Source organism: Nesoenas mayeri (genome assembly GCF_963082525.1).
Source record: "Nesoenas mayeri genome assembly, chromosome: 1".
Classification (NCBI taxonomy): Eukaryota; Metazoa; Chordata; class Aves; order Columbiformes; family Columbidae; genus Nesoenas; species Nesoenas mayeri.
The window spans coordinates 61,889,434-62,022,341 of record NC_137541.1 but is presented as its reverse complement, the minus strand read 5'-3'; the positions used below and the strand labels follow the sequence as shown (position 1 = coordinate 62,022,341).

Genomic DNA, 132,908 nt, shown 5'->3' with positions numbered 1-132,908 from the left:
ACACAGTAAAAATGCCACAAAATAATTAAGACCTTCCCTTTCAAAACTTTATTTCCTGACACAAACATCTCTGCTCAGCATTTCACTCCAGAAGACCTTTTGTGTTAAGTGATACTAATGATAGGGAAGGATGTCTCCTCAGGGTCTATCTTGTACCCGTTCCTGTTGATACTGGATAGTTGATAAGGGCCAACTGCCCATCACTCTGAAATGTCCTGATCAAGGTGTCTAGTTGTGCCAGAATCAATTTGAAAAGTCTTAAATTGATTTGTTTCTTTTCTAACTGGAAAAGTTATGCATTGATAAACCAAAGGGAGGTTTTAATGACATTCAACAGGCAGAAATCTCCAATAGAGATTTCTTTGGTTTAAGAGTAACTTTTTATGTTTCATTTCAGCTGGTCTCTAGCAGGGTTGCTAATCCTTTGAATTTCTGGGTGGATTTAACACTAATTTATTGTTTTAATAATGGAAAGAAATCAAACCGATGAAACTGCCCCAAACCAGACAGTTTTGATTGAAATCCTTCTGTGTGAATATTTCATGTTAGAATCATGTTTCTAATAATTTGGGTTGGGCAATTCCTTGCCAATATAAGCTTTGTCAATTTAAACCAGTCAGTGAGAATCTTTCCATCGATAAGTGTTTATTATCATCTTGCATAAATAGGAAAGTTTTGTGCATCAATTGGATATGCCGCTTTAAAGCTACTTGCCAGGGTTCAGTTTGGCTTAGTGACACGGGCAGGTGCAAGCTGAATAAATACAACCAGTGTTCAATTCCTACAAAACCGTTCACATATAAACTTCACTGGAAAAACTAGTTTTATTTTTAAACCAGTCTGAACAATCCTATATTTCTATAACAGAGTTTTCACTGGTCTCATTTAATAAACTTTAAAATACCGCAGGTTAGGAAGTGTGAAGGACTCAGTATAATCGATCAGTTACATCTAATGCACTGTAGTAACCTGGCCTACAGCTTAGCAAAGGATCTGGTAGCATCGATCCTCCAGAAAATAAGTTTATTTACCCACTTTCTGTTTCAAAGTCAAAGGTTATGTACTGGGTTGCCTTTCGGCAGTGTGCTATAGACTGGTAACTGATCTTTTGGTGTGTCGTTGCTGCTGGCACACTCACATCAAGAAGGAAAAGGACTCGGGGAAAAGGTTTTCTGTCCACTGTGGGATGTGCGTGGTGCCTTGCAGGGACTTGACTGCTCCACACCGTGGCTGGCAGCTCCACCCTGCAGGGGAGGATGAAGCCCCAGCATGTGCCCTGCTTAGATCTTGCCTTTTTTGCCAGAAGGTATGTTCCCTTTCTTTTCTACTTCCTAGAAAGTGATCTAAATGCTTTGTCAGTCTGTCTGCACCTCACTGCTCCCAGGTGCTGCTGAGTGCTGGCTTGCCCTGCTTCAGGCCACCAAATGTTTGTGTTCATCAGGCCGGAGTTTCATGACCTTGTCCACACAGAGCAGGATGAGAGTCAGAAACCAGAGGCTCCAGCCGACGGCCGCTGCAATCCACCCATAATCGTCCATGCCCGTGGGGCAGCACTTGGCTACTTGCATGCAGTTCACATCTGGTGGAGAATAAATGAAGTGAGCTGAGGGGAGGCTGAGTAAGTAACATGTTCCCTTTGCCAGAAGATAGATGAGACAGTGACTTCACTCTCTACCCTGTGGCCTGTCACTCTGCCTTGATGTTCTCAAAAATGAGATAATTTTTAACATTTCCATGTATTTTTTCTTGCACCTTTTGCTTTTTTTTTAATCAGTCCAATTTCCTAAAGTCAATTAAGGAATACTTTATTAGTTGTTCCATTTATGCTGCTATTGAAAGGCATCTGCTATACTTTTTTCTGTCACAAGAGCACAGCAAAAATACCCAGTTCTGTGTCTTTGTCCTGCGTGGTAACGTGGAAATATCAAAGGGAGCCTGAGGGACCATGCCCCTTAGGCTAGAATAGAAGCTGAGCACGAAACCCCAGCACCCAAGAGAGCTGTGGCAGCCAAAACCACCTTACAGCTGCATGTTGATGTGCACAAAAACTTGTCAGCTGTGAAAAATAAATGCCTCCTGACCTTGGTGCAGGGCAGCCAGCACCTTGCACATTTCCAGGGAAAAGGCAAGTGCAGGTGCTTCTCAGTTGCTCTCATTCATGTATATGAGCATGGGGGACATGGTTTAGTGGTGGAGTTGGTAGTGCTAGGTCACCAGTTGGACTTGGTGGAGTTGGCAGTGATGGGTTAATGGTTGAACTCGATGATCTGAAAATGCTTTCCATCCTAAATGATTCTATGATTCTATGTCAAGCAGGACCGCGTTCCTGTGCATTTGCCTTCAGTGTACACAGCACAGCTGTCCTGCGCTGTAGAGAACAGCTCATTCCACAGGAAGAGAGGTAAGTTTTGTATGTGCCCAAAGAGAGAAGGATGCCTGCCCCCTATGCCATGCCTTGAAGTAACATACCTCTATTGCTACACCTACTGTAATTCAGGAAGTGCAGGACTGTGGGGATGTTTGACATTTGGGATGGAGTGTGACTCTGGAAGGACTGGCAGGATCTTGAGTTGGGACTGGTTGTTTGGGGTAGACCTGATAGGGTGGGGGAAAGAGGCGCTCTTGGGAATCCACATTGTGCCTACAGGCTGGCAGGGACCTTTAGGACACACATGTTGAATTAATTTTGAATTAGTCTGTTCAAAGCTATGAGTCCGTCTGAATGTACCTAAAATATTATGCTGGTTGTGCCAATAGAGGAGTCTTAGAAATACATCCTAGAATTTCACCTGCAATGGAAGCCATGACAAGAAATAAATCCTTTTCCAGGACAGCCTCTCAGTCACATGTGTGGTCTCATCACCTGGCTTTATCATGGTAGTAATGATTTATGAAGACTTACTAAGACATGGTGCTTCGTTCTCAGTTGTGGATGTGGTGGTTGTTGAAACATCGATGTCTTCAGCTGCTGCCAAGTGTAAAGCACAGGAGAAAAGGCAAGTTGGGTTAGAAAAGCAATACTAGACATCAAGCATGAAAATCTGAAAGCCGTTGACCTTACAGAGGTCCATAGGATGGTAACAACTTGGAGAAAATGTAAGTTCTTGCCCCTAAACACTGCTGCATCAGCATATGCTTTTTCATCCCATTACCGTCAGAACAGAGAGACCTGCTCTAGCACCAGCCATGAAGAGCAGGTGAATCACTGTGCCTCTACCCAAATGTGACCCTGGTGTGAGCCATCACTCGGAGCTCAAACTAACCAGTGACTTTTCCTAAGCTACAGGGGCAGAATGAGCAAGGACTGATAGGATAAACAGCTGTACATCTACCTCCTTTTGCCCTTAGGAAAACCCCAGTAACTCCAGGGTGTGAAGGAGTCTGGCAGAGCCGAGGGCTGAGCCCATCCATGCAAAGCCCCAGCAGATCCACCGCAGCCTCAGCGGGACGCTTTGGCTTTGTGGATGCTCAGGTGCACTGTGTCTGAAACTGGTCTGGCTGGGCTTCAGTTCAGGCCAGAACACTAACCAGCTCAGGTTGGAAAATACAACATACAGAAATAAGTGAGGGAGGGAGAAGGACAGGGGTTTCAATGAAGGCTTTTCCTTTTTATTCTGAATCAGAGCACACACAGACTCTGGCATGGCTCTGTGGCTGGCCTCCAGCCCTCCAAACCTGTACATGGTGTCACAGGCCAAAGCCTATTTAGATGTCCTAATACCCTCCTTGCCCCTCAGCTTCATCATGCACTTCTTAGCACTGCAGGATCAGAGGCAAGGGCAGCTGCAGGACACCTGTGTGGGAACAACGTAGGCGGCTGTGGTCCCTGTGCATTAACACCAGCCTGTCCCCTGCTGCAGAAGGAAGGGGGAGTCAAAGAAATGCCTCCTTCTGTGCCACTATGCCACTACAGTTGAAGTTTGGCCAGGTGAAGTATCCCGTGCTGAAATGCCCCCCTTCACAGGCACATGAAAACCAGCCTGGAGAGGCTACAGAAGTGAGGGCTCCTGCTGCAGGCAGATGGAGATGTTCCAGAGTGCTGCTGGCTCACAGACCAGGCAGAAGGTGTGAGGGAACTATTTCCAGACAAGACATCACTCTGAGCTGATAATTTGGAGTGTGATAGAAAATTCCCGCTTGATTCCACTGAAGACTTCAAAATGATGGCTCTGATTAATTTCAGCTCAGGTAACCGAAACAGAACAAGACCTTTGAGCAAACCTTTGCTTTGAGTTTGGTGTTTTCCAAGTAAGAGCAGATAAACCTGCAGGAGATGTCCCCCTTGGGATCACCTCCTGTTGCCCAGCTTTGCATTTTTTGCTGACCCACCATCAGCATGACCAGAGCTTTCCCTGCAGCCACTGCCATGCAGTGGGTCCCTGGGCAGCCTGCTCCAGGTCAGGGTCCGAGTACTCTCCATTCCTCTTTCTGACTCTGCTAGGACTTGCTGAATGACCTTGGCTAAGCCCATAATTTGTTTTCTGGGTTAATAAGTACCTCACAGCAGCACTTGGAAGAATCTTTGAAAACTGTCTGACCCAAGGAAGAAAGTGCTGCCGAATGCAGTGTGCTAGTTCGTGTTTGTAGACTCTGCAGCCCAAAGGACAAGCTGTCAAAGCCAACCTATTTTTAAACATCTGTCAGGTCTCAACCGGTGCTGATATACAAATGCAGGCAGTAACCTGATGGGATAACAGCAGTTCTCTAGTCTCATTTACATTTTGGTTTTAGGCAACTTGTCAAATTAAGGGCGCAACAAAACCAGATTTCCTGTAAAAAACACCTCACAAGAGCTAAACCCGACTACAGTGAACTTCTGGGATGGTATTTCAAATGGTCCCTTGCCTCTGCAAGCATGTGAAGGCCAAGTAACTATGGTCCCCTATCTCCTTGTCATTCAGTGGAGCAGTCTGCAGCTCAATCACATTTACAGTGGATCTCTTAATAACTGCCAAAAGCACATCTCTTCAGAAAGATGCTGTGATCGATCACGTCAAGTAATTCTCATTAGCATTAATCAATTCCAGCTCTTTAGACTTTTTAGATGAGACAAAGGAGCCCACCTTGTTTTTAAAGAACAAATTACTGCCGGTGGGCAATATATTTTGCCATTGAGAAAGGGTGGGAGGAAAAGACAGGGTATAGAAACTGGAGCATAAGAGAAGAGAAATACCTGCCGAGCAGGAATACCAGAGCACGACGGCGAAGAAGAGCACAGCGAAGGCTGCCCGGGGCTGGTGGGAGAAGGGCTTCATGCTGGCGGTGTCTAGCTCCCACCCGAGCAGCTGCACAGATCAGGTCGCTGTCGCTGTCAGCTCTGGTTCAGCAAACCCTCCACCAGCTCCAAGAGCCGCCGTGCAGGGCAGAGGGTGGAGCAAAGGAGCTTCCTGCTGCCAGGACACCTGGAACGTTCCTGCCGCAACCGGGTGAGGAACGAGAAGCACTCTGGCCAAAACAGCTCCAGGGGGAGGTGGATGTCAGTGCCCAGACAGGCAGAGGGGCCTTGAAGGTCAAGCGTGAAGGTTTCTCCCCAGGATCTGCTGCAGCTGGAGGGAGGAAAGGCCTCTGGAGCCATCCCTGCCCCGCAGGGTCCCAGGCACCTTCTGTCTTCTGAGTCTCCTTTTGGTCCTGCAAAGATGGCCAAATGGAATTGGAAAGAACAGAGGATCAGGGTAGAGAATTTGTCTCCCTGTTTGGCTTTAATTGTGCACGTTTGTTGGCACGATATCCCCCACCTCCAAACTGCCCAGCGGTGATGGTTTTTTAGAAGGGCTGTGTGTCACACCAATACAGTAGAACCTGAGTTAACACAGTCTATTGTCGTGTTTCCACCAATAAATGGGATGAAACCTGTTGCTTCATGTGGGCTACCAACAGCTATTATACAGTAACAACAGCCTTTCCTTAAGGACCTGTGTTGGGGTATGTGTTGGGATCAGTTCGAGCTTGGGGCCTCTCTGCACAGGAGAAGCTGCTACTGTTCTCACCTGCATCCCTGCCTCCATCACTCATGTGCAATGTGCTGCTTGAAAGAGCACTTTTTTCTTGTAGTTACGCCACCATCTCCATGACACAGGTAACGCCAGGAGCTGTGGCTTCCCACCAGCTCGGCTCCATGTGCAAACCGGGAGGGTTCCTGGCAAAACTATATTGGCTGGAGGGAAAGTTTTTATTTCTACAGTCTTGGCTGGAAAAGCCACACTGTTGAAGTGCATGTGTTGTCCTGGTCTGACAAGAACCACACGTTGCTGCTGTTCCCCAGACTGTTGGCTCTGCTCGCTCCTGGCTTTGACCTACCATGATGTCGTTGTTAGAGAAACCTTCAGGCATTAAATCGAGCGGGAGGGCTCTGGGAGAGGTGGGCTCAGCAGGGACCTGGTGCTCTTGGTGGAGGTCATTCATGCTTTCCAGTGTGTATGTGACAACAAGATTATCCGTGGCCTGTTCGGGATGTGCAGCCATCCCATGAGGGGCTAGAAGGAAGGTGCCTGAGACACCAGTCCTGGTAGGATGGGTAATATTTAAACATTTTATCCTTTTTTCCCTCCACACTGTTGAAACCCACAGGGATAGCTGTAATAGATGTCCGACAGGAACTACAGTGAGATGCATGCAATGCAGTGCTGCTGTGCAAAACTGTGTGGTTTGTTTGGTCTCCTTTCATTTAACAAAAACCTTGAGAGCAAAACCCACGTAGTCTTAGCCCTGCCTGGCGTTTCTGTGGGGTGAACCCGCTTGTCCACCCCACGCCACCATAAACACTGCTCCCCTCCAGCCACGAGTGTCCCCACAACACAGCAGGACACAGGCTTCCCCCAGAGGGAGGGCACAGCGGGCTGCAGATGACGGCAGGCCAGCTGAAACAGGCACCTTTACCTGCTCTTTCTCCCTGTTTTCATGTCAACACATTGTGGGGCTGTTGGGGTTGGGGCTGTGCTGGCCGGTCCCTGACAGCCGCCGCCCGCCGCTGCGGGTGTGTGCGGCCCCTCCTGCGGCTGAGACCGCACGGGTGGCCCGGGGCCAGTCGCCCTCTGCTCTGTGACCCCAGCGGCCATCGCTCTGGGCCTCGGTAAGCACAGGTCATGCTTGGAAAAATGCTCTGACTGCTCAGGGTTCAAAAGCAGCGTGGCCAGCAGGTGGAGGGAGGTGATTCTGCCCCTCTGCTCCGCTCTGGTGAGACCCCACCTGGAGTCCTGTGTCCAGCTCTGGAGGCCTCAGCACAAGAGAGACATGGACCTGTTGGAGAGGGGCCAGAGGAGCCACAGAAATGATCAGAGGGCTGGAACAGCTCTGCTGTGAGGACAGGCTGGGAGAGTTGGGGTTGTTCAGCCTGGAGACAAAAAGGTTCCAGGGACACCTTATTGAGGCCTTTCAGTACTGAAAAGGGGCCTGTGAGAAAGATGGGGACAGACTTTTATAGCAGGGCCTGTTACAATAGGACAAGGGGTAATGGTTTTAAATCAAAGGAGGGGAGATTTAGGCTAGACATGAGGAAGAAATTTTTTACAATAAGAGTGGTGAAACCCTGGCCCACATTGCCCAGAGAGGTGGTAGATGCCCCATCCCTGGAGATATTCAAGGCTGGACGGGGCTCTGAGCAACCTGATGTAGTTGAAGACGTCCCTGCTCATGGCAGGGGCTTGGACTAGATGACCCTTGAAGGTCCCTTCCAATCCAAAATAATCTATGAAATCAGCCTATAGAATATTCTTCATCTCTGCCTCATTTCAGTGTCTAAGTCCTTTCATGCTAGTTGTCTTTTATTTGTGTTTTTATCTGAGCGCTTTATTGCATCAAAACTAAAACTCGACTCTTCACTGGGGAAAGGAATTCCACTTTCTCGCAGTTTCACTTCTCCCTCCTGAATTTCTCACCCATAATTCCTGCTGAAAGTTGATTTGGCCGTTAATTTTGCAAAAATAATTAGTACAAAGTGTTCTGTGCAACACATAATGTTTGAGGAGAAACAAAAAAAAGACAAAACTGCTCTGCTATTGCATGGATGATTCAATTTGTAATGAAATGAAATTACTTTTGAGTTTTAACTATTACCTAAATGATCTTTGTCAGCTTGCAGGTAAATGTGCCCATTTCTAAGAGATGCTAAAAACTTTTTGCACAATAACATAATGTTTTTCTTTTTCTTTTCCTTCCCAAAATGTGTTCCCTCCGTGGTTCAGAAAGGGCCTGCTCTGAATTACCCTGAAGCAGTGAAAAGGCTGTGCTTAGCTTCAGTGATTTTTGGAAAGGATTGGAAATGAAGGCTTTGCTTGATAAGTTCAGACACAATGGGAGCCCTATAAAATCATCTCCTGACACAGATTTGGATTTATTTCATTTCTTCTGTGTAATACGTTCATATTTCAGTGCTGTGACTGCCCGAAGAGCGATAAGACTCTCCAAAGCCTTCCCTGCGCTTGGTTTCCACGCATCGCAAGAACGCCTGTCTCCACGGGGGTGACCTGGCACGCCAGCCACGGCTGCAGCACCAGCAGAGACAGGGGCTTCCTTTCCTCGGGCTCCTGGTTCCAGGTACTTCACCACCCCTCCCCTTGGAGAGTCTTCAGCAGTGTGTAGGGCTGCTGGTCCGCTTTTCCTGGTAGTTATGAAGGAGGCAATACCTACTGTTTGGTATATTTTGTGCCACAGAGAGCTTCACAGTTAAAGTTCTCTGCTGACCAAGGTGTTACCCTTGACCCAGCACCACCAGGTGTGGCTCTCAGAAAGTTATTACCTTTATCACACTCATACATACTCATTCTGTCTATATGTATTTTCTGTTTACATAGGCAACATGTTTATATTTTTAATTCCGAATGAAAGCTGATTGCTGCTGCAATCCTGTTTCATCCCAGCAGTGACCAGCGTGACAGTAATTGAGCCATAGCACGATATTTAACTCAGGTCAAAACACACAACCCATGAGAGCACAGCAGAGCAGGTACATCACCTCTAGGCAATATCAGTGAAAAAAAATACCTTTGTCCCGTATGACATTTGACGTTGAGTTAACTACACCTCTACTCTCATCTCAGCCTACCTGAGGTGCTACTCTGCTTAGTTGCTGCAATAGGAGGGAGCTTTGGTGAAAGAGAGCTCAAAAATTGACATCATGTCATATGTAGCCACGCAAAACCTTCTGCATGGTGGAACTAAGCATCGAGTGATTATAGCTGAGATACAGATCCCAGAGCCACCTGCAGCTGCATGAAACTGCCCCGTGCTGCTGAAAATGGTGACAGCACGGCTGGAGGGGTTGTATGTTTGGGGTCCCTCTGAGCCCTGCGTGTTGGCAGGCTGAAGTTGATGGTTAGTTAACAATTCCCAGTTACTATTCCCAAGGAGTCTGTGCAGCCTTTGAGGTCATGGTGCTAAATACCAAGCAGGGTTCTTGGTGGTCTGTGCTATTGGTGAGACCACAGGAGTGGATCTGTCTCCTACGTTTGCTTCTTAGGTAGCAAAACCTCCAAGTGCAGCTCCAGAAAAGCCATCTGTTGGGAGGGCAGGTCTGTCTGTTAACAACCCAGGTGGCCTTTATAAAGCTTAAAAATCTTAAGGGCCTTTACAAACCCCCCAAAATGGCTTTTAAATGTGCAAAATCTTAACCCTGATTCCAATAATGTGTCTGTCAGGCAGGGGGCTATTTTGTTTGGTATCTTCATTGATATGAAAAATAGCCATCTAAGATAAAGCTACCTGTGAACAGGGGATTTGATTTTTAAAACTAGGCAAATGGGGGAAAAAAAAAATCAAAGTGACAAAGGTTTTACTCTTCAAATGAAAGAAGGGGAGAGGGGATCTGCTTTCCACCTCACAGAGGAAAGCAGCTCTAGCATTTCAAATAACTCCACTACCATGCCCTTTGTGTTTTCCAGTCCAAACTGTGGTTGGTATTAGACAAATGCTGAGCCTGCTGGCCCTGCTGTGACCCCACGCTGTCCCTCTGGAGACCCCAGGGAGGGAGCCCCAGGCCAGCCAGCCAGGCGGTGTGGGGCTGCCTGAGAAGGGCTCCCTTCAGCTCGCCCAGGCTGGCGCCGACAATGAGCCCACTGATGGGGCGCCTCATCATCAGCCATCATTATCTCATCTTTAATAATAAGATTATTATAAAATAATGTTCTTACTTTCACATGCCAGAGGCAGGAAATAGGATATGCTTTCTGCTCCTCTCCTCTGCCAGGGAAAGGCGGGAGGGAAGGACAAGAGAGATGGCTTTATCCCCAGGCTCAGTGTTCGCTCGCTCCTCGGCTAATGGGACGGAGTGGCCAGCATAGTGCGGCTTGCTTTGGCAATGAAACATGCGTTGGGGGCCCCTCGTGCTTCCCCCACCCCAATAGCTTGTAGGGAAGTAGCTAAGTATAACTGTGGGGATGAGTAAAAGCAGAGTAAGTGCAAAAAATTAGGAAAAAATTCTTCACAGAAGGGGTTATCAGGCATTTGAACAGACTGTCTGAGGAAGTGGTGGAGTCACCATCCCTGGAGGTGTTTAAAACGTGTTTAGACAGGATTCTTAGGGACATGGTTTAGTGCTAGAGTTAGATTATGGTTGGACTCAATGATCCTGAGGGTGTCTTCCAACCGAAATGATTCTATGATTCTAAAAAAGAAGCAAATCCTGGTGTCATCAAATGAACATAACAGATTTGCTGGGGGAAGAATGTGCTGTGGGTGCAGAGGTGGGGAGTAACCTAGGAAGCTGTTTTATTTTGTTGTGTCAATATACATCAGCTGAGAACTGAATGATGACTCCTGTTATTTAGCATTATAGCATGGGCTGGAAGGCAATGTCCTTCCTTTCCCATACCAGCTTCTCCGTAGCCCAGCGTGGTGGACGTGTGGTTGACAACGACTTCACTTCTGCCTTACCAAGAGAAGTTCTGATTTCCCAGCAGCACGTGCTGACTTTCATCAGCCTCTATCCCCTTTCTTTGGTAGCACCAATGCAGAGAGCAGAGCTGACGGCTGGCAGTGGCCTGTACAGGAGGAGCACCGTGCAGCCACAGTGCGTGGGAGGCCAGAAAGCCCCATAGCCAGCTCAGCTGGGCCATTGCTGAGCAAAGTTACAGTTTTGGGCTCACTTCTCAAGATTACCTTATAATTTTTAACACCCCCTGTTTGAGTTGCGTAGCTTGAGGCAGCTGGATTTCAGAAAGCAGTGGGAGCCTTCTCACATGAGCTGACCTCGCAAAGCCGGGCTGCTCTTCATTGCTTTTGAATAGAAAACTTCCGTGCTGATAAAATCTCTGCTGTTACTCGCCTTTTGGCATCTTTAGCTTGGACAAGCTCTACCCTTCAGCTTGTCAGGTCGGGGTTACTGGGTACCTCTGAAAAAAGACGTTTGAGAAAGCACTTCTGTACGGGGTACTTTTTAATTTACGAATATCCATGCATTTTAATTTTGAGCTTCTTTTGAGATAAAACTCCTTATGGGTGTGATCCAACCAGCCTAATTTACCAGGATGAAACACTGTCTCCTCTGACCTGTCTAAGCCATTGATTTTTAGGAGTGTCCAAATTTCTCTCTGGAGCCCTTGCTTTAGCGGCTGAAGTGGGAGAAAGTCTATAAAACCACTTTTTCCCACAGAATTTGTTATTTCAAGGGGTGAGAATCAAGTTCCCTGTCAGCACTGCCCCAGGCTAATGCACCTCTGCTGATTGAGCCCCTGCCCTGTCGTTGCTGTGAAGTTCTGCCCGTCCGGGCTGCAGGAGAATCATTAATCTTCCATTGTTTCCCTGCCCTTTCCTGCGCTGCCTTCAATGAGGAAAAAACATTGAGAAGCAGCACAGGAGTTTTCTACCTCCCTGCCATCTGATCCTCCATCCAGGGCTTGCAAATGAGTTTTTATGGGTTTACAGCTTTCCGCATACAGCGAGTTGCAAAGGTTCTCGCTCATTTTGGGGTGGCCGGGGCGGTGTGAGCTGGCATGCCCCGTCTGTTATTAGTCTCAACAAGCCGTGTGCTGCCGCAACACGGCTCGCACTTGTCGCAGACCTGAGACAGGGTTTGCGACCGAGCCAGCAAGCGCTGGGTCCAGGCGACCCGGGGGGTTATTTCGAGACAAAAAGGGTTTTCCTTTTCTCTGGTCCAGACCAGTTCTGACCTTAAAAGAAAAGGTTTGCTGTACTGTGTGCGAGACAGGAGAGTTGGCTGGGGCGCTTCGCTCACCGCCCTCCTTGCCCGGCGCGGTGCCTTCATCCATGCCAAAGCACAGCCCCGTTGTCACTGCCTGACGGGACTGCTGGCCAGCCGAGGGGACAGCTCGCCCCTGCCCTGGGGAGAGAGCCCACCGAACAGGAGCGCGGTGGCTGAGAGGTAAACCCCAGCGACAACCTCCTCCAAAGCAACAGCACCAGATTTACCCTGCCCGAAACCTGGCGCGTTCGAATGCAGCGCAGTGCTGCTGGAGAATAGCGAACGGGGATAGCGTGAGTGGCTTCTCAGTTAACTATTCTTCTGCCAAAGCAAAAGAATTGGGGGCGTGGGAGGGTGTTGGTACAGGCATGGCTGGCAGCAGGTGCCTTTGGGCAACCCTTCTGTACCTGCAGGAATAGATGAAAGGTGAATGCTCTGCCTTCCTCAGAGCAGGGCTGGAAAGAGTTTCCTGGCTGGAAAGAGGTTTCTCTTTTTGTTTTTCATATTTCTCTCATTCAAAATCAAGATGAAAGTGAGCAGCAGGGTTTTCTTCACTAACTGATTACTAAGTAAGAAGAGAATCCTGGTTTTGGATGGTTTGAGCAGCTTAACTAAGATATTTCCAAATATTTAATTTGAGTTTTGTTCTTTTAATTCTAAGGTTTTAACATTTTTTATGGAAGTTAACTGCAGCTTTAGAAATACAAACTGCTTTAAATTACAGTCTCTTCGCACTTTTCAGTCTAAAGAAGTTAAGATGGGACATTTTGATGATTATTTTAAGCTTTTTCAAAATCAGTTAGGGAGCTTTTTACTTTCTTGCATGAGTTCTGGGAGATTCTTGCAGGTTTTCTATGTTTTCTTTTTTATTTTGTGGAAAACATAGTTTGCTGAAAAATGTCCAACCAACTTTAAAGATTATATCCTTAGTCAACTCACTGGAGGTGGCTCATATGTTTTATTTTAAACAAGCTGCTAGTTATCACATATTATATTTTCAACACTTTAAACCATGTCATGAATGAGTACAGAGAGTAAGACAAGGAAAACTCAGGACAATTGAGCAGATACAAACAAGCGACTATGGTGCTCCTGTTAAACAAGCCTTTAATGTCTTGCAAAGTGTTTCTCTCACATTTAAGGTAAATCTTTCATATGTTATAAAGAAAATTATTAGACTCCACATTAAAAAAAGGTGTTTCAAGTCAAGGTTCATGGAGAGAGAGAGAGGGTTAAGTGCAATTGACTTCCCATCCCTGTCAACAAGTAGAAGTGAAGATATAAAGGGATTGTGTTTTGGTATTTATAAAATGTAGGCTTGCTACAAAATCAGATGCATGCAAGAAGTGGATCTAATTGCTTCTTTTTCTCAGGGAAATAATTACTGCGTTTGTGCATGCAAAACAGTTAATGTTGTGCAAGAACAACTAACAGCAATTTGTAAGTTCAGGTTACTCAAAGTAAACACCAAGCAGGTGGACAGAAGGAAATTTTATGAAATGCATGATATTTTGTCTGTCTTGTTTTGAAAACAGTCCTTTATGAGGAGGAAATGATTTTTAAGTCTTGAAGTTTGTTTTAATTTAAATAAAATAGTCTTCTTCTCCCCATCCCCATATAACATGCTCCAGATGTGTTTGCAATGTGGTGTTCACACAACCAGTTAAAGAGATAAAAACCAGTCAGGCCTCTTTCATCTGTGTAATTGCAAGGTGAGATTAATGATTTTACCTCTCTGTGTTGTGGAAGACAAAGACAAATTTAATCCTTCACAGGCTTAACATCCAAATCCCAAATAAAGAGTCTGAAGCATCTTTGCCCAGCAGAGGACAGGGCAGGGTATTTGCTCATCATCTGTCCTAGGGGACCAGTGGGTCTACTTTTCCCTGTGTCACACACATACCTTAGCATCCATCATCATACTGGTGGGATAAAACCTTATATGGGTCTGAGGAGGCTTTGAGAAGGCGAGGAAACCCTTTTGAAGGACATGATGGGCAGTAGCTTCCAGCATCGACTCACTGATCTCAATGTTTCCACAGCGCTTGACACCTTCTGCCTCTGCCAGCAAGGCCCTCAGGGACGCCCAGGTTGGAGGACGGCAGGCAAAATGTCCTCGGTCTTCCGGAGCGAGGAGATGAGCCTGATGCAGCTCTTCCTGCAAGTGGAGGCTGCCTACTGCTGCGTGGCTGAGCTTGGGGAGCTGGGTCTGGTCCAGTTCAGAGATGTGAGTAGGGCCCAGCCGGCACATTGAGCTGTGGGAGGTGTGCCCTGGGTTGTGCTTGTCCTTCCTGCAAAGTACATGGGGAAGGTCCACCTGCAGGGTGGTCAAAAAGCCCGTAGAGAGAATGAGACTTCCCCAAAGCTGATCTGAAAGCCAGTCACCATGCTGAGACCCAACCTGCTCCTGAGTCCCTTTCCAGTGCTCTGCACACTCTATGCACAACCTTAGGATGATTCCCTCCAACCCCGAGAAAGTGGAGTCTCTCCATGAGAGTCCATCTATGACTGACTCCTGCTGCCACAGGAAAGCTGGGTGGAAATGAGCCTGGTAAGGCCACAATATCCTTGGTCCTAAGGAAACATATGGTATTGTCCTGCCTCTAGGAGTCTGTAAGATGCAGCAGTGTCGGCCATCTGCACCAAAGGCGTTCAGTCTCTGCTGATGTTAAAACTGAGCACAGCAGCATACAGCCTCCAGCCTCAGGCTTGTTTTCCCTCCTGTTTTTAGCTGAATGTGAATGTGAGCAGCTTCCAGAGAAAGTTTGTGAAAGAAGTGAGAAGGTGCGAATCCTTGGAGAGGATCCTGCGTAAGTAAATGCCTATCAAATGCAATCGGCTTCCTGCCAACTGGTGGCATGGGATTTATTTCTTTGTTAAGTGCTCTCACACTGTGGAGCAGAATTAGTGGCAAAATGGTGATGTTTTCATCTGAGCCCCTGGAAATGTTTTGCATGTGTCAGCTAATGACTGCTTTGCCCCATATGGGCAATAATTTGCTGCTCCTGTTTTGAAAATGGTTAACTGAACTGAAAGGAGGACAATTAGCTTATATGAAATCACAGGATAAATCTGGGGCTGGGCAGGAGGCTAATCCGGATAACCTGACTGTAACCCCCATGCACTAGCCCTTGGCATACGCTTCCTGTGGCCAAAGACTTCAGCCTGGGGACAAAGCCTTAAAACCTAAGCAGCGGAGCTCGTGGCACCTTGTGTCCCTTAAAACCCAAGCAGTGGAGCTCGTGGCACCTTGTGTCCCATGGATGTGTGTCCTGTGAGCTCTGCGCTCGCCCCACCATGACACCAGTGCCCACCAGAGCCACTGTGACAGCACCTGCCATGGCTTGAGTGGAGAAGTGAAGCCTGAGCTTGCTGCGTGCCTTGCTTGCTGCCCCAAGCAAGGGGGTGCCATGCTGGCTGCAGGCCGGAGGGCTGTCCAGGGCATGGGGGTGGGAGCGGCTACGACAAGTTTGGGAGAAACATCATCCTCATGGAGAAAGGAGGGTGCTAGGCATTCAGTTCTTGATGGCTGTTTATATGCACTGGGATGATGGCACTTGTATATCACTGCCCCTTGTCAGATGTCCTGACAGGGGTTTTAGCAACTGCTGGTGACTGGGATGATGCTTCAGGGATGACCCCTGTATAAAGATGTCTGTGTCCTTTACTTTCAGGTTTTCTGGAAAATGAGGTGGAAGGCAATGTTGAGATAGTCGAACTAGAAAAGTACCCAGAGACGCCCCTGCCTCGGGAAATGATTGATTTGGAGGTACAGAATTTGGAGCAGGACAAGGAGAGAGGGAAGGGGGTGTCCACTGGGTACCATGCTCGATACAGCCCTCCCCAGCAAAGAAGGACGAAGTGAGGCTGGCACAACTCTCCCTGCCTGGAAGGTGCTCCCCAGGTTGCTGTGTCGGCAGTTAGGTTAAGGCTGGTCTTGTTGCATGTTCCTAAAGGAGCCCCGTCTTTTTAACATCCCCTGTGAAAGCTCTGATCCAACATAGCTCCCACAAAACCCCTTTCTCGCCAACCTGTAGGTGAGAATGACAAGGTTTTTGGTGATTAAACAGGAGAGCTGATGTTAGAACTGACTACATTGCGGAAAAATCCCAGGGCTTTCTGTCCTGGTGGGAGTATGGTTGTGATACAGTAATGTTGTGGCCCGACACAAATATTTGTGCCTTGCTTTTGGAAATTAGATTTATAGACTGGGTCACTTTTAAATGCTGCACATGTAAATGACTAGGAAGGAAAATTGTGCTCTCCAAGGGCTTCAGATTCATGTGCGAGGTGATTCCTTGGTGTGCTCCTGAGTCCACATTCTCACCTAATTTTTGGCTTATGGCTAATGAAACTAAGCTGATGGCCTTGTTGTAGGCTCCTTTTGTGGTTAATAGGCTGACAGCCAGTCCACCTGGGGCTTGAGATGTCCCACGAGGAACCACAGAAGTGCTAAGACAGGCTGAGGCACTCACACCAGGCACTCACTCACCTGCATGGCTTTAGGTCAGTTGAATTCGGTTTCTAATGCTAGAAGAGGGCAAAACACCCAGTAGGGACTGTGGCAATGGGAAAATGAGGTGTCAGCATTGATGTGTTAATGGACTCAGTGTTAATGAATGCACACATTGGATATTTCTTTATTTCCTCCTTGAAAAAAAAAAAAAAAAAAAAATCATCTGTTTTTTGAAATTTGGTATCAGCTTGGTAAAGGACCATTGATCTGCTTCAGAGTTTTCCTGCATGTGCTTGGACCCTAAACAGGCAGTGCTGGAGAAACTTGGAGCTGAGCTGGTGGAAACCAACCATAACCAGCAAATGCTGAAGCAGAACTTCCTTGAACTGATGGAACTCAAACATCTTCTGAAGAAAACTCAGGACTTCTTTGAGGTGAGAGGCCTCTTTACTCTCCCAATAGAGATATGGAAGGTTCTTAAAAATACTGACATTTTCCTTCAGTATGTGTTGCTGTTATTGATTTTAAATCAAAACCCAGCAGTCTTTTACCATAAATCAGTAAGATACATTTGCAGAAGCACTTCAGTCTCTTTGGAGCCTGCATTGTTCCATGAGTCCATGGGACTCAAGAACCCGGTTCCCAGGTCTCTTTGAAAGTGGGTTTTATGCTCTTCAGTTGACAAGATATGGTTTACCTTTTTTTCCTCCTCTTTCATCTAAATCTCTGTGGAAAGCTACCTTTGGGGGAAAAAAAGGTCAGGAGAAAAATGTGAAAATAGTTTTCAAACTGGCAATGCTGGACAGTTTTTAAAATGAATGTTTTCCAGGCAGAAACGAATCTGCCAGATGATTTCTTCAGTGAAGACACCTCTGGACTGCTGGAGCTGAGAAGCACTCCTGCCCCTGCAGCTGCCAAGCTGGGGTGTGTATTGGTGACGGCCCTCAGTGTGGCCAGGCTTCCCATCTGCCCTGTCTCTCTGTGACACTACTACACTTCCTTCAGCTTCTTAGCAGAGGTTTTTTGCCAGCCTGTTCAGCGTAGTTGTTTAGTGAAGGTGAAAGCGTGACTGTCCTCTGAAGTTCTCATCAAAACTGTGGTCAGGTTATGGGTCAGTGGGACAAATGGACTTTTACTTCCAGTCCACCAATTCCAGTGAGCTTTTAGTAGGTATTGACTGGAAATTGTTATCTTATGACATCTTTCTGGTGGTTTCTGGACTCAGGCAGCTGGCTACCAGCCGGCTCCTCAGGGATGGCTGTCTAAGCACAGCAAAACGCCATGGGATTTGCTTCCACTGGACTTTGTTTGCAATAGAAAGTGGCACTAAAGTTGAGAGTTAGGGGAACAGAAACACTGCTGGGCATAATGCTGATGGTAATTCAGCAGCCAGTATAGACTCAAATGGCTTTCCCTTGTGTTTAAATCAGCTCTGGGTGGTTAAACTCACTGATGGTGTTCTCCCAGACTGGTGGTTTTAGCTGCTTATGGTGGTATTTCTAAAGTCCAGTTCAAATCTGGTATTAGCAAAGCATATGCCTGCAGAGGGCTTTCTTTGGTGGGTTTAGCAGCATGTTGTGGTGCCCTTCAAAGGTGCAGTCCAGTGCTTCCTGGGGAAAGAAAAATAGGAGGGAGTAAAGATGAACCACCACTAAAAAACTGCTGCCTGCTTTTGTGCAACTTTAAGCATCTCTCTGTTCCTCCATTTCTAGCCAGAATTGTCTCTTCTCCTTTTCTTCTGTTGATCTGTGGAGGACTTACAGTGTTTTAAAGAAAGAACAACAGGATGAAGTCAGTAGATTGAAGCTTGAGCAAGGAGGTCTTCCCTATGAGTGCCTACAGCAGCAGCAGAGCCCTGTGTGTTACAGGTCCTAAAAGAGTTGGAATGGGCTTGTCATTTATTTATCTTTTAACTCTGCTCAGATTCACAGCAGGGGTAATAAAGAGGGAACGGATGTTACTCTTTGAGCGTTTGCTGTGGCGAGCTTGCAGGGGAAACATCTACTTGAGATACACTGAAATTGACACCCCCCTGGAGGACCCTGTGACAGTAAGTACACCTGTTTTTGTTTCACCCTTCTCCTTGTGCATGTTTGTGACCTGCAGAAACCAAATTGGTGCCCTGGCTGTGCTGCGTCAATGGCTGCCTCACCAAAGCTGGGTGTCTGAAGGCAGCCTGTAGAAGAAAGGTGGAGAAGTTTGAGGATGGGAGAAGATTTTGGGACGTTGCTTTCCCCTTTTGCCTGTTATTGAGGTGGCTTGTTTTTCCTGCTTGGTCTAGGTGGATGTGAGCCCCAGCAGGGTGGCTGTGTTACAGGGACCACCGGGAGGTGGGCTGTGGCTGTCCTCACCCTTGGCACGCCATGGAGTGTTGATTTCCCTTGGTGCCTCTGGGGTGAACCCTGTGCCCCAGCAGAACCCCTGTCCCTGACTTCTCTGCTCCGCATCGCTCTTTCCCCCATAAGCCAGTTCTGCTGCCTGCACCTGGTCCCTGAAGCAGCATCTAGGGAAAACATTGCTGCTGAAAAACGGGGACTGGGAGAAAAAAACAATCCAGTGGAGACACTGATAAAAAAAAAACCCTACATTTTCTGCACCTGATTCTTTGCTCTAAGTGTGTTAAATTCTGCTTGAACTGCATTGCAGAGAGAAGAGGTGAAGAAGAACATGTTCATTATCTTCTATCAAGGAGAGCAGCTGAAACAAAAAATCAAGAAGATTTGTGAAGGGTAAGGCAGGCTGCTGGGCAAACCAGCCTTCTGTAGAAATGTTTACCTGTCAGCCCAGGCTGGCTGAGTTTGGAGCTAGAGATCAGATCTCAAGCTCTCCAGCTGTCAGCTCTGCCATGGAGCTCCCTTCCTCTCCTCAGCTCTGCTGCTCCTAATAATGAAAGATGTCCATCACCTTGGCACTTGGAAATTGAGATCCTAAATTTTCCAAAGTGACTCAGAAATCTTGGGAGCTTCAGTTGCCAGGTTTTTAACTTGGGACATTTTAAAGGGGATGGTTTTTTAAGAAGTACTCAGCATCCTTCTCCTGAAAATCAGGGGCCCTAAAGTAGGCACTAGGAATGTGGTAATACCCGACCTGCTCTCAAGACTTCCTCCATTTCTACATAAAAAAGTTGATGTTGTAGTTTATTCAAACCTTTCCCAAGGCCTTTGGGCAATATCTGTAATCAGAGACAGAGCCCAGAAGAGAAATGAAAGCTTCCTGCAGCCTGACTTGTTTCCACCCTGCTAAGCATCTTGAAAAGATAATTCAGGTTGCATATTTTGTTACTCTTTCATAACACTGATGACTGATGGGCTTTGTTGCAGTGTAAATCAGATTTGATGAGGGGATCTGTCTGCTGTCACTGAATCCATTTCAGGCACAACACGGAGGCCAAGCGGGGCCAGCCAAGTGCCCTGCAGGGTACAGAAGGTCACAGGGAGGGGGTGAGCAATTGCTCCTACCTGACATGTGCACTCAGGGCAGGTCTTTCCTTACATCCTGCCTTTAATCAGAATAAAAGCAGGAAGACCATTCATCCAGCTGGGAGAAGTGACTTGGGTCCCATGAAGCGACAGACCCCTGGGGATTCGTCAGCAATTCCTGCATTAGAAATGGGGTCCTCCAAGATGCTTTCTAGAGGCAGTGGAGGGCAGTGCTCATCATGAGAGCAATTCAGCCCTCCTGAGGTGGGCATCTCTCTCTATGAAGCAGCCAGGAGAGCATGGACAGCTGGGGGGAAGAGTCCCAGCTCTTGGCCTCCAATTTCTGATCCTGAACCTCAGAGATGGAGGGAGTTTTGCCATCTGCGCAGGATCAGACTGCTGGTGCCAGAGGTCTCCAAGCTTTCAGTGAGCCTCTCTGGATTACGATTCCCTGCTTATTTCCAATTTCCTGCTTATTTCCTCTTTCCTGCTTATTTCCCATTTCCTTTGCCTGTTCAGTAGCCTTTTCCTCTGCACTCATGAGCAGTTGCTGCTGGTGAATGCTTCCCGTTGCATTTTCCCCTGTGTCGATGGCCTTGCAAGTTGCCAGGCCATACATTTTGAATTGGCTGGGGTTGCCCAGAGTGCTGCAGGCACTTCATTTTGGAGTTGTTTCTTTTTCCCCTGCAGCACTGTAAATTCCCTGCCCAGTACGTTTTTTGTGGGGTGGGAGTAAAAGAACAGGCAATGAAATGCCTGACAGCATTTTCATTATTGAACCCAGAATCATCCAAACTAGAGGCACGACCTTCTGCAGTGGGGTGCAGCTTGGAGCATGGGGCCAGGCAGCACTGGAAGTGTGAGCAGATGTGCCAGGATGTGCAGTGAGCTAGTGGCATGGATGTGGTGGTAGGTTCATAGAAAAGAACTTAGACTGGTTTCTCTCAGTCTTTGTAACTGAAGTAAAACATACTTACCTAAGATAAATTTACAGGATGTCCTTCAGAGTGCTAGTGCACTGTTTTTTGTTTATTGCCAGCTAATCAGGCTACACTTAAAATCATCCTTTCTGTCTTTTCTTCCTCTTTCTCAAATCTTGGCCTGGTCCATCTTCAAGGCAGGGTTAACTATACCTAAAAGCAGATGGCAGTGTCATTCCAGCCCCAGCAGGACATTTCAGCTTAGCACTAAGTCATCATTCATGACAAGTAAATATCCTGCAAAAAATCATGCGACTGGTATAAGCCAGTCTCCTGCAAGGCAGGCTAAGATTTGTTTGCAGAGCAGTGTGCCTCAGGTTACGCTTGTAGTCCCAGCTTGACTCTAATTGGTAACATTAGTCTGCCAATTTCATGAGCATTAAGTCCGTGCACAAATTTATTAGTGAAAGGTGTAGAGGGAGCAGGAAGGAGGAAAATGTAAGAATTTTTCTTTTCCTCCTTTTCTTGTGGCTGCCTCAGTGCTAATGTGAATACTAAACTGGGTTTATCAATATAAGGATTCCCTGCTGAATTCTCCTGGAGCTTTCAGAGATGTCTGTGCCATGAGGGCAAAGCTGATACTCACTATGCAAAATGGCTGTTAAAAGATCAAAGCAACACTGCTGCAATAACGTTATTGGAAACAGGGGAACTGTAAAGCATGGAGGAATAAGCTTTCAAGTTTGATTAAAAATCCTTATTAAAGATGAACTAAGAGTTGTGAAGAATAAGAAGATGGAAATAATTAGGTAGGGTGAATAACCTTTGGAAATGAATATCAGGTGTTGAGCGAGGAGAGATTCAATTCTGGAAAGGAAAGTTTAGCTGAAGAGCACGTGCTGTCATTACACACAGCTCTGGGCTGATCGCTAGGAAACCACTCTGTGTTTTTCTCAATTTGTAACTGTCCTCACTTGTGTGTGTGCTGGAACTGATTTTGGAGAGCAGGTGGTGATATATTCTGTGCTCAGACAAAGCCAGGACATGATGCTTATCTGTATACAGAGCATGCATCTTTTTGTCTCCTAAACAGGGATAGGCCCCTATGACCCTGTTACATCTTCTTTTAATTCGTCCCACGTGCAGAAAGGCAGCTCTTCCGCAACCCTAACTCAGCATAACGCCATGGCAGGATGGTAGAATCTTGTTGCCTTAGGTGGGCAGAAGATCTCCATTCCATAAAGAGGAGGGACCTCTTCCTGCAGACCTATTGGGGCAATATTGGAGGATGACATTTACAATGCCCTTGAAGTGGCAGGGCTGGCACAAGTGCTAGACAGTACTGAACAAACCCAGTAGAAAAAAAATGGAGAGATCTCTGCTGATTTTAGTTGCTGCAGCACCTCAGCTCAGTCAAAGCTTGTAGGTGCAGAGCCTTGCAGCATTGCACCTTGTGACCTGCGAGGTCCCACTGGGAACTCCTTGTGCCTGCTCTTCATGCATGAAGTATACTCTGGGACCTGTTTTGCAGGCAGGACAGGTAGCTTTGCACTTTTCAGAGAGACATGCAACTAATTTATTTCTAACGGGTGGTATTGGGTTCATATAGTGGCTTTACAACACTGCGGTGTGCTGTGCTAGTGTAAACAGCTTTAAACTAGTATGAACTGGCAGCCATGATGGAGAAGGTCGTTGCATGCTATAGACAAAGCATTGTACACCACCTGCATGGACATAAGACCTTCACTTACATATTAGAATCCCACATTATTACACCACACTGAACAGACCAGTTGGACCTCACAAATACAGCCTCGGGGGTAAGTTTATAAAAGCATTTATACTGACATGGCCACATCTAAGTGGACGTAACAGATAACACTCAGGTGTTTCATCCTTCCCTCACTCCCAAGCTGTCTAGCCGAACAGATGGACCAGAAGCCAAGAGCTGGCTGTGTAGTCATCCTCCTTTTGTTTTATCCTGGAAATACACTCGTGGGTGGTTTTCGTGGGTTTTGGGGCTTTCCACCCCCCTCCCCTCACAGGGTTATTTACTTACACAGCCTGCAGCACCAAGGCTGTTTGCAGTGCAGCAGTAGCTTAGCCGATGCCCTCCCCCAGTGCCTGTGAGAGGGTAGTGCAGGGACAGGGACGTGGTATTTTCCAGCCTCAGTGCAAGAGGGCCATCTGTTGGCTACCGTGCTATCGGTGATGCCTTTGCCAGGGTGGTGGTGAGTTGTGGTTTTTTTTTGGTGACTCTTAGCAATTCGAGCGGCTTGTGGGCATAAGGGAGGTGCCTGCATATTAGTGCTGACCATTGTACAATATGACATGCCTTGTAGTGCTGTGGGGTTTTTTTTAGCTAGAACGGGTGAAGGGATCCTTTTTCTCATTAAGAGATATTAATAAACGTGCCTTTGTGGACCTTTCTGGGAGACTAGGCACACTTTTGTAATATGTAACAAGTGTATACTACCGGGTAAAGAATAAAGGCTTGTTTCCCTGCCTTTCATCTGGGAAGAGTCCAGAGGAAGAAAAACTCAGTCAAATAAATGGTATTTCTCACTTTTCTCTTACTGAGACCAGATTTCGTACCACAGTCTATCCCTGTCCAGAGTCTGCCACTGAGCGCCGAGAAATGCTTGATGGAGTCAACACGAGGATCGAGGATTTAAACACAGTAAGTGCCAGTGGCTTTACTGGGGTCTGAACCCTGCAAGTGGGACCTGCCCAGGTGTTTGTCCTGTCTGAAACCCTGTGGCCGTGAGACCTGGTTGTGCAGAGCTGGCTGGGGATGAAGCCACCAGCCCAGGAGTTGTCCCTCCACCAGTTGTGGAGGCCAGTGGCTGTGTTCTGCTCTGCTCATTTACACCCCACAGGAGATGCTGAGGGACAGCCTTCCACGTGAGGGCCTCAAAAACTACTTGCTGCTGTTGGCTGTGCAGTGGTTGGAGGTTTAGACCTTATGATATGAGGGAACAGGGTGGGATCTAAAGTCACCAGCAGGCTGCAAGTATTGTAAGCAAATTGCACATTGTCCAAAATGGTTTCATCTAGCTCTTACAGCATGGTTTCCATTGGCAGTTTGCAAAGCTGTTCAATCACAAGTGCAGTTCAACTATACTAGGCTCAGAGAGGACTTTAAATATTCTTTATATTTAAATTAGATTCCCTTTACCAAGGAAATTGTGGGGTGCTTGTCACACTAGCACTGGAAAGCCAAGACTGCTGTTATAGAAGAGCAAGTCTCTAACCTCTTTACCTCAACATTTAACACATGGTTGAAATTTATGATTTCAGTTGCTATGGGTGCTTGGTAGCTTGTATATCCATATACTGTATCAGCACACCTTTTGGAGGGGCTCCTGCCTGTCACCTTTGTATTGTCACACATGACAGTCAGCATGTCCCAAGGCAGGAAGGAATAGATACCCTGTTTGCCTGCGGTGGCCCATCTTGCAATTGACATCCTGCTGTCACCCCCTCTGTGGATGCCTGTGACTGCCAAGCCTGCACGCAAGTCTGCTCCCAAACTGCCTTCAGTCCTGAGCATCGTGGGCAGCTAGGCTTCTTCAGCACTTGTAGGCCACACAGGTTATCTTCCCAACGTGTTATCTCCATCTCTTATGTAGCAGCACTGTGATGGCCACAGGATGCATGGAAGTCCCACCAGGGCCATGAGCTGTAGCTCCGGTAGGGCAGGCACGCTCATGGATGTGATGTACCTCAAGTTTGTGGCATGCAGATGCCTACAGGAGATGGCAGGTTTGGGGCACATGGTGAGATGTGACCAGTCTGTAGGCTACTGGGTAATGAGACAATCCCACAGCGGTGTCACTTCTGATGGCCTCCTCTACAGTTACAGTGGCTCAGGGCCATGCAGGCAGAGTCCTTAGTGAACAGCATCATGTACCTGTTGTCACATGTTGCTGTGCCCAGACCTGCACACACTGTCCTCCAGGACTGCCCACACATTTATACGAATCGCTCCCTTTCTGCAACACTATTCCACCTGCCAAGTAACTGCTGAATCGACTATGCCACCTATCTCTTCCTATCTCTAGTGCTGCCTGTGCTGTGCTTACAGGTGATAACCCAAACTGAGTCCCACCGCCAGCGACTGCTGCATGAGGCAGCAGCGAGCTTGTGGTCCTGGAGGATCAAGGTGAAGAAAATGAAGGCCATCTACCACATGCTGAATTGCTGTAACATTGATGTCACCCAGCAATGCGTCATTGCAGAGATCTGGTTCCCAGTGGCTGACACTGGCCGGATAAAAAAAGCTCTCCATCAGGGAATGGTAAGGACAAACATTTTGAGTCCTTGAAGCTCTCACCCAAACTGAATTGTTTATGTGTTGAGCATATGTTCAGATTTCTGTCTGTTACCATAATGCTGGGCTTCCTTTTCTATTTTAATTAAAGTTGAGATTGTCACATGATCACTTGGCCTCGTGGAGTTTAAGGTCAGCATTAAATCTTAGCACGTTTGTGATCGACCCACAGGAGTCAGCAGTGCTGGCAGCTTTTCCTGAACAAATCAATAGCACAGTGTCATGGTTTAACCCCAGCTGGCAACTGAGCACCACACAGCCACTCACTCACTCTCCTCTGGTGGGTTAGGGGAGAAAATCAGAAAGGAAAAAGTGAGAAAACTCATGGGTTGAGATAAAGACAGTTTAATAGGTAAAGCAAAAGCCACAAACACAAGCAAAACAAAACAAGGAATTAATTCACCACTTCCCATGGGCAGGCAGGTGTTCAGCCATCTCCAGGAAAGCTGGGCTCCATGACACCTAATGGTCACTTGGGAAGAATGCCATCACATCAGCTATCTTCCCCTTCCTTCTTCCTCCAGCTTTTACACTGGGTATGATCCCATACAGTATGGAATAACCCTTTGGTCAGGTTGGGTCAGCTGTCCTGGTTGTGTCTCCTGGCAACCTTTTGTGCACTCTGATCCTGCTCATTGGTGGGGCAGTATGAGGAGCCAAAAAATCCTTGACTGCATAGCAACAACTAAAACATCAGTGTGTTGTCAACATTACTCTCATACCAACTCCAAAACACAGCACTCTGTCAGCTACTATAAAGAAAATCAAACCTATCCCACTGAAAAGTAGGACACACAGAAAACGGAAAAATCTGTATATCAGAAAAAGGGTTGAGATACAACACTCTTGAGTCCAGCTTTCATGTTGCTGCCTGTGCATGTGTGGACACAGACCATGGTGCTTTGGGACTGATTCTTCTCTGCTATCCACCCTGACTGTGTCTGTCCTTGTCACTGGGTTTGCAGGAACGCAGTGGCTCTGCTATGACCCCTATCCTGACTGCTGTACACACCAAGATGGCACCACCCACCTTCAACAGGACCAACAAGTTCACGGCTGGATTTCAGAACATCGTGGATGCATACGGTGTGGGCAACTACAGAGAGATGAACCCAGGTGAGAAACACTGAACTACCTACACCTGGCTTGCTAGAGCCAAAGTAAAGCCTTTGAGCTCCATCACTATCCTAAAATATGTGCTCATTGTTGATTTAGAAATCTGAATCGTATTTTCTTCTGGTAAAATTGATATTGTTTGATAGATAGGCATGGCTTTTCTCAGGCAAAGAATTCAGCTGTTGGTTTTCAATGATTAATTGTGACAGGAATAATGAACTACGCAAACACGGGATGGGAACAAATGGTGAGGTGGCAGCTCTGAGGAAAGACCTAAGCTCATAACGCAAATATAAGTTGAGTTTATAGTCTGAGGCAAAAAAAAGGCCTGAAGTACCTGAGAAAAGTGTGAAACAATGGTAGCAAATCTCAAAGAGACCACTGAGAAATGAACAGAAACCTAAAAATGGAGGCCCGTGGGAAAGGATTGCATGAACTCAGATTGTTGAGGCTGAGAAACATGATAACAAACTTCAAATACATTATTCTGTTGCAAAACAGAATGCAATTGTCTGCACATGGTGTTCATTATGGTGACACATGAAATGAAAGCTAAAATTGCAAGAAAGATGCAGGTCATACAATTAGAGAATATTTCTGGTGATAAAGCCAGTTCTGCACTATATCTTACTGTCAGGTGAGTAGGGGAGGGATTGTGGAGGCCTTTAAGGGCAGCAGCTGTGAAGAATTGTCTGATGGGGTGGACTGCTGCTCTGCTGACACCTTTTTGTTTAGGAAGAGCTCAGCTTCTTGTCCTTTCCTTCCTGCAGCTCCATACACTATCATTACATTCCCCTTCTTGTTTGCGGTGATGTTTGGGGATTGTGGCCACGGCGCCATCATGCTGGGCTTTGCCCTCTGGATGGTCATTAACGAGAAAAACCTTCTGGCCCAGAAAAGCGCTAATGAGGTGAGTACCAGGGAGCTGGTGCACCCCATGAGCATAGGAAAAGGCTCATCATCCCCATTTGATAAAAGGGACATCTGAGTGCAGTTGCTTCGAAGATGCTCATGAGGCACAGATTTGGCAAGTAATTCTGCCTGCTTCTACACAGAGACATCTATGGGCCCAAGGGACCTGGAGTTTCCTATGAATAATGGTATATACATAGATTGGTACAATCATGTCTCCTGTTGGCTGATGCCCACCATTTGGTGGGACTGCAGGTACTTTGATCACTGGCACTGGCTTCTCTCCCTGCAGATCTGGAACACCTTTTTCAGCGGGCGCTACCTGATCCTGCTCATGGGCATATTCTCCATGTACACTGGCTTCATCTACAATGACTGCTTCTCCAAATCATTCAACATCTTTGGCTCTTCATGGCGTATCAACCCCATGTTTAAAAATAGCACTTGGAAGTAAGTAGCTAAATGTAGGAAAGAACTGAAAATACACTGAATGGAGCATGTAGGCTTTGAAAGAAAGGCACAGCAACTGCCTGTGTGGGGAATGGAAGAACTCCCTGCTGTGGATGCAGTCATGAATGAATCAGAGGTTTTGTCTGACACACACAGACAAACTCACTATTGAAATGGAAATGCAGAGTCCCCGGGAACACGCCTATTTGTTCAGGATCTGATGTGCATAAAAATCTGCAGGTGTCCAGGACTGATGCATAGAGAATTATTCAGTGCCATTGTGTAGGACCCATTTATACACACACGTGCACACACACACACACACACACACACAGGATAACAGTTCACAGAAAGACTGGAGCTGGTGACAGATATCATGGGGTAGCCCTCAGCACGTATCACGTAAATATACTGTAGGTCTATGCCGTGAGATTAAGCTGTTAAGGTCAATTCCCTTTTCTCTTTTAGTAATGACGTACTTCATGACAATACGGTGCTGCAGTTGGATCCGGCAGTCCCCGGAGTCTACTCTGGAAATCCATATCCATTTGGAATAGATCCGGTAATTAAATTAAATTGCTCTAAGATAATTTGTATTTCAGTCCTGTTTCTGTCTATCAGGTACACCAGGAGTTCCCTGCTCTCTCTCCTGAAAAGCTGTGCTATCTTCTTGCTCTTTGCCTGTTCTTTAGATAGTAGTTGTGATGCTTTTCTTTAGCAATCACAGATATACATTGCTGACAGTTTTGCACAGGCAGCAGCAAAATGGTAAGCAGGAAGGAACTGATTTCACTGGAGGAGTGGTCTTGTGGTGCAGCCTCTGCTCTGTCACCAGGCTGCTGGACTCAAGTTTCCTTACTTACATTTTCTTCTGTGTCCTATTTCCCTTTTCTTGCCGTTGTTCTCTCTTTATCACGTATTGAAATGCAGTTGGTAACATCAAACTTTCCTATTTCAGTCTTCATATCAGCCAAATAACCTCTGTCCTGCTGGATGCACTGTAATTTCAGTTGCTCACACAAATAAAAAGTGGCTTCCCTTGGTTTGCAGAGAGGTTGACCTTGTAGGAAGTTTTTCACAAACCAGCCTCTAATGCTCTGCCCAGGACACAGTCAGTGCAGCTCAAGAAGTCACGACAGAGGAAAATTAATTTTCTGTACATTGCCCCAAACCATCCTAAATTTAGACTAACCCAGGCTAGCCTCTCTTCCACCCTGGCTGCTGCTTGCTCCAGGGTCTGGGGCCCCTGGCTGGGAGGGAGGAATTAGCTGAACCAGTGCTGGCAGGGAAGGGGTGGGCTGGAAAGCACCAGCCCCCTTGTGACTCTCTCTGTGGAAATTATCTATGTCAGCTGCCCAGAAGGGTGGAAGGCTCTTTGCATTTTGCAAGTCCTGGCAGGATGGCTGAGGTACATCTTGGAAGAAAAAGTCACCTTGAACCGAGAAGGCTAGGCAGGCTCTTCCATAGCCATAGAAGAGGCAAAGCATCTTGAACAAAGTCACACAAGCTAATGTTTTGCCTTCCAAATAATCTCATTTTCCCTTCTTTCTGTGCAGATACTATACTTAATATCTGAAAAGATGTATCTACTTACCATCTTTGGGGTCAGAAGACTTTGGGATCTAGGAAGTTTTAGACGAAAAGAGAAGGAACCCTGGAGCTCTGTAGCATAAAAAGGGCAGGACTGAGAAGAAGTATATGGTTACTGTCTTAACACAACCGAAAAGCTACTGCAGAGAGGCAGGAGATGATCTGACCTCCATGACCAAAGAGATGGAGTGAGCTGGATTTTTGTTCAAACAAAAAGTTTTAATATGCTCTGCCCTTGGCACTTCTCTGATGAAGGCGGAACAAATTTCTGTGTCGGCACAAGGGATTTTCCCATGTCTTTCCACCTGTGCTAAAGGAGATGACTCAGCCTGGGGGCAAGGAATGACACTGAAAATGTCTAGGTTTTGCTGCCATCCTTTGCATCAGTTCTGGAGGACTGAAGAAAAGTCAGTGCATCATTTTAAGTTCCTGTTGTTTCCTCTGTTAAATGAGAGCAATACTTTATACCTTATAGATGAGAAGCTTGGCAGAGTGAAAAGTATTATAAGGAACATCTATATTTCTGTTACTTGTTATGTTCTTACTAGAACCAGTAGAAGTAATTTATTGGCATCAAAGCAACAACTTCCACAAATCTGTTATTGAGCACACACATGAAAACGTTCTTCTTCTGTCTCTGCTTCTTTCCTCAAAGATCTGGAACATTGCATCGAACAAGCTGACTTTCCTGAACTCCTACAAAATGAAGATGTCAGTTGTCGTAGGGATTGTGCACATGATTTTTGGGGTGATACTCAGTCTCTTCAACCACATGTAAGTATGTTTTGCCAAGCCCGTTGCTGCAGCACACAAGTCCTCATCTGTAGTGTCCTTCATTCAGAGAAATCCTCGTATCTTGGACCGATTACATGAACTTTGCCTTTTCTCCAAGGCGAGTAGAAATGCCCCATACACTGACTGGTTCACACCACTGTTGGTACAGAGTGCTGAGTCTGAAGACCAGATTGATACCCATTGCGTTGCAGATATTCTCTTGGATAAGCCTTCTTTTTTTCTCTCTTATGTTCTTGATTCTGCAGAAATGCTGAAGTACACTAAATTAAAAATATATAGCACCTCTCGCTATTGATAACTTTTGTCTTGAAAGACAAACTCTTCTGCACTAATCCAAAGCACACAGAAATCTTGCACAGTTTCTATGTGTGTGTTTCACCTGATTAGTGGGCCTTTGGTCAGGATCTGTGGGTGTGCGTCTCTATAACTCTCCCTCTGTATTTTGCAACACAAAATCAGAAATGGTGTTAGAGTGGAGAGGCTGAAACTACTGTCTTGAGAGACTCTTCAAATCTAGAAGGAGTGTAGTGACAGTACAGAAAGTGTTTGCAGATGACAGAGAGGAGAACTGCCCCTACAGAACTGATTCTGACCTTCCTTAGCATGTAATGCGTAACTTTGTAAATCAGCCACTTCTGAAAATTGGCTTTTATTTCAATGTAGTAATTTTTTGAGGTGCTGAGATACTGGTGGCTCACGTACAAAAACCTGAAGAGAGTCAGGATGACAAAACTTTTGTATTTACATAATGGCGTTCATTGCTAAAGACTGCAATTACAGAATTCTTTCTTGGCTAGTGATATTTGTATATTTCTTATTATTTTGCAAACTCCAAGTAGTGTACAGTACTACCATACTTGGGTCCAACTTTAAGTTAATACCTAGTGTATAAATTGTAGTTATTTTTCCTGTTTCTTTCCAGATACTTCAAGAAATACATAAACATTGTCCTTCAGTTCATTCCAGAGATGATTTTTATTATCTCTCTTTTTGGTTACCTGGTCTTCATGATTATTTTCAAATGGTGTCATTTTGATGTCTACTCCTCCCAGAGTGCACCAAGCATCCTCATCCACTTCATCAATATGTTTCTGTTCAATTACAGTGACACTTCAAATGCTCCGTTATATCTGCATCAGGTATGGATCAAGCAGCTTAAATCCACTGTAGCTGGTTTTGGATTCACAGTGGGTGTTGTGGATGGTGGGCATAAATATGGGAAACAGGCTCAGAAACTCAATCACAAGTGCCAGTCACATAAGAGAAGTTTCTTCTTCTGGCATTTGTGGTGGCAGGTAGGACAGAGAAGCTATCAATCAGTGATGCAGAGGAAACCTCATCCTTAGCATCATCTTCACAAGAATGATAATGCAATTTAAGATACATTTTGGGAAAAAAAAGGAAGAAGGGTGATTAGAGATGCAAAGCTGGGTATTGCAGATGTGCTATCCTGAAGTCTTGGCATGATGCTAGCATGCTAGAGACAAAGCATTCCTCTCCTTTCCTTGATAGTTTCTTCTTTGGCAAATTTGGAAACAATTTTCAGCTAAAAACCAGAAGTAGCTAGAGGATCTTCTGGCAGCTTTTTGTCTGAAATATCTCCTTTGGGGAGTTGACCTAAAACCAAAACATTTTTTAAAAAAAAGCTAAAAAATTTCCCCTAAGAGAAAACATCTTTTAAAGTCATGTCTATCTATTTGCTCAGAACATGGATTATGTTTTTCTTGCTTGATTTTACGTCAGCAGCATCAATGAACAATCTGCAAGCAAATACTGCCTCCAGCCACATGTTTGTGTCTACAATCTATACAGTCGCACAGTCTGGCACTTCAATGTGAGCTTGGTTTTAGGGCGGCTGGTGGTTCAGTTAGTAGAGAGCCTCAAGCAGTTCCAAGTAACTGTGTTAAGGCTGCAGGGGAGTTTTGGAAAACACAGTTTTCCCAGCCTTCAAAAACTCACTAGATTCACGTTTTGCTCTATAACATCCCAAAGCCTTTCCAAGATGGTAATTTTTTTCTCATATTTCTGTCACCTTACCCAACCAGCAACTGTCTGTGCCACCCATCTGGTTAGTCTGAATGCAAAGATTGTATGAGACCAACCATAAGGTGATTAGAGATCTGTGTCAGCTTTAGAAAAATGCAAAAGGTGTACCTTGGTGTTTTGTTAGTTTGTTTTTCTTAAAGCACAGTTACATCAGGACAGCAAGAGGGGTGGTATACTGCAACAAGAACACCTTATATTGTGTTATCAGACCTAAACAATGGGGATTCAGTTCCCTTCTGGAATTGTAAATGTAGAGCAAATCCTGGATTCCCTGCTTTCCAGGGGAAGACATGAATGACTTGGCTCTTACTGTAGCATTTCTACTTTGACTCAAGCCAGGCAGACTGACTGGCTCACCCAGCAGTTAGGACACTGACTTGGAACAACGGAGATACAGGTTCAAGACAGTAACATTGGGTTTTGGCAAATAAGCCCTTTCCAACATGAAAGCCTTTCATCTCAGAGTCTCCAACCATCCCTAGCTGGCAGTGCTTTCTGGAGCCTTAAGCAGCATACATTTATTTTCATGTCATTACAAGCAGAGGAGACTCAACCAGTACAGAAAGTATATCTGTTGTACAAAACAACCAACCAAACCCAAAACAAAACAAACATCATCAGACACAAGTATAGAATCAGGTTTCTAACCATAAGTGTAGTTGGCTAAAGGAAGTAACTTTTTGGTCTTCTTGTTTTGTCTTTTAGAAAGAAGTGCAGAGTTTCTTGGTCATATTTGCTCTGATTGCTGTTCCCTGGATGCTCCTAATTAAACCTTTCATCCTCCGAGCCAACCACCAGAAAGCACAGCGCATGGTAAGGGATGTGGGTCAGGCAAGAAGTGTTCAGTACAGCAGAGGCAAAGCTGAGGAGACAGATGCCAAAAACTGTTTGCAGAGATCTAGATCTGCTTTTCTCCGATCTCAGAGTTTCTCCAGTGATTTCAAACTGTACTTTATCACACATGCAAAGAGAGCATGTGTATGGACATTTGGCTGAGCCATCTCAACAGGAAGCAGGAGCTTTGCTCACAAGGCCATACCCTATTTGTTGAGAGAGGAGTTAGGCTGACACTGATCTCTTTCAAGTGTTGTATCCAAAACCAGAGAAGGTTTAGAAAGACTGAAGTGCTGGTAAAGCCAAAACAGGGCAAAGGACTCAGTTCCTGGCCCACAGGCACCACTAACCACTGTTTGTCTGCTCTGTAGGAATGAGGCACCTGTGATGCTCCTCCCTTGGAGAGATCAACACTGCTTGTAGGAGAGGCTTGATTTAAAAGCTGTTGCATGCTTTCTTCCCTAAGTGATTGCCTTCATATTAATGGAGCCTGCCTTCCCATGGGCTCTGTGGTTTGCCCAGCTCTCTAGCGTGTAACTGCGGCAGCTACAATTTCCCAGTTGTTCATTAATTCTCTCCTTTATTACACTAACACGACTTTACTTGTCTGTCAGGATTTACTTCTCTTTATAGTTGGAGTTAGTGCCTGGAGTACCTTTTATAGAGCACAGATGTTTCCATTTGAAAAAAGAGATGCTGGTTGTGTTGCATGACCTTTTCCAACCCAGTCACTTCTGACCTATAACTGAAAGCCAGATCCCTGGGAGACCTTTGCAGCCCTTCCTCTGTGCTGTAATTTCTTATTTTGTCATTCTTCTGGGATTTGGATGAATACTTGACATGGCTGACTCCATCTCCTGCTTTTATGCTAGTAACATCTGACAGCTTTTCCCCACCTCCTATTATGCCCCTGTATTTCTGTTCCTAATTTTCATATGTTAGCTGTCTGATCACATCTTACATTTACCCAGATTTATATGTTTGCAACAAAGTCTGCTCTCTATGCTGACATTCAGGTAAAGCAAAGACAAAGTGAGTGTGACAATGATTACTGCTGCAGTAGGAAACAATATGTTATCATGAGACCTTGCCCATGAAACCTGCTGGAAGCTATAAAGAGTGACAGGACAAAACTTGGCAAGAGCTGTGAGGTCTGTATTCAGTTATGCCATATAATAGGCATATAATGTACAGCTGTTCTTATGCTGTGCTGTCATTTCTGGAGTGAGGCTCATATCAGGTTGTTCAGGCCTCTAGAAAAGCTCCGTAAAGAATAATTACAGAGAGAAGATGGGTTATTATGAGGTTTTTGTCAATTTAGAATGAATCAAGAGATCTGAATTGTATTTCTGTCTGTATCCCAGGAACTGTGTGACCCTCATTAAGTCACCTGATCCTTTCAGGCTCCATTTCCCTTTCACTAGGTGCTAATTCCTCTGATTTGCACCCATCTAATTTTGCTCATCAGCTTTAATGTGCCTCAGTTTTCTCATTTCTCAAAAGTGATCACTCTTGTCATGGTGGCTATAAAGAGGGCATTGTGAGAGTAGAAACTAGCTCCAAAGTAGTTGGAATGAGTGGGAAATGCTCTAGTATGGAAAATATTTAAGTATTATTAGCCATTTGGCAGGACTACTCAGTTTCTGTGGTTCATGGTGATTGACTATCATTGAAATTGTCCTCATACTCATTATATGGTCCTTCCTGTTACCCATCATGAGGCAGTTGATGCAGTTCTGTGCTATGGTCAGATTCATTTTGGTGTCAACCTGTAGCATGACATAAAAGACATGTTACATTTTGTTCCTGAAAGGTTCAGTCTCAAGCTGTCTCAGGAAACCCAGGAGGTGAAAATGAAGTAGATGTCCCAGAGATCAATCACTCCAAGAAAGCTTCCCAGGGAGACAACAGTGGTAACCATGGAGGACATGGGGATGATGATGAAGAGGTAAGAAGATGTGGGCAGAAAATTATTCAGACAGACACAATAGTAGAAGACACAAAGTCAAGGAGAAGGCTTTTGCAGAGTTGCCAGCCCTTCTTTTTAGCAAGATACCAAGACATACTCTTGCAATAGTTTGTTTTTCCAAGCAGAGTAAGCTTTGAATTTTCACATAATTCCTCTAAATTTTTCCTTTAGTTTTACCTTGTGATGGCAGGCATTCTTACAAACATCAGGCTTCCACAAACGTCAAGCTTTTTTTTCCCCAGGGGCGTTGTTTCACTTCCACATTACACCTGGAGAAGGTCAAGCCTTCCCCAAGAGTCAGTGAGGTTTCCTTTCTTTAAATTGCAAAGGAGCATTGAAAAGTTGGCAACCTGTAGTGTTGGTGGCAGGTATTGTCAAAGCCTTCTACAGTATGCAGCAACACAATTAAAGTGATCAAAGTGTTTGTAGCAGCTGGGAGTACCAACAATATTGAGTGAGGATATGGCTGACTGTTCCTGGACACAGGGAATCTTCAGAGTCTTACAAGATATGCTTATTCAGTGATACCTCCCAAAATGCATAAGCCAATAGGGAGATAGTCTGAAAAACTCTCTTTTATATAAGAATTTCTGCCTCTACAAGAAATCACAAAGACAGGTAGCAACTGGATTGCCATCTTATTTCAGATTTGAAATCATAAGGCTGGAATAAGAGGTGGTTCATGAACATTTTCTTTTCATGGGAATTGTAGAGAACTGGGAAAATCATAGAGAACTGACAATTTTCAAAGCAGTCCTTTTATCTGGGAACTGTCTGTGTGCTGCTCAGGACATATCAAGGAAAAGGGAGGACTATGAAAAGCCTTTGGTGGAGTGTTGCCTTGTTAACCAGAAAACTCTGAGCCAAGAACTAACAAAATGTGTTCGGTTTCATGTTGTTTCAGTTCAATTTTGGAGACATATTTGTTCACCAGGCCATCCATACCATTGAATACTGCCTTGGATGCATCTCCAACACAGCGTCCTACTTGCGCCTCTGGGCACTGAGCTTAGCCCATGCACGTGAGTGATTTACCACCTGTTATTTACCTCACCAGCAGCTCCATGCCCATCACGTCCTCTGCTGGCATTTGGTTATTGTTTTGAATTTCTCCATGAAATCAAAATTGCCCTTGTGGATGTTTGTGTCTTGCAATGTTTTGCTTCAGGTCAGATCAGTCCAAGGATTTTGCAGTGTCCACCTCAGTTTCCAGTGGTGACCCCTGGCAGCTGTCTAGCAAGCAGCTCCTGGCTGCATTTACTGGCTGGGGCCCCTTTCCCACCCCTCTGGAATAGTCCTTATGGGGTGTGGTATGGTGGGAGGTGCAGCCCAGATGGGTAGTCCAGTTCATAGAGGTAAAGGCAGCATAGGAATCATAGCTTCATTTCTACAGAGGCACTTGCTATCGCCTTAGAGTGTGCAGGTGAATGTCAAAATGACTTGAAACAGTTATTTTTATTTGGTTCAGCAAAGGAGAAAAAGGTTTGTGTTCAAGAACTCCTGGAATTTGTCATTTTCACTGGGATTTTTCCCAGCAGCCTTTAGTGGAACCTCACATTCCATGAGAAAAGTACAGCATTTCAATGTATTTTGTCTTGATTTAAGATAAAAACAAATGTTCAAATACTAGAAATTGCCTCAGGCTGATGTTTCAGATTTTCAATGACTCTAATTTTTCTGAAATGTTTTTTATTAGTATTGCTGTACTGCCTCTGGCTAGGAGTTGTGCCTGACCTAAAGAACTGGGCTCACAAAATAGGAAAACAAAAGGCAGGCCACGCCATGGATTGACAGGGGTGAACTGTACTTCTTGGCACAGAAATTAGCTTAGCAGGTGTTGACTGGAAGCTGATGCTCATCAGCTTTACATGGAGGACAGGTATCTAAATAAAATAAACCAACTAAAAAGCTTAGGTAAGGGCCATCTTGTGTATTCTGTCAGAATTCTGCCTGGAAAAAACACTGTATTCCTTGGCAGCCTTACAAACTGGAATTGACAGGAGTGTTTTTCCCAAGGGCAGTAGTTACAAGGGATCTCTTACATCTGTTGTCACCTAAAGTAACAGGTCATTAGATCTGAATATGGTTCAAAGACCAATGCTTGGCTGAACTGGTGGCTGGAGCATCTGGATGGAGGAGAGCTGAGCTAAGTCCTTGATTTTCCTGTATCACAAGAGGAAAATTGCTCAGTCCTGAATCTCTCCTGGGGTAGTAAGTTAGGAATATGTTCTTGTTATAGATGGAGATATACCCATGCTGTGAACATTGATATACACCTGTGCAGGTAAAAAAAAAACCTTTCACAGCATGCAAGCAACCTGAACACTAATACAGCCTGCCTTGGGCAGGACCAAACAATTGTTCTTTTTTTTCTTTTTCCCACCACAGCTTCTCTGTGACACCCTAAGAGCAGCAGTTTAGAGAATTACAAATAGATGTAATTTATTAATAATATATACATTTATATAGAAATTATCATTTATTTAATTATAACTTACTAATGGGAATTACATATCTCCTGTGGGTCTTGGCATCAAACAGCAGAGCTTGTAACCTAATTTACACATGTATTGACTATGTGAATTGATTGTGTTCACTGGGATTTAGCAGCAGGCAGTCCTAGAAGGCTCCACATACTGCCTATCTCCCATGTTAAAGAGGTGCAAATTAAACTGGTAACTGCATCATGCCAGGGTAACAGCAGTCTTGGTGGTGTGCTTGCATGGACTTGGGGTGCAAAGACAAGGCAAAACAACACCATCAGCTTCTGACACTGTGAAGAGGAGCCATGGAAAACAATCTGCATCCACTTTCCTTCCCCAGTCATCAGGAAGGGACAGAGCGGCCATACGTGATTACTGTCATATACGTTTTACTATCACGTACCTGATTACTGTCATGTACATTTTTTCCTAGGTCAACTCATCTAACTGGGAAAAATGGGTGAGCTGCCAGACTGTGCTCTGTCTGTACGCAGCTGTTGCTCAGCACTGGTTTCCCTTTATTTCCTTTGCAGAACTGTCAGAGGTGCTCTGGAGCATGGTGATGCACAACGGGTTAAACAACAGCAGCTGGGTGGGCCTCATCATCATCTTCATCATCTTCGCAGCCTTTGCAGTGCTGACAGTAGCCATCCTGCTTGTCATGGAGGGGCTCTCAGCCTTTCTGCACGCATTGCGTCTGCACTGGTAGGTGGTGTGTCTTTAGGAGCTTTTCCCAAAGAGGTCTTTGGGGAGGGGTCAGACTGTGGAAACAGATGACAACAGCCAGTTTGCATTAGACATATTGTGCTAGTACCTATGTATTAGGACATCAGTCTCCCTAGGCAAATGAAGTGAGGGAGACTCCTCCAAAGGGAGGTCAAAGCTCCCTGCTCCATCTCTGAGCTGCTCCATGGAGCAACCTGCCTGTCCTCCTGAGCCTGTAGGGCCTGTGAGCACATGTGGCAAATGGCAACCTGCAGCTCTGCCCTGGTAAACATGCAGAGCTGCCAAGGCCACCTTGACCTGCATGGTAAGGCCTGAAGGCATAGCCACACCACTGGTGGTGTATCCCACACAGGGTGACCATCAAACAAGCCATCTGAGGACTACCTCCTGCAGCAACCGTTCAGCTAGGGCTCCGAAAACCTGCTGAAAACCGGGGTGAGCCCTTGTGCCATTGGCCCAGGTTGAGCTCCAGGTTGTTTTGGATTTGTGGCAAACCAGTTTTAAGTTAGCTTGTGTCTGCCTTAACTAGGCATCAGTCCAGGCAAGGACAGCAGGGCGGATGCACCATCAGGCTAATATGTAAAGCAAGACCAAGGTAACAAATCACCCCTCACCACCACTGTAACTTGGCATCCTGCCTGAGCACTCAAGATGTGGCATTTTCCACGATGTAACATCCCACCACAAATCACAAATGCTGCCCAGGAAAACTGGGGTGCAGTTGTTTGTCGTCGTGCAGGGAGAAGGAGGCGTCCATCTCCCACCAGAGTGTGCAACCAGCAGACAGTTATTCCAGCTGTCAAAACTGCTAGAAGCAGTTCGGCAGGTAGGCAAGGTCCTGCCGACCGTCCTCACAAGGAGCATTTCCAGGCTGACTGATGGAAAGTCAAAGCAGAATGCATGCTGGGTCACTCCCTGGGCTGAGACATCACCACTGGCTCCAGAAGGAGCCTGTGTTCCTGGCTTAGAGGCCACTGCCTCGTGTCTGTGGGTGCCATGTTTCAGCCTCTCAGCTGGCCATAGGTCCTGCTCGTTGGCAACACCAATGCCCTCCTCTTCTCCTTCCCAGGGTGGAGTTCCAGAACAAGTTCTACGTGGGAGCTGGGTACAAATTTTCTCCGTTCTCCTTCAAGCGTATCATCGATGGCACTGCAGACGAGTGAAGCTGGTGCATCGCTACTTTGCTTCTGAGACTGGGCTCTATTTCCTTGTGACTGGTCACCCACAGAGTGAGATGTATGGGATGAAACAGAATGGGATGTGGCCCTTGAAAGGAGAGAAGCTGTAGTTGAAAATGTCCTAGCTGTGTTCACACGTACTGCTCTGTGAGTTGAGAGCTACACCGACCAGGCTGGCTGGACCCCTGGTTGAGTGTCTCCTCTGATGTCTTTGCCAAGTACCTGGTCCTCAGCATCTGATCGGGTCAGCTGCTTACAGCTTGGCTGAAAGTGGAGACACACCTTTTTGAATTAAATTTGTTGTTAATAATCCACTCGCATATGTTTTGGTCCACTTACTGCCTTGCCTTTGTGGCATATTCTTTTCCAAGGAAAATATGTTTCGTCTGTTGTTTCAAGCTGTGATTGGTCATATGACAACGATTAAGTCCCTTATAAAATTGCAACCCTTCATTTAGCACACAATGCAAACCAGCTCAAAGATAGATCATATTGCAGGCTAGCAATTTTCTACATGCTTCGCTACAACGACCCTCTTTTTATCTGATTTGCTCCAGGGCTTGACAGCAGTGGATTATAGATGTTTGCACACGTCATCACTTAACAGAAGTGTTAGTTTTGAGCTATGTAAACAAAAGAGTGTGCCAGTTTCCACACTGGCAACCAATTTATTTCTCTCTATTGACTTGTTTCTCATTGGAGACTCCCCTTGTGCTGTATTTTTTCAAGGCAGGTTGTTAAAGCAGAGAGTGTAGAAATGCTAATACCTAACGAACAGGAAGAAGAGAGGAATCAAAACAGTTGCGATGAATTTGAAGTATTGATGTACTGTGAACTTTCCTAAATATTCATGAATTGCTTATCTTTCAAACTGAATAGTGTTAATTGCAACAGGCTATTTTTTTAATCATGGAGGATGTAAAAATCGCAACACAGCACATCAATGGATTTGGAAGTGACAGTGCTTCCTTCCATGTGGTGTGACGAAACAAGCCCTGTTTTCAAACTTCACACCTCTGGCATTCAGCTCCACCAAAGAAACCCACAAGAGTGTGTTCCCAGCAGGACACACAGTGGAACAGTCATCTTGGGCCACGAGTCTGCAGTAGTCAAGCTTGAGAGTCACCTTCCTGCTGCAGTGACCAGGGAGAAAACACAGCCCTGGGCAAAGCAGCTGTTCCTCCCTTCCCTTGTGGTCTCAAGAAGCCACACTGGTGTCAGGCACCAGTTGCCAACTGAGCCACAAGCATTTTTCCCTTTTAACAGCTTGGGTTTGAAGCCATAGCTAGAGCAGAGAAAAGGTGAGCACAGGAGCGTGTCTGTGACCCATGTGTGGCTTCATGCCACCGGTTCTTCAGGCATGAGTAGCCTATGGCACAGATGAAAAATGCACGGATATGAATACAGTTGGTCTCATGGTTGCTCAGCGTGTGCACATCACCTTTGTTTCTTCCTTCCAGCCTATTTTGTCTGTTTCCATTCAGGAGAAAAGCTGTCTTGCAGAAGAAAGGCCAAACTGGTGTGATGCATTACCAAACACTTTATGAAACAGTGGGTGGATTTTCTGCACAAACATACGTTTTATCTTTATTGCACCATTCCCTGTGATTGCAATGTAATTGAGAAGTTGATTACCTGACACAGAATACTTCCTCCTTTTAGAGCTTCTTGGTGTTTTGCTTTTTGTCTGAGGTTTACATTTTAAGCAAGAAAAACAAGTTATCCTGTGAACACTGCAGGTGACAAGGTGGTCTGTTGTTTGCTACACCAAACAGTGATTTAAACATTTGGCTTAATTCTGTATTCAGTTCTCCCTTTCTGTGCACAACTGAATAACACAGCAGAGCCTGTGGCTCACTTGAGCATTGGTGATACGGGGACGGCATTTCCCCACTCCACATGAGGACCAAGCCCACTTATAATCAGGGAGCATTCAGATGAAATATTGCTGAGAGACAGGGTTGTTCTTATGCACTTTGAGGAGAGCCTTGCCCTTTATCTGTGTCAACTTCTTTAAAAACCCAGAAATGTTCCAGAGAGTACTTTATTTTAAAAATACTTTCCTGAAAAAAATGAAGGAGATTTTTGAGCAGGGCAGTAACTGGCCATTCACCTGCACAGCAGTTAGGCTGAATGAGACTGTTTTTTCTGGCTGCTGCTGTGAAGGTGGGCACCAGATGTGATTAGATCCAGCAGGGACCACTGTTACAGTCTAGTAGACCTTGGTACAACAACCCAGTGTCTTTATCTAGACTTTACCCATTGCTGAAGGAGGTTTGACTTGTAATTACCTGACTGAGAACACTTCCCAAATCAGGACCTCAGCGTGCCCCTCTGGGGCGAGCTCAGGATCAATGCCTAGAGACAAATGAGTGTTTCTGGATCCAAAGGTCATCCTGTTGCTAGGAAGGCAGTTGTTTCTGAGAGCTGGTGACATCAGTTATATCATTTTGTAGGAAATTAATATTTAAAAAAAATCAGTGAATGACCGTGTAAGAAGGGAAAGGGATAACAAAGTCAATCAAATTGGTTTGAGTCACTCACCCTTGTTCTCTCCTGGATATTTTATTTCTTCTCGTGAGAGACATTGCTGCGTATGGCCAGGCCCTCCTACCATGATGACTTTGGTGATGTGGACAATAAGGAAAGCCAGGTATCGAGTTCTTGTCCAGTCTCTTAGGTCCTCTGGACTGGTGATGATGAACCAGTTTTTCGATTGTACTTTCATAAACTTCAGGAGTGAACAGTTTCTTGGAGCCCAGCCTCTGGCCCCTGCAGCAAACAGCGCTTTCCTCAGCGCTTATCCATATGATGGCTCTCCATCATGTCCTTAGCCAGCATGGAGACCTTTCTTCTTGCCCTCACTCTTCTGTTTGTCCTGGAGCTTTCACACATGTAGACATTCCCATTAATGCTCCAGTCTTTGCATTTCTGTGGAAAATAACTAAAATATCATGAAGTGGTTAAAAAAATATAGTAGACGTAGCATCTCTTTGTTCAGTCCCAAATGCCTGGGCCTGAAAGCACATCTCTTGTTCAGAATTTTACTGGTATTTTGGTTATATTTTCCCTTCTGTGCTGGGAAGTTGGAATGCTGAAATATCTGCACCCTCCTGTGACTGCATGCACGCTGTCTGAGATTTTGTAATGCAAACATAATGGTATGGATCTGGCAGCCTGGATCATGCATCTCATTCAGCAGATGCCAATAACAGCTGTAGCTGAATATTAGATATTATTAAGAAGATGTAAAATAAGGCTGTGAAATAGCATATGTTGGCTTTTAGCAAATGTCCTCTAATGCTTGGAAGCATGAGATTCAGGGTGGGAGTTGCATGCTTGGATAAAAATATTGCAGCATTGCTATCAGCTCATTGTATGTATTTCAAAATGGAAGGATTTGGGTAACCCTTGTGAGAGAGACACAAAAGCTATCCCAGCATCTTTGCTGGCTTTCATCAATGCCAACACACTTGAGCAGTAAAGGTTGATGTATAATCTCCTGGTCAAGAGCACCTACTCATCATAGCTCACATTCACTGGACAACATAACCTGTAGCACTGAGATTTGCTGCACGGTAAGGTTTGGATCACTGTGGCAGTTTAAGCCACGAATGCTCCCTGCAGTTTGGTACTTGGTCAGGAAATTTAGAAGGATGAACAGGCCTCATTTCTTCATGGTGCTGGCACCTGAGTTGGCTTCAAGTGGCCCCCTAAGGTGGACTGGTGGGTGCAACACCTTGGCACTGCTTACGGCTTTGCAGGGCATGGCAAAGGTGCCTTTAGTGGGCACTGGTGCTGCAGGACCTGCCCCCAAAACCTGTCAGCTAAAACCTTGCTGGTGTTGCAACAGGGATGTCTCCCCAGTGCCCTCCCTCCATCTCACTGGGTTTGTCCTCCCAAAAAAGGATGGGCAAATGGACAAACACCCTCACCCTCAATGAGCACCCCCTGGGGAGAAGCTGTAGGTGCCACAAGAGAAACACAAATCAGCATGAGGGCATCTCACCTGCATCACCTTCTTCCGGGGGTGGAGAGTGACCCGCCTGTGCCCAGCAAGCAGGAAAGGAGGAAATCTGAATCCTGGGAGCTGGATCCCAAACCCACAGCATTGCCAACGCTGTAAGAAGAAAATAACAGAAGAGAAAGGAACCATCAGAAAAGAAGAAAGGTCTGCTGCTCCATGCCTGAGACACTGCAGAGGTAAGAAAGCTTCATTCAAGGAAAAAAAAAAGAAAAAAAAAATCTAATCAAGACTTGGCTTAGGAGTGGGGGTATCTGATTGTTCATATGTCACATGCAGAAGCTCTCTGACTTTACTGACAAAATTTCTGTCTGGTTTTACGAGCAGCGCTACATATTGTGTGCCTTTTGCTGTGTCGCAGCCCTCTTCTCTGGGGCCATAGCATCCCTCCATCAGGTCCCAGCAGCAGTTGTTCCTTTTGGATGGAGAATCAAATAGTGGGAAATCTGTGACTCTCCAAGGAGATGTGATGGAAACTAGCTGCTCCATCAGGGCAAACAGGGCTGCAAATGAGCAAACTGTGGGTTCGGTAGGAACCGCTTGATTTACTGAAGTGTTGCATCTAAATCTCTGCCTTTTGGACATAAAGTCAAGAGCAGAGCGCACAGTGCTAAGGACTTACCTGAACAGTGGCTTCTTGTCTGCTTATGGATGATGAATTTTGCTCCAGCTGCCACAATACCCTGGAGAGAAGGGGATGCAGGTGCCTGCACAGATTTCTGATGTTATTTAAGATGCGAGGGCAGGTATCCCACCTGTTCACCTGCTGCTATTTGAGAGCAGTGTGGGTCTCTCATAGATGTTATCTGCTATCCTGATGCCTCTGGGTGGTGTCTTGGTTTCTGTGAAGTGCTGGGGGTGGCATTGCACTCTTCTGCTTGAGCACATGAGCTTTACCAGGGGTCCTGCACAGCAATGCTAGGGATCAGGGTTTCATCGCCTTTTCTGGAAGAGCTGCAGCACCTCTTAACAGGACAACACATGGCCAAGAGACAGTGAGCACCACTGAAAAGCTCCAGCATTTTTCAGCAAAAATTAGCAGAATAACCCAGCGTCAGGCTTTCACATTGGGGTGGGAAAGGGTGTAGGGCTCGATCCTTGTCCTGGGCATGTCCCAGCCTGGCCTGCCAGCACCCTGGGCTGCACCCACCACAGGGTTCAGAGGAGAGCAGCTGTTTTACCAGACACAGCTGTTTTACCATACACAGCTGTGACCTGGCAGTTTAGGGCAGAACTTGTTTGCAGGTCCTTCATCATAAAGGAAGAGAAAAGGAGAAAAACAGGCCCCCAGATTTTGATATTGCAAAGCTCTTCTTGACTCATTGACACAGTAAAACTTTACCTCTTCTGGTGGGCTCTCCCAGGAATCTTGTTTGGTTGCTCTTGAGCTGGTTCCACTTGGAAATGGTCCATAGCTGGTGGCCAGCACGGTCAGCTCGTGGCACTGTATTGCTGTCTCTGAGGCCACTGCTGAGAAACAGTTGTAAGCAACATCCTATGCATCCTCTTGGATGCTGACTGTAACAATCCATAACAGCAAGGTGTGTGACCCGACAAGCTAATCTACCATTAGCCCTTAATGGCCTCCTCATGACTGTATCTCAGTATAATGCTTTTATGGTGTCCAGCCTGGGAGTGCTGTAACTTTGTGTTTTCCATGTTTGTGCTGCCCTCTATCACAGCTAGGATTTTGCATCTTTCATCAGATGTGCTCAGTTGTAAATTCTCTCAAGATCTCACCCCTCTGCAGCCTCCCTGATCGCTGCTGGGTGGCCATGAATGCTGCCTGGGCCAAGTCCAGCACCCCTGGAGAGAGATCATCAAAGGAGAAGGTGTCATCAAACTGAAGACTGGTTGAGTTCCCCTACCCGGGTGTCTGTGCATGCACTCAACAGGAAAGCCTGTGGGTTAAAGCAAGAGGTATACTTAATCCCTGCCCTGGGATTAAGATGAGGATAAAACCAGGGATCTGGCACTGCAAACCAGAAACACCGGTGGAGGAAGCCAGCTCTGCCTTGTTGTAATCAGGACACATATCTGTGTTTCTTGCTGACCTGAGAGGACGGGGATTAGCGCAGCGGGGTCATGATGCAGGGGATCAGGTTTGCTGTGGGAAGTGCTCAGTTGGCACGGTGTGGGCTGGTTGAGGAGGTGTTGGGTGCTTGCCTCTGGCTAGCCTTGCCTTCCCAGGCCAGCTGGAGTTAGGGGAGCAGCTGGGCCACCCAGTTCCTTGGCATGGCTGTTCCTGCCCCATGGCTCTGCCCCATGGGTGCTCCCGCAAGGCTGAGCCATTCCAGGGTGCAGCAGCTCTGCTGCTCATGCAACCCAGCTCCCAAATGGTGGCAACTCCTGCCTCCAACAAGGGCAACATGCTGCCAGTCATGTCATGTTTTGGCTCTAGGAAATGCAGCATCTTTTGGCTGCCTCTGCATTTCACTCACCTCTGGGCTGGGGAAGTTGTCACACGCTCTCTTGTGTGAGCAGGTCTTCTGTCTTCCCTAAGGCAGGGCCTGGATTTTCCATAAAAATGGTCACTGCAATGTGATGACTGATCTCTGTCAGTTTGACTAACCTACCTCACGAAGTTTCTATCTATTTTTCACCAAAACCACTATGGGAAGGGACATCTCCCAGGAGCTGCCCAAAACAACCTTGTGTTTGAGCAAATCTGAATATTTCCACTCCAGCGCAGGTTGGTGCTTTGCTGGCTGATTGTTCAGATGGCTTTGTGACTCTCCAGAAGTTTCACAGGTAAATCCCAGCTTTGCCCAGCAGTGACAGTGGACCCCAGCAGGAGCTGACATGGCCACTGCACCAAAAGAGGCGGAAAATGCTATTGGCTTGGAGGAAATCCACACGGAGAAACAAGAACCCCCAAAAGGTGGGTTTGTATTGTCAAGATTAGAAATTTGGGTCCCCCGTCCTGGCACTCCAGCTACCTAAAATGTCTGTATATGGAGCCAGAAGCATCAGCTTCACACTGCTCCTCTCTCATCACAGCTGCCACGCTGGTGGCTGCTGCCCATGATGGTAGGAAGAACTGGCTGGCTTGGTTTTTCTCAGACCTCTCCTTTGTATAAATATTTTTTTATATTGGTAATTCAAGGATTCTCTCATTTTGGATACTCCTGAAATCCTGTTTTATGTTCTGTTCCATTTCAGAGGTAATGTTGATGGGTTTGAGATGACTTAGCTGGGAGATAAAGGGTCTGACAGAAAAATTTATATAGCTATGACTTTACCTAAATAAGAGTTTGAATGTATACATATACTGAAAGCTTTCTGCCAGGTCTGTTTATAAAGTCATCCTGATCTTGAGATGCTTTGTTTGCTCTTGAAATGGGGTTGGAGGGGGGACAAGTCAGGAATAAAGGCTTAGGAGATGAAACCGAGCCCAGAACTCCTGGCTGTGCTCATCTTGCAGGGCTCAGGGCTGGGGCGGCCCCCAGCTCACACCACCCATGCCAGGAGCAGACCCATAACCCAAGGGTGCAGAGGGGCAGTGTATCATGGCAATTTGGACAGGGGAAGGGAGCAGACCATTGCTCAGATGTAGTCCAAGCCATGGGTTTCTGAAGCAGCTGGGGTAACTCAAGGCAAGGCTGTCCTGCCTCCATGCCCAGCCTGCCCTCTTCCCCCTGGCTACTGTTTCAGCAACCCCTGAGCAAGGGCTGGTCTGTGGACACACAACTGGTAGATGTTTCCAGCCTTTTTCCTGGTGTGGTCCCACAGTAACATGAAAAGTGTTGACATTTCATAAGAAGGAGGTACAGTTTGACTGCTGACATGTTTTTTGTCTCTGTCTTTCCCTTTGGTGTTCAGGGCAGAAGACATTTACAGTGGAAGAGGCTGTGGAAACCATTGGGTTTGGGAAGTTCCACATTGCACTTTTCCTGATCATGGGCAGCACTGGGGTAGGTGTCTGCAGCCATCTGCACTAGCCCGAAAAAAGGCTCTTCTCATCTTCCTCATTACTGTGCAATAACAACCATAAGCACCATGAGCACATATTGCAGCCCATTTTTTTCACACATACCTTCTCAAGCAGGATTTCTGCTTTTGTCATCTTTGGTCAAATTAGATGTTCGCCACAAATTATTTCAGGGCAAAGCCAAGCAAGTTTTTCCTGCCTGGAGCACTGTCCCACCAGGCAGCGCTGGTGGGGCACATCTTCAGTAGCACCTGAGGGTCTGGTTCAGTCCCTTGGCAGCATGTTTCATGCCATCCCCAGGGCACCCAAACCCCGCTCAACCTGGCATGGGAGGGCTGCCATCCTCTCACCCTTGGGTACCTGAAAAATTTGCCAGGTTCTTGGGTTAATGGTGTTAATCTGTTTTGGGAATTGGGGCAAAAGCCTGAGGTCAGGCTGGGGTAAAGATGTGATGTTAAGACGTGATCCATGAGGATCACTGCAGCTGAGGTCTAGAAATCTCTTGCTATGAGTAAGTGATAGGCTTATTTCTTTTATTTCTTAACCGAAGCCAGCTGCTGGGGCAAACAGCCAATGGATCAATGAAGTTATTAATAAAAAAAATAGAAAAATATAAGAAAAACCAAACCAACCAAAATAAAACAAATGCCAAAACTTTTAAGTTCTCCTTGAATTCTCCTCAAACAGATGTAAAATGTTCGCACTTAAATGAAACATTTTGCCCTGTTGAGGCAGAAAGGGGGACATGGAGGGGAAGAGGAGGAATTCACAATATTAACAACCTCTTCACTCAGAGCCTGGCAAGTCTGGTCATCTCTAGGTTAGATGCCAAAATTCACAGCTGGGTACCTAACCAAGAAGCTTGGTTTCCAGAGATTTTTGAAGACCTTCCACTAGCACAACTGAGTGAGAGTGTCCTCTGCAAAGGATGAGTCTTTCCAGCTTCCTAGATACACTGTGTACCTATATACCTGCTTTCTAGGTGCATCTTTCTCCCTTCTTCTCCAAGTGCTTTTTCCAAGTGCTCACTTCTTCCAGATCATGTGCAGGGTTCAGACCACTATGGAGACACCATGGCTTTGCAGGGCTGTTTTGACATGGTGGGACTGCCGTGGCTGCAGGTTTTGTAGGACTGATGGACTTTCCCCAGTGGGCTCCTTGTGGCTTCCCTTCTTGATAACATGCACACTTGTTCCCGAAGGTGGTTGAAGCCATGGAGATCATGCTAATAGCTGTTGTGTCCCCTCTCATCCGATGCGAGTGGCAGCTTCAAGACTGGCAGGTGGCTTTAGTGACAACGGTGAGTGACTTGTATTCTCCCCATGCATGTCATCCATCATGTGGTCATTGTCAGGGGCACCACCAAAGACTTTGCAAAGTACGTTATTTCCCAGTGGGCCAAATAAATTCCTAGGACCTCCTCTCAGGGACAGGAACAGTACCACAACTGCAGAAAAACAGAAAGCGAGCTGATGTGAGCACACATCCGTGCCCAGAACTGTAATGCCAAAACAAGCCCCTGCTTCCCTATTCTTATTTTGAAGTTCCTACCATCCAACTTCCAGCTTTGAGGACTGAAACAGTGAGTGACTACCTGAAGGAAATCAAGCCACCTCGCTCATGGTTCTGGGTGCTGCAGTTTGTCCTGCTGCCCAGAAAGCTTTCAGCTCACCTACAGTTCAAAGAGCAGAGCTGCCTGGTGCCACCAGGCACGGATCCTCTACAGCTTGTGTTTAAATCCCCTTAGATGGTGTTTTTTGGCTACATGGTCTTCAGCATAGTGCTCGGGCTCCTGGCCGACAGGTATGGCCGCTGGAAGGTGAGTGAGCGCCTGGGGCTGCATGTCATTTTCCTGAGCCCCACAGGAGCCACGCACCGGGCTGAGCTCATGGTTTGGTGACCCCAATCTTTCCCCTTTTGCAGATTCTGCTGCTCTCATTCCTCTGGGCAGCCTATTTCTCCTTGCTGACCTCATTTTCCCCATCCTACATCTGGTTTGTGTTCCTGCGGGCCATGGTAGGAGGCGGCGTGGCGGGCCACGCACAAGGGTAAGGCAGTCAGAAGCCTTCACGGGGAGGTTAGTGGGGGCATCCACGGACCTGAGGGGCTGAGCTCCTGGGTTTACAGCAACAGCTGACCTTGAGCTCATTTTGTCTGGCCCTGGTGGAGCTCCTGGTTTGCCTTGTGCTGAGCCTGGTAAGCTGTGGCTGTGCTGGAGGCTGGAGGAGACGGTGGGGAAGGGGCCTCCATGGGGGCTGGAAGGGGAGAGGGGAACAAATTCCCACACCACCTGAAACAAAATGCCGCTCTGTAATTTCACTGAATCCTGGTTGATTGACCTAAATTGCAGTTCTCAAGGACTCCTTGGAATAGAGGGGGTAGCTGGTTTATGTTAAGCCAGTGACAGAAGGATTATTAAGCATATATATTATTGAAAGAATTAGACAGGGAACAGATGAGCAAAGGCCGCTTTCTCATTAAAAAGTCACAACAATTCTGCTTAAGTAGCAAATTCTCCTCGAACAGATGTAAAATGTTCCCGCTTAAATTAAACTTTTCGTCCTGTTGGGGGAGAAAGGGGGACATGGAAGGGGAGAGGAGGAATTCACTGTATTAATAACCTCTTCACTAGGAGCCTGGCAAACTAAATTATTTCTTGCAGCTCTCTCAGGGAAACAAATGCAACATTTCAGTGTCTTCCATGGTTCCTCAAAGCCTGATTGCTGCCCATGCAGGAAAGCTCTAAGTCAGTCATGCTGACCCGAGAGCCCTGTGCCAAAGCAAAGGACAGGAGGGAGATGAGGGCTGCTGGGAGGAGACGGCACTGCACACCTGGGCTGTGCATTCTCTGAGCTCCCAGGGCTGCCTCCCTTGCATGACAGCCCCCATTCGCTGGCCATGGAGGCTGCTAGTGAGGATGGAGGGAAATTACACGTTTTATAAAACACTTCAGTAGCTGAGACAGAAGAACCCAATGTGGGTCTCTCCCCACCCCTCTTTCCAGCCAAGGGAGCACAATTCACTCTTGTGAGCTTGAGAGATGCCAGTGCCAGGCCCTCCCCACAAAGGCTATCCAATCATTTGATAAGAAGTGGAACAGACTCTTTTCTTTATTTAATGAAAAAAATATGATTCACTAAAAATTGTTCATTTCTACAAGCATACTCTGTGCCTTCGCTGACACCTCAGCCTCCTCATAGGACCCTCCCATAGGTTTCCTGCTGTACAGACCGCAGTGTTCACCTGCCTATATCCTAAAGCAGTGGCCTGCAGGGGGACTTGTGCCATGTATTTCCCTTGCCTGTAATTTGCTGCCTGCCTGAGTGGAAGTTTTATTGAGCAGGGATCCCCCATCTTTGGGTGCTCAGTGGTGGAAGAATCATAGAATCACAGAATAGTTTGGGTTGGAAGGGACTTTCAAGGGTCATCTAGTCCAACCCCCTGCCATGAGCAGGGACATCTTCAACTAGATCAGGTTCCTCTGAGCCCTGTCCAGCCCGGCCTTGAATGTCTCCAGGGATGGGGCATCTACCACCACTCTGGGTATCTGTCTATAGGCAGCAATGTCCAGCACTGACTGAGCTGAACTGCTATTTGATTAGTACAGAAATTCTCATTGTTGCTGTATTTCTGCATTTTTTTCCCTTTTTTTGCTAGGCTCATCATAAAAACGGAATTTTTGCCCACCAAATACCGAGGATACATGTTGCCCTTATCTCAGGTAAGAGTGAGCACGTTACTCTTTCTCCTAGCCCCAAGTCCCAGGAGATTTGTCCCACTGCTGTTTGGAAGCTGGGTAGCCAGCACATCGGCCTTTCTCTCAGACTATTCACACTTGCCTGGGTCTGAGTGAGTGCCTGCTGCCTCCTGCACCCTGCGACGTGGTGTCTGCAGTGTTAAAAGACACACATGGGCAGCTCCCTTAAGAGGAGAGACAATTTCTTCTCAAATAATGGGATGCTCCGAATATTGCCCGGAGACTTGAGTGATGGCTGACATCCAGCCGCTTGGTGTCCCTATTGATAACTGTGCTGCTCACTCTAAGGAGGTCAGTGTCAATGGGCTGTCTGTCAGGCACTGGAGCTGGCAGCACCACTGGCCTCCTCCAGCCCTGGGGTCATTGCCCCCTTCTCCTTGGATCCCTGATGATAAGAGGTTAATTAGGTGGTTCTCAGATGAGATCCTGATTTGTGCCTCTCTCTGTCCCTGCTAAGGGATGGCACGGGGCTTTACTCAGGATAGGGTAGTCTCAAATTAGGCTGGAGACACGCTGGATGGATTGTGACCACTTGCTGGGCAAAGACCACAACAAGCGTGACTGGGGCTGTTACTCCAGATTTCTGCAGTGGGCACTTGCTGCATGAGCAGATGATCTGCGGAGGCCTCACCGAGTGCACAAATTCAACTGACTATTGAACCAAAAGTGTTTGTATATGGTGTTGGTGGCAGGGATAATTTGCTTTTCATTACTGCCTCTTTGATCCCGGTGCTTCAACACTATAGTATCATCAGAAATGTAAAGGTTTATAAAAAAAAGAACAATCTTGTATTTCTCCACAGAAATTTGTTATTTCTGCCCATAGATTACTCACGAACGTGCTGTGGCTTTTATGTATTTGTTTGTGCTTTGTGCTGGCTGAGCTCCCTTGGGTGGTCCCTTGGAAAGGGGCATGTCTCCTAATGGCAGCAAGTGGACTTTGAGGAGGAACATACTTGCAGATCAAGGGGACAGATTCTCTGTTGGTATATCTTGGCATTGCATTTAGTGGACACTCACCAGCTTCCAGCAGTGGAAATCTGGTCTGTCTTTGCCTTTAGAGCTTGTAAAGCTGCTGCTTCCCCACAGAGATTTAGACAAGAGGAAGCTTGACAGGCAGGAACATTAGCAGAGAAGTGACTGAAATGACAAAAGAATTGGCTTTAAGTACAATGGTAGCTACAGCAAGTTTTCTGTTTTCATCTGGAGCTAATTGAGGCTATCTTCAGCCATCCCTCCCCAAATCCTAGTCTTTCCCTCTTTCCTTCAATCCAAGCTCAGCTTCTCAGACAGCTGTGGGATGGCAGCATTTGCACCTCGGTGCTCCTTAGCACAGATTCCCACCTAGCTATCAAACCAGACCAAAAGGGAAGAAAATAAACCAATAATTTCCATATGTTCATGTTTTAACCCATTCCTTTCCCTTGGAAAGGTGTTTTGGTTGACAGGATCCTTGTTAATCATTGGCCTGGCGTCAGTGGTGAACCCAACCATTGGTTGGCGGTGGCTGATCAGAATTGCCTCCATCCCCGGCATCCTTCTCATTCTGGTGTTCAAGGTAAGAAAAGCCCCTCTCCCTGCTCTCCACCACACCACCAGCAAGCTGGCATTTCCCCAGGCACCCAGAAGCATCAAAAGAAAGACAGGCTAGCTGGGATGTGCAAAAAATCACAATACCTTCAGTCTAGTGCTGGTCACTGCACACCCTTTTCAATCTTTCCATTTCCTAGGGCTGAGGGAAGGAGCCTCAATGAAGTGTTCACACAGCAAATGGATATCAGGGTCAACTGCAGCTTCCCCAGGTCCACTCATGTTTCTGAAATACTGATCTGACCATGTTATTTGTGGGGAGTGATGCAGAAAATTCCTACTTACGGTGCTCATGGATACTGCAGGTGTGAAAGCCCTTCCTGAAGCTGAATGAATGCACAAGTCCACCTGGGGTGCTACCTGGGCAGTGAAATGCAAGATTGCCATGAACAGCCAGTTGTATGTCTTTGACATTTGGTTTCTTTGATTATTTTTGCCAGAAAGAATGGGTAGCAAAAGTTTTTAGTCCAGAAGAAATAAAAACCATGGCCAATATACACACCTTTAAAAAAGGAGTCTTCTACTTTCAGTGATACACATGTAATTGTTCATAATTTAATAGAGCCATAATTTAATAAAAAGGTATTTTACTTTGGGGAGACCATCAGGTACTAGTCAACATTGCAAATGCTAGTGATGAGTGACTTTGTTCCTGATTTTTTTCTGTGTATCCCTTTTTTAAATGATGTTGTTGCGTCTTCCAAGATTTTCACTTGAGTATGTGACATGCCCCTCATCCCAATTTTTGTTAAACCTGCATCTTTGGCTTGGGAGCTGGACCAAGATATCGGTTTGCCAGGCAAAGTCAGCCCCCCAGAATATGGCATGGGGAGCTGGGACACACAGGGGTGTCCCAAGGCATGGCTGAGGAGGAGGAGAGGCAAAAGGCTTCCCCAGCTCAGGCTGTGCTAACCTGGCTGGCCTCCTGGGCATGACGGGAAGCTGTGAGTAGGGTTGCACGGCCAGAGAGATGCAGAAACACTTTCTGATGCCGCTCCACTTTCAGTTCATCCCGGAGTCAGCGCGGTACAACGTCTCCACGGGAAACGTGGAGGCAGCTCTGGCCACGCTGCAGAAGATCGCCAAGATGAATGGGGCGGTGATGCCTGAGGGGGTGCTGACGGAGCCCGCCAAGGTAAGCTGAGCTTGGGGCCCCGCCTGGACCCTCCGTCCCAGGCAGGGCTGCCGTCATCTGGGGTTTGAGGAGTGAGCAGGACAGCCAAGCACGTCTCGCTCTGCCTGTCTTCCCCTTCTCACCTGTGTTCTTTCCCAAGCAACTACTGAATGTGATGACCAAGATGTCATTTTTCTTTTGGAGAGACAGTAATCTTGACCCTCAAAATGCAATTGAGTTTTCTGCCTTTTTTTTTTTTTTTACATTCTTTTTGTGTTCACTCAGAAAAATATTATAATGAGAAAATATTTGCTTCCTTTACCACAAAAAAGGCTCCCAGCAAAGCACGTTCTTCCTGATTGCCCATCCATCCCACAGGGATGACCCCAGTGCTGGGACACCTGAGACCTGCCCCTTGGGGTCCCTCTCAGGGCTGTGGCTGGTCCCTGCCATGAGGTCAACCCACTGTTCCCAGTGGCTTCTCCCAGTCCCTGCCCAGGCTTGTCTGCTGGGTACCAGCACCCCAGGTCCCTGAGTGTGGAACCATAGGCCAGCAGAAGAAGGTCAAAGCAGAAGTAATTTCAGGCCTAGTGCCATTTGTACCTGCAATCAGCCGAGCAGCTCAGGAGTTGATCATTACTCAACCAAAATGCCCAAGAGCAAGTGTGGGTGTTGTAGGGCTGGCAGGAGAGGAGCTGGGTGCCAAGACAGGAAGATTGGACAATGTTGTCCAGGGCCACAAAATTATTATCTAGCTCTTTAAGTCCCTTTCCTGGACCTCTTTGCTGCTTATTCAACCCCACAGGCACCAAGCATTGTCCTTAGCAATTCATGCGAGATGTTTCTATTGTATGGGAATTAATTAGGATTAAAGCTTCCCTGTAGTTTAACTGAATTTAAGTAATGGACCTGCACTGGCTGCAGGAAGGGTTTTTGTTAGCTGTGTACCCTCTCAGGCTCAAGCAATGATGAGGAAAATAAAAATAAAGGTAAGCCAAACCACCTCTGTGAACTTGTCTCCCCTCGGTCGTGGGACACTGGGGTGGCTGCTGGTGCTTGGGGAGCAGGGGGGCAGGCAGGGCCCCCCAGTGCCTGCTTGTCTCTCTGCTCACTGGCATTTCAGGCCTCCCAGCAGGATGCACATAGTCGCAAACTTGTTCTGCAGGCAGAGTAGCAGACGCTGGGCCACTCTCCTCAACACACGGGGCAATGGGAGCCACCAGCAGCCCCAGCAGTGCTGGCCTCCACCACAACCAGGTCCCCCTCCAGCATTGTGATGGTGATGCTGGGGCCAGACTGCTGGGAGTTGGGGGTTGGTCCTGTGGGGCCAGGACTGCTCAGGGTGTTCTATTCTCCTCCCCTCCATCCTTTGCAGCGCATCCTCCTGTGGGCATCCTGTGGGAAGAGGGACTTTCCTCTCCATGGGGCTGGTGGAGTGCTGTGTTGCACCATCTGTCTGTGCCACCAGCAGCCTGGGCTGAGGCAGGGAGGTTGGGGCTCTTGCTGCAAAACACTTGTCCCTGAGTGAAACGTGCCTTTTTTAAAACCTTCTATCTAATTTGCAGGAAAGGAGAGGCAGATTCAAGGACCTCATCCACCCCAAATACCTCAGAACCACTTTGCAGATATGGATCATATGGTAAAAAAGAGTTGGTTTTTAAATTTTTTTAAATTTTTTTTCCCCTCTTGCTTATCAGCTCATTCTCTCAGTTGAACGTGTACAGGGAGCAGAAGTTTCCCATTGACTCTGCCATTGAAAGGCACCCCTTCTGCTTCAGGAGGCAGCTGCAAACACTTGGCAGCTGCAGGAGGAGTATGCAAGTGTGGGTCACTGCAGGCTTGTCCTGGTCTCAGCCCAGGCCTCAGACACCCTGTGTCAGTCAGTGTTAACATAGGCAGAAAAAGGCTGGACATGCAGGATGGTGCAGGATGCCAGGAGCTCCTCCTCAGGACACGGTGGCTCAGGGGAGGTGGGGTGGTAGCCAGGCAAGAGCTGCAGGAGAGAGCCCACACCTGCCTGCAGCGTGCCCAGCGATGTGCCCATGGCTCAGCTTCCCTTCGCAGTGCAAATGTGTTGTGCTGGTTTGGCTGAAAATTAGTGAATATTCTTCATGCAGCTAGAAACCTTTCTCTTTCATAGCTAACATGGTCATTATTTGGAGTTAGTCTGAGGACAAGAAGGTAACACCTGGGACAGAGTTAATGTTTTTAATTGCTCTGGTCTAAGAGCCAAGGACGTTCTGAGCGCTCTGCCCATAGGTGTGAGGTATTGAGGAATGGGGGCTGGATGGGGCAGAGCTTGACTGACATCCAGACTGATCAATAAGAGTATTCCATCCCATTAGTGTCATGCTTCGTATTTAAGGAAAGCTGGGATCTTTTGGTCTCTCTCGCTTCTTCGCTCTCTTTGTTGCACCTGGGATGGTTTAGGGGAATTCTGTTTGGGACTTTCTTTAGTTCAGCCATTTGCCATCCTGCTGTTTTGCAGAGGCCTCTGGGCCTTTCTGCCTTTTTCTCTCTTCTCACTCTGGGATTGCCTCTTGGGACCAGGTGCTGTTTCCTGGGACTGGCTGCTTGGTGCAGATGTAGTTCATGAGGAATTGCTTTGAGTATCTTTTATTTTATATTCTATTTCTATTTTAGATATATATATTTACTAATAGTGTATTAGTATTTTGCTATTTTATTAAACTGCTTTTATCTCAGTGAAAGTTTCTCCCTTCCCTTTTGATTCTCTCCCCTATTTGGGGGACGAGGAAGGGAGGGGTGTGAGTGAGCAGCTATCGTGGTTATATTGCTAGCTCGGGTTAAACCACAACATGTTCTTCCCATGAGGAGCACAAATGTACAACCTTTGCAGACCAGCCAAGGTATTGGTGAAATAGAGCTTCAACAGAAACTCAGTAACTATTACTGGTGCCACAGGCTGAGGAAAATTAAGATTGAAGGGAGAGACGGGTTTCATATGCAATGTTCCTGGTAGCTGTATGCAAGGGTAATACATGGTTCATTGACTTTGCTGTCTGGAATAGAAACGTATAAATAATGGGTCTGTGGGAACTCATTGACCCAAAATGTTGCTAAGTCAGGCCTTGAATTGTTTATGTTTTTTTTTTCTCCTTAATTGTATACGTGTTATGATTTATATAGATATTTTTTTTAAATCCTCCTTTCTCTCCTAGTCCTCCCAGGAGTCACTGGTGTGGTTTTGGGTTTGTATTCCTGCCCCCCCATGCCCTGAGCATCCCCCACCTCCTCAGGCAGCTTGTTTCCTAGCCCAAATTCTGCTCCTTGCTTCTGAAATTGCTGAGGGAATAAAAAAGTGAAAATTACATCTCAGCCTGGTTATGATTAGGTGTATGCTGAACTACTTGCTAATGACACAACCAGGCTGCCGTCACCAATCCTGTGCTTTTGACAGCCAGCCAGGGTACGATGTGAGCTTCTCCAGCCAGCTAATGAAAACTCCATTTGAAAAATCTCTGGGCAGAAAGAATAAGGACAAAAAAACTCCAAACAGTTTATTCACATGAGCCTCAAGCATTAGGGCATGATGTTGAGATCTCCCTGGTCCTCTGGGAAGAGGTTGTTTGGAAATGTTTCCACTTACTGTGTGAGGAGAGGAACTGACGGGCCATGCTCTTCCCAGTATGACTGCACCAGGTCACCTGCTGTAGAACAAGAAACAACATTAAGGGGCAAGTAAAAGACAAGCTATGAGCTGAAGTGGGATCCTCCAAGGGCGAAAGGTGCATGGACATAGGTGGCAGTGGGCCTTCCCCATCATTGCCGCCGCTCACTGCAGCATTTACCCCCCCAGGCTTGGCATCGCTTTTGCTTATTACGGCGTCATCTTGGCCAGTGCTGAGTTACTGGAGCGGGACCTCGTCTGTGGCTCCGCGGCACCGCCGGTGCGAGACTCCAGCCACGAGTCCGAGGAGAGCCGCAGCCCCTGCCACTGCCGCTTGTTCAGCCCCGACGCCTACCAGACCATGATCATCAGCACAGTTGGAGAGATCGCACGTAACCTCCCCTCCCTGCCCTGCCACCCGCTTCTCGCAGCCAGCTCATACCTGCCGCAAAGCTTTCAGCTTTGGTGATGTGCCTGGGGTCACACATGGCCTCAGTGTTGCCAGGCTCAAGCTCTTCACATGAAGGTCGGGGACATAGGCCATGAGCCGGTGGCAATGGGCAAGGAAGGGCACTGCTCCCAAGGGGGATAAGTCAACTTCAGCATAGGTCCTTCCAACAGCAGAGCCGAACACCTCCTTTGCAGCTAGTACCTACTGAAAGCCTTGGTTAAACTCCAAGGGAAATGGCTTATAACTTAGCAGAACTGAGCCTGGCTTCCCAAATTCCTTGACATGTAGTAGCTGGAAAGTCACAAATAAGCAAGGATTGACAATAGTCAGCTTGATATGACTGAATGCCCCACACAGGTGCCCTCCTTTCAAAGAGACGGTGACCTCAGGAGCAGGTCCTATGTGAACACTACAGCTAAATGCCCAGGGGATCCGCAGGAAACCAAAATGCTTCCTGGTGCAGCTGGCCTGAGAGCGCTGAGGGATGGCAGGATGGCCCAAAGGCGCCCACACGGCACAATTGAGAGAACTTCGCACTGTGTGTGGGTCTCATGTTGCAACGCTCCTGGGAGACGAATGTTCTCCCTGGTTCGTATCTCAGCAATCGGGTATTGGATCCTGCAGGTGCAGCTGGGCTGGGACCACTCCAGTGATGGACTCAGGTGCCTGCTTGGCTCCCAGCTCATTTGGGGACTCCACGGGGCACAGCCTGGGCCCCAGCACTTGTGGCTGGGCTGTGGCTGGAGGGAGCAAACCCACTCAGGCCTGTGGTGCTACCTCAGCAGGTGCCTTCCTTGCCTGGCTCAGGACCAGTGCTGGTGTCTGGCTGTAGTACAGCACGGCAGTTTCAGAGGAGGACAGGCTGCATCCTCGGAGAGGAAGGACAAACAAAACAGAGACAGCAAATTGCATGGTTTGGGTACAGGCAGAAAATTATAGGTTTGTGCATTTTGAAGAGCATTTGGTAGGTGCTGGGGATGCAGAGGGGTATTTTTGAGGCACGCTGCATAAAATCTATAAACACAGACAATCATTACAGTTCAGTCATCTAACATTTTACTGTTGTCCTTTTCATCTCCAGTAAATCCTTTGAACATTCTCGGCATCAATTTCCTCGGAAGACGCCTGAGCCTGTGTATCACCATGGGATGTACGGCGCTATTCTTTCTTCTCCTTAACATCTGCGTCTCGAGGTAGCCTCGCTCAGCGTGCAGGTGTTTTTGGCTCAGTGTGTGCGTGTTGTTGGGAGGAGTGCCATGCTGTGGGCAGAGGACAGAATACCTGTTGTATTCTCAGGTCACCACTCAGGCCAGTTAATTCTTGTAGACCTGAAAAAAGCCCCCTCTGAGTTGTTCCCTGCCCTTCTCATGAAAGCTGCGGCAGCAGATGCTGTGGTGCAGGGGTGTGCAGAGCAACCCACTGGTATTACTGAGCCCATCTGGCTTCCACTAAGTACATAACTAACTGCTTTCCAGTGCTGTCCGGAAAACGAAAAGTGATGTGAACAACATCCACCACAAAGAAGTAATATTTTTCTTTCAGTCTCTTTTATCCACCTTCCTTTCATTTCTGGCAATGCCACACATCTCCTCTAACCTGTAGAGTTGGGCACTTCAAGCGGAGCTCAAGACATGAAAGGAAAGCCTGCCATGAGTCTGTAGTTATCAGGTTCATCTGTGAGGGTGTGTAAGAAAGATCCCGCTCAAGCTGGCAGAGCTAATGGTTACAGAAAATCAGGATGGCTTCTAGCCCGAGTTTCCTCTAACGTGCCTGGCAGCCCTAGGGCCGCTTGCCAGCGACATGCACCTCTGCTGCTTGTCCTGAGGCCACCAGCCCTGGAGACTGGCTGAAACACTTGGGAGCTGGGGTGGGAGCCTGCACGTAGTCGTTAAGCTAAATGAGCCCCTGTCAGGGAGCTGACAGTTCTTCATTAAGGCACCAACCTCTGTACTGCTATTATTGTTGTTTTCAGTTTTCCTTGAAATTGAGCCCAGCCAGCACATTTATAGTTTTACAGAGGAACAGAAAGCAAGGGTTAGGCTGGAAGTCAGACTTGACCATAATGTTGAGGGCACCAGCTGAGCCACCGCTGTCCTGTTCAGATCATCTCCTCCAGCCCCTAAACCTGGTCTAAAGGAGACCTCACATGCAACAGCCTGTTACTAAACATGCCTTACCAATGGACTAAAGGCAGATTATACTTGTCAGCAATCAACTTTTCCATATGCTTTCCATTACATTAAGCTGGTAAAAGCCCCAGCACAGTGAATATATGAGGCTGTGTCTCTGGTGACCACTATTCAGTGGCGCTAACTCTTTGCTCCCCATGGCTTCCTCTCTAGCGCAGGCACGATCGGGTTTCTCTTCATGCTGCGCGCCTTGGTTTCAGCCAACTTCAACACCATCTACATCTACACAGCAGAGGTGGGTTCTCCTGAAAGTACACTAACCTGTTCTGGGGCATGAAACCCATTTATTTGCCTGTACCCAGCAATGTTGCCTTATTTATTGACTAGTTAGTTAGTCAACTTTCTTGAACTATGGCTCTCTGGCTTCTTTACCACACTGTTTTCCTATCTGAGATGAGAGAATAAATCAGATAAATAGTTGGAGATGACGAGAACAGGTATAAGAAGAGTCACCTGCTGGTCAGCTACCACAGAAAAATGTTATTTTTGAGGATGGTGTGTACCATCATCTTCCAAACCTCATTATCTTTCTCCTCCCCAACCCCTGCAAAGCTAGAAAATAAGCTACCGCTGAAAGGAACCTTTTCCAGCACTAAAGATACTGATGTAGTGTATGAGGTAGCATATGATTTTTTTCACTTAATGGAAATTGTTGTGTTCTGTCCACAAGTAATTTAAATCCTTCAGAGAGTCTGCCCTGCACACAACTCAGGAGCCATGAGTTCAAGTAGGCAGTGTTGCGCTTTTTTTGTTGTTGTCATTGAGTTAACCTTCTAGGTTTGTTGAGTTTGCCTTCTAGGTTGAGTAAAGTGACAAATAGCAAACAGAAGCAGCTTCCTCTGGGTTCACCTGGTACTTTTTTTTCATAGCACACTATATTTAAGCATGCACCAGCCTTGATTAAATACTGACCTTTTAATACTCCTGAATTAGATGCTGCTGATGGTCAGACTATTGCTACAACAGCAATATCATAAATCCATATTACTCACAATTTAATCACTGATCAAAACCTGACTTCCCTTTCTGGAAAATTCCTTTTCTGGCCACAGGCCTGGACTCTTCTTGAAGTAGGTTATCTCCATTGGCTTGGCCTAGTAAAACAAAGGTTCATATAACTATACCTCCCAAAATCTGTTGATATTGAACAGGATTTAAGCATGTGTTTTGCTTAACTTAACTGTTTTATCAGCACAGGTGTTTGGGAGATGTGAAAAAGAAAATACAGCACATTTTTCTAATCCTGGAGCTTTCTTACTGGGATCCGTTTTTCTTTTCCCTCCTGCTAAACAAAAGTGCTGTTGATACAAATAAACAGGCAGCCTTGAAGGCTGCAGACAATATCCTTTCTTTCTGCTTTCCAGATGCAGTGCCCAGCAATATAAATTCAATTCTTCCATTATCACCCAGCCTGTCCGCTGTGACTTTGATGTGAGCTGCCCAGCACAGCTGGGAGAAAAGCCGTGGTCATAACAAACAGCAGGGGAGTCACATCCAGCTTTGATTTATTTGCCCTAGTACTTTACTTGGGGCAAAATAGGTCAGGTTGGTAATGGCACAAATGAGAACCAAAGGAGCCTTTCTTTCCAGCTTTTATCACTCTAGCTGCCCTTGATAATGTAATGGGCCTCTCTGAAGAAAAATTAAAATAAAAAAAGGAAAAATAAGGACACATATCACAGATCATTCTTGAGCTAATGAGATTACTTTCTGGCCTTTTTTTTTAGGTTTATCCCACCACAATGAGAGCCCTGGGGATGGGAACAAGTGGGTCATTGTGCCGTGTTGGAGCTATGGTGGCCCCATTTATATCACAAGTAAGAGCATGCTTGATTATGTTGGTAAACATTGCATTTGATTCCTCCTCATTAGTTCTTTATTTGATGTTTACACAGAGTACTTATGTGGTCTTTCTTTGCCCAATGCGGATCTGCAAAAATCTTTTCCCAGAGCTTAGCATTTGTTACTTTTGGAAAGCTCTTAGATTCACAAGACATTGTTTTTCTACTGTTGAGTCTTTCAGGTGTTTGTGACCCTTTGTCCATTCTTTAATTCCCAGTTAACTGCCAGCCCCTCAGTACCACTGAGCTGATGTTTGAACTGTTCTTTTGCCTGCAGGTTCTTATAAACGCTTCTTTCATTGGGGCCCTGTGTCTTTTCGCATCGGTGTGCATCGTGTGTGCCATCTCTGCGTTCACGCTGCCCATCGAGACCAAGGACAGGGCACTGCAGGTTTGTGTCACCCCTCCAGGAACTCCCCTTTATCTAAATGCTACTTAGAAACTAGTAGACTATGATTCAGCCAGAATCAGGGAACTGCTGGACAAACTCAAGTGGAAGAGGAGAGTTTACAGATCATGGAAGGAGAGGCTGGCCACTTGGGAAGAATATAAGGCTGTTGTCAGAGGATGTAGGGAGCTTCTTCAAACACATGGCAGATAAAACTAACACTAGAGGCAATGTAGGCCCACTGGTGAATGAGGTAGGTGCCCTGGAGACAGAAGATACAGAGAATGCAGAATTACTGAATGCCTTCTTTGTCTTTCTTTGTCTACTCTGCCGGAGGCTGTTCTGAGGAGCCCCGTACCCCTGAGGTCTCAGAGGAAGTCAGGACAATGGTGGAGTTTGTCTTGGTTGATGAGGACTGGGTTAGGGAGCAATTAAGCAATCTGGATATCCATAAATCCATGGGTCCAGATGGGATGCACCCATGGGTGCTGAGGGAGCTGGCTGAGGTCACTGCCAGGCCACTCTCCATCATCTTTGCTCTGAGAAACAGGAGAGGTGCCTAAGGATTGGAGGCAAGCAAATGTCACTCCAGTCTTCAAAAAGGGCAAGAAGGAGGACCTGGGTAATTATAGATCAGTCAGCCTCATCCATCCCTGGGAAAGTGATGGAACAACTTATCCTTGGTGCCATCTCAAGGCTTATCAAGGATAAGAAGGTCATTAGGGGCAGTCAACATGGCTTCACCAAGGGGAAGGCATGCTTAACCAACCTCATCGCCTTTTGTGAGGACATAACCAGGTGGATTAGAAGCAGTGGATGTGGTTTATCTTGATTTCAGTAAAGCATTTGACAGTCTCCCACAGCACCCTCACAGCTAAACTGAGGAAGTGTGGACTGGGTGATCAGGTAATGAGGTGGACTGTAAACTGGCTGAAGGAAAGAAGCCAGAGTTGTGGTCAATGAGGCAGAGTCTAGTTGGAGGCCTGTATCTAGTGGAGTGCCTCAAAGGTTGGTACTGGGACCAGTACTATTCAATATATTCACCGATGACTTGGATGGGGGAATAGAGTGCACTGTCAGCAAGTTCACTGGTGACACTAAGCTGGGAGGAGTGGCTGACACGCCAGAAGGCTGTGCTGCCATCCAGCGAGACCTGGACAGACTGGAGGGTTGGGCGGGGAAAAATTTAATGAAATATAACAAGGGCAAGTACAGAGTTAGAGAGCAGTGCAGGGGAAAGAGACCTGGGTGTCCTGGTGGACAGCAGGATGACCATGAGCCAGCACTGTGCCCTTGTGGCCAGGAAGGCCAATGGCATCCTGGGGTGTATTACAAGGGGGGTGGTTAGTAGAACGAGAAAGGTCCTCCTTCCCCTCTACTCTGCCCTGGTGAGACCCCATCTAGAATATTGTGTCCAGTTCTGGGCCCCTCAGTTCCAGAAGGACAGGGAACTGCTGGAGAGAGTCCAGCGCAGGGCAACAAAGATGATAAAGGGAGTGGAGCATCTCCCTTATGAGGAAAGGCTGAGGGAGCTGGGGCTCTTTAGTTTGGAGGAGACTGAGGGGTGACCTTATTAATGTTTATAAATATATAAAGGTGAATGTCACAAGGATGAAGCCAGGCTCTTCTCAGTGACAACCAATGGTAGGACAAGGGGCAATGAGTACACACTGGAACACAGGAGATCCCACTTAAATTTGAGAAGAAACTTCTTCTCAGTGAGGGTGCCAGAGCACTGGAACAGGCTGCCCAGGGGGGTTGTGGAGTCTCCTTCTCTGGAGACATTCAGAACTCACCCGGACGCCTTCCTGTGTAACCTCATCTAGGTGTTCCTGCTCCAGCAGGGGGATTGGACTAGATGATCTTCTGAGGTCCCTTCCAGTCCCTGACATTCTGTGATTCTGTGAATCCAACCCCAACTGTCCTGAGGGTTCATAAGCCAAAACAAACCCTGACAGGCAAGCACAGGACCATGCTATCGCAGCAGCTTAAAGCACCGTCACCCCAGTTGCCTAAAGCTGATTTGTCATAAAACAAACCAGAAGATCTGCCCTCGCCCCAGTTACTCATGCAAGCGTGTTGGCTTCAGCTAGCACAAGCACCTCTTCATTAGTACAGAATCATAGAATCATTTTGCTTGGAAGAGACCCTCAGGATCATTGAATCCAACCATAACCTACTCTGGCACTAAACCATGTCCCTAAGAACCTCATCTAAACACCTTTTAAACACCTCCAAGGATGGTGACTCCACCAATTCCCTTGGCAGCCTGTTCCAGTGCTTCACAACCCTTTCCATGACAAAATTTTCCTAATATCCAGTCTAAGCATCCCAAAACATCTAAACATCCCCAGTCCTAACTTGAAGTTGCTGCTTCACAGGCACAGACTCTGTTCTGCCTGTGCTGCAGGAAGAGATGACAGCAGATGTAACCAAAACTTAAACCGCTAAAGCCATTTCTGCATCAAATTCAAGCCAGAAGCCCCAACTGCATCAGTCGGTTAGCTAAGCCCTTGTGGCTAGTGTTTCCTCTAAAGCCATCAGTCAAAACACTGAGCACAAAGATTAAAAGGAAAGTTTAACTTCAGACAGCCTCCCATGCCCAAGTCACACTAGTTTCATTTCAGAAGGTGGTGAGCAGTTCTGTGACTCCAGTCGCTTCAGCTACACCAGCACGGAAATGTTCATGTCGTGCTTGCAGCGTGCCCACATTGCACTGTTTCGTATTCTGCAGTCTTACCTGTACAAATCAGAGGACCATGGGGTTAATAATCCACATTCTTTAGCAGCCCAGAGCAAGACAGAAGCTTTAAAAAAAAGCCCATATATACACACACATTGCATATATACACATAGACACTCTTAACTTCATTGGGTCACATCTTCTAAGGTTTCCCAAGATACATAGAACAGTTAACCTTAGGGTTTTCAGAAAAGCAACATATTAACAACTGCCTGCTTCTTTAATTGCTTGTCTTTTAGAAATCCTTGTCTTTTATATTTTTATGCCATTTAAAAGATCTAAACGATATTCTATAAAAGACTGGGGAAAAGAAAAATAATAACCAAAGTTTAAGCAAGGAAGTGGACAAAGCAACTTACTCTTCCCTTGTGGGTGAAATTCAAGCCCATGCACAGAGGCCAGAGAGCCACTTGGGCCTTCAAATGGTTGCATTTAGAGAAAATTACTAAGCAAAACACTTAATTAAAACTGCTTTAGACCTAAAAGGTCAGCTTTGATTCAGCTGCAGTTGGATTAACTTTGGCTAACGGTGGTCAAGATAAATGGAACTGTAATGACTCATTAATGGGGTCCCCTCTTTTTTGGGGACTTAATAGAGTTATTATCCTCCTTGCTACAAATAAGAGTTTTAAAAGTTCCAGCTGCTGGACTCTACACACACAAGTCAAAAAGATGGAAAAATAAAAATCTGCACAACTAGCTGTGTATTCAGAAAAGCCACCATCAGATCTTAAATTCAACTTGCTAACTCTCATCTCGCGGTCATTTCAGAGGTTACATTTGTGCACATGGTCATTCAGGGATTGCTGAATTCCGACTTTTGTCCTCACACAGTGAAGTCATCCCATCCATACGGGAACTTCAAAGCTCTTTTAACATGGCAATATTTAAGTCTTACGGCTCTAGGCAAGAGCTGTGCTCCTTAAAGCTAGGCCTAAATTAACCAAATAGATAAATAAATAATGTAAGTAAGTAACTTATTGTGAAAGCTAGAAATGAGAGGTAGAAAGCCTATCTACTCTTCTTTCACTTCATTAGGGCAGCATCAGTCCATTCTCAAGGCAGTCACGGGGATTGCCTGTCGGAGGCGAGACCTTTTGGACATATCCAAATGCATATTGTTTTCCCCTGTATCCATGCATTTTCATGTGCATTTTATTAATTTTATGTATTTTTTTTTCCTTTTCCCTTTTTAGCAAGTAAAATGAAAGCGAGTGTTTGATGTTGGATTGGGTAGGAAAGAAAAAATAAACCTTTGGAATCTGTCATTTCCTGCGAGCTGCATTTGATGTTGATTGCTTCTCCATACCATTTCCATTATTAAAAATTGCAGCTGAATGGTGGAAGAGCTATGATTTGTATAGACAAATGGCATATTTCTTACAGACATTCCTTTTCTTATAATTCAATAAATAGATACTTTCTATCTATACCATGAAGCGAGATGAAGACTCTTCAGTAACAGCCACCATTCAGTGGACTGAGGCAAAGGGGGAAAAATACACAATGTAGATGCGCTCTTTGCTATAGTGGCTTGAAAGAATACACTACTTTCCTTTAATAAAAACCCACCCAGCATGCCGCAGCTATTTGTGTGTATACCATCTAAAATAAAGTAGTTAAATTTAACATCTCACACCTCACTGCAGCGCCCATTTCTGAAGGTTCTTAGGGTGACATTCAAGATCACAAGATGAAAGTTGAGTCAAATTTTCCAGTGGCTTATTTAAAGAGACATTTTCAGACAGTTCACAGCGGACTGGTAAGTAACTGGACTGCAGGAGAACATCTGCGCTCCTCCCCCCAGGATCTTCCACTGGGAGAACAACTTGATTGTGGAGCTGCAGAGGGGTCTAACACCACCTCTAAATGTGATAAATCCCCCAACAACACTGTTCCTGCAACTTACGATCCAGAGCAACCCACAGCACCTTCCTCTGGAAGCACTGCTAAACTTGGTGACGGGACTTCTAGGCATTGCCAGATCTTTAAGACTTCAAATGTCACGATGGCAGTGACATCTTGAGTCTGTGCTACTGTCGAGTGCACTGATCACACATTTGTTATAATGGTCTCACCTCACTGTCCCGTTCTGCTTCTTCACTTCTCTTCCTTTTTTTTTTTTCTGGTATTCTCGGGTGGTAAAACTCCAAAGCTATGTCAAAGGCCTGCTGCAAACACAACCGAGTGCTCTTTTGAAGTGTCCCCTACATTTTAAGTAGTGCCCACGTGCCTTTGTGACAGGGACGCAGTGCACATCTCAGCTGATGAGGGCCTTTTTCTGAGCACAGATGTACACGGGAGGCACCCATTGTTGATCTACCCACAGCACCACACCAGTGCTACACAGCAAGTCAAAAGCAGTTCTGGTTATACTCTGATGTCTTCAATAACTCCAACTGCAAAATTCTGGCACAATCAGAGCTCAATTAATCCAACAGACTGCCCGCTCTCCTGAAAACTCAGTTTTTGTTTAAGATGACATAAATAAAGGGTATGAATCAAGAGCGGGAGCAGCCATAGACAAATACTTCTCTAACTCTGCAATCTCTGAGGGCAGAAACAACCATCTATATTGTTGCCAGTGCTTCTGGAAAACAGAACAAAAAAAAAGCTAATGTGTTCTCACCTTCTGGTGATTTTAACATGGACAGATAAAGGGCTAAAGAGCAATATCTGTCTTTTTTCTCCAACTCTTCAAATTTGTGTACTTTGAAGTGAACAACGATGCTGGTTGCATTCCGACAAGATCATATTTAGAAGTTTGGAAAAACAAGAGCTTGTGCACAGGAAGGATGCTTTTTTCCTCCCTTTAAACACACACAAAGACTGACTGATAGGTGCAAACAAACATTTTTCAACTCCAGACTTTGCCATCAACTCCATTAAACAGAGACACATTAAACTTGAGACACCCGTTAAACAAAATGGTACAGAAACACCATTGTTTCTTGCTGGTGGCAACAAAAATGTCACAAACCAAATAATTATGCCCCTTGCTTCCTCTGTTAAAAACTCTCAAACAACTTGTGGCTTTTGCTTGTTTTTTAAAAGTTATTTTTAATACACTCTCCCTTACATTTTAAAATTACCAATAACTTCTTTGGGGGCAACTACACGTTCATTGTACCAGTCAGTATTGCAGGACAATAATATTACACCATCTGTTTTCATGGCTTGTGTTAAATACAGTACAAAGAAACCACCTCATGGCCAGCCACATGCCTTTGGTAAAATTAAGTCTGGTGAGATCACATTTTCTTCAAACTCAGAAAGCCACATGTTGAACCCATGTAAAGTTGTAAAGTTCAGTTCTATACAAACTTCTTTTCTTGCTCAAAGTTAAACAGCTGCCGCTCAAGGCAAATGGCAAGTTCTGTGCTGCTCCAGAATGATGATGAAAGTTTGGAACTTCAGAGAAGCTCTCCATGTGCCTTTGTGTTTCAGACAAGGAGTAGAAAGTCTAGTAAATATCCACAAAGCTACAAGTCAAAGTAGTCCCATTTTTTCCTCTTTTCACAATTAGCAGTGATAAATATTCCCAGGTTTTAAAAAACGTTTATCGTAGCACACGTGGCTCATTTAAGCAACTGACGCTCTTCTCCTTTGAGGCGCTTTTTCCGGGGCTGCACAAAGTCATCGTCCGAGTCGTCGGTAAGTTCCAGATTATCTTTTTCACTCTGGCAGTTGGGTTGTACAGGGAACTTTCTTTCAGGATAAAGGTTACTCAGAAGTTCTTCAAAGTACGCTTCAAGTTTCATGCCGGCATCAGCCACTTCTGAATCAGGCTGTTGGGTGAATTAACAAAATCAGTGCATCATGAAATAGCTTTAGACTTAGGTATAAATGAGGTCTTTTAGGTGCTCTTACAAATTACAAAAATATCTATCAGAGGTAAAAATGGCACCTGTGGAACACGTGTCCCAAAGAGCACAAGCCTGCAAAGCCAAGGGCGAGGGCAGAGCTTTTGACCAACACCCAAAATGACTTTTTTCCCCAACGAATTATCATAGACGCCAATTACAAGAGCCAAACTGCCTGCTTTCTGAAAGCTATATAAAGATATTCTAAAACCTCTTAAATCCTAACTAAAAAATAAATTAAAAAAATTTGGGTTATGCTGTGAAATATATAGGTATGCCTTCAGGGTGTTAAAGTGCTTTGGAATGACTGCTTGAAATGCTAGAATTTCTCCAGCTTACAGATCCTTTTTAATTAGGGTGAAATATTTGCTAGCATAGATGGTGTCCGGAGGACTGCTGGAGAGTGTCCAGCGCAGGGCAACAAAGATGATAAAGGGAGTGGAGCATCTCCCTTATGAGGAAAGGCTGAGGGAGCTGGGGCTCTTTAGCTTGGAGGAGACTGAGGGGTGACCTTATTAATGTTTAATAAATGTATAAAAGGTGAGTGTCATGAGGATGGAGCCAGGCTCTTCTCGGTGACACCAACGATACGACAAGGGGTACAAACTGGAACACAAGAGGTTCCACTTAAATTTGAGAAAAAAACTTCTCAGTGAGGGTGCCAGAGCACTGGAACAGGCTGCCCAGGGGGGTTGTGGAGTCTCCTTCTCTGGAGACATTCAAAACCTGCCTGAACACATTCCTGTGTAACCTCATCTAGGCGTTCCTGCTCCGGCAGAGGGATTGGACCAGATGATCTTTTGAGGTCCCTTCCAATCCCTAACATTCTGTGATTCTGTGACTAGGCAGTCCTAATTAACATGATTCCCAGTCATCGTGGCTGCGCGGCTTCCTGAAGCAGAGGCCACTGTGGTAGCCAGTATTTCCAGCCACCCAGGGTGACTGGATGAGCACTCAACAGAGGCCACAGAGAGAGGCATTTCTTCCTGGTGTAATTCCCTCTCATTTTGTGCTCCACTCATTACCTGCATCCCTTTTTCACCACTTGTTACTTTGCGTGCGCTGAGGGATAATAATCACTTGACATGCAACTAGAAATGACAAGAGTGAGCACAGACCTCTCAAAATGAAAATCGCACTGAATTTAAGATTGGAGGCGAGGAGGATTCAACCAATTTTTAAATCAAATACCCACCGTTCAACTGTATGATAAACAATCGTCCCATTCTTTACCTGCCGTCTTGTCATTCAGCGAGTATGTTTGTTACAATTCTCCTTCCTTCTGTGGAAGGATCTCTGCTGGATACTCATCTAACACCCCCACAGTTTCAAATGTGATCTACGTTTTCACTACAGTCTCATCACCAGCATAAGTTTAACACCATAAATTCTTGTGTTGCCAGTTCTACCCCCATCACAGTTTTCCTGAAAGCAACTAAACCTACAAAACCAGATAAAGCATTTACTTCTCTGACCTCATTAAATTCAGCACAGTTTTGGAAAATCAGTCTGAAATCAGCCACAAAGTCTTCCGGCTTCGTGTAGAATGAATTGGTCGCTTCAAGTCTTTTCTTGATGGTTGACAAGTCCATAGGCTTCTTGATTATTTTGTAGTAATCAGGAACCTAAATGGAGAATAATTTTTTTTACTGAATGCAGTCATGTTCATTACTTACTGTTCTATAAACCTTTAGCTCTGAGAGAGAGGGCAAGACTTAGTCTCATCTTCAAAGTACGATTCTAAATATAACAATTGTACAGTTTCTGGAGTGAGAGTGATGTATGTTAGTTTTGCTGGCTAAAATATACTCATCCCAATGCCTACTTTAAAATCAAAGAAAAACAAATTAAAACCCCACCTATATTGACTACATACAATGGAGCAAATGATTTGGATGTTATTTTTGGATGTAGTCAAATGAGCCATCTTAAAGTTTCACTCTCAAGACAACTGTATGAGAACTTTGGCAACCCACTCAAATGGAGACAGTACATGGGTTGTTTAAAATGAATTTTGGTCACAAAATATGTCCTTGGAAATGGTGGAAAATTTCAGAGATATCAATGACTTTGGCATCCTTAGCTGTGGTTGCAGGATTAAGACTTACTCTTTCTTTAGAAATTAGAATACATGATATGAAATACAATTATAATATTTTCGCACCTTTTTATTAACTAGATTCACTTTTTAAGATAAATGCTATAATACCTGAATTTAGAAATGCATGACCATCATATTAAACAATTAATCTCTTGTGCCCTTTCTTCTTTTTACTAAACTCTGTGGAATGTACTTCAAAAGAAGAATTCTTATTCAAATAGAATACAAAGGTACATAGGAGCATATTACTTATTGATGAATTCCTTTCCCATGGACTTGTACTGAGGAAAATAAAAGAGGTGCTTTTCATCTGATCAGGCTGGTAACTCTGTGTGTCCATTGACTTCTAATGCACCCAGGTATTGTTTACCATTTTAAGCTAATAAATTTCACGCTAATAATAAATTCAATTTCATATTAGTACTATGGAGTACTCTAATTCTCAAAACAAGGTAATTTTTTAAAAAGTAACCAAACAATTCCCAATTCACCTTTCTAATGGTATCATCACTCAGCATTGTGAAACAGCAGTTAGTATTTGTGTCTGGTTTTGAAGAACTAAGCAAAATCAGTTCTTGGGGAATTTTACTGGCAAGTGCCCTTCCAACTCGATGCTTCAACTTTTAATTCCCCTTCAGACAGTTTAAGTAAAATTAAACATGCTCAATACACTCAATGTCTATGAAACTTGATTCTGATAATGGACTGTGACGGGACATAAAAATGCCATTAGAAACATATCAATTATGCTACAAATATAAAACAGCAAGGAGTGAGGTACATACTGTGGGAGGAACTGGATCTTGAAAATCAAGACTCATTTCATGACAGTAGAGGTATAGCAGCAATCTTTCACACTTCTGTGTCGAGAAAAACAGATACCCGAGTAATTATAATTAGAGAAACATACATGATTTGTTCTAAATTAACAAACTATAGAAAATACCAAACAGATGCTCAGTACTCCCCCAAACTCCAAGCAGGAAAGTGAGCACTGAAACTGTACTTTGAAGCGAGATTAACTAGTGGCCTCCAGGGTTCCTTCTGTGCAATAGATACATCATCAACTCTCACATACATGCTAAGAAGCCTCATACGGTTACTAACAGTGTTATTCAGCATTTGCTGAGCCCAGTAGACATTCTAAGGAATAAAAAAAGCATGCATGGCTCTTCAGGCTTTATCAATATTCAGAAATAGCAGTAATATTTTTCTAGATCTGGGTATAACTGCTAAGCCTACAGTGCTTTTTGTTACCAGTGGGAGGGAATATCTTTGCTTTGTGTATCCAAATATTTTAAAGCCTCGAAAGAGATTCTAAAAATGGTTTTGTGTGATTCTATGCTTGCTGATCCTTTATCAGAATATTTATAGGACTTATATTTTTATAACTTACATTTAAAGCAAAATGCAAAGTTAGGGTTTTTTTTCCTTTTAGATAGCAGCACATGTAAATAATGGCTCTACAGGTAGACTAAGATCCCAAATAAAACACTAATTTCAGTATATTTACACAAGTTGGCAACTGAAACCGAGTAAAACACTGTTGAAAGTTGCCAACACAGCTCAAATTTCTTTAAAAACAGTTTTAATAATAATGAAACGACTACAAAAAATAAGAAAAATCAAGAAAGGCAAATCCAAACCAAAACCACACCAAGAATCCAAAAGATTGTTGAGCAGTTCAACTGTCTGCTCAAAGGCACGATTGCTTTCTTTTATCTCTGAGGTTTAAGGAAATAACAAAAGTTGGATATCCACTGCCTGCTTTTTAGCTTTTCCATCAGAACATTCAAAGCTGGAAAATGACCAGCAGTTATTCCCAGAGTCTTGTGTTAATCTCTGCAGGATCAGTATTGCATCTCTATATATCTTCATTGTGAAAGAACCACCTTAATTTTTCAAGAAGGATGTTGGCAAAGTGCTTTAAAGACTAAAACCATTAGTTGATATTGTCAATCTATGCCAAATTTGGAGAGTACAAAGAGAACAACTCTCAATGCCAGGTCGCTGTGTACGAGAGCTCTTGTTAGCGACAGCACTTGGTGATTCCTGGAACACAGACCCAGTTTGGAGCAGCAGATCAGAAACGCTTCTCAGACACTCAGAATTCTGCATCATTCAGCCTGTTTATGTGAAGGTTGCTATGATCTCAGAGCTTATTTTAAAAGTTATTTCTCTTTAACATCACTTTTTAAAAGATGAGTACATTTCAGAACACAAGAAGCAGCAAGGCAGTGCTCATTTTATCTTACCCTGCGGTCTATTGGCGCCAAACCCACAGTGTCTTCCAATTTTCTCTTTTCGGAGCTGTGAGCAGGTTTATCACAGTCATATTCAACTTCTGGCTTGGACAAATCCCGACAGAATGTACAAATCCACTCTCCACTAAAGAAGACAAACAGACACATTGACCCCAGTGATGCAGCACACTCTTGACAAAAGGCTTTCCACGTATTTCTAGAAAAGCTCCTCATTTGTGGGCTGTTTTTTTGCTGCATCACGTATTATCTTGTTGTTAGTAGTCTCTAAAACACTACAAAAGGCAGAGACTGCTGCCAAAAGTGCTTTTAGAGCTTTGTTTCCTTTTTAATGGCACTAGTGTCATTAATGGTGTTATAACAGAAAAATGGTTCGTCATAATAGACAAATGGTGTCTACCCTTGTTAGTACTGGAATTTTTTGCTTGAGCTTGCAGGATTCAAGCAAAGCACTAATAGTTCTATTTCCTAACACAGAGAGACTGAATGAATAATACAGAGACCAAACAGAAGGAAAAGTGTTAGAGTTGTATGGTGAGAACTATATATTTTCTCTACAAGGCTGATCTAACACACATTCCTAATCTATACAGATTGCTCAGAACAAGATTTTTTTGGAAAACCAGATATTCTTTACTCCCTAAAACTTTCAGATGCTCCCAATTTTAGCAGTTAGTCTAGGAAAACCCTGCAAATTTAAATGACAGCACAAGTTTACAATAAAAAGTAATTCTGCAAGCTGTGTTTGCTGATTCTCTAATACAAGTTGTGAACCTTGTTGAAAAACTTAGCAAGTCTATGTTTTTAATACAGTTCTTCACAAACGAAACCGGCATGCTAGCAGACAACCACAAGAGGGCTGACTTGCACTGCTTACATATAGACAGAATTCAGCAATAACCAGCTAAGGGATCTGTGTGTATTTACTCAGGCATACGTTATTATAATATCTTTGTAAATGGGAAACAGTTTCTGCAGCATCTTTTAGTTCGTTTAGTAAGGCAGGAGACTTTCCAAGTTAAAAATAATAATTTATTACGGGATTTTATTTAGAGTAATCCAAATATTTCCACCATCTGCAAGGTGTAGCATACAGTCGTGAATGATGGGCATTTTCCTTCAAAGAGATTTTTACCTTCTACTCTCCTAATACGACACAGTTATTTATATGACAGTGACACCACTGTGCCTGGACTAGCAGCAGAGAAATGACACAGTAGATACACAAAAATAGATACAGGCCATGAGCTAAAGACCTTACGATACAGGAAACATATAAAAGATAGAGGAATGAAGCATTTAAATATCCAAGAATCAGGGAGAATGTGGTGGCTTGGAGTGAAGAAGAAAAGATGCAGCAACCTTGTGAATCTATAGGGGAAATTGTTCCATCCGCCTGAAGCACGAATCAAAACTAATACCGAAAGCAGCAGACTGGCACTTCTGACATAATAACAGCGTAATAATTTTGTGTGTTTGAAGGAACTAATGCTGAGAGACTGAAGTTTGTTAAGCAGAGTGTTACAGCTGCAAAAGGAAAACCCACAAAAGTGAGACCAAAAACCTGACACATCTAAAGACAGGAGGAAAATAAAGATAAGCATGGCCTGAAGTCCAGGAACACTGTGCACTTGTATTAAAATGCACCTTTACAGATCTGAACACTTGTCAGGAAAGTTGTTTTTGGCTCGCTTGCCCCTGGACAGCATCACCTCAGTTTCCACAGAATGATCCAGTAAAAAAAGAGACATTTCAAAGCCTTATTCTTGAAGCTTTAATTTTGATAGAAAGTATTATGAATACATAGTTATCTACCTCCTTAAAGATATTTATTAGTTTAAGTGCTTACTGTAACTTTACTGGGTTTTGCTTACGGCACAAAGCTGTAATATAGCATAATCTTATTTAAAAAACCCCACATCGTAATGTGAAGTTTTGAAAGGTAAAAGAAACATCTTTATGTGCAATTTCTAGTTACATTTAAAAGAGCAGACATGCTTGGAGAATTATGCTTGTTCAGAGCAGCACAGAGATGATCAATGTACTAAACCAAGGTGCTATCCAAATGTTTTACACCAGCAAAGTATGCTGATATTTAATAAGAAAACCTAATATTTTAAGAGCATTAAACAATGAACATGTTATGACAGACATTTTTATCCCTTAATACTAATAAGCTTACTGCATGGCATTTCAAAGTTGGAACGTTGCAAAATGCTGCTTATTTTAATCAAAGACACTAATTCCAGAAGCAAATGCCACTAATGCTTATAACAAGAACACCCTATTTAAGACTGTATTTTGAAACCACTGAAACTGAGTAGTTGTGCTGTAACAGGCAATCAAGAAAGCCTACTGGTTATTTCAACATAGAAAGAGATGTTACCAGAACATACCAGTCGCTACATCCAATGCTTGGAATGTAGCCATGTATAGCACTATAATAACATATATAATTATAGTAATAATATACTTAACACTATATTAGCTTAGATTTTCCTTCTTTTATTATTATTGTATTTTATATCATGCTTAAAACATTGTATATCAGATTGGTAATTCTGTGGCCCAATTTTAAAAATAAATGCCCTAGATGTAAGTGGCCTTGCTTAATTGCCAAATAAGTGAAGAGTTTTTATCACTGTGGCTGCAAAACTGTAGAATTAAACTGGAGTTTCAATGTGAATTCCAATTTTCACCAATTATTACGACTTCTGGATTCAAGAATTCAAAGCTGACTGCTTCCTTTGAGGCTAAAACTTCTTGCACTGGGTTCCACAATACAAAGCTTATGTCTTTTAAAGCACGTTTAGATGGAATTGAAGGTGTTGTAATTACCTTGGAAAGCTCCTCAGTGAAGGGACATGACAAGAAAGATGGAACACTTTGGGACACTTCTCACAGCAAAGGAGCTCCCCTCCATTTTGACACACTGCACACCAATCTTCATTGGGATCATCCTCTTTTCTGCCCTCCCCGGTGTGGGACGGCCCCATCCACCCCGTCTTCCCGCTGGATGCGTTCTCCTGCAGCAACCCCGGCTGATCATCGGTGCTGTCCGGCGCATCTGTTCTTAAAACAGCTTCATCAGAAGTGGAATTGTGATTGTTATCTAACAGCAATGAAGTAAGTATGCTTCTTGGAAAGGCGGTCTGTAAAAAGAAACAAAGGAAGCCAGAGTGTAAAATTTATGTACATTTACATGACCATAACACAACAAGTAAAATGACCGGAATAACAGATTTATATGCAAGCAGCCATATGACTTGCAACAGGTGCGAAAACATCAGGCAACTAAACACAAGAAATTAGCTATGAAAGGCTATTTACCACTCCGCTAATAAAAACTAATCTTTGATGCCCCAAAAGTCTAGCAATCTTTTTTATGTATATTACTGCACAATTAGAACTTCCTAGTACCCCACGAAAATTTGATGTTCCGTGCCTTCCCAGGTTTTCAATGGATAAAGGCAGTTAGATTGCACCAGTTAATTAACTGAACTGACAGCAGAGACAGTTTGGTTTTGAATTTATCCTCTTCCTTTTATTTAGCTTTATGTTTTCCCCGTAAAAATTCCTCAACACAATATTAGGAAATTATTCTATTCCCCATAAATGCAAAATACCCTCCCACCAAAGAGAAAGGAGATCTTGACAACTGTTAATATTACATTTTGAGGCCGGGATTCCTCTTCCGTTTCTTGCTTCACTACAACAATTGGGAAATCAAAGTTCTCATTTGGCGTGCTCGTCTCCTGTTTAATTTTGATCGGCTCCAGCATAACGACGGGGACTTTGTGTGTAGAATCGGCTCCTGGTGGCCTGCTGGAGGAGCCAGAGCTGTAAATGACAGAAAGAGGTAGGAAAAAAAGGAAATTAAGAGTCAGAACTGGACGCCTTTTGTACACTGATGCTTTCCAAGACCTCAGGATGCTAACACATTTTGCTGCTTTGAATCCTGAGCACTACAGTATTACTTTATAGAATACAACATCCAAGTTAATTTTCTTTCATGTATGTTGAAAAGGCATTACAAAAAGGGAAAAATTTTATGGCGCGATTCCACAACCAGCTAATTACTCATGGTTTTACTTCTCATTAGTGTGAGACTTGCAAATAATCTCCAGTTCTTTTAGGTCACACGCAAAAAAGCACTTCCACTGAACATTACCTCACTTTGGAGGACACACAGCTGTGTTTTTGAGAAGGCCAGTGTTTCTACAGCGCCAAACTGATCATTGTCAACCACACAAGGGGATAAACCAGATAAAACACATATATACGTTATCTTGGAATATCTTGCAGACTTGCAACTCTACCAAAACTAGGCCCTTACTTTTAGAACTGGATCTGTCTTTTTTCATGTGTTTGGTCATAATACAATGAGAATGGACAACCAAACTCAAACCCAGGAGATTACTGGCTTTTAATATGCCCTGGTTTCACCTGGGAGATGGTTTTCTTCCTAGTAGCTGGCATAGTCCTGTGTTTTGGATTTCAAATGAGAATAATGCTGATAACACACTGATGTTTTACTTGTTGCTAAGGAGTCAAGGATCTTTTAGCTTCTAATGCCGTGCCAGGTGCACAAGAATTTTAAATCTAACAAATGAATTCAAGCAGCAGCAGATAGAATCACATTTTTTTTAAATGCAAGTAAAAGACTCTTCAGACAGATATTTAAACAGTTCATAAGAGTCCTTCACAGAATTCACCACGTGAATGGAAGTGAGTAAAATATATTCTATATTAACAAGCATCTGCATTCCCATTTCGAGCATGATGAATTTCACCTGATTTTTCTCTGCATGAAAAATTAATCTCATGTCAGATGTGTGCTCTGATTTATCAGAATACATCAATGGAACTGTGCTCTTCAAACAACATTGTGTAAATCTATTTGTTCATTAATATTCCATCACTACAGGATAAAAGCATTTGTGTAGACTCTCCGTAGATATCCAGTGCTCACTTAACTAACTGTATTATGGCAGAAAATTCTTAATAACCCTCTTTGTAACAACGGTTCCTTAAATCTGAAGTCATATATAGTTTCATGAGGACTTTCAATATGCAACTTTTTCCTTTAGCTGATTTTTCCAAATTTAAAACCTAAATTAGAATTGTCATTCTTTTAATAATGCCAATCTAGCCATTGTTTACAGAGTTAATACACTTTTAGATGTGCTATTAATACATTTCAAATGAAAATACTACTTTTAGAATGCAAAGAGTGTGGTAATAACCATCAAGCCTGGCCTGTTAACAGAGAAGGTGAGGCAAATGGACTTCTATATGCATTAAAGGGAGAAGACACCAAGACATCATCTGTGGAGGCTGAAGTTACATTTTATTCTTTCCCACTCTTTCCTTACCTCTCTCTGCTCCCAACACTGGAGGCACTGGGTGAACGAATTGGAGGGTGTATGTTTGTCACACTGACTCCTCCTAGGACAGAAGAATCAGATTAGAACAAAACACAGGTCTGTGCCAAGTCTGAGATGTGATCCAGAGAAGCACACAGGTTTGGGGCAAAATTTCTGCTGTGGTGTCATTTATTTAACCCATATCTCATTTAATCTCATTAATGTTGCATGAGTGCTCATTGGGAATTCACACTCATGTAGCCTCATTACATGAAAGGAAAAACAAAGCAGATTTTAGCAAAATGCACCAGGCATGGTGACAGAAATCCAAGTCCACCGCATGTAGCTATGCAGAACAATCACCGCTCTGATTGACTTGTGTCAGTGCTGCACTAACCTTCCAGTGAAAAAGTTTTTCTGGTATCCAAATTGAACTTCCCAAGTCGCCATTTGTAGCCAATGTCTTCTGTTACATCCTATCTTGCTTTTTCAAATACTTGTCTCCTACCACAGCTTCTAGTTTTTAGTTTGGTGCACCCCTAAGAGTGACATTTTTCTATGGATTTCTATGCAACTTGCTGGTTTTCCCTCCATGTTTTTAAGATCTGGCAACTTACTTCTGTTCACAGGACTAAAATATTGCCTCAACTTTACCTCCTGCTAGGGTTTCTACAACTTTGCCTTTGTTTCCATATTTCTCATCTTTGATATAAAATAGAAGTAACTAATTCTGATACCAGTGTTAACATTGCCACATTACATTTTCTTCCATTACACCACAAACAGAAAACTGCACCCCATTCCAATTACCTGAGAGGCCTGGTGATGGTACCGATGAATTTGGTGACTGCACAGTTCTGTTCGAAGGGGGTTTTGGCTGATTCTGCTCTGCAGTGCCATCTTTCCTTACAACGTTATCCAGTGTGATGTTTCCTGAACAATCAATCTAAATGTGGCGAAGAGAGGGGAAGCAGTTACTGTTAGGAGAGAAAAACAAACAAAACCAAACCACAACAATATTCCCCAAACAACAACAAGTAAACACCCCATGCTTCTGCCATACTGTTATTTTGAAGGTAAAGACCAAAATGTATCTCAGCTAACTTAAGCCACACAAAAAGCGAGGTGGTTACATTAAAACAGGCCATTCTGCTTTCTCTAAAAAGAAAATAAATGGCCCAATCCAGGCAGTGATTCATTTTAAGATCAGATGATTGTGCAAGAGTCAATTTTTCCCCATCAGCTACATAGAAGGCTTACATTAGACAGGTAGCTTTCACACATTGAAATATGAGACAAATTTTTATCTCCATACCTTCTTTTGACACGCTTATGTTATATCCTCCAAAAAAAGACAATAAGCAATACACAAACTATCCATTAATTTATTACACCAAGGGCCAATCAATTCCATCTGTCCCAAATACCTTCAGGGTAGAGGCCAAGCATATTGACTCAAAATGCAAACAGCAAACCAACACTTGTTCTTTCCACCCACAGCCCAGGCTCAACACCTGAACTCAGTTTAGGGGCTCCCAATTTACCACTCTGATTTTCTGTAAAAATCACACATTCTGGTTTGACAGAGGAATGCCCTTTTGAAATATTAGGGTTTTTGCAATACTTAAGATCATGTTTGATAAGAAAATAGGTCACCTTGGTATCAGTTTTCTCAATTAAACAGATACCACACAAATCCACTGGTATCAACTGTATTGACCACTGAAAGTCTAGTTTATAAATTGAAATAATCTGAAGTGGATGCACGTTTGCAGTGATCTCGGCCATGTATCTTAATAACACAAACTTAGCCATATGCAAGTAGAAGAGTTCATAATAATACTGTGCACAAAAGCCAGTATGCTAACATGTCTCACAGACTCAGTAGTTTTATGATCATGTTGTGTAGTTCACCTTTTAAGCCTGACAGATACTGTGTGTACTCTATGTATTCTGTTTAAAAAAAACGGAATCCTTTTATCTGTTAGTTTATTGGTGAGAACAGAAGACAGATGGGAGAAACAGGGACAACAGCAATTTATGACTAGAAAAAGCATATTTCAGGTATCTACAAACCTTGGGCCGCAAAAATAGGCTCGGCAGTTATTTGAAAGAATAAAGTCAACTGACTAAAATTCAACAGCTCTAACACAGACCTCTGACAAACATGTACCAATAAGAAACTATGAAAGAAAAGTTCAGAAATTTAAGAAAATATGATCTTATGATGCTCCTTCTGTCACCTGCTCACGGGCATGTCAGGCGATATATGAAGAAAAGAAATATCAAAAGGAAAAGATATAAGGCATATATCCAGGATACTAACAATTAATACCTAAGACAGGCCTTTCAATAAGGTGCAAATGTATTAAAAAAATGTTAAAAATTTACCAGAAATATCATCAGCAAACCAGTGCTATCTATGGACACTGGTAAAGAAAAGCTAACTCATTTTTGTTAGTATCAGTATCGGGGATGGGGGGAAAATACGCAGCATCCAAATTAACAAGTGTAATTAGAATTACAACCTGCAATGTTATTTTTCTTAGTTGTCCTAACAGCCATCTCCCAGAACAGTTCCAACTATTACCAACTATCATGTAGGCAATCCTGCACTGTTATCTGGAACTGTCTCATTTTGACAAACAGAGGAAAAAATTCAGTCCAAAAGGGTTTGTTCTGGTTTTGGCTGGAGTAGAGTTGATTTTCTTCCTAGTAGTTGGTATAGTGCTCTGTTTTGGATGTAGTATGAGAACATCGATAACACACTGATGTTTGAGGTGTTGCTAAGGTAGTCAAGGACATGGCTTCTCACACTACGCCAGGTGCACAAGAAGCTGGGAGGGGGCACAGCCAGGACAGCTGACCCAAACTGACCACAAGGATATTCAATACCATATGTCATGCTCAGTATAAAAGCTGGGGCAAGAAGAAGGAAGTGGGGGACATTCAGAGCAATGGTGTTTGTCTTCCCAAATAACCATTATGTGTGATGGAACCCTGCTTTCCTGGAGATGGATGAACACCTGCCTTCCCATGGGAAGTGGTAAATTAATTCCTTTTTTTGCTTTGCTTGCATGTATGGCTTTTGTTTTACCTATTAAACCCACTTCTGTTCTTCTGATACTCTCCCCCGACCCACCAGGGGGGTGTGAGCAAGCAGCTAAAGTGGCTGTGTGATGTTTAGCTGCCAGCTGGGGTTAAACCACAACAGGTTTCTACTTTTCACAAACATTAAGACTTACTTCAAAATATAATCCATAAAACACAGCTCTTACGTTACACTTACATCAGGAAGTGATGGCAGATTGTAGGAGCTACCCACTGGAGAACTCAAATCAATGACAGGGGGACCGTATGTCTTCCCATCACATTCTACAGCACTAGTGACTGTAGGGCTGGACGGAGTAGACGTTGTGCTGCTTGCAGTAGAAAGGGCGGTTGAAGATTGCCCACTACCAATCTGCCACTAAAAAGACAAGACAATAATCCACAATTCAGCATTATATTTTTTTCAACAGATCCCATCACCTACGTACACTAGTTCTAACTCAGCAGTTAAACAAGCAGGCTTAGTTCAGTAAACTGAATTCAAACATAAACCCCTGATTTATTCTGAAGTGATCTAATTTCAAGAACCAATCTTACATGACAAGGGAAGATGACAAGCAGTTGAAAATTATGAATAGAAGAAATGAATGGGAATTCTTACATTCAAACCTATATCTTGATGTTAAGTATCTATTAATATTTCATGCTGCATTGACAGTCTTGTGGGAGAAATGTAACAGTTTTAGTGAAATAAATGCATTACAGATAATAGGCTGAATGCACAACCACTCCAATGCTTTATTAAGTAAATAGCTATAGTGTCACTTGGATGCCATCAAGCATTTGATGTTGTGCTTCCCTTCACAACTTAAAGTGATTAAGCATTTGAAATGCTGACTGTATCTCCACTCACATATGTTTTACCACCAAAATATGAAGCACACAGTCAAGTCAGACTAAATTTCTTTCTCATTTAGACATATACAGTTTTCAATAAGTTTAGCAGAATTTCATGGCAACCACAGGCAAAATTTGACTGCTCAATCCCTTTTTAGTCAGTCGTTGTATTTACTGGTCCCTAGTTTCAGAAAGGCATTACTAGGTAATGAACATACTTGAAAGAAAGGCTTGCAGACAGGCCAATCCTCTTTTCAGAGGCACAGAAGTGACTTAGTTTTTGTTACTACAGGTTCTCTTAAATATTGTATAGCTTTCTTCATTTTTAACTCTGACATCATAAGCATTGCAAACATGAATGGTATTACTCCACTTCTCAGGTCACAATCTTCACTTGATTCTTGCCTGCTTTCTTCTAGTGACATGAGTTTCTCCTTCCTTCCACATACCCAACTACTCACATGTTAAGATGAAGATTTGCCTTCCTGAACATTGAGAAAACATGTCAAGTGTTTGCCTCTGCTCCAGTTCAACTGCTGATTAGGTGGGTATTTATCAGTCCTACTCAGTAGAGGTGCCACAGTTGTGGACTTTATTTTCTCGTCTCATCTGTAGAAGCTCAGATTTGGCACACTCTGGAGAATGGTGGCAGCTGTAGTTTTTTAGTCAAGCTGGTACCTGGTTCCCAGTGAAATCACTAAGATCAAGCTAAATAATGGGATTTTCTAGTTGTCTGTTCACCAATTGTTGTGTGCAGACCACGGCCATGTTAAGTTTTGAATAAGTGGCCAGAACAGTAACAGCAAACAAGAGAATGAAACACCTACATAGCACACAGTGGCTCACTTCTGTAATGCTTCAGCTGCTTAGAACTGTCAAAATTAAAGAAACTCGACAGTTATCTCATCGAGAAAACTGTGGGTATCTCTGTTCTAATTGAAAAGAATGCTAGAAACGTGAAAAGATAATATAAAGCACATTTTATGTTTTGTTTCTACACAGGAGTGAAAAGGGAAAAGGAACTCTACCTGTTTTATAGCTTGCTGGGCCAAGAACGCCATCTGCAATGGGTTGGGCTTTATTGCTTGCCTTGGTGGGTTCTGATTTTGGGGAAATCTCATCTGTTGTGCAGGAAGAGCTGAACCATTGGGCTTGGGGCTGTGATTCTGAAAATGAATCAAGCGGGGAGGTGCCTGCATGAAAACAAGCAAACAATTCCACAAGTTAGCTGGTATCTATTCTAGGTATTTTTACCAAGTGGCCCTTTTAAACTTCTGAAATGCTTTACAAATCAGATGCAAACAAACAGTACCACACCATTTATCTGAATGAGCACACAAAACATCGATTTTCCATGTTAAAAACAAAACTCAGTAGATGGTTTTGAGTTATTCTGATAGAAAAAATGCAGATACATCACAAGGATCAATGAGAGTATTTCCAAATTGGAAAGAGATATGGGAGAATCACTGAGTTTTGTGCTAAAAAGTCAGGGAAAAAGAACTTTTTAATCATTTGACAAAAATACAAAATATGTAGCTCGACACTATATATGGTGGGACACATTATGATTTTTTTAATTAATAAAAATAGGCTGAGTGCTACCTGCCAGACAAGTTTAAAATGCCCATTCAGTTCCCAGTAAGGAAAACGTTCCTTAACCCACTTACACAGCTACATGCTAAAGATGAAGCTATCTGCACTTATGTAGCTAAATTTCATTTCTTTCTTTTTTCTTATCTTTCTTTACTCTCTCCTTCAGTGCCATAGTAAAAAAGAGTCTTCTCTGGAGATAGTAATGACTTACGTGATGAGAAGCAGGAGGCTGCTGCATGGCTCCTGGCATTCTTGGATTTGGTAAAACTACCGGACCTGCTCTGCGCTGAGCTTGCTGTCTCTGAGCCATGACCTGTTGCTGCATGTGCTGGAGCCGAAGCTGAGCTAAGCTTATCTGTGTTGGGAACTTAGACAGCTGGTTGGAAGGTAAGTTGCCTGGTGGCTGCAAGTTTGTTTCCATCACAGGGCTCTTGGGCATATTTGGTGGGGTTTCTTTATCTTCAATTACCAAAGAACCTGGTTTAAACAAAACAAAATTAATACAAAAATATTGCAGTTAGTAGTAATGCTATTTTTCACAAATATTTTATGCTATGGAGTCACTGTTTGCAATTGTAAAGTAACAAATGCATAAACATGAGAGGTCTCTGTTTGTTTTGTTTGTTTCCCTAGTCACTGATTGCATTTTATAGCCCATTGTCTTGTGCTACAGCCTTCTCTATATGGTGGATTCTCCTAGGAAGGTGTCCTGGCCTCTCCAGAAGAGCAAAGGAGCAAAGTTTCAATGGGAAAGAATATCCTGATCTGATCATCTGATAAAAAGATTTAACTCTATCAATGAAATTGTGATCCTTTCTAGCCTGAGTCAACACCATGGAATACTCAAATGATACTCTTCAGTTGCTACACACCACCAATTCTAGGATGTGATAGGCATCTCCAGGAGATGTTTTACATCTTTCCACTGACTTGGAAGGAAATCTGACTAGACAGGTAACTTTTAGACAATAACGCTGGGTGAGAGAATTTATCTGAAGAGATATATAGTGTGATTACGTTAAACACTCATGAAAAATTTTGGATACCCCATTCAAGAAGGATGATGGCCAACTGGAACAGATTTTGATTTGATTCAAGGGAATAGCACACTGTTTGTACAGAAAAGGACAAAGGTACTTTGTTTAAAAGGGAGTGAAGTAGGGAAAGTTATGGCCCAAGACAGAGAGTGTGAAAATTCCAATGATCTATGGAAGGTTACACAAAGGCTTTTCAATACAAGTGGGGAGACTGACACTTCATACTCTCTTTTCTGTCCCAGAAATTAGGGTGGCTTCCCAGGAGAGTTCACCTCACGAGGTAGGGACACCATGTGATAGCCTGACAATCCCAGCAGAACTTGAAGTCACCCTCTGCCACTTCTCTCCTCATATCCACCAGCCTCTGTGGATCCTGTGCAGTCCAGCCTGGCTCATTTTGGGGCAGATTATCTGAAGAAGGAGGAACCTTCTTGCATTATATATTTCTCTTCTTCATCCCAAGAGCTGAGAAGCTATGCAAGTAGCATGATTCTAGTCCCCTATCTAGATATAAGCACAGAGGAAATCGACATACTGTGGTGCAGAGCAGGGCAGAAAGCTAACACCAACACCACTGTTTTCATATTGACACCAGGTAATTTTGGTGTTGCATGCTTTTTAATTATGATCAGTCTTTACTAAAATGGAAAAAAACCCCTACCAGCCTATGCCTAATATCCTTTACTAAGCCTGTAACAGGTCTAGTCAATGTTTCCCAATAAAATGAGCAGAGAAGAATGCAAATAAATAATACTGTTTCCTATATACGGCTGTCTGAAATATTTCACTAGTGTCCAAATAGATCTGTTTTATTTTATTTCTCTAGAAAAGGAAATTACCTTGACTGAGAATGGTATTGTATACTACAATCAATTGCCAAACCCATACCATACTTTAATTATTTTCTCTCCAAGTCTAATCACATCTTCAAAAGTCTTTCCAGACTTAACATGTGTGGTATAAAGCTACTTACACAAAGGTGCTAAAGAGAATGGTTCCCTTCCATTATTCTATAAAACGATGGGTTATCATACAATTTGTGGAAGTAAAACACTTCAAGTGTTGTATTTTTTTTTCTTAAATACATTCTGAAATCCATAAGAGAGCTATTGCATTAGTGTACAGATGCTATCACACTGTCAGCAACACGCAGCCTGACTGGAATTCAAGCCATTCCCAAAGTAACTAGTTTCTTTACTCAGCTTTTATTTTTCCTTCAGTGGTTCTTAAATCTGGTTTACCTACAGGAACAGAACATGTCTGATCATAAATGTAACAGACTAAAGGTAGTGAGTTCTGAAACCAGGTAGATAAACATTATGTGGTTTTACCTGTCACTTAAAAAGATAAATTGTTACAATAAGTCCTGTGCTGATCTATACAGGTATCATTTCTATTGTAGCACTTCTCAGAATTTAAGGGAACATATTTCAGCAGCTCATTAAATAAACAAATTTTTTAAAAGAGTCCCCTTATTAATCACTAAAGAAAGCCCTGTCTTGACAAGCATCACCTCAGTTTAGCAGCAGCTCATTTCTGGAAACAGGAGTTTCACTGTCGATTCCTTTACCAAATAAAATAATTTACATAGAAGGATCTTGGAGAATTTCCCTGCTACCATCCAGTGTTCTGGCGCATGGGAAAAGGAACTTGTTTGCCTAAAGCACTGTCATAACACTTTCTTTCTCTGCCTTTGTAGAGAAACATGCATTTGCACCTCTCTGCACATTTGTAGAGCTCATTGCACTTTCTGATGAAAGGCAGAGAAGGTCTCACAGGTACCTCACAAAGCATTCTGCACATGACAGAAAAACAAAGTGCCCATTGAGATGACAGTGGAGAGGAAGGAAGCATGACAGCAGTTAAAATCCTGAAAAGATCTCTAAGCTTTAATTCCTGCTCCTAAGCTGATGAACTCCTAGGATTCTTACGTCCATTAAACTCAGACTTCCAGGCAGTTACACAAGCAGGCTACCTGCAAAGCTTCCACACTCTGGGATTCACCAGTATCACAAAGCCCTAGCAGCTTTTCTAGCTACAAGAAAAAGAATTTAAAGACCAGTTTGGAGACTAGATCAAAACCTACTAGGATACTGAAGATGAAGTACATTTGCAACTCTGTTAGAAACATGCTTTCTCCTTAATTCCACCCCACAACTTCACACAATAATCTAAAGGCAGACAACTGTCAAAAAGTAGTGTTCTCTTCTTGTTTTTCTTTGGCATTCTCCCCTTCACCTTAATTTTCTAAGGCTTATTATCGCTCAGTGCGACAGGGGAGTGAGCGAGCGTTCTTGAACATATGATGCTGCTGCTATCGGTTTCAGCTTGGTAAGATGGGACTGAAGTAGAAGAAAGGGCTGGAAGATGCAGAATGAGACTGACTTCTGGAATCCTTTCTTACAATGTGAAGTAGGGTTAGAGATTCTGTTCCTTGTTTCAGAAGCCCAAAGGCACGTGTATCACCCAGGAAACTGAAGGCTGCTATTTTCACCATCATATGTACCATTCAAGCAAGGCAAGTTTGTTGATACTTTATCATAAGTATTAATAAATAATACTTTTCCCCATACAATGCACTTCAAATGTCTTCCACAGGTAAGGAAATAAAGCTAACAAAGTGAACCAAGAAATTAATAATGTGGAGGCTATTTATCTTCACAAAAAGAATGCTGCTTTCCAAATAGGATAAAGAGCGCCCAAGGGCTAATAAAACTTTATCATACCTAGATTGAAAATATTTTGAGCCCAGAAGCTAGGATCACAGTGAAACTGGATGGTGTTGTTAGTCACTGGAGAAGCATCACACCTTGCTCGGAGAAGATAACGCAGTCGATATGTAATCTAGAACAGGAACAAAAGATTTTTTTTTCCTCTGGAGTCAGAGTCACGTATCTGAACAGCATAAAGAATCTTTAAAAGCGAACAAACAAACACACAACAACAAATACCAAATACACTCCCAAAAAAACCCTGAACAAGCCCCTAGAGAACACAGGTGAAAGACGGAGAAATTTGTCCAAGCTACAAATGAAAGAGGTATTCTTAACATCTTATTCATAAAGTAGTTTTTAAATGCAATCAACTACAGCCTAAAGAAAATTAATTATTCTCCCTGTAGACCTAAACTACTTGCAAGTGAAGTACAGATTCACATAACCATTTTTGTTTTCTCTTCCCCTCAAACCTATGTTAGCCCATTTCTTTTTCTTTCAAATAAAAGTATCCTATCCTCTTGGTAACAAGTATGGTTACCAGGAATTTTCCTTCGGAATAAATTTAAGTTTTCTTCATAGAGCCAAAGAACAGTTTTTATAAGCTTTATTGTTGAGAATGTTCAGATTCACAGATATTTTCAGACTCTTCCAACCACTTGATTCCAAAAGATGGGACTATGATTACATTACACAAGCAGATTACTCTATCAAATTCTCAGTATTTATCTCGTTCCTGGAAGAAAAACAAATACTTTCTTGCAGTTGTTTCACTGGAAATATCTAACACAGGCACTAATTTTCGAATCACACACAGTAGATACAGAAAAAACTTAAGAGTTCAATATTTATTTTTTCTGAACCATAGATTATTTCCTGGAAAGGTTCAAGAGACATACTTGGCAAAATCATCTTATGTGTTGAAAATTATACTAGTTATCTTTTACATAAGAATTTTATAAGACACTGATCTTTGCTGGGAGTTGGACTAGATGACCTTTGAAGGACCCTTTCAACACAAACTATTCTACGATTCTGTTCTACTCTATGAGCTTCTAGTTTATGTGGGTTTTTTCTTTCAATTTTAGGCAGGTCACTTTTAGATCAGATACAAAAAAAAATATTTGGCAAGACTTAAGTTTTTCCAATGACCATGGAAAATTTTAAGTGCATGACTATTTTGAATATAGATTTCCTAGGTTTTCTGCATACACTACCAGAAGCAAGTATACCACACTATAGTGGTATATAGTCTTTTGTCCTGTCACCAACACAGGTTACACACAGGTCTTGTCATGGTTTGCTCCATATATTCCTCCTACTGTGCACACACGTAAATCCATGACCAGACCAGTTACCTCCTGTCAGTCATAGTGATAGTTACCAATGTTTTGCTCATGTTGGAGGACTAGGCTGGGCAATTGATGTCTTCCTGCAAACCGTTTAGCGGGCTATTTATCTGAAGTACAGACATTCCCTCCTAGCAGGAACTCTGCATTTAAGTCTGCTGAGCTTTTCTCTCTCCTGGTTTCGAGTGGTTGGATATGCTGAAGGAGATATCTCCAATGCTCCTCTATGCATCACTGTTCAGGAAAATATTTTCCAGATGTCCACATATACGGTAAGCGACTCAACTCCCAGACAACACCAGATTTCACCAAAAATCAGGACCCTAAAGCTCATTTGTATTTTGAAAAATATTTCTCATTTTCTAGAGGCTTTATAGGCTACATGGTCTTTTTCTTCAACTGCATAAAGTTTATAAGATTAAGACACCTGCAACATAACTTGTTTTCTTACCGACATAGTAGAAGTCTTTGTGACAATGCTAAGCAATTATAAACAACATGACTCAGTTTGATGCTCTTTTCCTCTATTCAATTAAAACATATGACTTGCTGAGGCAGTATAAGACAGGCAGAATTTAGCTACTCAAAGTAAGTTGTTAAAACCAAGTAATATTCTGCTATCTGCTAGAGCCTGCAGCATTCCAATGGGTATCAAAAAGAGGAGAGGAAAAGAAAGACACACCAACAAAAAACCAACAACAAAGCCAAATACAAACAAATAAATCCCATAAAACCCTTGAGTATGTTCTCAACTCAGCAACAAAAAAATAAAGAAAATATTTGTGATCCAGTTATAGGAACTGGAAGAAAGGGATCTAGCATCTTTCCTAAATACTGCCACAGACTTCTGTCATCAGGGTAGTACACTCCAGTAACCTATCGACAAATCATGGTCAGCTTTTTGTTTGTTTTATTTCAGGACTTCTAGGATTTCTGTTCTTCATGAGCAGTCAGCTTAATGAGACCACATGCATGGAGGACTTAAGTGTCATTATAGCATTGAAATATTTAGCTTTATAACTGTTTGCATGGACAACCAAAAGCCTCAGCTTCACATTTATCAATTTTTGAAGACTTTTAGTGGAAGATGAGTCTGACAGAACAAAGCGATACATTAATTTTTACATTAAAATGCTGGATATCAGACTACATGATATGTAAATATCATCTCTCTCTGAACAGTAACAAGTACTGAAAAGAACCTCAACGATGATGTAGGACACACAACGTTTTTCCCACTGTTTCATGGCTCTGTGGTTTTCACTCCAGAGAAAAGGAGTTGTCTCTACTGCAGATCTACAATAATTCCACAGCAGCATAACAGGAGAGAACCATGGCCAGAGACCTAAATTTATAGAAACACCTGCATTTATGTTTAAGAGAAAAGCACAAAAATTATATACAAATATTCCAACTAGTAGGAAGTCATTGAAAAGTCTAATTCTCTAGTGTTACTGATAAGTGTGTGCGTGCGCATCGCTTTAACTATAGTCTCTTAAGCAAACGGAGAGGACTACCGTCCTACTCTTACCAAGCGTTTGCTGTACAGTAGCGCTGTGCTGCTCCCACTGGAAACTGCCCATTTGGAAAAATTCATGACGTGTTCCAGCTGTTTAGAGAGACCTGCCACTTCCTGTTGTTGCTGCAGAAGTTTCGCCCGATGTTCTTTAGCCAGAGTCTAGAAGTAGAAAAGCAGTTCCAGGCAGACGGCTCTCAGTTTACAGTTAACAGGCATTAGCTTTCACATTTGTAATTCACAATGATCAAGTAGCTTCACTTAGCCCTTCTAAAACGCACTCCTGCCCCGTGACTGCAGATATCAGATAAGTCAGAATACATTTATTCAAGCTATCCAGACCTTCTGTGCCGATTCCCACTTTCTCTTATGACTCATTTTCATATATATATATATATACACACACACGTGCCACTCTATACACATACACTTTTTAAAAGACAATTGGAGGTTATACTTTTCCAGATACTAATTCTTGACAATTCTCTACTTTGATTTGCTATTGGATTGCTGAATAAATGAAAAAATCTGATGGAAACACTTTTCATGCATGACTCTTTGAATTATGACTTGCGAAAGCATGGGGAAAGAAACTGGGCTCAGAGACAGCTCTGATTCAGCAAGTAGGGAGCAAAGATAATAATTACGAGCAAAACAACAACAATAATCCGCCCTTGTCCTGGTTAATTTTCTTCCTAGCAGCTGGCGTGGTACTGCGTTTTGGCTTCAGAACGAGAAGAAGGTTGATAATACACTGATATTTTAGTTCTTGCTAAGCAGTCAAGGCCTTTTTAGCTTCTCACACAGTGCCAGGGGTGCATGAGAAGCCAGGAGGGGGCACAGCCAGGACAGCTGACCCAAACTGGCCATAGGGATATTCCACACCATATGAAATCATGCTCAGTATATAAGCTGGGGGAAGAAGAAGGAAGTGGGGGACATTTGGAGTGATGGTGTAACCATTATGTGTGACAGAGCCCTGCTTTCCTAGGGATGGCTGAACATCTGCCTGACAATGGGAAGTGGTGAATGAATTCCCCGTCTTTCTTTGCTGGCATGCACAGCTTTTGCTTTACCTATTTAAACTGTCTTTATCGCAGATCATGGGTTTTCTCGCTTTTGCTCCTCTGACCTGCTGGAAGGCAGGAGGGCTCTGCAGAGGGATCTGGATAGACTGGAAAAATGGGCTGATTCCAGTGGGACAAAGTTCAACAAGGCCAAGTGCCGGGTCCTGCACTTTGGCCACAACAACCCCCTGCAGCGCTACAGGCTGGGCGCAGAGTGGCTGGAGAGCAGTCAGGCAGAAAGGGACCTAGGGGTACTAATTGACAGGAAGCTCAACGTGAGCCAACAGTGTGCCCAGGTGGCCAAGGCGGCCAATGGTATCCTGTCCTGTATCAAAAATAGTGTGGTCAGCAGGACAAGGGAAGTGATCCTTCCCCTGTACTCTGCATTGGTGAGGCCACACCTGGAGTATTGTGTTCAGTTCTGGGCCCCTCAGTTCAGGAAAGACACTGAAGTGCTGGATCAGGTCCAGAGAAGAGCAACACGACTGGTGAAGTGACTTGAGCACAAGACCTGTGGGGAGAGGCTGAGGGAGCTGGGGCTGTTTAGTCTGGAGGAGGCTTAGAGGTGACCTCATCACTCTCTATAACTACCTGAAGGGAAGTTATAGCCAGGTGGGGATTGGTCTCTTCTCCCAGGCAGTCAGCAATAGGACAAGGGGGCATGGGCTTAAACTCTGCCAGGGGAAATGTAGGCTGGATATTAGAAAGAATTTCTTTGCAGACAGAGTGGTCAAGCATTGGAACGGCCTGCCCAGGGAGGTGGTGGGCTCGCCATCCATGGAGGTTTTTAAATTGAGACTGGACTTAGTGCCATGATCTAGTAAATGGACTGGAGTTGGACCAAGGGTTGGACTTGATGATCTCTGAGGTCTTTTCCAACCCAGTTGATTCTGTGATTCTGTGTGATTCTTTCCCCCATCCCATCAGGAGGGAGTGATGAGTGGCTGCGTGGTGCTTAGTTGTCAGCTGGGATTAAATCAAAACACACCCAAAAAACGAACCCTCCTCCCCTTCCCTACCAAAACCCCGCTTGCTCTAATGGCTTCTGTGGGACGTCTCTCCACTTCGGAAATGTGACAGCATATGCACAGGTGGCTAATGCTAGAAATAGATTTTAAAATACTAAGAGTGACATTTTTGTTTCTTACAACAGAAATGAAATTACCTCCAACTGATGAAGCAGAGCTTTTCCCTTTTTATTTATTTCTACCATCAGTGTAAATATGGCGACTTTAATATCCTGTTCCACCTGCTTTTGATTCTGATTCACTTCAAGAATTCTGTAAGTACACAGCATAGAAAAATAATGTTCATTAGCTCAAATATCCACCTTCCAAACAGTATTAAAAAACCCCAAAAACCTCTAGTCTGTTGCTGAGACTACAATATTTCTTGATCATATGAACCAAATAACACACAGACCATCAGATACTTATAGTCAGGAAAATTACTGGGAGAAATAAAAAGAGCAAGTACCAGTGACCTATGATAAAATTAATTAACTGGTGGCAAATTTTAATGCCATGAGCCTGTAAAATTATTGACATCCATCACTGATAAAAATCAAATGCTCACTGTAATTGAAATTTTTAATTGTCCAGCACGTTTCTGGAATGGTCCCTGGCAATCAAAACTGTTTAAGTCTGATTTCCATCTAAAGGTAGAATGGCACCTCAGATACAAACAAACAAAGATTTTCTAATTTAGCTATTTCAACAATAGTACTCAAACTTGCAACAGCAAAGCATAATCTTATATTGTGAAAACCTCTGCTGCTAAGATGCACGGGAGAATAAACACTGAGATGCAGCAAAAGAAGAAAAGGTTGTCTGCTGGTTTTTTCCATCTTCACCACCCTCAAAGACAAGCAAAGAGAGAGGAAGAGTTCAAGTTGCACCCAGCATCCCATACTGTCTTGAATCTTCCTGGGCACTTATTGCCTTTGAACTCTACTGAAGGAGCAGTTACAAAGGCCTACTGCAGCACACATTCTACAGAGTAATTTCTCTCTTATGTTGATAGTACTGAGTGAAGAAAGCCCCGAGCATGAAAGCATTACATAACTCTTAAAATACGTGTCAGGAGCATTATGAAAACGTGAGTCATAACCTTTCACTTCCTAAGAGGGATCTACACTATGAAAATAAGTGTGCCCATGGTGGAGAAGAACAGAAGACTGCCTTCTACAGTCATTATTGCTTAAGTTGCTCTGTTGCACCCAAGCTATTGCTGCCCATTAAGTCAACAGGCTAAGCAGAAGAGTTATCTGACACAACCAAGCACATTAAAGAGGCAACAGTCACTATAACAAACTGATGATTTTAGCATTTCTGTTTCTGGAAGGATAAAAAGAGAGAGGTACAAAATGCACTAATGTAAACATTTCAAGAAATCAGAGCATATATAAAGTTTGCCCTCTGTGTCAGTTTTGACCTTGAAATCTGATGCATACCTGTTTTGGATCTGCTTTCCTGTATATTTTATGTACTTAGTCTTCTCCATCAATTTGGTGATTAGCATCTCAATGATCACTTTCTGGTTTTGAAAAGCTTCTTCTATAAACTGGTACCTGTAGTAAATAACAGTGAGTATTTACAGATGCAAAAGGTGTGAAACACTTGCTAGAAAACACAGTGTCTTTCAAAATACTTCTTTAATTGAAGAAACACGTTGCTCAAGTTCAGAATTTAACTGTCCTCATGGAAATACATGTCAGCACATGCTGATATTTTTATTTATAGTATATTTGAATTTATAGTATATTTCCTGTAATTTTTATTTGTTTTGAGAATTATGATTTTCGTAAATATGAAGGGATGCTGCATGACCATAGGCCAATTTTGGCAAAAGGTTAACTAATATTATGCTGTAGTCATGACTTTGTAAGTCAAAGTGCATGTAGGGTATTACATCATGCAAGGTAAGTATATAGAAACAGAAGGAAGAAGAGAGATTGCTGAGTCAGTAGAAGTCAGCAATATTTTAAATCGAGGAACTGAAATCATCAACAGTTTGAGGAAAAAAAAGTGGTGGCATATTCCAAAAGGGACATAAATCCTAAGAAAAGGAGAATTGAAGAGGAAGACTGCAACTTTGCAAGAGTAAGGTTTAGCCTATTCCAAGGAGCAACAGTGGCCAAAATTTCTTCACCTATTGATGTTTACCTGGTCAGGCAAGCCAGTTCTCTGAGTGCCTGCATCAGTTACAGTGAGCATATTAATATTTAACCTAAGAGTAGATCTGTCCCAGACCATTACTTCATGTTAGCCAGCAAGATTATTGTCTTATACTCAGAAGTTGTATGCAATCCTGCTTTCCAGCTTTGGTGGCCCGTTAAGAGATGGCCAAAGAAGAAGCAACCCAAAGATCTGAGTGTCATAAACAGTGTTCTCAAAGCCCAGTATAACCAAACTCTGGGTTTACACTTCCTTTTAAAGGGCTCTTCACAGAAAAAAAATGCTCATTTGCTCCGCTCTGAAATTGCCTGGTAACGCTCCGTTATATAATCATCTCGTTGAAGGACAAATAGAGAAATGACATATGAGTGAAAAGTTGCATAACACGGCCCCTGTGCTTTCTAAGGACTCTCCGAGGAGCTGCAGAGCAACAAATTCCATCCAAACAACTTGACAGTAAAGAAAGGTCTCGTGCTTAAGTCACCAGATTAAAAACTGGAAGAACTAGGTTTTATTCTAAACTGACACACACTCACCAGACACACTTTTTTTGGATACAATCTCTGGGTTTTTGTGATTTTCATTTCTGAGCAGAAAATTTTCTCTCACGCTTTTTTCACCTGACTGTATTCCATACAGCTAGGGCTACAATCAACTTCCAGCTGTCTTCCTATAAGTGAGTTGCATAAAACATGTAGTTTATTTTGATACCTGTGCTCTTTGTGTTCTAGTAACTGACAGTCTCGGCAGGTCAGCTTGTCACAGGTTTCACAATACAACTTCAGCTGCTCCTTTTTGTGGTACGGGCAAAACACAGGTCGCTGACTGGTCACACCAACTGCCTCTGTCGAATAAAGGGAGATGTCAGTTCAGTCTCCTGAAATTTTATTAAAGATTTGTATTCTCCTGTTTCTCCTTACCATATTCCTCACCTAGATGCTACAAGTGTGTATCAGGCCACCTAATCCAACAATGTAAACACCTAAAATATAAACCTAAGAATATACGAGCTGTAAGCTCAAACGGTAACGCATCACTCTTGATCAAGTGTGTAGCTAACAATCTCTCATGGAAAATGTCTAGAACCTATTTTACCATAACTTATTATGGCCCCACAAAACTATTTACAAAAGGAGTAGCCAGTACTGTTGCAGTCACAAAAGACACTGGACAACCAGCAATTTTTTCCTTTCTTAAATGTAAATGAGGAGATCGCTGACTTAATTCGTTGCTCTGACTTCTTTCTTAGTCAAGTGGGTGAAAGGGCGTTTGAGAATACCAAGACACTGGCATTCAGAAGTGTAAAACATACAGAATATAATAGCCACAAGTTACTAACATTCCTTCAGGTCCAAGAGGCAAGAGGTCTCACTTCAGAGTCTAGCGAGAAAAACCAAAGAGCACAGGAATCACCACCAGATGATAAAAATGAAATCTGTTCTTTAAACAATTTAACTGGCAAAGCCTGATTTCTGATGAATTAGGCTGGACACTGAGTTCATGAGGATTACATGGCCTGTAATGAAAACTGGCTTCACACTGCAGCCCATCCTTCACTGCAGGTCAATAAGGTTTCTTTTCCACACCCATTCATCTACTTATTTGCATGAAACCTGGAAGACGTTATTTTCAGATCTGTATCCTTCAGTCAAAATTCTGTGAACCTGACCAGCAGATTGGGATGAGGCCTGAAGGCAGAGAGAGCATTTCTACCTCCAAGTCGTATTGAGCATTAACAGTCAGGCACTTTTACCTACCACTTTTGTCCTCTCCTGAAAGTATACTTTTGAATAATCACATCTGAAAGTGGGAGAGAGACTATAGCGTAATCTCCAAAGTACCACACTAGAAACCAGCCTTCGAGCAACAAATATTACAGAAGTGAAAGCACACATTGTATATAAAATTTGCAGCACTAGATGTGGTGGAATGAAAATAAATATATATTCTTATACATTTATTATAATATGTAATCATTTATAAAAATAATTTTTATATATACAAGATAAATCATGCAACTCTAGAAAATCTAGAGAAGCCAAATGCAGAAAGAAGTATTTTCTGCATCTGATCTCTAAAGTCTAGACAATAATTTGCAGTCATTCCAGGTGAAAGATAAAAATCTATGTGCATTTATTGGTTTAAAACACTTTGCATAAAAAGCGTATGAAATACTCGTCTGTAGGGTTTCTTATCACTATGCAGTATATCTGACAGAAAAATGGCTGTCACATATCCAGCCATGACAAAGTCTTTCTTTTCAGTAGCTACATTCTAATGCATCTAATGCTCAAAAAAAAAAAAAAGGAAGTTTTCTTTTGTTAGCTGCATCATTGAAGAGATCCACTTAAATGGAGAGCAGCCAAAGAAACACCAGAATTGGTTCAACTGGTTGCAGCCTTCGGCAATGAAATTGAAATAAGTGACTGGGAGGCAGGAAACTATTATAACATATCCCTTACCAACCAGAAAAATAACAAGGTTCCACTAATTTATATGCACCAAAAGGTTATATCATAATGAATCTGGTTTTTTTACATTTACCAGGATTAAAGAATGAAATTTTTGATATTGATATGTTAAAAAAAAATGCCTAACACAGTTTTCCAATGCAGACACGGATTCTTTGTGAAATTATAAATCAAGTGTCTTACCTGGAGATACTTCCTCTTTCTGCCTTACTGTGTGATCTTTTGTGAATTTAACCCTCTGGTGAGCTCTGATGCAGGTCTTGCACAACCATTCTACACATTCCACACAAAAACCATGAGCTTCTGCATTGTCTTCACAGCTTGTGCAGACCTGAGGAAGAAAATGTAGCTGTTAAAATAAATACAGAATATACATACAAGATGCTGTTCATATATAATCAGTGCACTTTTGCAGTTTTCCAAGAACTGTGAAAAGAGAACAGAAAACTGCCTGATGTACAGAACACTAAATAACTGCAAAAAAGGCACTGAATGTGACTTTTCAAAGAAAGTGGTCATTTTGTCAGTGTTACTCTAAAACCTTTACCTGACATGATGAAAGTCAAACCATTGCTTTCTGCCTGACACCGCACATTTCGAAGCCATATCATGTTTACTATATATAATATGGTCTTGGGAAATATTTATTAAATACAGAACACAATCAGCACTGCTCTGATTTTAGAAGCCTCCCTTCAGTTCACACAGAAGCTTTAATTTTAGTTTCTGTTCTCCTGCTTAAAATTTCGGGAATACCCAAGTTTCAGCTGGGATAGAATGAAGTTTCCTCCTAGTAGCAGGTATAGTCCTCTGTTTTAGATTTAGTATAAGAAGAATGTTGATTAACACACTGATGTTACAGTTGTTGCTAAGCAATGTACAACACCAAGTCAAGGACTTTTCTGCTTTGTGCCAAGCGCGTAAGAAGCTGGAATGGGGCACAACCAGGACAGCTGACTCAAAGTGACCAAAGGGGTATTCTTTACCATATGACACTCAGCATATATTTCAGGAGAAGAAGGAAGAGGGGGACATTTGGAGTGATGGTGTTTGTCTTCCCAAGTCACCATTACGTGTCATGGAGCCCAGCTTTCCGGGAGATGGCTGAACACCTGCCTGCCCATGGGAAGTGGTGAATGAATCTCTTCTGTTGTTTTGCCTGTGTGAGCGGCTTTTGCTTTACCTATTAAACTGCTTTCATCTCAACCCACAAGTTTTCTCACTTTTACCTTTCTGACCCTCTCCCCTATTCCACCACGGGGGAGTGACCAAGTGGCTGTGTGGGGCTTAGGTGCCAGCTGAGGTTAAAAAAACCAACCTTTTTGGTGACCAACATGGGCCTCAAAGGCTTCAAGATAATGAGAGTTTTGATTGGAACGTGCTAGATTGAATTTATAGCTATTATTGCTGTTCAGCTATTAATTGACAGGCTCCTGTGCTTGCCATGGGCCTTGTCTGCCTTACTGTAAATTAAGAGTCTTGTGCTTGTTCGTGGCTGCTTTGTTTTCACTGTTTGCCTACTTTTTATCATCTGACTCTGCTCTGGCTGGGAACATTGTGATACCAGCAATGGGTGCCTGGGCTTGCAGCTGGTCAGGGCATCGCTGTTGTATCAGACAAGCTGGAAGTCCAGTGTGAACTCGAGTCGAAACAACTCTTCAGACATCAAGGTCGGTGAAGAAGGAGAGTGAGGAGGTTCTCCACATGCCAGAGCAGGTTCCCGTCGTGACCATGTTGAGGCTGGCTGTCCCCTGCAGCCCACAGAGGTCCACAGTGGAGCAGAGATCTACCTGCAGCCCAGGGAGGGCCCCATGACAGAGCAGCTGGTTGCCCTTGAAGTAGGCTATGACCCCATGGTCATGAAGAACTTTAGCTCATGGGAAGGACTCATCTTGGAGAAGTTCGTGGAGAACTGTCTTCCACGGGAGGGACCCCATGCTGGAGCAAGGGGAGAGTGGGAGAAGCCCTCCTCCTGAGGAGGGGGGAGTGAGTGAGTGGCTGTGTGGTGCTTAGTTGTTGGGTGGGGTTAAACCACAACAAGGAATTACACACAGTATTGAACAGCAAGGTTCTTCTCAAGAATCTCTGCATCACAACTTAAAGACAGCATTCCAGTTAAGCTTATCAGTAAAGCTACTCTAGAACAGATTTGCAAACAAAGCCTAATAATTTTCAAACTATGGCCTGTCAATTCCTGAGGTTCTTTGGACTATACCCAAGAGATCAAGAAAAACAAAAAATAAGGAAAACCAACCTTATAGCAGACCAAAACCTCCCTGCACAGAGTCAATGCACACTTAAGAAAAAATTCCTATGGATCCAAAATTTGAAGAGGTTGAAAAGTATGAATGATGGGCAACACCACTTCAGATGTTTATAATACTATCTCATTTTTAAGTCCTCCTTTACAATGCCACTGTAGTCATACCTTCAAAGGTTTTTTGGTGGTAAAAATAGCAAATATGCTTACGTAGAACTTGTTTAGGTAACTACCATCCACTTCTATCAATGTCTAGTGCTGCTGCAAACCAAAGCCTCAAGATGTCTGAAGACTGCTATATCCTACAGGTCACAGTGACAGAATTCTGTTATCAGGAGCAACAAGGAAAAAAATTGTTTAGTGAACTACTGTAGGACAAGAAAGAAGTTTTAAAATCAGTCTCGTTGCCAGAGAGGTACAATTGTGCTATGCCCCCAGATACCCAGAGGTGTTTTTGCAAGTTAGACTGGAGAATAAGACACTGGATATTTGTTTTTCTAGTGTGAAAAAAAAAAAATCCAGCAGTGAAAACAAAATAAGCAAAGGAAATAAACAGCAACAAAAAGTCTTTCAGGTATTCTTTAAGTCAAAGAAGCAAAATAAAGACAACAACCACAATGGTAGGAACCCAAGTTAAAAATAAATAAATAAATGCAGGGGAAAAAACCCTCAAACAACCACAACAGCCTTTCCATGTCACCTTTAGCAAACTTAGGCAGATAAACTTGCTACATGCCAGGGCATTTACGTTCAAAGGATTTCTGAAGTTATTAATTTCTCCTGGATTCCAATATCTTTGTCTATTTTTTTTCAATATCACAGTATCACAGTATGTTTGGGATTGGAAGGGACCTCAAAAGATCATCTAGTCCAATCCCCTGCTGGAGCAGGAACGCCTAGGTGAGGTCACACAGGAACATGTCCAGGCGGGTTTTGAATGTCTCCAGAGAAGGAGACTCCACTTTAAAGTGGTGGTTTGTGTTTTTTTTTTCAACTGTTTTGACCTGCTATAGTTGGAATGAGATTAAGATTGTGATTCAATAACCAATAATCACATGCTGCCAAATGAACTGAAACTCCTCCTTTGTAGTCTCCAAAAATACATATTCCAACATTATACTCTTCAAAGCCAACAAATGGAAGAGAGACAGATTCTAAAATTTGTCATAGACAGCATAGCTTGTGCTGTCAAAACAGCTATGCCTTCTACGTAGAAACTAGATTCACTTCTACCCACTTCTTACTTGAAACATGCATATTCGCGTATAGCTTGGATTTTGCTGGAACTCCTAGTTATTATAATAAGTCATATAACTGAAGTACATGGAAGTACAATTACTGCAAATGTTTGCTACACTCTTAAAAAACCTAAAACTTATTTCACTCTTATTTCTGTGACTCATACAAACAGTGCTTCAGTGATTTCAAAGAAAACCCTCCTTAGTTAACCTGTAAGCCTCTACTCTGGTTAGATAGATATTTATTTTTAATTGAGTTTTCCTTGTAATTATATTTAATTCAGTTTCTATTTTTAGTATTTATAACCCTAGGAAGTGTTCATTCAGCCTTCATCCAAATGTAATGAAAGTAGAAATTACTCAGCATGTTGCAAGTAAGTACTATTTTTTTCTGTTGTACAAGATTGGGTATTTACTTAAAAACAGATTTACATGCAAGAGTTGAGGTAATAGAGCTGTCTTCTCAGCTACTGTAGTAACTAACCACTCTTCCAATTAAATATGCTTTGAGCATTAAAGAGATTAAACAAGCAATCAAAGGTTTCCAAGTTTCAAAGTAAGAGAGCAAAGTAGTCTGGAGGAATATTCAGAGAACTAACATTCCAAACTTCACCAGTGTAAATTAGATGAAACGTTTTACCCTATAGGATACAACACCCATCAATTCTAATAGCTGTATAACTATCTCTTGGCACATACCAAATCACCAAAGACAGCACCTATCTTTCGGGACATTTTTGTCTATATTTAACTCTAAATATGAACCATGTGCTGATATCTCAAAATGCACAAACCCTGCTCAGCATGTCCCCCTCTCCCCAATATCCCATCAAGAGCTGCCTCACTGAAGCACAACAAAGCTATAGTGACTCTTCTTGACTCTGTTACCCACTGCCCTAAACCAGTGGCTTTTAAAGATACTTCGGCCATGGCTACAGCTTTGATAAGCTATTTAGGATAGTAGTTCTTTGGAAGAACACACAGCGGCTACTCTGGCATCACACAAAACTAAAGAAACCTTTTGTTCTACATTGTTCTCATTAATTGCCCTATCATGGCAGTCAGACTTGCTGTCTTAGTATCCAGATCTAATTTCCTATCTAAACTAATAACTTGTTTTGTTACTACACTGCAAGTATCTCACATAAAGTCCAACTGTTCTTCATTCCTACTAAAATATTTAAAATTATCAGGTCAGTAACTGGTAAAGATACAGAAGGCGTTCTCACTATCAAGCAGTATTTTTATATGTGTTCTCTTTTGGACACAGAAGTTACGAGAATTAGAACCTAGACTAAAATGCACTACAGATTCAGTACGCTGCAGCACCACCAACGTTACCACTATGGTCTTCTCTTCCCCATCAATCTAACCCTTCTCATTTTTTACTTCCATGGCTTTGCACAAGCATTAAACAATTTTCTCCTGTAACATTCCTAAATTTCCCTCAGTGGTCTGCCTTAGTATTATTCAAATTCAGCATTTGTTCCAGTAACAATTCTTGGGTTAAAAGTTCCTTTCTGCTCACCCTTGTGAATCAAGTATAATTATTTTATTTTCAAACTTCTCTTTTGCTAAGTCTTTCAATGAATCGTAATGAAACAAAATTATAATGGATCTGCTCTTTAAAAGTATTCAAGTCCTAGTTGCCCACAACCTATAATGATTTCTTTCAAAAACATCACAGCTTGTTACTCTATTTTACTTTTTTTTTGGAAAGCTTCCTATGCTACTAGCCAGCACAAAATCCTTTATGTTCTCTTTAGTGCTAGCCAGGAAAACCCCTGTGCAACTTGTTTTGCCTCTGAAGTTTTCAGTAGTAATTGCTAGAAAGCACAGCTGTGTAAGAAGGGCACTAACTGCTAAAATCAGGCTCACATAAAGTAAACATGATTTTAGACAAACGGATGACATTTTAATAAGTCCTGGTTATTTTTCCCACCCCACAATGACAGGCTCCATGATACACCATTCACTCCTACAGTTTTAATTAAGTATACTAAAAAGTATTTTAGCATTATCATAATTTTAAACCTGAAACAACCAAACATGAATTTGAAAGTTTTGTTGTTCCTTTTTCAGTCTCTCTTGAATCGAAATAAACCAGTTCGTCCTGACAACACAGAGGCTAGTCAGAGATATGGACCAGTGGTTCTAAGCCATAACATCACTTGCACAGAACCCACTGCTTCTGTCTAATTCTAAGGTCTTAAACATCCTGCTAAAGCTGCCAAACTATGAAAGGCAAACCATCTCAGTAGAAAGTTTCTATAAAATGGCCAAAGTTTTGGACAGAATTTAGTTGATCTCTGATCCATTATTTCCTGCAAGTCTCAGTCTCTTTTCCACTTCAATTCATGTGATCTGTTGCCTGTCTTGCTACTGGCCTTTTTCCTTTCTCTTTGCTTCTTCAGGGCCAAAACAAGGCAGATTGATTAGAAAGATGTCTAATCCTTAAAACCCATAATACTCCTTGAACAGGACACTTGTCTGTTTAACTATTATTGAGTTAACTTTCTGTTCCATAACAGATAGCTGTATAGAACAATGTAGCTTTTTTTATGGTTCCCATGTCAAAGTACAAAGGACTCATTACACACACACAAAAGCTTCTTTATCATACCAAAATAAATCTGTTCAAACAAAACAGAACTGCTCATCATTCATTTCCAAGAGGTAAGGTACATGCTCACTTAAGCAGGCATCTAACAAAACCTCTAGCACCATTTAAAAAAAACCAAAAGTCAGCAGAAAAGCACATGAAAGTACTAGTCTGATGGTTTAGCAAAGTCTGCTGGTTTGCCTTCAAATGCTGCAGAAAGTATGCTGAGTCCAGCTGGGAACAGAGCTGAAGAACAGAAAGAAACAGACACGGAATGGAAGAGTTAGTCTGAGAGGGAACCTAAGGAAACACAAGCGCTTTGAAGAGCCTCCCTGTAATCAGCTCACACCACTCAAAAATTGATGATTCTAAACCAGCTGCTGAAAAATGTGGAAGTTCTCTGTATCTCTCTCCAGCAGATCAAGATTGGAAGACAAACAAAAAAGGTATCTCCCTCAATTCTGAGGAAGACCCCTGACATCATTGAGTTTGGTGGATACTCCAGCTTTTGATACTCCATGACCCATGAAAGTACACCAAATTTTACAGGATTATGACCAACCTCAAAAATATAAAGAACCCTTCTTGAATTTTGGATTCCTCATCGAAGTCTCAAAGGTTTCAATTCCTTACAGGGGGAAAAAGGGGAGGAGGAGACCAAAAAAACCCCTGAACAACAACAAGAAAAATCTTTGTCACTAAACCCAGGAAAAATAACTCTACTTCTGTCATCACTCACCAGAGCAAGGTCTTAGACAACCCGTTATATAACCAAGCAGAGGTTACGGTACAGGCCCCTCAAAAATATTCAGAACTGCTACTGCATAACAAAGGTATTTGTTGTCTTCCTACTCTTCCTAATTTTAAAGTCACTAAAACCATTATTATCAAATTTGCAGTGCAACAGAGACTATTCATTTTCTCCGTCTTACTGGTAGAATATTGAAAGACTTTGTGTAAATCTCACAACCACCTCCAAAACTCAAATGTTCCATTGCAACACCTGGGGCAAGGAAACCAACCAAACAACCTCAAAATCCCCCCATACACAAACAGCAAAAAAACCAAACTTCAAACTGTCCCTACATTAAGAGAACACTGCTCATACTTTCAGAGACTCCAAACTAAGTTTCAGTTTCTGGTAAATCTATCATTTCTCAGAAATCCAGTTGCAAAATTCCTTATCAGTTGAATACAGTTTAACGGTTTTCAAGACAGAAGTTAATTATCCTTCCTCAGAGATTATGACAATATTTATGCTTTCAATAGTCCATGAGCTGGTATCACAAACCTGACTGGGTACTTTCACCTGTTGCTGAGAGGCATACCCCATTCACATACATAAGCACAAATTTCAGATAAGCTTTGAAACAAGCAGGCTACACAATAAAGGATGTCTAAGAATCTGCCCCCGAAACAAACAGATCAGGAGCCAATGATACAGGTCCCTAAAACAAGAGAGCAACAAGAGGCATTTTCAAAACAAAAGGAGAGTACCATGCAAATGTTAGGGGACAAGTTAAAACACAAGCCACATGGACATAGTAACCTCTTTGTACTGTTATTATGAAGAATGTAGCCACATATAAAGAGGCTGAATTATTTACAAGAAGTTCCTGGAGTTTAATAAAATGTTTATGAGTAAAGAGACACTTGATATACTCTCTAACTATCTAAGAATGAAGACATGCAATATTTTGATACCAGAGATTGCTAAACTGTGGTCCTACACAGCTGTGGTTATTCATTTGGTACTGCCTCCACACTAATACTTCCCTCCTGAAAAACCATCATGAGGAAAAAGACTTAGTATTACTATTCTTCCCAAGAAGCAGGTTTTTGTTTTATGAGATGGCTATTGTTTGATTGCAAAAGGAAGAAGAGGTAGACTACAGAAGAAAAATAAACTAGAAACCCCTACAATATCCACCTTCCCCAATTAGAAGCTTGAGCTTCTTGTTTGGTAACTGCATTAGAGCTACTTAAGTATCACATTTTGTCAGTGCTGAGATAAGAACAATAAAGTCGATTTTACTAGAGGATTCTAGTTTACATTGAGATCTCTTGACGTAGTGTTGTTTGGGTCTCTGTTTCATAGAGTGCTTCAAGTGCTTTGCCCAAAGTCTAGAAATTCCCATTCTAATGCCTACTACATCCTTTTCTGCTATGACAATGCTTTTTGTATCAACAATTAAAAGTAGTTTAGAATAAGATAATCACCTTCTTCACATGCATTTTCACCGCTTTTAACTGATTTTCTAGAGTAGCTACCCCTCATGTGATGACTAAGTACCTGAAGTCTTTTTCTGCACATGAACAGCAAAAAGGCCACGCAGCAAGAAGCCAAGGATACGCACACACATCCAGAAGGTGTTAACTTGATTACATGTTAATACACTTACCTGATTTGATTTCTCTACTGTGCTACTGGGAACTTCTGTGGTATCCTTCACAAAAAAGTTATCTATGATGTGTCTCTCTGCATATTCCTGACCACAAATTGGGCAGCGGATAACACCGACTGGGGGGAAAAAAAATAAATCTGATTATGCTTGCACAACTTAAGATATATCAAATAACTTCACAGACAGCTTGTAAGGATAAATACTTTGAAAGAATGTTTCAATATTCTCCTGTCAGTAAGCTGTGAGTAAAAAGAAGCTAATTCTCATTTATCACTGAAGTAACACTTACCTGTTATTCCTTGATGACAAACTCTTTCAACCAAGGTCAAGCACCTTTCTGTTTCAATTCTATAAAGAGTTTGCCTTAATCTTATAGAAAATTAATTCATTTTATCTAAAGGGCATGCATTTTGAATGACAATTTGTTATTATAGAATGGATTAAAGTAAACCTTCATTACTGCGGAGTATTAATTAGTGACATTGAGCAGTACTACATACACACAAGCATACACACCAGCAGTGTGACATGACTGACTTCCAGCTATGTAATATGAGAAACCGAAACGTAATTAATTCAAAATTAATGAGGCAACTGTATAGAGACTACCTCCACATTAAGCAATGGAAAGCAAGCAAGCAAGACATAGAAGTAAATAAGCAAGCTCCTCTCCTCTGCAAGACACATTGGTGAACAATTCTAAGACAGTAACATGTCTGGTTGAAGAAAAAGTCAAGAACCAATAACTTAAAGGGTTAAACAATTAATAGTTTTCTTGACAGAAGAAAAAGGACAAAGTGACATTCAAGAGCTAGGATTCAACAAGTGAGTAGGCTAGACTGAAATGGAGAAGATTATATAAACATTAAAGCAGACACCTTTCCTAGGTGCAGAAAACTGAATGTTTTAATAGCACTGAGGCTTGTTTATCATCCAGGAAAAATCTCTATAATGCCAGGCATTAGCATCTTGCTTTAAGAAAATTATCAGTCATTACCACCAGAAAAAATACATTTGAAACTAAGTTAAGTTGAAATAATCACATAGGATACGGAAATTACGCGAAGCCTACAGTACATTTGAGTTCACACTGAGATCAGTTCTAGACCTACAGCTGCAAATTGAAAGGAGGCACGATTTTAGGGCCTTTAAGATCAGAGGCACTGTTTATTTAGCACCAGTATATAATTCAGCACGTACATATTTAACTAAAGCAGCACGTGATTAATTTTGTTCGTTTCACTTTTACAATAAAATGCAGAAACCCCAAAACTATTAAATGTTTCACTTTCTGCAGAAGAATCTAATTCCTTACTGTAAGTGCTTCGTACAAGATTTAAGTAACTTCTTCATAATGTTTCAATACACGCCAGAGATTCAACTGGCCAACCCGCTGTAAAGCAGCTCTCTAAAAAAAGTCCACCAGTTTTACTAAATTAGCTCTCCATTCTGGAAATTCACCCAGCAGCTTTCCACTTGCGCACAAAGCATTTCACTATCATCTCAAAGGCTATGATGTTAAGCCTTGTTTTCTTATAATTGCCATTTTGCCAGTATGCTTTTCAACACATATTTATGCAGCTTCCTTTTATACACAAATTCTATATTTTGGTTAAAACTTTCGTAACATCTTTATACCATCATCACAAAGGGTAATAAGGAAATCCCATTCTGGTATGTCAGGTAGTTAATAGAACTCTAAGTACTGAATCTAAGTACTATCTTTGAAACAGATCAGTTTTGTTAAACTGAGTTTATAATAAATGAGCACGAATTGAAAACATGGCAGGATGATGTTAGGGAACCTATTAATGTAACCCAAATGTTTCATTTACATTTTCACCAACAAAATACTGCCAACTACCTGTTCAAGAGATCACTTTGAAATTCTAGATTGAGAGGGGAGAAGGAAAAAAGGAAAAATGTCCTCAAAGTCCTCTTGAAATGTTTTTGAGAATTCTTCTGCTGTCTAGCCTTAAGTCAAGGTTTTCTCCTGCAACTGTATGTGGGTAAATCTGCTTTTGATAGATGACAGCTATACAAATCAGTTTTAAACCAGGTTCAGTCATCCTCAGGACCATGGATTTAAGTAAAAACCCCTAGTACCAGGATTTCAGTGTAACTGTTACAGCCAGGTTACGCAGCTGGCAACCCAGGACTTTTTGTCATAAAATGTAAAACACAAATAAGCCAAGCAGCATTCCTTTCAGGTCTTTATCTGTTTTTCTTAATGTATACCACGGCTCTTTCAGTAACATAGTGAACAATATAAACAAAGTGTTGGTCTTTTCCTCTCCACTCTCCAAGTGAGAAATTAAAGGTGCCAAGTAGAGTGGTCTGTGTGTGTTTGTCATGTGTGCTGCATTTGAAAGAAAAGGGTCATGGCAGGTAACAGTACCTAATGAATTCGCGAAGGTTCATTTCAGAACTTCAACCTAGCAACCTCAAAGAGACACTCTCACGCAAATATGCTGCACACCAGCACTGGAATTTCTACCCACGTTTCTTATCAGTAAACAAATCGTGGAGTGGAGCACACCGTATCATCACCACAGTCCTGCAGAACAAGGAGTGGAGCAGGCAGTGCACAGGAGCCCACATAGGTAAGAGAGACACTGAATTACTAGGAAGGACAAATATGGTTTTCAATGAACCCAGAATTCAGAACTTCCTATGGGAAAACAGAGACAGAAGAGGAAAGACTCTGACTATTTTGGAATTGAGTGAAAAACACAGATAAATACAAAAACAACCTATGTGAAGTTAAAAGAAGAACACTGATTATATTCATGACACACAATTTAACTTAGCAAAGCTCATGGATGAACATATCACTGTTCCAACATTAGCATTTCTACTGATGTTATCGGAGTTACCTGTCGTAATTAAGTACTAAAATTCTACTTGGAAATAATAATTTTCAAGTAAATTCTTACTTCACAGTACTAGTTACAGAATGCAGCTTTTTATATAAAATGATAACACTACACATAGGCCAAGCAAGGTTTTCAGGATCCACCCAATACAAATTGTACAGTTGCCAGCTGTCACAGATCTGATGGGATTTAAATAAGTTCATGTTATTTATTTGCTTACAGCCCAAACCGCATCAGCAGAACGCTCAGAGTACATACCCATAAAGGCCAGGCTGCAGAAAGTTATAAACAAGAAATATTGGAAACAGGAAAGTTACTTGTTTATTTCAGTGTCTGCCTCTGAAGATGACACATAACATTGAATTTTTTTCATGTGCAGAGCCTTCTTTTACAATAATATTTGGTCTGTAACATGGTGCATTGGGTTTACACATCCAGGTTTTGGTAATAGGGGTTGAGAGGGAATTGCAGGGGTGTTTTCTGTGAGGAGACACTAGGGCCTGCCCCCATGTCAGAGCCAATTCCAGACAGCTCCAAGATGGACCCACCATTGGCTAAAGCTGAACCCATCAGCAATGCTGGTGACATCTCTGTGTCCATGTTTAAGAAAGGGTAAAAAAATGCTGTACAACAGCAGCTGGGAGAGAGTCAGAAAAATGTGAAAGAAACAACTCTGCAAACCCAGTGTCAGTGAAGAAGGAAAGTGAGGAGGTTCTCCAGGTGCCAGAGCAGAAGCTCCCCTGCAACCCATGGTGTGGATCGTGGTGAGGTCAGCTGTCCCCCCGCAGCCCATGGTGTGGATCATGGTGAGGCCAGCTGTCCCACTGCAGCCCATGGAGGTCCACAGTGGAGCAGCCCCTAGAGAACCCCACCTTGCAGTAGGTGGATGTGCCCCGAAAGAAGCTGCAGTCTGTGGAAAGCCCACACCAGAGCACGTTCCTGGCAGGAGCTGCATCCCTTGGAGAGGTGCCCATGCAGGAGCAGCTTTTCTGTCAGGAACTGTGGCCTACGGGGGATTCACAGTGGAGCAGCCTGCTCCTGAAGGTCTGTACCCCATGGATAGAACCCACTTTGGAGAAGGTCTTACAGAAACACCCCACACTGGAGCAAGTCTTGCAGGACTGTAATCTGTGGTAGGGACCCCACACCAAAGCAGGGAGTAAGTGGGTGTTAGATGGAGCAGCAGAGCTGTTACGAAGTGACCACAACACCCCATGGCCACTTCACTGCTTGATGAGAGAATGAGGCAGAGTCAGGAATGAAGGGCTAAGGTTGAAGAGGGGTCTGAGGGGGAAGGGTTTTTTTGTGTTTGTTTGGTTTTTTGTGTTTGTTTTCCACCATCCACATCTATTTAATTGGCAATGATTCTGTTATGCTCATGATGGTAGTTGATAAGTGATCTCCCTGTCTTCATCTGTCCTGTTGCAGGGTGGAAGGTAAAGAGAGGAGCTTGGTGGGTGTGCAGCAGCCAGCCAAGGTTAACCCCACCACACACTGGTCTTACACACAGACTTAGTGGTTCTGGGGTTTTTGGTCAATTTTGCAATTTTGTTTTGTTTGTGATTTTTATTTGTTTTCTGTTTGTGTTTTGGTTTTTTGTTTGTTTTTCCCAAGATAAATGCTTTAAACTAGAATTTTATGTTAGTTCATAAGAGAACTGAAGCTGATCTGAAAGAGATGCTGGTTTGTATGTAAAGAAGAGAAGCTGCTAAATTAATGTATACTGTGATTAAGTTGCAAAAGACATACTCATCGCTAACCAATTGACATGATAAATGCTTTCTAACCACCTGCAAAACAAGGGGTTATTTTTCAAGTTTTAGATCCTTCGGCATGACAAGAGGGAGACAGAAGATTAAGTAACACTGCTTAGAAGCAGAGTGTTTAGCTTATATTTCAGTGGTAATTAATAGATATAAGTAAGAAACTAATCAATTATAACTAACTTTATCAATTACTTCTTAACATAGATATATGTTAAATTCTAAAAATTGTAATGAATATGCAATAATTGTGTGCATATAAGCAACCCAAGAGCATCCAGTTGTTGAAGCACTTATGGAGGATGATCCCCAGTACTGATAAAATAAAGAAGACCTTTGCTGTTAAGTTTATTTCTTTGTTTCAGTAACTTTGCAGGTTTTACATGGAGAAGACAGTGCTCTGTCATGTTGCAATCTTAAGAGAGATGTAGAGAATACATTAACCTCACGCCAATTACAGTATCTGTACCACTTCGGAGGTCTAATCCAGTTTAGAATATTGCTAACCAAAGAGATCTTACACTTCCCCCTTTTACCCAGTAAAAAAGACTCAGAACACTGAGATTGGTGTTGCTGTCCTCAAACTAGTTTACTAGATGACAGTATATACTAGAGTAGCTTAAGAAAAATTTTATTTAAAAAATAGGAAGAAAACTCACATAAATACATGCTAGAGTCTTTCAGTGTCAACAATAAAAATGGAAACAGCATATATTAAATTTCAGCACATTAATGACTTGAGAGTTTTAATAGATTTTTTCTACTATCTCAAATATTATTTATCTGTATAGTGATGATTTGATAAAGGAACCGCAGACATGGTTTGAAACCCTTTTTTCCTCATCCAGTTTGCCAGTACAAAGGTGATACACGGCTTAGCAGAAATTGACTGTGTAGGTGGCAATGTATTGTGTAACTCAATAACAGTTGAGAATGTCTATAATGGAGTCAGCCAAATTAACAGATATAGGGGCTTAAATGCATCCTTGGTGGATGAGACAACAGGAGCCTTCGGTACGCAAGAAGGGGGCAGTCCAGTTGTAACCAGGTCTGTGGTTTGGATTTCAGCCAACTCAGTATACCAAACCAAAGGTGAAAAGCGCACAATGAAGAAGACTACGAGCCTTCATCCAAAAGACCCCAACCCGTGACCACCAGATGGCAGTGCGCATGCAACAAGAAGAGGAGTTCTATGTAAGAAGTTCCAAGAAATAATGATAATAACCATGCCTGTTCCTAGAACTAATGGTGTATTAATCCAACACCTGTTATGAATATGTATGATGTACTGACATAAAATAGCTACCTTCTAGGTGAACTGGTGTGCAAGCTTTGGGAGAAATTTCTTTGCACCCTGGCACCAGAATAAACCTACCTGCTTTGTAACTTGTCTTGAGTTGTAGAGTTTATTCCTCAAATCAAAGGCTTAACTCAAGACCACGAACAAGTATCCCATCCTAGGTCCTATGGTAGTAACAAAACACACCACCACACACTGAGGGTTACTGCTTCCCCCAGCCTACCAATAGACCTGATGAGGAATTTGACTTCTCCTGGTGCATAAAGAATCACGTTGGCTTGAAGTCATACCTGACAAACAGTATCAAGACAGATGGCTGAAGTAAACACAGGAGCAAGCGTCTAAGCTTTTTATTAAGAAGCCAACAGGTGCTGTAGCAAGCAATTAACTCAAATTTTTTTGCACAACCAAAAGAATAATGATACTTTCCAAAGACATTTCTGCTTGTATTTCAAAGAGTTACAATAACATAAATAAGGAATCTCATACAAAGGCAAATTAATATAGCCCCAGTATTTTCTTATTATTTTCTACATATGTATTTGCTGTTAATGTTCATTGGTACACCCTTTTTCCTTAAGCATTTAATTACATTTTAAACTGTTCCTTAAGCATGCATAGAATGTAACTCCTAAATTAACCTCTGAATTAATTAACATTTCTGCCATCAGTCCCTCTGCAAGACACTTTTCCTAGTGCTACAATGAATCAAACTTTAGAGCATTACGGTTTGGAAGCAACAGTGCTGTAGCTTTCTAACCATGCTCAGTCTTCTTGCCAACAATTCCTTCCTCTTGTTTCAAGACACCTGCTTCCTGAATTGTGCCGCAGTTTACTTCAGTGCTTTCATGGCTGGCAACCCCAGCTATTATACTATGGTCTGCTCAGGAAGATTCAGATTCTGAATAGCAAGATATTAAAAGTCATTTAGTTGACTTCCTTACATAAATTGGCAAGGAAAACAATTCATCCTCTCATGAAACTACATGAGAAGTATACTGTGTCATCAAAACAAGAAATACACTATTGCTTTAAAGGAAAAAAAAGTTCCCAAACTATTTTGCTGTTCATTTTCCCCCTTCTCCCAAATACCTATAGCTTTGTTAAAAGGAATGAGGGCAAAAGAGAAGGAAAAAACTGGAAAGTTGCAGCACAGAACATTATTGCTATACTTGGTATACTTGTGGGTCAAATATCTTCAAACTCTTCAAGTACATTACCAAGTCAGCCCAAACCTAGTATTTTCACAAAAGACAAAAGCCCGGTATCTTTAAATCAACACTATCAGAGCAATTGTAATGCAGCAGCATCAGGAAGAGCATCAGATGCAGGTTATCATTTTGGCTAGTGCTGCTAAGGTTAAGCTCATTCTCAGATGATGAGGTTCTACTGTTTATCCTGATTAAGTTGGGGGTAAGGAGGACCTCTAATTTCACATTAATGTTCTGACGCTCAACTAATTCTTGACCTAATCAGCTCTGAAGAGCTTCAAGATATTTGTGTGTGAATTTAACAGCATAGTTAAGGACGCTTCCAAGACCAAATTATTTTTTAGTGAACTAAAGAATTTTCCTTCCTGAAGGTTCTCTGAAAGAAGACTTGCTAAGATATCAAATTGCCAGAAATAGAGAGTCAACACTTGGTATTTTAACATAATTTCCTTTCAGAATGCCTGATGTTGCACTACACTCCAGAGACACAGGGAATACCTGCGAAAAACAGATCTAGTATTACTTTGAAGAGGAAACAAGTCTATATCAAGCTACCTTTCCTATTCATTCCTCCTTAGAGTGTGGGGGGATGGAGAATTAGGCTAGGGTGACCTTATACTTTTCTAAAATTGACTGAAGTATCATCACCTACCATCATCTACACCCTGACATTTAAATGAAACAAACACCCACAAGGATCCAGTGGTGACTCCAAAGCAGCTACAGAGGCAGACAACCAGGGACCTTCAGCCAGTTGTTCCATTTTGGACTGGACTTACCTTTCCCCAATTGCCTGTTTGTTTCAAATCCTATGTTCCCCTCTCAACCTTTTGTCAAGCTTCAACTGCCAGCTGATTTGCAATCCTTCCTTCCAATTTGGAATATTCACTCCTAGAGAATCTCATCTTCTCTAGTGGTAATAAACTGGTTTTCTGGTTCTAACCATCATTCCACTATTCACATCAAATGCAATCTACTGCTTCCAGCCCTGTAGTGCACATTACAGCACAACTAATGCAGAGGGGAAGAGAATAAAGGAAAACGTACAGGATGCATCTGAAAAATAATTGGAAATTTCAGTGTGTTTGGGCCTGAAGCACTGCAAGGTTTAGTGGATACAAACCAAAAAAAGAAAAACATCTGAGAAGTAGAAAGCACAAGAAACCCCCCCTGTATTGTTAAGAACAGGTAATGTTCTTTGTAGTCTTAGCACTTACTGCATCTTCAAAAGAGCAGCACTGCAAGGGATAACATGCATTAGAATGTCTTTTACCGAGAACATTCCCATTTTACGTGAGCTTAAATTTTCAAATCTAAGAATCCTAACAAGAACTGCATAGTTTGCTCTCTTTTAATAACCAATTACTACATAAGTATCTTCATTCCGAGGTAGAAAACAAAGAAATCCATTGTCTATCAAGAAGAAGGAAGAGAGGCTTGAAACTGCTCCTCCTCCTGTCTCTGCACACAGATGCTCGCTGAGGGAGAACCTAAATGTAGGCAGGCAGTCCACTAAGCTTTGAGTAGGTAAGTATTTTCAACGTGTCAGCTTGTAACTGTTAGTGTCCAACATGAAATCACTGCAGGAAGCAAGATTTTAAAAGCATACTTAGCCATTTGTTCTTCCTCAGAAGCATGAAATTCAAGTGCCAGGGTTTATTTTTGTCAAAATAATTCTAAAAAGATTTATTTTTTTTTTAAATGGAGCAAGCATTTCCAGAGTGCTCCAGTGGGCAGGTGAAAACATATTACTTAACTTGGGAGAAGTTCCATAATGTCACCGTTTACTGCAGGGCAACAATAAACCATGGCAGATGCTTCTCTGTTAACCCCTGCCCTCCCCACTAAGGAAAGGTAATAAGGGGAAAAGGGAGAGAGGCTTACAAGTTGGAAACATTAAAAATGCCTTACTAATGCTACCAGTAAATAGAGAAAATAATACAAAATACACAAAACCAATCGTGAATTTCCCAAGGTAGCACAGCCCCAGCAGGTGCACGGCAGGCACCTAGAAGTCCTGGGCTGGACCCCGCAGTAAACTGGAACTGGATTCAGGGATGCAAGGCCTGACATTAGGCCTAAGATCACAAGCAGAATTGGCAGAATCCTCTTCAGATGCAGGCCATGATCGAAGAGAGGGAGACCCTCATGATCTCCCACTTTTACTGGGTGTTTGATGTGTATGGGATCGAACACTTAGTTGGTCAATTTTAGTCACCTGTTCTGTCCACCCCTCTTTGCAAATATATCCCTCTCACTTATGGGACATGCAAAATTTATCAGTAACCTTGTCTGCCAGAGTAATAAGTCTAAACCTGGGCCTCTTCTGCATACCATTGCTACCGTTATCAACTCCAGAGTTAACAGTGTCTGAAAAAAATCACTAAAAGAGAACTGATCTTGTTTTAAACAAAACCAAGACACATAATCAGCATCACGGCTATCATAAGGATGATAAGTGATAAGATACGACATCTTCATCTGCTCCTTTGTGCCAGGATAGTTGTTCATGCAGCTATATAATAAGTTGGATCAAAACCACATGGGTCTTGAGTAGGAGGAGTAGAGGGGAAGACCTTCACCCATTTTTAGCAGCAGGACCCATTCATATAAAAAAATCAAGCAGCCATGGAAACTTCATTCATAGAACCTACATTGCATAGATGAGGATCTTAGGGACATAGTTTGGTGACTCTTAGCGGTTGGACTCGAACTTGAGAGTCTCTTCCAACCAAAATGATCCTATGATTCAGACTTTGCATGACAGGCCCGGATGCCACACACATTGCTAACAAAACTAACAACACTGGCTCCCCTGCCCATTCTTTTCTCTCTCGTGACAACACAAAGATTTATGCTGCCATGCGATGAGCTGGATTAGGGAACATGATGTGGATTAAATGGGGTTGTGCTGGGACAGAAGAGTTGGTTTCCACTGTTCTCACTGGCTACAGGCTCACAACACGCACATAGACCTCTTCAAGGAATGCAAGGTTGTATTTTAGAAACATTGGGGAAACCACAGCACATTCTTAATCTTCTTCACAAGTTACACGCTGCATCCATGGAAATGCCACCTCAAGCCATTCAGCAGAATGGATTTATAGCATATACTGTATTATTTCCAACTTAGTTCTCGATTTCCCGGGAGGACGTTCCACACTACTAAGCATCCTGAGACAACAAGAGGAGACTGCTCTGATTTGTCCCAGTTTCAGCGTTTTCACTGTAGTGAACCAGTTTCAGGGACAACTTAATAAAGCCCCTAGATAATCATTTGTAGACCCAAAAGGCAATTTTTATTTGTAGATGCAAAGTGTTTTACTAAAAAAGGAGGGCTTAAGGGTCCCCTTTCCTCCGTACAGATCAGTCACAGAAATACCAGTTTTGTGAAAGGGAGGTCTCTTGATTAAACAGAGAGCTTGGAAGCTCTAAAACTGATTTTCCCTAAAATGACATAGTCATTGCAGAATAAACTAATTAGGTTTGCATAAGGCAATTTTCCTCACTTTCATAGGAGTCTTGTTTGAAATTTTAATTATACAGATTTCAGAATAAAAAATACTAATAGCAAGTCATGCATACAGTTAAATTTTTTAGCAAATGGACAGGCTAGTTAATATTAATAGAAGGTATGTTAGAAACTGAAGACAGTGCCAGCTCTAACATTTTTAGCCTAACTAAACAGAAAATTAGAGCATTTTAATTGTGACCTACAGAATCTTTTCTCACTGTGTTTATGGACACCATTGATATTTGCAAAGTTTTTCATTAAAATGCATGGGCTCGAGGGTGAGCTGGGTATATTTACACAGGTCATGTTTTTCTGTTAAAAACAAACACTTGGAAAACTTAATTCAAGCGATGATATCATGTGCAATAACATCAGAATCAATTCTGAAAATAATTAATGCTTTCCTCTTGTTTCTCATTAAGCCTATAGTGGTGCTGCAAAATTGGCAACTTCTTCAAACTGGTTTGTTCCAGAAAAAGCTCCTCCTATCTAGTTCTGACAGCCTGCTGCTGCTAGTGGAGGGGAGATAGGTTAAACCAACAAGCACACACATCTCCAGGGGAAACCTGCACCTACTGCTAAAATATAAACATTCAAAGCAACAATGAATCTAGCAGATAAAGCATTCAGATTTTAATATACTCATCTACCTCACTTTAAAATGTAAATAGATGAAAACTAGACAAAGACTACTAGCTGTAATCCCCCCCTCTGGAAGAGTGTTACAGGCCAGTTTTTACGCTGCAGTGCATTGACTTTCTTGGAAAACACTGCAGAGCTGAATTAAAATATTTCAGCTGCTCTGTGAAATGGTTCATTGTTTTTGCTAAACGTGCCCAATCTTCAAACACTTCAAATATTGCCTATTAGATTTCATAAATCGTAAATTTTGGAAGGGTTGACTCTCCAGCCACTTCTGAATACCTCAAGCAATCCTGAAGGGAGAGCTTTATGTTCACATCCACCACCATCCAACGCATTGCCTTCAACAACACAATTATACATAGTGTCATAATGGTAATAAAGGGAAATACTGTTATTGTGGGAAAGATAATATTTAAGTACAAGATTATGAATAAAAAAACCCCACTGCCTTGCAATGAACACGCTTAAGTGACAATGCAGAAGCTGCCAACAATTACGCCAATTGTCACTGCTGACTGTGATGAGCATTTCTGTCATCAAAATTAAAATATATTCTTTCAAGTCCCAAGACTGTCAAGTATTTCCAACATAAGCGTAGTGAATTCAAGCATACAAGATGCAAGGATTTTTAAGATTCAGTGATATTCCTGCATTTTGAGCAGCCTAGTATTTTTCAAGTTGCTAACATTTTTAAAGTGGGTTTAATGCTGTCTAAGTTAATATATTCTACTGAAATAGCATTTTGCAGACCACATTAGGGGAATCATATTGGAAGCAGTAGCAAGAACAGTAGGGAATGGGCTTTAGAGCATTTCAGGAGAAATGTCATCCAAAACAGGAACACTAATGCTAGTCAAGGCCTTGGGCCAGATCATGTTCTGCCCTCTCTCCTTTGATTGCTCAGATGCACCCTTGCAATCTGCTCTCTCACAAGTCTCCTCCCATTCTCAATATGATCACTGCTCCATCACCGGAAACTACCTATCAGGACTTGGGAAACTCTCCTCTTGGCCCTCATTTTCCAAGCCACAACCCTCAGGGGAGCAACTCAGGTGCCTCACCAAACAGACCTAACTTGAAGAGGAGATCTTGCCTGGATCCCAAATGCTATGCCAGAAGGAAACAGGTCTCCTGTGGATTGTGCAGCACATCTGCCAGTCCTTTTTGGAATGTCACAGGCATCCCAGACATTCAGAAGTGGCAGAATATATTCCAGCTTGGACAGGTGCATCCCTACTTACCTGTCTACTCTGTACTACATAACTTTGCTATTGTGACTTTGAACTCCTGGTGGAAAATACAAGTGAGGCACACAGAACATTTCTTATGTAGTACCCAAACAAACTGCTGCCTGTAGCTCCAAATTAAAAAAAATAGGTTCAAATCACTTCAGTTTCAATATTCAGAGCAATCAACTTGTTAACTGCAGTGTTTGCTGCATTCATCTGTATTCTGCTATACACATATCTATTCTGAAGTTCTGCTTGAGGACAAAGTTCAGAAGTCATCAATACCTCTACTATGTTCCTTCAAACTATCTCAAAATATAGATTACAAGGATGTAACAAATACAATGGAAGACTCCATCAACTTTATCCGTAAATTGTATATACAGGGAACAGATGTTCAAAAGTACGTAGAAATAATTTGCCAATTTAGAATAAAAGGTTCTGCCTTTGTTTACGTCATTTTGTTTGGTGAGGGAGTAGAGAAAAAGGGCAGACTGATACTAAATAAAAAAATAATAATATTTTTCTAATTCTTGCCTCTTCAATAACTATAATAGCACATTTACCAGAAGTAACCTAGATCCCCAGCAGTAAGAAAGAATTTAATATGTATTTATCAATAAATTCTGAATATTTATGAAGGTATATTTTTATCTATGCTGAAATTAAGTCTTTCATTATTAACCTGGTAATATTTTCAGGATTTCTAGATTATTTTTTTTTTAAGGCTTGCTGTTGACAGGGACAGAGACAATGAAAGACACAAACAATATTTGATGAAAATTCCCACTCCAATAAGTGTAGTCAGTAAGGCAAAAAAAGACAGACACTTTTTATTTCCTGCAGTTTCCATCAGATATGTCTGAGTGCTGTGCCAGACATTATTATCAGAATAAAAAATATTCAGGATATTTAATTTATTTGAGCAAAACACCACCAAGATTCCAAGTTCCAGTCTATTCTGACTACTTGTTACATTCTAAAGCTGTTTAATATTACAGCTTGTCACATGCAAAATTTTTGCATGTAAGAAAAAGTAACTCTTAATGGCAGCACAGAAATAATACTGATTTGTTATGCCAAAGTAACTCCATAAAGTTAAACTTTCCACTTGAAAGATGGATAAAGTTTCTTTGTTGTGTTGCCAAACTTCAGTATCTTCAGTAGGGTTAATTTAAGTGTTGATTTACACAAAGTTCCCTTCATAATCAATGCAGACCTAGGCAACAAAGTTAGGTCATGAGTGGTCTCATCCTAAAAGCGGATGTCTACACTTGGTCAGATGAATCATAACTTAAAAACATCCACTGCTTTCCAATAGCTACATCAATTATAAAGTTTTGGACATCCAATTCATTTGCAAGAATCCCTCCAATAAAACCAGTAATTAAGAGGAAAATATCCTCCAAGATATCTGCAAGTTACAAGCACTGCACTTTTGGGTGTAGATGTACAGGAATAAAAAGCCAACTCACTTTATATTCCTCTCTTATATGTGCACAGTATCCTCACAGCACTGCTGTAGGGATTCAAAAAGGAAGGTGACCAGCTTTTTCCTGTTCCCATATAACTTTAAGACTACAAAGCTGGAGCAATATGTGTATTGTGGGAGCCACAGACTACACAGCCTCCAAGAACCAGCATTAAGATGCAGCATTTTTCCTTCTGACATTGCATTAATATAAAAATTACTGAATGTAACTAATAAAACATATTTCTCTGGGTTGAAAGAATGCACTAAGTGATCAAGTAAGAACAGTGATGCTAGCTGTGTTCCCATTCATCTCTCTTGATATCTTCTCTTGCTGTAATCTGCAGTAGACAACTGAACAGGGAGCCAGACCCTTTTGGTTGATGTGAACATCCACATCCACTGAAGAAATCAAGTCTTCCTATGGTTTCCCTCATTTTTCCAAAACCAGAGAAGAACTCCTTCAAATGCACTTTCCCAACATGACTCTCTCCATACTAAGAATGAAGCTTAGGGAAATGAATCTTTGACCAAAACGGCTCTTCAGAAGTGCCATTTACCCATCCTTTAGAGTAGTTTCATCTATTTCTACCTTGTTGTACTATACTACCTGAAAGAACTGATAATATACTAGTTTAAATAATAAAGTTCTGGAAATATTACCTCCAATACTAGTTTGGAAATGAAATAGGATTACACTTCAATTCCTGCTTTATTTTTAAGGAATATTCACAAGGGTTCAACCATGTGCTCCTTAACCTACTTGGCTGGCATACTGTCAAATGAAAAAGAAAACAACCAACCACAACTTTGAGGCAGAACAAGAGCTATTCTAGCAAAGGTCTGATGTCAGGCATCCTGCAGCTCATAGCACCTACACTATATTCTCAATAATTTAAATCAGTCAAAAGGCAGCCAAAGAAAACCTTATTAAATCTGATCTCATCCCAATGGAACTGGGAGCAGGGAAAAGAAAAAAAGCTTCACACAATAAATATAATCAGATTGGAACACAATACAATAATACTGGTGCTAAATGGACTTTAAAAGGATGCCAGATTAGCATTTAGCTTCCTAAAGAACCCAGACTACAGATCTTGCACAAAGAGTGGAATGGAGGGAAGAAGTCGGTCAGTTCGATCCCTTTGGGATGCCTGTAAAGTCTTCTTTATTTTGCCAAAACAGCTTCTAGAATGATTATTTTGGCCCCGTTGAGTTTAAACAGCAGTGATAATAATCTAGAAGAAATATGAGGTACCATAAACTGTGGCTTTGCTCCTAAATTGTATCTGGTCCAAGCTGTAAGACCATTTCTAAGAAAAAGACAGAGGACTGTCTCCCAGCCTGTACCTTGCACTTAAACTCAGAACCTTGTGCCCACTTGAAAATGCCTTATTCTCCAGCCCCAGCAGTTTGCTGCAGCTCTCTGCCTCTCTTTCTTCCCACCTACTCATTCCCTGCACAGCTGTCAGCATTCCCTCCCTGAAACAGCAACAGTGTTAGAAGTATCCTGACATAGCAAGTTCAGCAGCTGCCTAAGCCTAACATCACCTTCTGTTAGGCTGGCTTACAGTGTTAGTTCAACGAACTTCAACTCCACACATCCTTAACCATGTTGTGACTGTGCAGCAGATGCCTAGAAAGGAAAGAAGCAGATTAAGCAAACTAAGTTTATTACACGCTTCCTGATCTCAAGTAGGCATCCTAGAAAATACACAGGGATTTCCAAGTCAAGGCTTATGTAAAAATAGTCCCGTTTCTTTTTTACTATGTACAGTACAGACAGATGTGTCAGCTCACTGGGAAAATATACAGGCACTTTTCAAATTAGGTAATCATTTTAGTTCAAAGGGTATTTCAGCTACAGTCTTGTTTTATTCAAATGCAAAATATTCACCTGAGAGACTACAGCACAAAGGGGAACTCACCATTAAAAAAAAAAAAGCTGCCTGTGGCAACTCACTTATTAATCAGAAGCAAGAATCTTTCTACAGTCAGAAAGCAAGTGGTTCAGTTCTCTTGCTCACGTACTTTCCACTTGTGCAGGGCTTAGCACTGGAGTCACAGATTTTTTTTAAATGAGAATGTGCCTGTGACCCAAATCCATGTTAGAAACAAGGGTCCTCAAAACCTCTGAATGCAATTCAAGCAGCTGAACCTTGCTTACTGTCTTCCCTTTTCCCATAGACCACTGATAAGCCTGAAAAATAACTAGAAAGTTTAACATCAGTCCTCCATCATAAGTTAGTAATGTATGCAAGGTAATACACCATTTTCTCCCACATAAAAAGCTTCAAATAAGCATATACTTGAAGCACTGGAGAGACAGTATCAAGTAATTAAGAACATTCTTTTGCTCAACCTTTGGTTTCATACCTGACTTTACGAGACTGTTTCTTGTCAAGAATGGTGTAATTTTCTTATTTACCTCACACAACTGTTTCATGCTTTCTTTGATGGTAAGCATTTATGTTTTATATATCCTCTGGCCACCAGAAACAAAGAAGTAGATATTTAGTCAGCTCAACTATGACACTGAGGTCTTCAAAGCACATTTGAGCTGCAAGTACATAGTTTAAACAGTAAATTACTCCATAGCTACCTAATTGGTAATAAAAATTACCAGCATCATGAAGTTTTTCTATTAAAACAATATTTTCTCTGACCTTTAAATGAGACAAATAAAACACTATCATTAAGATCTCTTATCTGTTGTAACAGTTTAAGTCCAGTGGGATATTTTGCTGCTATTCACAGTTCAGCCAGATCATCTACATAGGTCCACAATGCAAGCTACAGGGCCATATTCACCTGAAGTACCCTGCCTGACCAGCATATTATTGTTAGGAAAGCAGTGAAAATTACCGCATTAAAGTATTTAATCTTCTTACAAAAAATATTTTAAAACTCTAAATTTCCAATTTCAGAAATAACAGATTTTTCATAAGCAGTCCATTATTCATACTGAAATGCAGTCACATTAAACTTCACTTAAAATTCTTTCTGGTTTTCCCCTGTCTTGTTTTTTAGATTAGACATGAGGGGCAAAATACCAGCTACACAAGTTCACAGTTAATGGGAAATTCCACTAAATAATATGGAAATTCCAACTACAGCAACTTAGCACAAACTGGCATAAAAGCATTTCCTGCACAAGAGATCAGCTTCTTTAACACCACCACATTCAGAATCAAGAGTTTCAACACAACCTTTGTTAAATTTAAAAAACTGGGCAAAGCTGAGTGAACATGGCCACTTTGCAGTAGGCCTGTAAGTCAGGAGGCCACCCTCAAAGCCTGCTGTGCGGCCTACCAGCTCTTCAGCACACTTCCCATGAAGCACACACCCATTCCTCAACTTGCCTCTTAATTAACACACACGCCATCATTTTTCCTTTGTTCTTCAGGCAAATAATTTTCTTAAGATATATCTCTATGATACACATTAAAACAACCCAGTGTACTTCTAACTAGATACACATCTGACACTTTAATATATTAGTATATTTTTCCTCTCCTGTTACCTTATGATCTAGGATTCTTTTCTGTTAGTAAAAGTACTAATTGCTTACCAGAGATATAACAAGCTGATTTTGGATGGGAACAGAGCTAGGTTGGCCTCTGAGGATTTAAATGTCCATTAAAAAAGTTCAGCTATTGTGATAACTTCTACAGCCTAACTTGTAAAAGGCTTTTAATTCAAATGAGCTTGACTAAATCACTGCAGTTGGTTTAATACTCATCAGATGTCTGATAGCTTCAGCTTTTCAATCTCCCACTTCCTATCAGTGAAGGAAGCAAGAATGTAAAAGCATCTAACTTGCCATCAAAATACTATTCTGTGGACATAAGTAACATAATAAGCATATATTATATGCTTATATTAATCAGATACTGGAACAAGTGTGATTAAAACTTCTTTCAGCATCATGTAGTTATCCACCTCAATAAAGGCTGTATAGGTGTATCTAACAGATTTTTTGTGTGGAATTCCTTGTAGTAAAGAATGCAGGAGTCTTTGGCAAATATATCCTCTACATCAAATTACACTTGACAGTTTGCATCATATCCCATCACTTATCTTGAGACCATACCTTTTTTCTAAAAGAAGGGCATTATAATTAGAAAAAATAAAAACCTTTTCTAGATAGTTTACTGATTCATATTTTAAGTTTTTACTATTTTCATTACTTCTTATCCAATAGGTTTGTCCATTACAGGCTATTAAAACAATAATATTATATTTTACCTGTAACAATGCTAAATGCTTTTCACATATGCAATATCTGAGGCTCCTGAGTTTTCAATTCAAAGTAAGCACACATCAAACAGTATGAAAAGTAGGCATATCTTTCCTATACATATTCCTATAACATATATTATTTTCAAATATCAGCACTCCTACATCTCTTCTTAAGTTTGTTACAGGTTAGATAATTCATTTCTGCTGTGGTGCCATCAAGAACTAAGACTTGTGAAAGGATGGATAGATGCAACCATGTATTTTCAAGTGTGAGTGTATACCCACACGAATAAAATATGGACTCCTTGTAACAGCAAAGATGGACAGAATTCACTTTAAGCAAGTGGCGAAGATGAAATGGAAATAATCATATGTAACAAGCAAATTTAAAAAAAACAAGCAACTGAAGTCTTCTTAGACTACTGAGACCTAGAAGAAAAATTTGGCTTCAACATAAAGCTCTAATAAAGCTATTATATCCTAACTAATAAGGATCCTAATCATTATCAAACTGAGAGCAAAATAATGTTACATACAGAGCAGTAAGAAAAATTTAAGTTAATTTTAAAAGCTGTATTTTCAAGGTCAAATGAAGTGATGACATTTGAAAGTCCAGATATCAAGATCAGAAAAGAATCTGAAAGAGCTTAAAGCTATCTGGATAAGGACTAACTGTGGGACAGCAGAGATGATATCAAGGGTTAGGTCTTCATTCATTACCTTACAAACCTCCAAATTGCATTAGTCAACAAATATTTCTGGACATTAATAAGTGAAATATGAAACATGAAACACAAACATCACTGAAATCCTTGTTTAGTAACTCTGAAGTATTTATTCCTTAATTAACAGCAAGTATCAAACATATTTGAGTTGTTAGTCTGGACAATCCCCAAGAATTTATACCAAGGGAGTGTCCAAATATTACATGCTTCTTTCTAGCAGCTTCATACATATTTGTTTGCTGGTAGGCCTGTCTACAGATAAAACACAGAAAAATCATTTTTCCTCTCTTATTTCTGTGTTGACACTAGCACGATTTCATCATGATACCTGCATAAAACCATGCTACACATTTCGATTCACAAGTTTTTCCCCACACCAGTTCCCAAACTATTTCATGTACAGACTGATGACAAACAAACACGGATATCTGCAACTTAAGCAGTTTTGAAAAGGAATAGAATCTCAATCTATAACTTTGCAGTATTCATGTATCTCTTACATTTAAAAATTCCACAAAAGTACTATGATGTCCTTATATTCCCCAAATTACAAACACTGTCCTTTAATTAAAAATAGGCTACTACTCAACTAGTCATTGAAACACCACCCAGCACAAAATTTATGTGAATGGTGGATTTCTAATAACAGCCTTCTTGCATACACCAGTTACAACTCACACAATCAAACACTAAAGAATGGCCATTTGAGAAACAAAAAGGAGAACACATGAAGTTAGCCAAGATACTTAGCACCAGCATCTGTAGATACTTGCTCACAAGCCACAAGTTCACATTTACAGAACAATTCTTGCAGCATGCCCCACAGTTCTTAATGTTCTGTGTCTGGTAACCCTTTTTTTGGCAATGCAACAACAAAAATAAGTTGCCATTGAACATCTAGAAAACAAGCAGTGAGTTCTCCAGTGCTAAAACCATTGAAGTCTGACACACAGCTGATTCTGCAACACCTTAAACCTCAAGAATGGTACAGATACCAGGAAGTCCAGGTTTTCTTTTCTATATAAATAACTTCAAAATTGAATGCACATAGCAGGATAGAGTATGTTGGCATTGTTTTGGGCAGTTAAAATGGCAATGCCTGTATACTAGCTTAGCTAGTTAGCTAAGCGCAACTTGATATGCCTTGCCACCAGTCTACCTTTGCAGTAGGAACACTGATTAACATCCACCACAGGAAAGTCCTTTACATGTCTTGACACCTGTCTCTGCCATTACCAGTGCTGAACCTTGTATTCAAGTGAGCAACACCAAAATTCTTAACTCACTCTACATCCTTAAGCTTGAAAGTTTGGAGGTTATATTTGTTTGTTTTGGTTTTTTTTGTTTGTTTTTGTGTTCCATAGCACTAGTTGTTATGTTATCTTTACAGAACGAGAGCCAACATCCTCTCAAGTAAACTTGTCTATATGATGAAGTTGAATGCACGCGTTGTTCTAGCAAAGCTAAGGACTGTTTCTGCTTGGAAACAGTTTCCTAAAGACAAAAAGCATATCCAGATTACACTTGAAACTCAGTTCCTCTTTAGCTACCTGCTTCTCAACTAATTTGGATGCTAGCACAACACTCCAGCTCAAGGCTGGCTCAGCGAAGCACTTTTCAAATCACATCCCCTCCTTTGTTCAAAACAGACTCCCTTCTACCAATCTTTCTTCAGGCTTCTTTTTTGTGCATCGTGTTTCTACTCAGCACATGTGCACCAGCAGTCTGTCTGCTTATCTTTCAGGAGCTTTTCATAGTTTGTAATTCCATTGTGTTCCTTACCAAGAGCATTCATTCCAGCACAAATAGCTTCCTTGCTGTTTATTTCTTCAGTTTAGTCACAGTAATCTCATAATTTACATCATGAGAGGCATTTACTATCCAACTTTATAAGCTTATACTCTTCAGATTATTTCTTCACGTCACTCCTCAAACATTTTGCAAAACATACTACCAGAAGAGGTGACAGATTTGCACTGTTTTGTCCTTCTTTCCATCTTTTGAGAATTTAGGAGCTCCTCCAACCACAACATCTTTCCTTAATATGATCAGCTTTAGACACTGACACTTTTTTTTTTTGCAATCCTAACTTAAGTTTACAACATTTTATATCAGTTGGAAAACAGAGAGCAGCCTATGGCATATCAAGTTAGGCCTCAGGTAGCTAGTATACAGCCATTGTCATTTTAATTGTCCAAAACAATGAAAAGACAAAGAATGTGTCAAGGAGACAGTGAGATATCTACAAGTTTCTTCTTCCTATTGGACAATGAATGGTAGTGTGGAAGCATGAAAGTAACTTGAAAGAAGACTGTGCAACTCATTCCTACAGAACCAACTCACATAGTCCAAAGCAGGGAATAGAGCTACAAGTTTACTGTTGATACAATTCATTATTTCACCTATCAATTGTCCTCTCAAGCAGATGTTTGAATAGCACTTGTCTTTGCATTCTTATAATGCATCTCATTTCATACGCAACTACAGACGCCTGTTTCTGCTATATTTAAACAAAACATCTGGGAATTGAGCTATGCTGTTCGTGACCTCAAAACCCATAAGATGATGATTACATTGCCTCTTAGCCTAAGCTGCAACCCCTGAGCTAGCTGCATCTCTGACTCCTTTCTCATTCCCCAGTATCTTGTCTTGCAATTCTTTATACTAAGGTTTGAGCCTCTTCTGTTCCTCCCACATAGAACTTCACAGTTCTATCTGTGGACGTACGACCAATAACATCTCCTGGATTAACTAGTCTTAAATATACTGGCTTTGAGTTTCACAGATTTTCCCATTCTGGACCTTCTGACTAGGCAGTCTGACTATTACATAAATTACATGCTAAAATTAAAGACTAAATGAATACACTAAAAGACATCCGTGTAGATGAAGAGGCTCCATATATCCTGTTAATAACATACTCAGGAGTTTCTCAGATATTCTGAAGCAAGGCCGCCTCTTCACTTGTCCCAAATACACCTTTCTCTCAAGAGGGTGTTCCTTTACAAATTGCTGCAAACATTTGCATGTTCAAGTTGTAATCTTTCTGGTCAGAACTGCTGGCAGGATGGTAAAGGTTTCCTAAATGCATTTAAAGGAAAACAGCCAATATTTGCTTAAGAATGGTCAATCTGGAGTTACCACCTCTTCACATAGAATTTTTCCCTTGAGCCCCCACTACACAGCCCAATAAACAGAACCTCCACTAATGCCTATAGAGAGGCTCCATTTCCATCACACTTCCTCTTTCCTTTTCGAGATTCTGCAGGATCTTCAACTGTTTCCACTAGACAACGCTTGTTTGCACCTTTTCCTAAGATGAAGTTGCCTTTAACAAAATTAAGTGACCTACTAGACATAAGAGGGCTAGGAAAAAAAAAAGAAAAACACTAGGAAAGTACTTTCACATTGTTGGAGTTCATTGCACATATTCTGCAGCATTGAGAGGAGCTACTATGTCAATATAGGCGCTTAGCAAAACTTCCTCGCCGCATTCCCAGTCCAGCGCGGCAATTAAAGTTTCACGTTAATGCATTACAGGGCCCACGCTGGCTGCCTGTCACATGGACAAGTGTTATTGCTTGTCCACAGCTGTTACCGCCCCGGCACAGCGCCGTGTATAGAGGATGGATGACACCTGCAGGGCTTCCCTCCAGGTGAGCTTCAAACTGCAGCCTGGAAACATCACCCAAAAAAAAAAGTCTCTTTCCTCGCTACGTTTTTCTGCCTTCATAACACCCCGCGTTAAGGTTTTCCGCGGCAAGAGGCAACAGCAAACCCTCCTGGGCGCAAAAATCCGCCCGGCGCCCACCGTCCCATCCGGCCGCGGGCCCTGAACCCAAGGCCACTCGAGGCGGCGGGGGGAGAAGGGGGACGGCTCCCGTTGCTCCTCTCCCTCCATACTGAGAGGTCTTGGCAAACTAAATTACTGCCTTCCCTTCCGAGGTGGGAAATTTAAAAATAAATAAATAAATAAATAAACAAAATAACCACACACACAAAACCAAACCAGAACCCCCTCACCAGCTTCGGCGCTGGCGAGCAGCGAGCACAGCCCGCCCCGTCGGGTCCGCGTACCTCCGGCAGCCCGGCACCTGCACTCCGCCCACGGCACCTGGGGCTTCCCCATCGCGACAGCTCCCCGCCCCCTACGTCTATCGCGACACACAAGCCTCCGAGGGGACAGGGGAGGGGGGCGCGGGGTGGAGAGGGCTGCAGTCCCAAGCACGGCGGCCAGGCGGAGGGAAGGGGTCGGCGGCAGGAGGGCCACTTACCGGGCGTGCAGTTCAGCGTAGACGGCGAAGAGACGGGCGCTGAGGGGGGCGCCGGCGGCTGCGGTTCCCTGGGGGTGCCGGCGGCCGAGGTGGGCATGACGGGGGGCAGCATGAGGTAGCGCTCGGGCCGCGGCAGGCAGCGCAGGCAGACCGTGTGCAGGCAGGGCAGCAGCTTGGGCCGCCGGCTCTGGATGGGCTGCCCGCACACGCCGCAAGTGTCCAACAGGTTGATCGGGGCCACCTCTCCGCCGCGCTCCGTCGGGCCCTGTCGGCTCTCGGCCTCATTCTCCCCGCTCAGCGCCGCCGCCCCCGTTCGATCCGTCGGGCAGGGCGCCCCCGTTCGATCCGTCGGGCAAGGCCCCCCTGCCGCCGCGACCGCTGCTACCGTCGCTGCCGCCTCTTCCATTGTCCTGCGCCGGCCGCCGACCGCAGCGTCGAAAGGAGGCGGGGCGGCCCGGCGGCCCCGCTGCCCCCGCCGCTTCCCGCCCGCGCCGCCACCACCGCCGCGCCGACCCCCGCCCCTCGCGGCCCGCGGTGTTTGTGTGCCTGCCCCGGAAGGAGGCTGCCCCGCCGCGCCACAGGGCCAACGGCCGCCCGCGCCACGCCCCTCGCCACGCTGCGCCCCGCCCTTCCCCCCGCCGCGCCGCCCGCCCCGCCTGCCTCCCCGGCCCCGGCGCCCCGCCCCAGCCCGCCTCGCCACACCCCTTTCGGGGCCACGCCCCGCCCACCGCCTACGTGCGGCCAGAGCTTCTCCCGCTCCCCCCAGCAGGCAGTCCGACCGCGGGCGGAAGCCCCGCCCCTCTCGGACCCGCCCCTGGAAGCCCCGCCCCTCTCCCCACCCTCCCCCCAGGCGGTTGGCGGGGCTGTTCCCGCCGCTGCCCCCCCGCGGCCGCACTGGGGTGCTCATGGGCATCTGTCACCCACCGCACGCACCCACTGCTTCCACAGCCCATGCTCTGCCTGAAGGCTTCCTACCAGCCCCACTGGAGCTCGTGGTGCTCTCAACCTGTGCCCAAATGGCCACCCTCTTGTCTGGGTCATAGAATGTCCTGAGTTGGAAGGGACCCACAAGGATCATCGAGTCCAACTCCTGTCCCTGCACAGGACAACCCCACAGTTCACACCTTGTGTCTGAGGGCTTGTCCAGTCTCTTCTTGAACACTGTCAGGCTTGGGGCCGTGACACCTCCCTGGGGAGCCTGTTCCAGTGCTCCAGCACCCCATGGGGGAAGAACCTTTTCCTAATGTCCAACCCAAACCTCCCCTGGGACATCTTCCTGACATTCCCTCGGGTTCTGTCATTGGTCACCAAAGAGAAGAGATCAGCGCCTGTCCCTCCTCCTCCCCTTGTGAGGAAGCTGTAGCCGCCATGAGGTCTCCCCTCAGTCTCCTCCAGGCTGAACAAACCCAGTGACTTCAGCCACTCCTCATATGGCTTCCCCTTCAAACCCTCCACCAGCTTCATCTGGATAGAAGGCCTGGCCAGTGGTGTGTGGGCAGCCTGGCACTGGCTGGGTTAGAGGCTTTCCCTCTTTTGACAGGTTGTTAAGTTGCCCTTCTTCCCCACTTCATGTATGGGTGTCTGTAAATTCTGTCCCAAATTTGGTTTGGGGGATCACAACCACGCTACTATGCGCAGGCATGTTACCTGACTGAAGCTAACTGGTCACTGGTAAAATTTTTTAAAAGATGGAAAAGTGCAATTCTGGTTTGGACCCAACACTTTATTGAACCAAATGCTTCAACCCAAGTGCGCTCGCAGATGTGACACACAGCTTACTCATTGGTCACAGGCCCATTGTAAACCGATCCAGGCTCCCCAGAGTATTCCAGATGGCTCTGAACTTAAAATCCCAGGGCGGTCAGCACACTTCCTGCTTCCTTGCAATCCCATCAAACCCTAGCATCAGACCCATAATAAATAGGAGTATAAAAAAGCCATACATGACAAAAGACGCATTTCTTCAGCACACAGAACAACTGCATACATGGCTATTGTTGTGATTCAGCATGTCTCACATCCATAATTTACGACGACAACAGGAGAACAATACTATGGGTTGTTTCAAAGGGAAGATTAAAAAAACAAAGCGAAACAAAACAAAACAAAAAAAAAACCACCCCACAAGGCAGATTTGGCTTTACAATGAGGAACTGTTAAGAGATAAATGTGATTCCCTTAAGAATATCAACTGAGGGGACAAGCCATACCTTCTCCACTCTTGACCTGCCAAAGCATGGGGAAAAAACGTTACCAGGAGCAGTTTCCTGAAGCACAGCTTCTGCCTTCCAGCCCAGCTGCCTCTCCCCCTTTGCTTGGACTCAAAAACTGGTAGTGTAGAGTCTCATTGTCCTCTTTCTCTGATCCCCCACACACTGTCTTGGCTGTGCAACACCCTACAATGATGTTCTAACAATTCCTTGTGATGGGAGCTAACACACTAAGAGCATGTGTTAATGACGAACAGGTTCAGGAACTAAATCTAAGGATGATGGTGCAGGTTCTGTAAGGTAGAAAAGTATAAAAAATCCTGTTAGAATGGGTCTGTTGGGAAGAAAGTGATAACTGAAATATGTTTGATTAGTTTTAATAGCAAACATGATTGGAAAGTGAATGAATAATATATTTGTGAGAGATGATAACAAGCCATGAGATCATCAAACTAGATGGTTTCTGTCACTAGTATAAGCTGTTTCTTCAATAGGTGACAACACAGGAAAATAGAGATTATCTAACAGTATGAAGATCACCCTGCTAAGCACTTGAGCAGACACTTTGTTGGAAATTATGATATTCATGAGCCAGTATTTCAGAGATTAGTAAAATGATACGATTATGTTTCCTGCAAAGTTTGTTTGCTTGGGATGTTTGCAAAGCTAACACAAACTCTATTGTAAAATCTGCAGTTGCATGGCATCTAAATAGCATCTGATTTAAAATAAATGTTTAAATTTGTATTGTTTGAATTTAAATGTAGAACCCTGCTCTCCTCCCTGTTAGTGATGGCATCGTATTAGTTTTACTCAGGACAGGAGCAAAAAGCATTAGAGAGGGACAGAAATAACCATCCCAAGATAACCATTCATGCGGTGTGGGAAGACAAGAGAGTGAAGGAAAAGCCTTTCAAGTGTAACAGCATTACGCATACAAAACGTGAAAGCAATTAATGAAAGATGCTGCACCCCATTATGCCGCACCCTGGGTGCACTGCTTTTGGAACACAGTCAACACGGACCCCAGGCAGAGGTGGCGTGGGGCTGCCTGTAAAAGGCCATGTAGAGAAACCCAGCATGGGGCAATAAGAGCTGTGCTGTCTTCAGTCCAAACACAGCTGCTGGTTTTGTCTAGTTCCCATCAAAAGCAGGTGATGACTTGTTGAGTTCTCCAGTGTTTCATTGGGATGAGACAAAGCAATGGAGGAAAAATGAAGCTGGTGACAAGCTGATAGAGTCAGCTAAGAACACATGTCAATTGTGTTGACTGGCTGCAGGAAACAACCAGAAGCGGAGATTACTTCACCTCTCCTTCCCTTTTCCATGCTTACAGAAGGGCTTACAAGCTCACTGTGCTACTTATGCTCACAAGATGTGAGTTTTACTAAACCCTCTGCTTCTTCTGGACATCCCGATTAAAGCAAATTCCAGAAGTAGTTGTATTCCTCCAGCTTTT

The 132,908-nt window shown here is 43.0% G+C and overlaps 4 protein-coding genes across 5 annotated transcripts; 2 read left to right on the top strand and 2 right to left on the bottom strand.

The window, feature by feature from the left end:
* Window positions 1-1,412: 1,412 nt before the first annotated feature.
* TMEM213 (transmembrane protein 213) lies at window positions 1,413-5,255 on the bottom strand (the record flags this gene model as incomplete). Its single annotated transcript, XM_080351072.1, has 3 exons — window positions 1,413-1,639; window positions 2,903-2,968; window positions 5,174-5,255. 3 exons carry the CDS (start codon window positions 5,253-5,255, stop codon window positions 1,413-1,415), a joined length of 375 nt encoding a protein of 124 aa, XP_080207198.1.
* Window positions 5,256-14,243: 8,988 nt separating this feature from the next.
* On the top strand, window positions 14,244-39,345 carry ATP6V0A4 (ATPase H+ transporting V0 subunit a4; the record flags this gene model as incomplete). Its single annotated transcript, XM_080363560.1, has 20 exons — window positions 14,244-14,360; window positions 14,865-14,943; window positions 15,808-15,902; window positions 16,898-17,023; window positions 17,419-17,513; window positions 18,513-18,639; window positions 19,236-19,318; window positions 23,515-23,608; window positions 25,016-25,228; window positions 26,227-26,377; window positions 27,148-27,287; window positions 27,582-27,739; window positions 28,208-28,301; window positions 29,985-30,103; window positions 31,047-31,263; window positions 32,876-32,983; window positions 34,818-34,952; window positions 35,878-35,995; window positions 37,990-38,161; window positions 39,252-39,345. 20 exons carry the CDS (start codon window positions 14,244-14,246, stop codon window positions 39,343-39,345), a joined length of 2,535 nt encoding a protein of 844 aa, XP_080219686.1.
* A 6,841-nt stretch (window positions 39,346-46,186) lies between these two features.
* Window positions 46,187-62,327, top strand: SVOPL (SVOP like; the record flags this gene model as incomplete). Its single annotated transcript, XM_080339732.1, has 14 exons — window positions 46,187-46,265; window positions 47,207-47,298; window positions 48,517-48,615; window positions 49,063-49,134; window positions 49,239-49,363; window positions 50,973-51,036; window positions 52,505-52,630; window positions 53,669-53,797; window positions 55,342-55,415; window positions 57,597-57,799; window positions 58,940-59,051; window positions 60,201-60,282; window positions 61,775-61,864; window positions 62,166-62,327. 14 exons carry the CDS (start codon window positions 46,187-46,189, stop codon window positions 62,325-62,327), a joined length of 1,509 nt encoding a protein of 502 aa, XP_080195858.1.
* Window positions 62,328-67,856: 5,529 nt separating this feature from the next.
* TRIM24 (tripartite motif containing 24) lies at window positions 67,857-129,750 on the bottom strand. 2 transcript variants are annotated; one of them, XM_080356743.1, is made up of 19 exons: window positions 129,240-129,750; window positions 105,987-106,105; window positions 97,668-97,815; window positions 95,725-95,857; window positions 94,290-94,406; window positions 93,003-93,117; window positions 90,786-90,932; window positions 87,918-88,035; window positions 84,366-84,631; window positions 83,587-83,751; window positions 81,900-82,079; window positions 79,421-79,556; window positions 78,620-78,692; window positions 76,916-77,084; window positions 76,083-76,396; window positions 73,239-73,371; window positions 71,769-71,843; window positions 70,358-70,507; window positions 67,857-68,807 (listed from the first exon to the last, which is right to left on the bottom strand). In XM_080356743.1, exons 1-19 carry the CDS (start codon window positions 129,643-129,645, stop codon window positions 68,598-68,600), a joined length of 3,174 nt encoding a protein of 1,057 aa, XP_080212869.1. In that variant the 5' UTR covers window positions 129,646-129,750; the 3' UTR covers window positions 67,857-68,597. The 2 variants fall into 2 exon arrangements, with proteins under 2 accessions (XP_080212869.1, XP_080212870.1); XM_080356744.1 differs by having other exon boundaries at window positions 78,620-78,689.
* Window positions 129,751-132,908: the final 3,158 nt, after the last annotated feature.

Bases quoted from the DNA above. Each gene is read 5' to 3' on its own strand.
- TRIM24 (XM_080356743.1), bottom strand. From the start codon at position 129,645: ATGGAAGAGGCGGCAGCGACGGTAGCAGCGGTCGCGGCGGCAGGGGGG. The intron at 106,106-129,239 runs GTAAGTGGCCCT...TTTTCCCCCCAG, and splicing joins TACGCTGAACTGCACGCCCG to TCGGTGTTATCCGCTGCCCA. The intron at 94,407-95,724 runs GTATCAAAATAA...TATTTACTACAG, and splicing joins CTAGAACACAAAGAGCACAG to GTACCAGTTTATAGAAGAAG.